General features: G+C 45.2%; 3 protein-coding genes across 3 annotated transcripts; all 3 read right to left on the bottom strand.

Annotated features, from left to right (window-relative positions):
• Positions 1-13,764: 13,764 nt before the first annotated feature.
• Positions 13,765-18,671, bottom strand: LOC115319126. Its single transcript, XM_040502267.1, has one exon. The coding sequence runs from the start codon at positions 18,638-18,640 to the stop codon at positions 17,441-17,443; it is 1,200 nt and encodes a 399-aa protein (XP_040358201.1). The 5' UTR covers positions 18,641-18,671; the 3' UTR covers positions 13,765-17,440.
• A 53,789-nt stretch (positions 18,672-72,460) lies between these two features.
• LOC121047207 lies at positions 72,461-123,875 on the bottom strand. Its single transcript, XM_042288044.1, has 9 exons — positions 123,795-123,875; positions 122,847-123,059; positions 118,163-118,318; positions 110,798-110,923; positions 110,616-110,711; positions 88,861-89,040; positions 85,834-85,971; positions 74,875-75,072; positions 72,461-72,657 (listed from the first exon to the last, which is right to left on the bottom strand). The coding sequence occupies exons 1-9, from the start codon at positions 123,873-123,875 to the stop codon at positions 72,478-72,480; spliced, it is 1,368 nt and encodes a 455-aa protein (XP_042143978.1). The 3' UTR covers positions 72,461-72,477.
• A 4,107-nt stretch (positions 123,876-127,982) lies between these two features.
• Positions 127,983-130,722, bottom strand: LOC121047204 (piggyBac transposable element-derived protein 3-like). The gene is made up of 4 exons (XM_040502274.2): positions 130,540-130,722; positions 130,250-130,344; positions 128,421-129,964; positions 127,983-128,359 (listed from the first exon to the last, which is right to left on the bottom strand). Exons 2-4 carry the CDS (start codon positions 130,332-130,334, stop codon positions 128,207-128,209), a joined length of 1,782 nt encoding a protein of 593 aa, XP_040358208.1. The 5' UTR covers positions 130,335-130,344; positions 130,540-130,722; the 3' UTR covers positions 127,983-128,206.
• Between the last annotated feature and the right edge of the window lie 13,457 nt (positions 130,723-144,179).

The following is a 144,179-nucleotide window of genomic DNA, read 5'->3' as shown; positions in this document are numbered from 1 at the left end:
TAAATGTGATTTGCCGTGCAGCTATAATTCCTTGACTAGAGAGGCCCTCAATTACCTCTGGCTAGGTGAGTCAAGCAGGTCATCCTCAGAAATGACCCCTTGAACACTGTTCAGTTTGCGGTGAGGACTGACGCTTATTTTGCAGTCGAAGACAAGGTTGAGTTTAAGAAGGGCATCACCTTGCTGCTTTGTGTTGACCTCGACAAGGAGATCATCAGATGCCATCTTCTTTGGACTGTAATTGGCGCCCCCAATAACACCCTCAAGAACTTTGCAGACCAGAAAGGGAGAAAGTTTGCCAAGTGGCTTGTCACCTTCCGAGTGCATTACGAGGAACTTCGGAAATTTCAGCAGTTGAAAAGATTGTTTCATGGTGTTGAGTGCTTCGGTGCGGACCCTTTTGGGGGCCGATCAAAAGGTTTAAGTTTGGAACCCATATGAATGGGGAGGGTTTTAGGAAACTGTGGTGCACCGCCCACCACCGAGCCCAACAAGGGAATAGGTAACGCTCCATAGCAAGAAAGGCTTGGCTGAAGACATTACTCTATTAGTGCTGCCCAGTTTCTATAACCAAATGTGGTTCTAGACAAGTTCTCTGTCACCACCCAAGGTTAGCCTTTCCACCAAAGGAGTTGAAAAAGGAAAGAAAAGAAATGAGAAGAGTGAAAAGGAGAAGACAAAGGTAAAAGAAGGGAGGGGATAGTAGAAGTGGCGACTAGATTGAATCATCCTGGCCGGGCCTTAAAAGGACTCCCGTCTATGAGAAGCGGGGGCCGAAGTGGTGTATTGCCTCACCCGGGGGGCCCCGAAGGGTCCAACCCTGCCCCGGGCTCAGCTCAACCACCAGGATGCCCCTTTCTCCAGACAGGGGAAGGCCACGCACAGCCAGACGTGGGCGGGTGAACCCGCATGGCTCGGGGTCCGTGGAGACGCCACTCTCCAAACACCTGCTTTCACAGGTGCCCCCTGTGGGGTGCATAATCAGGATGTATCTAGATGGATATAGCCATATCTGCCCAATGGATTATGTGCCATATATAGGCTGCTTTGTATGATCCCGTGTTTGGGCCTGGCAAATAGGGTACCCACCCCATATAAAGCAATTTTCATCTGTTGCTCCTTCTAGCATCACATGAAAATTATTGCCATGGGGCAGGTACCATACTTTCAGGTTCAGACATGTGATGATATGAATTTCTATGAATATCCACAAATAATACAATTTACTGCTATCCCACACTTCTAAACGTGTTTACGTAGTAGACACATCGACAGAATAGGCTACTGACCAATCTTTATTGGCCTGGTTCGAAATTTATTATTCCGATAAATATGTATGCTACAAAGACAGAATGTAGGCGATCGCTAGTTAGTAAACCTAACATGTCATTCGACGTCAGGAAATCACAGCCCTTTGGCGGGATTGGTTGTCGAGGTAGCGGACAGAGAATATGGTTTGCAAAAAAAGTTTTATATATAAAAGCACCAAAGCTCCAAACAAGCACTTCCCCCGTTCAAGAAAAAAAATATTAATATCACACGGACAACCATTAATATAAACTAAAAATGTAATAGCACACAGACACCTATTAATATAAAACAAAAGGAAGGTGGCAATTAAGCTGTAAACTATACGAAAGTTCCAAAGTCGTTAATTTTTACTCACAGGGTCACAGTCCTGAGTCAACTCTCCGGTCGAACGCATCAGTTTTGACAGGAGCTTGCTTGCTAGCCTCGTCATTGAAGTCCTTCCTTGCTCCGTGCGATGTCTAAAGTCCCCCAGTCGCTCCTCGCTGGCCTTGTTTTTCCGTTCGGTCCCGAAATCGTCCCTTGTGATAAACACATCGCACACACACATGGACAAAGACACCATTGTTCGCCGGAAGCAATACAAGATGAAAAGTTCCTTACTGCTCCTTGAACACGACGTGGTCACCACCGTTTCCCAGACTAGAAAATTACGAGGGCACCATATCCTTAACTAAAATTTCATAAAAGAAAAAATAAATAAATGATGAACACATAAGTAACAAAAACACAGTCCAAATGACGAAAAAAAAAAACGAAATAATGCACACATAAATAAAAAAGAATAAAAACACGAAGGACTTACACAGACAGCCACATTTGTTCAGTTAACAATGACGTTTAAGTCTGATAAAAAATATTCCTGCTGTGCTAAACATCACCAATATGGTGTGCAAACTAGGCGACCTTGAGCAAAGCAGGAATATTTGTGATCATATTCAAATGTCATTTCGAACTCAAAACGTGTGGCTGCCTGCCTAGGTCCTTCATATCACTATTCTTCTGAACTCTGTGTTCATTACTGTGGCTGTTCAGGACCAGGCGGAACTTGGAGGTACTTTTTTTCATTCTGACCTTACTTCGGACATCTCTGTACCCATAAAGAGAAACATTAGCTTCGCTACATAATCCCACCCCTTCTCCTTGGAGATACCCTCCGGGTATGCTGTAATTGAAAGAGAAAAAAAAAACAATAATCAGCGCACATACACATTATTAACTACATTGTTTTGCAATAATTTTTCGAAATAGGCGCCTGGCCAAGGACAACACAAGACTTTTTTGGGGCGATGTAAAGTTTTGACACGAACGATTTGGTCCGCATTTTGCTGAACGAACCCTGTAAAACCTTTAAGTGGACCATTACAATTTCGGCATACCTTACACCACCATTGTGCTTCCTTGCGCATGACATTTAAAAGCCAAATCCGCGAACACTTCACAATAATTGATGCTTATTAAGCGGTGTGCTTTATGTGGGGCCTTTAAGTGCAAAGCATCCAAAGCGCGCGTCCGTCTGCATTCGCACAGTACACAGAAGAGGGGAGAATGTGGCCGCACTGCTCTTTTCACTACTTGCAGCATATAGCTCGAGGATTCTCTAATTTTGCTTATACAGGGCGTTTCAATGCACAGAACGTACAAACACAAGCTTGGAGGTCGCACACAAAGTCTAAAGAAACGATTACACCGAATTTTTTTCTTTGCACTATAAAACGTTGTGTAATCATAATCATAACATCAATGCGACTACACGAGATTGCATTAAAGTTCCCTATTGGGTTTGTTTTATACCGCACAGCCACTGTCTGTACACAAGTCAACGAGCTCTACACATTCCGCTCAGCACAGTACTGCCAGACTGAATCATATAAGTGTCACACTGGCCAATCTTGAAGTAAACTCGTGATCTATACGAAGGTGAACAAGCAATCGTCGACTACTCAGTACTGGGAGCATCATGCAGCAGCTGACTTGCTCTCCTTTTCAAATGCCTTGTGAACCAAGTGTGGTTAGTCATCTGATAAGGAGAGAACGTCACCACGGGCGGAACCGAGCAGTTGATACTCACCTGTTTACCTTCATATGAATCAAGTCTCCACCTGGCCGGAGTAGCTAGTGTGCGTGCAGCACAAGCGGCTGTATCGAAATTTCTAGAGGACAAATGTTCAGAACAGGCTTGGTAAGGTTTCACATTGCAAGTATGCCCATGCAAATTTCTTTTTCTAAAACATAAAAATGCATTTCAAATTGTCACCCAAGACAAGCTGCTCTTACACAGGTGTATATATAAGGCAGCTTACCCATCAACTACCTTTGCAGACTGCCATGGACCTGAACCTCGCCCTAGTCGGTGCCAGCTTCTGCTCGGTGAGGACTGCACTGAGTAGAAAGGCAAAAAATGTGCCGTAGATTATGTGAAACAAACAAAAGCAATCCTAGCATGCACAATTCGCTAGAGGCACTTACAAATAAATATCATAGGTTGGGTCAATTATGTTAATAAAATATACCTCAAACGCGTACCATGAGCGCTGGCAAAATATTTGCTGCCTTCAATCTAGATAAGCTTGTAAATTTACATGCCAAATAACAAATACCTTAAAAGCTGAAATATATTTCTATGAAACTACAAAAACCGAAGACTAGCTTTCCAAATATGGTGCTATCTAGTACACCATAAATGAGTAGAATCAGATTACAACGTCCCCCTTACAAAGACTGAAGCAAACCAAGTATCGAGTCTTTAGTGCTACTACAACAGAAACGATGGTATTGCGATCTCGTGGAGATCAGAGTTCGGAATAAGTGTGACAGGCTTTGGCATGAGAAATATGCCAATATCATAATTTCTATGGTGACAGTGCAGGGAAACAATCACCCACCAGATACTCAGAAGGACAAGCACAGGCACTGAACTTATAGCTCTTGTGTATTCGACTACTTCATTCTTCTCTTCAACGTCTGAATTGACTTTCCAGAACGTGATAAGCAGAAGAAATAGCCCAAAATACAAGGAAAAAGGCGAAAGACAAGACAAGTAAAAAGTAAAAAACGAAAACCCTTACAATTCATCCTTCTCCCTCACCGATATTGTTTAGATAGAAATTGTAGCTCTTTGGTCGACAGCGCTATAGGACTACATAGTCACTTGTCCTTCAGATGCTCTATTCTTTGCGCTTTCATTATTTCTCTTGTCAATGGGTCTCAAATCCTATCTATTACGGAACGATTTTCAAAATGTGCTACGCAACCACAATCTTGACAGCAGATTCCCAAATGTTCAGCGACGACTCGGTGGTTATTATAAAAATGCTCCCTTAAACGATCATTCAAACACTAGACAGTCTGCCTACATACTTCTTACCACACTAGTTATGTAGACCAGACTGGCAAGTGTTTTAATGATCGTTTAAGGAGCATTTTTATAACACCCACCGAGTCGCCGCTGGGCATTTGGGAGCCCACTGTCCAGATTGTGGTTGTGTAGCACATTTTGAAAATTTTTCCGTAATAGTTAAGAGTCCAGCCCTATTGTCAAGAAAAATGATGGAAGCACAAAGAATAGAGCATCTGAAGAACAAATGTGTAAGTAGTCCTTCTATTCCGTTGTCGACCAAAAAGCTCCAATTTCTAACATAAGGAGAGCAGTGAGGGAGAGGGATGACTTGTAAGGGCTTCCTATTTTCGTTTTGTCTCCGGTTCTTTTTTTTTTTTGATCCTTTGCTTTTTTCCTTGTGTTTTGTGCTACTCTCCTTATTACGATCTGAAAAGTCAATCTAGACGTGGAACAGAAAAACGAAGTAGTCGAATACACGAGAGTTGTAAGTTCAGCGCGTGTGCTTGTCTTCCTGAGTATCTGGTGCGCGAATGTTTCTCTGCGCTGTCACAATAGAATATGGTTCATCAACTCGCCCAAGCATTCATTATATCATTTCTGCAACATTAAAATGACCCTGAAAGTGCGAGCACCTACAGGGTGTATTCACGCAAGTCTTGCAAGTGTTGAGTTGTGGGTACAGTGCCGTGGTTGTGTCCATGAGCGATATATGACCAAATGCCGCAAAGACTAATATTGCAAACTTCTCCGAAAACCAATAGGCGCGGTGGCCAGCGGTAAAAGTGGTGCTGTACACCACTCTCGCTGTTTGTTCGTGTTTGTGTGTTGCTAGTAACAAGCGTACCAATGGAAGGCTTCAGCCGTTATTGAGAACACTAAATAAACAAATACAAAATTCAGATACAGCACACGCAAATACTGGATGCAAGTAGTCACGAACTTCTGTCGGGGTTCTGTGATTATTTATACAGCGTGTAGTTGGTGAGCCATTTCAAAGTTGTGATGAGTTTCTCGCTGTAGATGAGCAATTTAGCCAGTGCAGTATGACTGCTAGCCATGAATCTTCAACCTGCACCAGGCAGTAGTGATACACAACCGCATGCCGGTACGATGCTCATCTAGATCGAAATGGGCAGGGTAAGGATTGAACCCGGGATCCCAGGGTTCTGCAGCGCAAGCTATCGTTTCACGTGCTCCGAGCTGGTGTGCGCGAGCCCAGTCGGCCACCGATCCCCTAGCGCAAGGCAACGCAACGCACTTCTGGTGTATACTCAGTATTACGCTTACGAATGAAATGCGCGATTTCCCTAAAGGCTTTCATTCGACGTGAGTGGCAACAGAATTGCTAAGGGCCCGCCCATAAATGCAGTATGTGTTAAAAGCAATCCTAGCAGCAATAAATTGCTATTATATTGCTAAATATATAGAGCGCCTTACCATGAACAGCCTTGGCAGTCTTCCATCAAGCCAGGACTTCCACAGGAGAGACTCATTTTGTGTCGTCTCAGGTCACTCACATCAGGATGGCGAAAGGGAATGCAAACGTCTAATTGGGAAAGGCTGCAGCAAGTATAAAGATGAAAACACAGATTAGATTATGTTGTACAAAATATCATGGACCAACTTGAAAAAAGTGCACTAAAAGACAAGGACAAAAGGACAGGAACACGTAGGACGCAGTCTGGTGCACATTCGCAACTCGATCTATTGAACACAAAGAAAATAAATAAGAGGATGAGAGAAATCAGTAAGGCTGTACTTGGAGTATGTGAGCTTAAGGAACCCGGGCGTGAGGCAAAGATGTCAGATAGATTGTTTTACAGACACTCTAAAATTAGCAACAGCCTTTCCATGTAGTAAGGTGGTGAGTTCATTCTGATTGAACACCTCAAAATATAGCACATAAAAAACAAGGAATAAAGGAGAGGAATACACACACTACATACGAGTGCATACTCCCCACACACATAAATTAGAAAATGAAGAAAAAAATGCCTTAGGAGCTTTAGCAAAAGTTGGAACAGGTCCAAGTGGGCCGTGCTAATTCACCCATATGCATAATACTGTAAAAACTATTTCCTCGCCAGCTCAGGTAACAGACGGATGTGCGGATGCATTGGTCGCCCATACTACGAATAATAAAGGACTAAAATAATTATCTTCTATGTTTTTATAGTATCTGCTAATTATTCACGTTTTTCCTAAGGATGACATACACGAGTAGTGTAAACAGTGCATAGGGAGGTGACAATCCATCGTAGATTTTAGAGAGAGATTGAGCTCTCTTTATGTACTAGCCATCCATTTGTTACCTTAACTGACATAAAAATTATGTTTTTTTTTTAATCGGCTCTTGCTAACAGGTAGACTCTTTATCAAGTATAATATTCTTAAGGCAAATCAAATTTATTATTTCGAACTGTTGCAACACCATACGTGAGAACAAACTAGAGTCGACAAGCATCACATTTTCAGATCACTAAAATGCTTAATAGAACAGATATCAACATAAACTTTGACCAGCCGTCTGGTAGTTCGAAACATTTTTGCAGAAAAAATCTAGTGGCATGTGACGTGGCATTTTCTTTGGCATAATTCTTTTTCTGGTTGTAAAGTTCTGTACTTTTTTCTACAGTTCAAATTTGCATTGCAGTATCTGTTCGACCTTTTGAATAATGTGTTAATTGCCCATCAACAGTGTGTGCAGATGTTTTTGTTTTTATCTTCAAAGAATTGTTTGACCTGTTTTTGTTAACGCTTCATTTCGTGTTTCTTAATGATATCATCAATTATGTTATCTGTGCAAAGCGTTGTTTTATTCGGTTACAGCGGTTATTTTTTTTTTTGGTTTTATTGTAACTTTTGTTGCTCCAATGTTGAACTGTACGATGGGGGGGGGGGGGGGGGGGGCAGAGGCTATGTCAGGCATTGTGCCTTTATCTCTGCCCCCTCTGCGGAAACAACTCCACAAAACAAATAAAGAAAAAAAATCAGCGCGTTCCACTTGGGACTGTGCTCGAGCCCTTCCGCATTCTTTACTTCTCCCTTCTATAATTTATGCGAGTTCAGTCTGCGCTTGCATGAGGTCTATGTGTTACTCTTCCTGTCTCCTTGACTTTTTGCGAACTATATTTTAAGATGTTCAATTAGCACCAGCTCACCACCTTACTACACTCATGCAACAACTAAAAACAATTACAACTTACACCATTCGCTAAAGGCAGTACCAAACGGAAAAGAACAGGGATGGGGTGAGGTATGTCTAACATTATACACTTACACTGAACAAAATATAGATACGAAAAACTGGCGAGACACTACCTTAATTGAGGACATGCTTGTAAATTTCCCTAGAAGCTTGTAATTAATACTTGATAGCCTTTAAGAAAAAAGCAGTAGGAAAAGAATAAACGCTTCACCATTTAAAGCAGCTTGAGTGTTTCTTGAGGTGTGAAATTCGTTGCACGTGCGTTGGATCATACAAAACAGGTGTACAGCAAATGATATTTAGAGCTCGACATTTCGCGAGAAATAAGTGCCGGCGTCAAAAATTATTTCGCGGGCACAATTTTTTGCGATGGGATGTGGTAAGCTATGCATTAATAACCATGGGGTGAATTCTTTGCAGCACCAATTTTTGGCAATTCTTTTCTGATTACGAATCGCGAAAATGAAATCGTTTGGAGACGACTCCGCGGTGGAAGCTACATGCTTGCTCGATCAATAAATCGCTGCTTTTTGTCGGGTCCAGATCTCCGCACGCAATGGCGTCGGCGATAGAAGGGCGCCGCACCGCGCGCTTCCAGACATTCCAGTTTACCGGTAAACAATACGCCAGAGGGAGGCCAATCAGCCCCCCCCCCCCCTCCTCTTCCGCCTTTGACCCCCACCCCCCGTCTCCCAAAGAGTTCCGCCACTACTGATGGACCTTGAGCGAGTACAGTCTGCATAGGGGAAAAAAGAAGAAAAACAGTCTCGCATAACACCATTCGCGCACAATTAATAATACTGGTAAAAGCAAGAAATGTACAGACAATAACAAGCCTTCTAAACGCAGGAAATAACCTAGCCCTAACGAACAAAGAAACAAACTAAACTTACTTCGGATCCCGTGCCATGATCTTGGCTGTTGGGTTGATTTGACGCAGTTCCACTTCTCACAGTCGCTTCCGTCTTTTTTCGGACACGTTTGAAACTAAGGCATACTCCAGGCATCATGACTAATCGGGAAATTTAACCGTCAGTCGGTCGTGAACGCAGGCATTCAAACGCACACGGCCAACACGGCCGGCAAACCGTGCGGAACATAGGCTGTTGATTCGTTGAGATTGTTCTCGTATCTTCAAAACGTTTCAAATAAAAGAATAAAAAAAACGCATTATAAAACTCATAAAACACACAGTAATAATAAATTATTGCGCACGTTATTATTTCCATATTATTTTGAATAAGTCCTGAACACGTATCAAAATATCAAATCTGAAACTAACGGAACAATGGTTCGAAACGAATTCAGCAAACATGTATGCTTCTAGAAATCACGCCAGTTTAACCGGGCGGCTGTAGCGCAGTTTGTCTACGCGCTCTCTTGCTGAGCCTACGGACGTTGGTTCAAATCTCGGTGAACACTCTTTTCTTTCTATGTTTTTGTATTAGTTTGTATTATTTTAAATATCTGTTTTACCTTTTGTATTAGTTTGTATTTCTTTAAATATTTGTTTTACCTTTTGTATTAATTTTTATTATTTTAAATATTTGTTTGCCTTTTGTATTACTTTTTATTATTTTCAATCTTTTTTCTTTCTTTTCTGTATTTGTTTTTATTATTTTAAATATTTTCTATGTTTTTGCAGTCGTTGGTACCATTCTTAGGGTAATAATCACGCAGAAGGTGAAAATAAAAAGTGCGAGCCTAAGTTTGAATTGTTGCAATGCACAAACCGTAGCCCTCTTGCTTTGCCGGGATAATTCATAACCATAGGCAAACAGCACAAGTCCTTTCAAAGAAGAAAGCAATGTAATAATAATGAGCATATTGCAAGCAAATTGGGAAAAGGCGTAAGTGGTAAAACTGCCACAGGAATGCAGCAGAAGTTTTTCTGAAAGTGGCCATCTTCACCCACTATTGAATAAAAAATACCGCCATTTTAAGGAAGTAATTTAGCTGAGCTCATAGCGCGCTACGTATTATGCACATCTCTTAATATTCTTACTTCCGGAAAGTAGTATTTAATTTGTTCTGGTAGATCAGTGCTATCCCCCGAGTGCCGACATGTTTTATTTATGGAGGTGGCGCGCCGCAGTTTTACTTTTTTATGAGGCCTAAACACGTTTTTATTCCTGAGATTCAAGTACAGCACGGATAATTAAACTAGCTTTCGGAAATGGTATCGTTCGGCGTTGTAACAATTATCTTTCGTAGCGTCAAGGGTTCACATTCACAAACCCGGCAGTGTGAACATCCACAACGCAGAGGTGTTTCTCGCTTTTTTGCGTTAAAAAAATAAGTTTTGAAATTCGTGTTCCTCTGGTACGGTATGTCGTATAACATAAGCTATCAAAAAGACAGATATCGTTTGGCTATGGGAACATTTGAAATATTTCTGTTAGATAATCGTAACTACACAGAAAACAGTTGATTCCTGCCTGAAATAGCATATTTTAACACTCAATTTCTAAGCGTCATAAGCAATAAACACATCTCTTACTTTTCTAGTCTCTGGAAAATAATGTCTATTATTGTTTTTGTAACTCAAACCGCGTGCTCAATCATGCCAGGTTTTTTTTTTCATTTTTAGGCTCCGTTATACGGTTTTAATTTTTTGATCAGAGCCGAACACGTGCGTATACCACCGGACCTTAAGTATTGTTTTCAAATTAAACTAGCTTCCTGAGAAACATAATGCTCGCCGTTGTAGAATTTATTTTTCGTGGCGTAGGCGGTTATCTTCTCAAATTCTGGGCAGCAAATTTTCTTCACCGCTATGTTTTTTCTTGCGTTTTTGCGATAAAGCACGTCAGCCTTGCCATGGTGGGATAAAATACCCTAGCGTCGGCAGTGAATAGGAGGGATTGATCAACGCAGACATTTCCACTCGCTATTCATGAATTGCCGCAGTTTGTCAGAATCTCAATGACTTGACTGCATAGTGAAAAAGGCAAAAAAATAAAACTTTGCCGGTCAGTAAACGGATCTTCCATGACGGGGTTCGCCAGTTTGAACAGGAAAGCGCCGATGCCGGCCAGTCACTGATATGCACCATAACTTCCATGTAAATACTGGCCATCAAAGGGTATATTAGCTTTCACTTCACAAAATACTTTTTATTTTCGTGATTGTTTTTTGTTCAGATAAATTCTGGATTACGTTAATATGAAACATACAGTGAACGCCAATATCAAACCTCTCACATTTTTTTTTCTTTCTGTGTTGTCTCAAAATCGTCACTAGCGACACGTTTCAGACTAAATGAATATCAGGTTTTCTGTTCCGCCAGCTGTTGATGACGGTCAATTTACCTCGTTTCTTCCCTTACAGAAATGTCATATATGACCCAGATATATTTGATATAGGACCGTATATGGGCATATAAGTAGACATATACGGTCATATATTGCCATACAAGGGCTGAAATTAGGGCAGATATGGTAAGGTGACACCATATATGACGACATATATTGCCAGATAAGGCCATATATGGTGCCAGTGCGTGCCATATATAACAGTATAGGACGCCTGATACTCCTGTATATGGCACTATATGGTGCCAGTCAACATGTAGATGCAGGTAGCACTCCGCGTCGGCCGGTATCGGGACTACGCCGGCCGGTCCATGGTAACAGGATTGCAGCACCCGGCAATGGGCACCGGGGAGCTACCGGCCCCGGCCGGCGTCGGGGTTTCGTCTTGCTCACTGGCCAGTCCAGCCGTAGAACTGGCCGGCATCGGGTGTTTGCTGTCTTTGCTGAGTAGTCTTTCCATGGAGGTTCCAGTAACTGGCCGGCATCGGTATTTTGCTGTTTTTGATGGGCAGTATTTACATAGAAGTTCAGTGACTGGCCGGCATCGGCGCTTTGCTGTTCGCAGGCTGGCGAGCCCCGGGAACTTCCGTTTACTAACCGGCATCGTTCTATTTTTTTTTTGCCTTTTTTAAAAAACTATGCAGTCACGTCATTGAGATTCTGACGAACTGCGGCGATTCATATGTAGCGAGTGGAAATGTTTGCGTTGATCAATCTTTCGTAAATGACTGCAGACGCTGGCGTATTTGAAAAGGCTGACGTGTTTTATCGCGAAAACGCGTAAAAAACAACAAAAAAACAATGCCGTGAGGAATATTTCCAGTCCAGGATTTGAGAATCTGACCCCTTACGCCACGAAAATTAAAATTTACAACGCCGAACGATACTTTTTTTCAGAAAGTTAGTTTAATTTGATGTACTATACTTAAGGTCTGGCGTTATACGCACGTGTTTGGCACTGATAAAAAAATAAAAACGGTATAGCGGAGCCTCGAATGAAAAAAGAAAAAAGACGTGGCATGATTGAGCACGCGCTTTGAACTACAAAAACAATAATAAACATTACTTTCCAGAAACTAGAAAAGTAAGAGATGTGTTTATTGCTTATGCCGCTACGAGAGGTACATAAATCTCCTGAGAGATCATTTTATTGGTGATTTTAATCTTGTGTGAAAATATGCTATTTCAGGCAGGAATCGACTGTTTTCTGTGGTAGTTACGATCATCTAAGAGAAATATTTTAAATGTTCACATAGCCAAACGATATGTATCTCTTTAATAGCTTATGTTACACGACGTACCGTACCAGAGGAACGCGAATATAAAAACTTTTTTTCTTTACTCAAAAAAGCGAGAAACACCAATGCGTCGTGGATGTACACACTGCTGGGTTTGTGAATGACACTACGAAAAATAAATGTCACAATGCCGAACGACAGCATTTCTGAAAGCTAGTTTAATTATCCGCGCTGTACTTGAATTTCAGGAATAAAAAAGTGTTTAGGCCTATACAATAAGTAAAACTGCGGAGCGCAACCTGTATAAGTAAGACCTGGCGGCAAGCGAGGGATAGCGCTGATCTACCAGGACAAAATTAAATACTACTTTCCGCAAGTCAGAAAATTAAGAGATGTGCTCATGAGCTATGAGCTCAACTAAATTACTGCCTTAAAATGTCGGTATTTTTGTTTCAATAGTGGGTGAAGATGACCGCTTCCATGACAAACTTTGGCTTCATCACTGCGGCAGTTTTACCACTTACATTTTCCCATTTTGCTCTAAATGTACCCATTCTTATTAATTTCATTTCTTCGTTGAAAGGACTTGCGCTGTTTGCCTACTACACTGACCCACCTATTAGCACGGAGGGAGCGAATCATCCCGGCAAAAAAGAGGACCAGGGTTTCTGAATTGCATCAATTCAAATGTGGGCTCGCACTTTTTATTTTCACCTTCTGCGTGATTGTTAGCCTGAAGAACGGTGCCGACGACAGCATAAACATAGAAAATATTTAAAATAATAAAAACTAATACACGAAGTGAGAAAACTTTTAAAATAATAAAATCGAATTAAAAAAGGTGAGAGAAAAATATTTAAAATAATAAAAAGTAATACAAAAAGATGAGAAAAATATTTAAAATAAAAACTAATACAAAGAGGTGAGAAAAAATATTTAAAACAATACGAAATAATACAAAATAATACAAAATAATACAAAATGAAACAAAATAAAACAAAATAAAACAATATAAAACAAAATAAAACAAAAAGGTGATAAAAAAATTAAGAAATAAAAACGAATACAAAAAAAGTGAGAAAAAATATTTAAAGGAATAAAAACGAATACAAAAAAGTAAAAAAAAACATTCAAAATAAAAAAAAAGTTATTATTTTATTTTCATCATTATTTTATTTATTATTTTATTTATTATTTTTTATTATTTTCATCATTATTGTCCAGCTCGCTTGCCCCTTTGCATTTAATTGCATTATAATTAAAAGAAAACAAATACCACTTACGGCGATTCTAACCAACGACCACAAGCTCAGCGAACCAGAGCGTTAACACACTACGCTACAGCCGCCCTTTTTTTTTTTTTTTTGTAAAATGTGTTTATTTACATATTAAAAGCATTACAGAGGGCCACCTTGGCCAAAGAGCACTCGCACAAAATGAGACGTTATTACATATGCATAACCCGGTACATTCACATAGAGGTTTGAACATTATACAATGTCTAGTGCTTAAATGTTCCTCTTTTTACCATATAGTTTCTTAAAGCGACTTGCATCGCTGGCCATGACTCAAAACCCGGCATTTCAGTGTGTTCCAGGAGGCTACTGGTGTATGCAAAGTTGTCAACAAAGTGGTGCCAAGCAGGTTTGCCCTTTTCTAACACCAGCGTGTGGTCCGTTCGAGATCTCCAGATGGCGTGCAACCCGAGCAGCAATAGCACTTCTGTGCATTTTTTATTTTCACCCGTCTCCACTTGAAGATATTTCAAGTTCTCCCAGTTCAACTGTGCACTGATGTTAAAAGCATTTCGAAGTTCAGACCAGAATATTTCCGCATTAGTACAGAGCAGAAAAACGTGTTGCAAAGTCTCCGGGAAAGGACACAGTGCACAATTGGTCGACCATGCTACAAAGAACCCTTTTCTCTCAAGCCATGTTTTAACAGGCAGCACTTCTACATGAAATTTTACGAAGAAGTCTTTGATGCTTGTTTTTACAGGGAATTTACGCAATCTTTTGAATACACTCGATCCTTCTGAATTTCCCGGTGGGGGGCGGTACATTGGAGGTGGAATGACTAAGTCAACAGTATCCCAATACAGCCTTTTTCTGTTCACTTGGATTAGGTAGTCCCAGGAAAACCTGGCGTGGAAGAAGTGGATCGCATCATTAATTTCTTTATAAAATCTGAGTACTGGTGCTTTCATTGAGGCTTCTTCCGTACTTACTATCCAGGAGGGCAAGTACCGTCCCGTTAGACGTTTTAGCGCTCGTGTTGACACCGGATTAATCTGGTCCCGGAAAAACAGAAAGCGTTGAACTTTTATTTTTAACTCTAGGTTCACAAGCCCCAAACCGCCTTTGAACAGGCTCAGAAACAAATTGGTTCTACGCATTCGTTCAAATAAAGATTGCCAGATGAACGTGGCACAAAGTCTGTGGAATTTATGGATCTCTCCTTGCCGGGATGGTATAATTTGTGCCGCGTACCATACACTCGAGAAAAAGACAGAATTACAGACAAACGTTCTGTTAAAAAGAGAGAGATGTCTTCCATACCATTCGTTCATTTTGCCGTTAACCTTGTTTAAATGGATACCTTCATGGCCAGTGCTCAAGGATTCCGTCGCCAGTCCAATACCGAGGTAATTATCGAGTGAGCAAGACCACTTTATTCCCATATATTCCTCTGGTTTGAACGTCCACGGGCCAAGCCAGGATCCGGTCGATTTAGAGGTGTTCATGGCTGCTCCTGATAGTTTGCAGAAGTCCTTTATATGATTCAAAGCCAGTTCCAGCTCTAGCTTCGACGAACAGATCAAAGCGACGTCGTCTGCGTAGGCTAATATTTTGGTCGGCTCGGAACCTAGATTAACACCACAAATATTGACATCGGTCATGATTGATCTACACAGAGGTTCCAAATATAGAGCAAATAACAAAGGCGACATCGGGCATCCCTGCCGAACTGACGATTTGACCTCTATCGGGGCAGTTTGTTGTCCGTTCACTAACAGCCGGGTTGTGATGTCTTTGGAGCAAATTTTTATGTACTTCGTTAGCCTTTCTCCTAGGCGGCATCGTTCAAGAAGCGCAAAAAGAAAGGAGTGTGACACTCTGTCAAACGCTTTGCTGAGGTCTACTTGCAGTACTCCAATTGGGTACTGTTCCGCCTCCGCTGTCTCACATATGATTCTCATTGTGTGCGCGTTTGTAGTGATGGATCTGCCTTTAAATCCGTAGGGCTGGTGCTCTCCTACGATGCCGCTTAATCCCACCTCCAGACGTTTGGTAAGAATTTTCGCCAGAATTTTGTAGTCTGTGGTCAGTAGACTGATTGGTCTTAGGTTGTCTACAGTAGTGACACTGGAGGCAGTGTTTTTCTTCGGGATAAGCACAGTCAATGCTTGTCGCATCGACGGTGGCAGCAAATTGCGTTTTAAAATGTCTTGATAGACGGCCCGAAGCAGCGGGACTAGCAGATTCGTGAACTTTTTATAAAACAGTGATCCTAGGCCGTCAATTCCGGGTGACTTCCTGACTTTAAGAGTTTTAATCGACTCTTCAATTTTTTTTCCGTAATTTCACTGTTTATTCTTTCCGAGATCTCTGAAGGAATTTCAGGCATAACTTCCAAGAATTCCTCGAGACAGGTTCCACTTCCATATTTTTGCCCTCCCAGTAGTTTTGTGAACGTGGCGACCAATTCTTTTTCTATTCGCTCTTGCTCCGACACAATCTCATCTCCAGTTCGTAGCGATGTGATTTGGTTGCGGCGTACGTGCAAACGTTCTTTAGTTTTGAAGATTTTAACCGGTCTTTCTTCGAGCTGTAGCGCTTGCAGCCTACATCGCACCATCGCTCCCTGGTACTCCTTCTCTAGAAGCGAGAGCAGCTTCGATTTGCATTCGCGAATGTCTTCCGCGAATACTCCTGGAGTATGGTTTTCTTCACGAACTAAGATTCGCAGAGTATTTTCTAGGGAGCGTTTCTCTGCTCGCGCTCGTGCAGCCTTTTCTTGGCTGAACCGGAAAGTAATTAACTTTACTTCTTTGAGCAATTCCCAGCTGACGGCATCTACCGCGCCTACTTCGCTTGTATTCCGGATGACGTCCTTAATTTGCTTAATTAAAGTTTCATCCTCTAAAAGGCTTTCATTCATTTTCCAGGAGCTCCAGCTCGAGGCTCTTTTTTCCTTACGCTTTGCTCTTCCTAAACAGACCGAAACGACTGCGTGGTCGGAGAAGGCCACAGGGGTAACCGAGTATGCGTCAGCAGTCGCCACGCATTCACTTGAAGCGTACACTCGATCGAGACGGGCGTGACAAGTGCCCTGCCAATGGGTATATACTAGACCCGGTGCTGCCACCACCTCTGTCACATCTTGAAGATCGAAATCCCGCAGTAGTTTATTCAACTCTACGACACTGGAGTCCGATTTTAGCCCGTTGGAGCAATCTCGTGCCTTTAAAACACAATTGAAATCTCCCGCCAGTATCGCCTTTGCAGGCGTATCTAAGTATTCCCGTAGATTGATAAAAAACGATTTGCGGTCGGCTGGCGCATTTGGTGCGTGCACACAAACAAGCTTAAAGATATCACCGTGAAACAGCATATCTACTGCACAGATCCTTCCACTCTTATCACTTTCCCACTCGGGAAGTAGCGTGAAAGCTTTATCTTTTCGAATGAGAAGAGCCGCTCCCCCGCTGTGCGCGACAGCGTTAGAATGGAAAAGACTGAAGTGTCTCTCAAAAAACAAAGCCATTTCTTGTACCTGTAAGTCGGAGGCGAGCTTCGTCTCCTGTAAGAACACAATATCGGCATCCCTTTTCAGTAGTTCGTTGAGTACCCATTGTTTTCTCTTCCGCACAATTAGTCTGATGCAGTTTAGGGTTAATACATTAAACCGTTTTTTTCATTTGTTAGCTAAGAAAGAGGTAGGAACCTAAAACCCTATACTGACGCGCTCGAACTAGCAAGGAGAAGCACTCACTACGAGCCGCGGTAGGAGGTTCGTGCCAGGTTCCGTGCTAAGAGTCCGTCTCGAGGCGGTTGTCCAGAGCCGCACGGAGCGTGGGCGGCTTGCGCCGTCCGCGACACGGCGTGACCAGTTTCGAACGCTGTTGGGTCGGCATACCGTCCTCTGCCCCAGGGCTTCGGTCTTGCTCGTGCGGTCGCTTGGTTGGTGTAGCGGCTCCCGCTACCATGGCTTCGTCCCGCATTTCGCTGTCAGAGAACCCACCATCTGGATCTGGTATCTTGGCTGTAAGTTGCGACTCTTTCTCCGGCGTTGTAACAGGCGCTTCCATGCCACCTTGTTGTGGTTCCCCAGAGGGAGCGTCCGAGGGGAGCTCGACCTGTGGAGTAGGTTCCCTGGTTTCAGACGTCGGCATTTCGGCAATCCTCGGGGCCGCAGGAAGCGTCCTTACGGTGGCGTTCGCACTGGCAGCTAGCTCGGCTTCCGCTTCGTCCATAATAAGGTCGGTGTTCTCGTCCGGAAGTGGTCCAGCCGTTGCCACTGCGTAAGATTTGACGCAGTTTTCCCTTGTGTGGCCGTAGCGGTGGCAATCGTCACAACGGGGGACGCGGCAGTCCTTTCGGATGTGGCCGGTCTTCTTACACCGAAGGCAGAGCGGGGCTCGTCCGGGCACTAGGACGAGTGCAGAGCCGCCGAAGAAACGCAGTTGATGCGGGACGCTTTCTTTACTGACGCCTTCCTTGAGAGTGATCCGAACAAGCCTTGTTGTTGACTGGACTCCTTGAAAACCTTGGGCTCTCCACGTCTCACGGGTTACTTCGTGTACTTTGCCATATGGCTCCAGTGCTCGTCGAACTGTGTCGTCGGGGACGTGATAAGGCACCCAGTGAAGTTTCAGACAGGTTTCCGAGTTCTTCGGGTCTATGAGGATACATCGCTTGCCTTTGACAGTCAGTTCCTTGGCGGCGAGCAGCCGGTTCCTCGTTGACGCAGAGTGGAAGGTGACGAGCCACACGTGGTTCATTTGATAGGCGCCAAAAGACGCCACGTCGCCGAGGATTTGCAGTCGTTGCAGTTCTTCTCGAAAGTCCTCAATTCGGTACGGACGGCCGGTTACGTCGCAGTGTAGAAAAACAGAATTCACAGTGGCTGCTTCAGAAGGCAGAGAAGGCAGAAGCATCTTATAATCATCAGCAGACGAGATACCGCGGCCGGCAACGGCCGTTATCATCGCTCCGTCGGAGTTCGCCATCCTATCGACCGATCGCTGCGAGCGCCGGCAACAGAATGAGGCTACGCTACAGCCGCCCGGATGACCTTCGCTCTCTTTGGCTCTCTTTTTAAAAGGTTAAATGTCGTCTAAATTGTTGTTTACGGTTTTCATCATTGCAGGCTTAGTTTCGTATTTATTATTTTGCAACATGTTCAGGACTTATTCATAATATTGTAGCGAAATTGATGTGCGCAATAATTTATTATTGGTGTGTATTTAATGAGTTTTATAATGCGGTTTGCTGATCGTTTTATTTCAAACGTATTGAAGATACGACTCCACCTCCAGAAATTAAAAACAGCGCGGAAAGACGAGGACCAGACAAAGAAGTGACACGGACGTAGCGCTGTGTTTAATTTCTGAAGTATGTACCAACTCGCCCAAGCCTCAACTTTAGCATACGACTCCAATCTTATCGAAGCAACGGCCTATGTTTCGCACGTTTTGCCGGCCGTGTGCGTTTGAATGCCTGTGTTGACGGCCGGCTAACGGTCCAATTACCCGATTAGTGGTGATGCGTGGAGTTTGCCTTAGTTTCAAACGTGTCCGACAAAGACGGAAGCGACTGTGGGACGTGGAACTACGTCAAATCTGCTCAACAGCCAAGATCATGGAACGGGATCGAAGTAAGTTCGTGTTTTGTTCGTTTGGGGCTAGATTATTTCCTGCTTTCAAATGGCTTGTTATTGTCTTAAGATCGCTTGCTTTTACCAGTATTACTAACTGTGCGCGAATGGTGTTATGCGAGGCTGTTTTTCTTTTTTCCCCGATGGAGAGGCCGTCTACTCGCTTAAGGTCGATCAGTTGCGGCGGAACTCCTTGGGAGACGGATTGAGAGGTGGGGGGGGGGGGGGGGGGGGGCGGCAAAGGCGGAAGAGGAGGGTGGGGGTTGATTTCCTCCCTGTGCCGTATTGTTTACTGGTAAGCTACAATGTTTGGAAGAGCGCGGTGCCCCTCTATCGCCGACGCCACTCTCCGTACTTGCGTGCTGAGAGCTGGACCCGACAAAAACAGCGATTAATTGATCGAGCAAGTTCTTAGCTTTCGCCGCCCCAGTCGTCTGCAGACACCTTCATTTTCGCAGTTCGTACCCAGAAAAAAAATTGCCAAAAATTGGTGCCGCGATGAATTTACCCCATGGTGATTAATGCAGAGCATACCACTTCCGATCGCAAAAATTTGTGCCTGCGAAATAATTTTTGACGCTGGCATTTATTCCTCGCGAAATGTCGAGCTCCAAAGATCATTTGCTGTACACGTGTTTCGTATGATCCAACGCACGTGTAACGAATTTCACACCGCCAGAAACGCTTTTTTTCCGAACTCTGATCTCCACGAGATCACAATACAAATGTTTCTGTTGTAGTGGCACGGCAGAGTCTATACTTGTTTTGCTCCAGTCTTTATAAGGGGGACGCTGTAATCCGATTCTACTCAATTATGGTGTACTAGATAGCGCTATATTTGGAGAGCTAGTCTTCTTTTTTGTAGTTGCATCGAAATATAATTCAGCTTTTAAGTTACTTGTTATTTAGCATGTAAATTTACAAGCTTATCTACATTGAAGGCAGCAATTATCTTGCCAGCACTCATGCTACGACTTTGAAGTGTATTGCGTTAACATAATTGACCAACCTTTGATTTTTATTTGTCAGTGCCTCAAGGGAAGCAAGGAGACGGAGTGCATCCCCGCCCTGCCCATTTCGATCTGGATGAACATCGTACCGGCGTGCGGTTGTGTATCACTACTGCGTGGTGCGCGTTAAAGACCCCAGGCTAGCGGTTGTACCGCGCTGGCTAAATTACTCTACAGCTGAGACAGCAGACGCCCACTGAGGCAAGCTAACTTCCGGCTGTATAAACATACACTCAATTTTTTATTTCTTTTTTTAGAAGGAGTGGGATTATGTAGAGAAGCTAGTGGGTTTTTCTATGGGTACGAAGCTGTCGGAAGTAAGGTCAGAATGGAAAAAGCACCACGAAGTTCCGCCTGGTCCCAAACAGCCACAATAATGAACACGGAATTCAGAAGAATAGTAATACGAAGGACTTACGCAGGCAGCCACACTTTCTGAGTTCGCACTGACATTTGATTATGATCACAAATATTCCTGCTTTGCTCAAGGTGGCCTAGTTTACACACCATATTGGTGATCTTTAGTGCAGCAAGAATATTTTTTCTCATAATTAAACGTCGTTGTTAACTGAACATATGTTGCTGTCTGTGTAAGTCCTTCGTGTTTTTATTCTTTTTACTTCTGTGTTCATTATTTCATTTTTATTCATGATTTAGTCCTTTTGTTTTTGTTTCTTATGTGTTTATTATTTCATTTTTTTATTTTTATAAGATTTTAGTTAAAAATATGATGCCCTCGTCATTTCCTAGTCCGGCAAACAGTGGTGACCTCGTCGTGTTCAAGGAGCAGTAACGACCTTTTCATCTTGTATAGCTTCCGCGGCGAACAACGGTGTCTGTGTGCGTGTGTGATGTGTTAATCACACGGGAATATTTGACGACCGAACGGAAAAACAAGGCCAGCGAGGAGCGACTGGGGGCTTTGAACATCACACGGTGCAAGGAAGGACTTCAACGACGAGGCTAGCAAGCCAGCCCTTGTCAAAACTGCTGTGCTGGACCGCAGAGTCGAATCAGGACTGTGACTTTGTGAGTAAGAATCAACGACTTTGGAACTTCCGTATAGTTTACAGCTTAATTGTTGCCTTCCGTTTGTTTTATTTTAATAGGTGTCTGTGTGCTGATACATTTTTAGTTTATTTTAATGGTTGTCGGTGTGATATTACAGTTCTGTTCCTTATAATTTTTTCTTGAACAGGGAAGTGCTTGTTTGGAGTTTTCACGCTTTCTTGTATAAAACTTCATTTGCAAACCATACTCTCGGTCTGCTCTCTCGACAACCAATCCCGCCAAAGGGCTGTGACTTTCCGACGTCGAATGATATGTTACAATGTTTTCTAACTAGTGATTGCCTACATTCTATCTTTGTGGCATACATATTTGTTGAATGACAAATTCCAAACCAGGCCAATAAAGATTGGTCAGTGGACTATTCTGTAGATATATCTACGTGAACACACGTTTGGGGCAGTGTGGGATAGCAATACGATGTATATTTTGCGGATACTCATAGAAATGCGTTATATGATCCCATGTCTGGACCTGGAAAGTATGGTAACTGTCCCATGGCAATAATTTTCATGTGATGCCAGGAGGAGCATCATTGGAAATTTCTTTATATGGGGTGGGTACCCTATCTACCAGACCCGAACACGGGATCATATAAAGCAGTCTATATATGGTATATAAGGAATTGGGCAGATATGGATATATAAGGAATTGGGCAGATATGGCTATATCCATCCTGATATGGCCTGATTGTGCATATCTGGCCATATCTGCCCAATTCCTTATATATCCATATCTGTATTTTTAATATAAGTCCAGATATTACATTTCTGTAAGGGTTCATACTGGCTACTGTATGTCAGGAACATCGGTGGTTTTTATAGAACCGAACTGGATGGACATCTGAGAGAATTCTAACTTATTAGTTATTACACTGAAAGCGACACATACTGATACATGTAGCGATATAGGAATGTGACAAATTTAGAGATAGAGACGTTTGTATTATAAGCACGACCACTGATTCCAACTAGGTATCCTTAATCCTAAAGTTAGATTGAACGGAAATGTATTCCCAGATGCACCACTCGCTGAAAGTAACTTTGTCAAATTGCCACGATAATTCAAGATCCCTCCTCCAGGTCATACCTGAGAATTTTATTTTTTTTATTTTTCGGTTAATATTGGTTAAAACCGGTTACCGGTAAATACTATACGGTTACGGTTACGGTTATGGTTACGGTTATGGTTACTGAAAATTTTCGTTCCTAAATGGTTTTCGGTTTTGGTTACGGTTACGGTTTGAGTCCCTGCTTTGCGTACCTATATTTATGAAAGCCCTTGAAAATGCCTGCATATGCACCATAATAGAATGTTGAGCATGCAGGCATAAACAAGGAGACCGCAGGAAAGCTATCAAAGATACGGAAATGACACTTTTCGATTGTGTGTACATCTAGCGGTGGCATCAAATTACCTCTTGTTTTTGTTTGTTTTTATGGGGAGAAAATTATGTAAAAAAAGTTATTCGACAGTTATCAAGCAATTATTTCGAAAGTAATTAAAAAATAACAAAACGTAGTCTAAGCATAATAATGAATAAGTATTGCAGAGTGCATAGAAAAAGCTAGATGGAATTAGATGGCGATGACTTGCGCTAAAATCGCCTTGATGTCACCTTTTTAGCGCCGCATTACAGCTTACTTTCTTCTGCGGTCTGAGCTCTGATCGAAGCAGCCCGTACGGTATCGGGATGGATTGTTTGCATGGGTGGTTTCATTTGAAATCGAACACGCTTGTCGGGGTGGGTCTTTTGATTTTTTTTAATATATGTAATTGCCCCATTTTTGGAAATAACAAAACTGCTTTCCAAAATTTTTTAAAGCATATTTCGCTTCACAAAAAATTATTGAGTGGAGCAGGGTGAAAATCTGTTTTTTACTCCGCGATTTTTCTACCCACTTCTGTACGCTGGTATGAATAGCGAAAGCATACAAAACTCACAGTAATTCTTTGTGTTCTTGTATGTTTTTTGGACTATTTTTTAGTTTAAAGGAAAATACTTTTGTAGCTTTGTTTATTGAGGTAAAAAATGCCAAACGTCGTCTCTTTGACGAACCGGTGACATCTTCAGAGCCTTGTACCTCATGAGTTATTATATCTGTCACTTACTAAATACTATGCGGGTGTAGCCCTGTACATGGGCCATTGACGGACATAAGTTTTGTTTATTTTATTCTCACAGAATTTTTTATATAAAATTTGAAATATCGTCGAAAATGAAATTAACCGATATTTTGAACTCACTTTATCAAAAAAAGGCCATTTTTTATTTCGTTCAATTTTTTTATTATTGCTGCCGATCATATGAACTTTCAATTGGTTTGATGCGATTTCCCCCTTTTTTTGTTGTATCTTCTATAGAAGTGATTGAAATGCTCCGACGAGACAATGCGGTGGCAACTTCAGAGCCTTGTAACTCATGAGTTATTATATTTGTCGCTTACCAAATACCATGCGGGTGTAGCCCTACACATGGAATATCGACGGGCATAGGTTTAGTTTATTTTATCACTGAATTGTTTATATAAAATTTGAAATATCGTCTAAAATGAAATTAATTGATAGTTTCAACCCACCTTATCCAAAAAGGCCATTTATTATTTCGTTCAATTTTTTTTTATTATTGCTGCCGATCATATGAACTTTCAATCGGCTTCATGCGATTGCCCCCTTTTCTTGTTGTATCTTCTGTAGAAGTGATCGAAATCGCTCCCACGTTCTCAGAACAGTCAAACGCAGTTTCCGCAGGTCGCGTTTGCTACAAAGACTATACTGCTTATTTGTGTGTTCAAATGCAGCGGTTAAATTCATTTTGATCGAGAACACTCGTGCCTGGCTACATTGTATTTTATCAATTTTTAATGATGTCAATTGACATTCCTTAGTCTGATATTCAGCGGTGCAGCGGATGTTCCATTATCCGATGTTTAAAGACAGGGCACAAAGGGCGGAGAAAACGGGACGAGCTCATCGTGTAGCCAGACCGGGGTCATATATCTTGTAGTGCTATACACAAATTGTAAGGCACGTACAGCACGCCCGGCCCTTCGCGCTATAGGCCCCTTCGTTACACCCAGGATGCATCCGGCACGGGCGCCAATCTTTGATGTGTCTTGTCGCGTGCGATCAAATAACCATGTAATCGCCTTTCTTTATTGTCAGAGTGTATATCGACTATATGTAATATCACAAGCCTCTCTTTAAGAAGAAAAAGCAGTTTGCAGAAAAAAGTGAGGAAAACGGACTGAGTTTACTTGTAGCGAAGACAATTGTTTACAGAACACAAACACCAATTGGCGATAAATAGTCACTTGTATTAATTAACGCTAATATATTTAGGATGCACTTGTAAAAGAATATGTAGTTGTGCTTTAAATAGTCCAGTTCACGAGCAACGCAATATTGCAACTTTTTGACAACGGTTTTGGCTTGCCTGTGGAGACGATCGAGCGCGGGGGCGAGCTGAACTTTGTACCGCAGCGGTCGGATGCACCCGAGAAGTTCAACAGCGTGGTAAGTCGAGACGAACAGAACGAAAACTGGAGCCAAAGAGAGAACCTGAGACGGTGACCCTTCTGTTTGAACAAGTGTGTGCAGTTAAAAATAAGTGTTGGGTTTTGTTCAAGACTGATCGATATCTCTGATGCCACGAAGCAAAGATTCCCACATGCACTAAAGGCAGCGAAAGCAGTCACTTAATGTCTCTGTAGACTTTTAGTTTCTCCACTTTGTCGCACCGAGCTTAATGCAAAGATTGTACAGGTATATGACCCCGGTCTGGCTACATGAAGAGCTCGTTCCGTTTTCTCCACCCTTTGTGCCCTGGCTTTAAACATCGGACAATAGAACATCCGCTGCACCGCTAAATATCAGACTAAGGAATGTCAATTGCCATCATTAAAAATTAATAAAATATAATGTAGCCAAGCACGAGTGTTCTCAATCAATGAATTTAACCGCTGCATTTGAACACACAAATAAGCAGTATAGTCTTTGCAGCGAAGCCGACCTGCGGAAACTGCGTTTGGCCGTTCAGAGAACGTGGGAGCGATTTTGATCACTTCTTGAGAAGATACAACAAGAAAAGGGGGAAATCGCATCAAGCCAATTGAAAGTTCACATGATCGGCAGCAATAATAAAAAAAAATTGAACAAAATAATAAATGGCCTTTTTGGATAAAGTGGGTTGAATATATCAATTAATTTTATTTTCGACGATATTTCTAATTTTATATAAAAAATTTTGTGAAAATAAAATAAACTAAACTTATGCCCGTAGATATTTCATGTATAGGGCTACACACGCATAGTATTTGGTAAGCGACAAATATAATAACTCATGAGTTACAAGGCTCTGAATTTGTCACCGCATTGTCACGTGGGAGCGATTTCGATCACTTCTATAGAAGATACAACAAAAAAAGGGGGAAATCGCATCAAGCCAATTGAAAGTTTATATGATCGGCAGCAATAATAAAAAATTGAACGAAATAAAAAATGGCCTTTTTTGATGAAGTGATTTCAAAATGTCGGTTAATTTCATTTTCGACGATATTTCAAATTTTATACAACAAATTCTGTGAAAATAAAATAAACAAAACTTATGCCCGTCGATAGCCCATGTATAGGGCTACACCCGCATAGTATTTAATAAGTGACAAATATAATAACTCATGAGTTACAAGGCTCTGAAGATGTCACCAAAATCTCAAAGAGACGATGTTTGGCATTTTTTACCTCAATAACCAAAACTACAAAAGTATTTTACTTTAAACTAAAAAATAGTCCGAATAACATACAAGAGCACAAAAAATTACTGTGTGTTTTGTATGCTTCCCGTATTCATACCATCGTACAGAACTGGGTAGAAAAATCACGGAGTAAAAAACAGATTTCCACCCTGCTCCACTCAATAATTTTTTGTGAAGCGAAATATTTTTTTAAAGAATTTTGGAAAGCGGTTTTGTTCCTTCCAGAAATGGGGCAATTACATATATTTTTATAAAAAAAATCGAAAGACCCACCCCGACAAGCGTGTTTGATTTCAAATGAAACCACCCAACTTGATGTTTCACCATATGCATGAAAGTCTTCGGCATAAGGCGGCTGATCCGATTTTCATTTGAACAAGATATGGCAAAGTATGATTTGTGCACAACGGATATTTTCAGTCTAGACTTTGTCCAACTTGCCTTTTAACCGAATTTGGCAAGGAATGGTCCCTTCGAACCGCATTTGTTTGTCTGGAATTCTTTCAATTGTACTTTTAACCGGATTCCAAAAATCACGGTTAGTGCGAACCGATTAGGAAAATCACGGTTTGTGTGAACCGGAATTCGTCTGTCTGAAATTCCTCCAATTTGACTTCAAAGCGGATTAGGAAAATCACGGTTTGTGCGAACCGGAATCTGTCTGTCCGGAATTCCTCCAATTTGACTTTGAACCGGATTAGGAAAATTCACGGTTTGAGCTAACCGGGATTCGCCTGTACGGAATTCTTCCAATTTGACTTTGAACCGGATTAGGAAAATCACGGTATGAGCGAACCAGAATTTGCCTCTCCAGAATTCCTCCAATTTGACTTAAAACCGGATTTGAAAATTCACGGCTTGTGCGAACCGGAAGCCGCCTTTTCGGTGTGACTCCGGTTTGTTTTTAGTCCGGATTTCAATTTCCGGACTGATTTCAAACCGTTATTTTTGCTAGGGTGTAGAGGGATATCATTTCTTCTGAACAATCATAACAAGTTTCTTATGCTCAAGAACGCCCTCTGCACTTCAATTAACTTGGATACCTTCTGTAGTTTCAATACATCAATAAGTTTATTCAACTGAGGAACCTGCAGTTTACATGTCATCACCTTAACTCTCTGCCACAAGAATAGCGGCATATGATGGAATGCAGTAATGGTATGATAAATTGCTGAAAGTGCAACGTTTTGGTGTTAGGGTCATATTTGTATATTCAGTACATCGGCTTCTATAAGAGTTCTGCGGAAAAAAACGAAGAGATGGCGTAAGAATACGATGGCATAAATACCTGGGGCTCATTAGCTCACACACACAAAAGCTTGCAACCAATGAGACCACTAGCGAGATTTAAGATATATCTATCAACTCGGGAGTTACGAGGGGTAAAGCAGTTTGTATTGTTAGTTTCAGCTTGCTTTGTACCGCTGATGCATCTAACGTGAGCCACGACAAGCTTTTAAGATTAACAATGAACAGCATTTGCTATAATATTCGCAATGATTTAACAGAAAACTTGAAATGACTGTCTACCGTGCGATTACTGAAACCAACACTTCGGCAAAGAAAATACCCACTCCAACGTCATTAAGAATGGAAATCTTTGCATATGTTTCCGGATATGCTACCGGACTGAGCCCGAAAATATTAGGCATACTCCAGTGCACACGGACATCAATAGGTTGGTTGGAAAATGTTTTTATTATAATTATAAAAAGGTGAACCACGCTAGCCCATCTTGACTTAAGTCATTCTTGAGCGGATGAGGATCTATAGAAGTAAAACGTGTAAAAGTTATTTATCGTTTTTTTTTTAGTTTCGGGTTTTCTTTTATTGGTGGTGGGGCTAAATATCATATATTAATGTTTTTTTTCATTGCATTTTACCTGGTAGGTTTATTTTGAACATATTCTTTCTTCAAGCCCTACGAAATCGACTGAGACGTATAGAAACCAAGGTACTTTTTGGTTTAAAGCATACATTTCAAAAGAACTGCTCACGTAATGTAAGTGCATTTAAAGGCTCAACTACTATTTGTTTGTTTTTTTATATGCCCCGTTAATGAGCGTAGGCACTTATCTGAAGGTGTAGTACACATCTCCATAAGAAATTGTAGCTTGCATGGCGTTTACCGAAAATATATTATTTTTACGAGCACATAGCCTCTTGAAGATCATAGAATTGATGAGGGCGATACAGTTTTCCAATCATTTCAGTTATTTGTCTTCGCTCCACTTTCCTGGCTAAACTTCATTTCCCGTCCTTGAATGAATTGGCTGCGAATGGTTTTTATCCATCTGTAACAAAAAACAACAACAAAAGACCAGATTTAATTTAAATAAAGAGAAATACATATTTTGCAAAAATAGTTTCTCTTTAAGCAGCTGGTATTCCCACATTCGAAATACTGATTCAATTTAAACTCCTAAACCCTAGACAGGTTGGCTACGTAGAGCCACAGTATCACTCCTCGTGATATAAGTATCGTGGTGAGTTATCGGACTTCTTGTATTCAAATTCCAGTAGTATAGGCTTACCTAGATTTTTACCTCCGATATCCAATAAAAAGTCTGATAAAATACGTATTGCAGCTTTTTTTTACGCTGGGTAGAGAGAAACTAGCATATGAAAACCCGTCTTCTAGGTGTTTGCTTAATTTTTTTGTGATATTGTACGCAGATATTAAAAAGCTTTTTGATGTATATGCATGTCATGAAGGACTGCTGTTTTAGGTGGGTAAGCACATTCGAGCAAGTGAATATAAAGTGTGAAATTTAATTCCAATTATACTACCTCATTTGAGCCTGCAGTTTTTTTCCCAATAATTTTTATTATAGAGCTTTTGAACAATGTTATACGCTGTAGTAACGCTTTATCAAACATATACAAATAGAAAAAAATGTATGTAGTCAATATAAATGCTAAAATAAAAAAAGATAAAGCCCGTTAACAAAAGGTCACTTTTATGCGCAAAAAAAAATAAACAAAAAGGGACATGATACGCGGCTTTATGGTTGTAACTGGCGTGCTAGGCCCACATTCAAAAAGCGAATACTGGAAATTACGAGAGCAAGCTAACGAAGTCAGAGTTATACTCCATTTCACCTTCAGTCCGAGCGCAGCGGACGCTAGGAGCCATCCCAGCCAATCCAGCGTGGAGAGAGTGTCATGTGACCTTAAGCTCCCCGTGTCCCTCTGCCCAACCGGCAGGTCACGCGATTTTCTCCCGGCACTGGATCGGCTGCAATAGCTCGCGGCGCTCGGGCTAAGGGTAGAACGGAGTATACTCCTTTTCGAAAAACACTCGACCCCAGGGGCAACGAGCTGTTTTCGAACCCAGTCACTGAGTTTGAGGCTAGACTTTCAGCGGCGTCCCTCCTAACCCTAACCGAGTGGACTGTGATTAAAATAGGCGCAGCCTGCGTAGGTGCAGTTTCAAACGCTGCTGGCGGCCAAACTCTCGTCTTTTCCCTTGATATTTTGTTTTTCATGGTACATGTATTTTCCCGAGGACATTGAGAAAGCATTGTGCCACATTTGGAAAAAGCAAAAAACAAAAAAAAAACTGTGAACTATTTTTGTTGGGTACGCGCGCGACAGAACGAATGCGACTGGAATGTATTGTTCTAGTAATTTTTTTTTCTTGCGATCAGTTTTGACGGCGCCGCGGGATTCGGCGCATGTGAAACGACAAAACGCTTTGCTGTCAAAAATAAATTGCAACAGAAGAGGGCCGAAAAGCATGCATTTTTCACGCTCACAAATAACGTGTTTACCGATGGACAGTACACGGACATGCAATTGAGGAAGTGTTAACGTTCGAACAATATATCGTACGTACCACACGATGCAGCGTTATCCGAAAAAAAAATTTATTTGTGAAAGATCTCAAATAACACAGTCATAGTCGACGGCAGTAACATCTTGACGATCGACCGAATCCGAGATGACTTGGTTTTGGGGCACGTCTTGGGGAGAGCTTCCTTTTTTCACAACCGCACCAAGGCAAAGAAACAAACGCGACTGACCCGTTTCTCACCCCAACCCGGACAACTATTTTTGGAGATGACTGAGGATTCTACGCGGATTATCTGTGGGAGGAGGAAGAACAATGTTCGCAGAATCGCGTCAAGGGTCGTTCGACGTCCTTCACCTCCTTCGTTTTCCGTGAATGTCGAGCAGGAAAGTTTAAATGGCAGGCACTTACCAGCCTTATTTTTCACAATGGAAGATAGCACAAAAAGGGTACGCAGCACGCATAAAAAAATTAAGTGGAAACTTTCAAGAGGGGCGAGAAAACGTCGAGTGCAAAACCACAAGAACGTAGGTAGAGAACCGCACTAAGTGGGTCCTCACAGTCCAAGAGAGTGGAAGAAAATTTCTAGCTGATAGAGGGCGCGAGAGTCGCACCAGCTGGATCAGCATCAGCAACATGGCGGCGGCCTAGGAGCGTTTTTCTGAAAGGTGTATAGCACTCCTAATGTACACTTCTGCTTTTCCTTGTCGTTGTTTCCCTATTTTAGTTCAGCCGCGGAGGTCAGCACGACTCAGACAAACCAGAAACCGTACGTACAATAAACCAAAAACCGTTATTCAACTCTTAATAGTACGTAGGCTATAAATCAACTTCCACACTACCGTAGTTTTCGTACTGTAGTCTGCGGAAGCCATATTGATTGAAAAATATAGTTTCTAACCTTTGCGGAATACGTCATCTTGAAGTGCGAACAATACAAATATTTTTTTTCGAAAGCAGTCGTAATACGTGGGGTTGTTGACCAGTGCCATTATCATGTTCACGCTGTTTCACGCTAGGCACTAGCCTGCAAGAAAAGTTGAGGTTGGCATTTTGTTTCTTGTGCTCTCAATACCCCGTAGATGACGCATAATGTCCAAGCGGACATTATGGATGGTTCACATTTCATCTTGATGGTGAAACCGCACCGCTTGATGCTGTAAAATATTACTACAGGTAACCAAGAATAACTTCAAGCTTCGAATCTCCTATCTCCTTGGAAAACATAAACAGATTAAATTTAAACAGACAAATAAGTAATTTTATCATCTTGAAGAAACCAGACCAGAAATAACAAAAAGAATTTATGGTAATTTTTGTGTGCTTTATAACAATACGAATTATAAATGTTAGACGAGTTATTAAACAAACAGATTTACATTTATACTTTGATCAGTAAAATTAAACTGGGAATAGCGAAATATAGTTTTTAAGCAGAAGTAAGCCATTTAACGACCAGTGGGAAAAATTCAACAAGGGCTGATCATGTGAGGAAAACCAATTTGTATCCAAATTTACCTCTCTGCATTATAGTCCTGAGTATAAATATTGCATAAAAGCTCACCGTCGGAATAAAAGCAAATACAATGCGAACTTGTTAGCGGGAGGCAGCTATCCAAACCTTGGATTTATTGGGTAGCTGAAGCGTTATCACTTAATATATTTTACGACTCTCAGTCTATAGAGGCCGAAACGCGTGGAATAGAAAGGATATTTAGCTTAGATCTTAAATTGTAATCAACGCATACTTATTTTACAAGCTAAAGGTCTCAGAACAATAACCGCCAGTGAGCATGCATTACGAATATTAGCAAATAAAGCCACATACCAATAATTGGAGCATGCTCAAGCAATAAACAACAGAACGGTGTTACCTTCCTCAGAAACTGGCAAATAATAGTTTGGTCTATGATGTTCCTGGCAATATTGCTGCTAAAGATTACATTAAACGAGACGAGGCTCTGTAGGTGATAGAGTAAATCGTAGTTGAGGATCAGCGAAGAGTTAACCAATTATAACGAGTTGGCATAACACGCTCTAAAACTGACCAGAAGGTAACAAAAAGGATTAATACAAGACGAGACGCCTACCTGTAGTCGTATTTTTTGCTTTCTGTTTAATTTGCAGCAAAGGGGTATTCCTGACTTTAACAGGTAATAATTACATTCGTAACTCGACGGGGTTTATTTTTCCTTGGCAGAAAGCTTATAGAGCGTATTCTCCTATTACTAAGAATATTTGTAGGAACTATGGCACATGGGTAAATTTAAGCGTCCTGCTAACAATTTTTTTCACGTAGTAACTTTTAAAGAGGTAGTGAGGACAATTTCAGACGATTTGTAACTATAGTGTTTTACGTCTTTGGGCAGCGTCGGGCAGTCTATTTGATTTTCCAGGCGTTTTTAAGAAGAACATTTTTTTTTTGCTTTCTCAACAGTGTGTTCTTTGTTCAAAATTGAAAGCAAAATATGTTCTACTTCTGCACTGACTTCTTGCTTATGTGAACGCTCACAAACACGGACTCCGCTGGAAGGGGGGGGGGGGGAGGATTTTACTGAGGCAATGCTGTCTAATCTGCGAACGCCTGTGGCCTTGAAAGCGCTATAATCCGTAGGCGCGTGAGAATGCGGTGAGAGCTCCGCTCTGTTCACCACTAAAGTGACCGAGCTGTGGAGACAATGCAATGATTGAACCAATTAACAGTTGGTCTTGTACCACTGAATGACGCCTTATAGGATACTCCCGAGCAAAGAGCGGGTCAGGCGATCACGCAGCTTAACCTCCCTATTGCTGTAAACGAAGTATACGTAAATACTCTATTTACGGAAAGTTATCCTCTAAAATAATGATTGAATAACAATCCCTCGATTGTTACTTTATAGGAAGTACTTCCGCAATCGCCTGTTCAATCAAAAACTTGCGCCGTGGAAGTGCGTTTGATCAAGGATTTGTTTCGACATTGATGTTTACTTATCTCACAGCAACAAAAATAAAAGCAATGATGGAATTATAAAAGGAAAAAAACTAAAACAATCACGTTTCAGCACGTTGAGGCGGTGACAAGGGCGATTCCAGACGATCATCTACAGATAGGAGAGGCGTCTCTTTACCACCAGATGTGTGGCTGAAGCTTCGGGTGCAAGGTAGATAACCCGAGAGAAATATTTTAATTAGGTTGAAGTTCTTTTGTGAGCTTCAAGCTCGAGGTTTTGTCGGTCTGAATTTTTCCCAAAATAAATGCCGCTTCGTTTATTGCAAGAGGAATTACCAACAGTTTCAGTTGTGAGGGGTCGTCATCATAATGCCCGTGTCCCACTAGAGCGACATACAGAAACAAAAGACAACGACAAGCCTCAAACCAGAATCTTTCGCGGTTTGAGAGGCTTTGCAGAGTAAAGCAGGCTATGTTCAAACACTAGGATCATGCACGCAAGGGTGGCTTTGGCAGGCTTGCAATCGCTTGTGCTTACTTCACGAGCACCGAACGACTAAACGCCTGCCAAAGGTACCATCGCGAGCATGCTGCATGGGTTGGAGGCTTGTCGCTGTCTTTTGTCTCTGTCTGTCGCTGTAGTGGGACACGGGCATAACTAGTACACTTAGTGGGTTTTTTTCTTTCACATTTTTGACACCTCGACAGCAATCAGTAGCAACACCTTTTGTAACGTATAGTAAAATATTAAAAAAACTAATATTTTATTTTAAATTTTGTTCAGCATCCTTTCCCCCTCGTACTATCTAATTTAATTAAGATATTGCCCCGAGGCACCATCAGCCACGCATTGTGTAGGTGCGCTTGAGACAATAAACGTTTTTACAAGATATCAGACAAACGCGAATGCAATGTTGCTTACCATGCTTCATACCCGCTTATGACACTCCACATGTCCGTCTGCATTCGTTTACCGAATCAAATCGGTTGAGATTTCCACCGCAGCCGCCGTAGACGAACTCTCTGCAGCGTCCCTGTAGAGGGTCGTAGTAATATTTCACGAAGTAGGCGTAGCAGTGGCCCGAAATCGGTGGCTGGAAGCACAGTCCATTTTTCTGCGCCTCGGTCACTGTTAAAGAAAATTTTAGTTTCAAAATGCTGTCCCTCTTTAGACTTCTGGATGTTAGCTTGTGGTTCACGTTGGTCGAGCGTGCGCGGTAAATGCGACAGGTCTATCCAGACTAAGGAACGGATTAATTTACGTTGTTATTAATTAAAATATTTTTAACATCTTCTCTTACCTACGCGAATACTTTAATTAGCATACCCGTCTCTTGGATATAAAACTATTACGAAGAACATATCTAGACCGTCCGCGCCCTAGGGCGTCTATATTCTCCATACGGGAACTTACTCAACCTTAATAAGGATAACAAAATACGGTGGGGGTTTCTATTAGAAACATGATTTTCAGTGACCATCAGATCATCACACATTTCTTGCTGCTATGAATTCACTTTAACGACGCAAGATTGGATTAAAAAGTAATGTCTAACTTCTTTATTAGCCAAATGTTGCATTTAACTTTAATATTGATGCTATCTTTTTTATTTAAAATACAGAAGTGTTTTGCTTATTTTCTTCGATAAAAAATAAAATGACCATAAGGAAAAAAATACTGGATCACAGATAGTTTGAGTTTTTCAATTCCAACCAAGCATGCTTATTAAAAAAAAATACTGAAAATATTTGATTCAACATAGCACAATTTACATAAAAATATCACATCTTTAGAGTTAAGATGCTCTGCTACTTGCGGTCAAAAATACAAAAGCATTGTTATGTCAAGCGAATCAACGGGGCCATGTAACAGCTCCCTTACCATTATTAAATTCTGCTCAATATTAATCAGTTACATGCATAATATACCAACTACTATTTTGACCCTGTAGACTTTGCTGCAGCAGTCACAAAAATTGAAGTTCGAGTATCCGCCGTGGCATTGAAAGTGGCAAAGCGCAAATCGAATGCTCACACATTGTTCGTGCCCTATTTATGAGCCGAATCAGGCTATCGTCTTTCTTCGTGTATGATTCGCGAAGGAGATGAAATAACAATTGACCGCGTCGCCACTTAAAATAACACATCGACATAAGAACCTATCGCTCAGTGGCGTCGCGTGCCTGCACAAGAGTGGTCCAAGGTTGACTGGAATTTTTATTTAAAAAACAACTACAAAATGTTATATTTTGCCCGGAACAAAGCTGTACCGATTCTTCGAGGAATTCCTAGCACGCCTCTAAACAATAATGCCATCGTTGCGTATATCCCTAATGTTTTCTTTGTTAATCTTTTGGTGTAAAATACATTTTGTTGCGTTAATGTACTGGGGAGAACGCTTCCGTGAGGCTTTTTTTGCGACCGATTGACGTCCTTCGCGAAGCTTTTGTCACCATTTGTGCACTCTTGTCTGTTATATTGTAAGTTCCACCATCGTATTTTTAATCTTCTGTGAACTTCAGCTGGCTGAACACTATTCTTCACAGAATATTTGATTATGCACGGCTGCTCAAAGGCTGCAGACATTTTGCTCACTGCCATGATAGCTAGAATCTTTGCTCGTGTGTCAAGTACTTGATTCTGGGTGTTGGATATTCAAGAAAGATTACGTTAACGTATTCTGTAAGTTTTATTGTGCTATATCTGTTCAGCAATATCTTAAAAATAAAAGTCCCTACCTAAATTAAACTATCCGTGTATTTGTCACTCTTACCTAGGTGCGCTTGTCTCAAGTACAAAACATTATAATCAATACTGTTTCGCGGCCTATTTCGTTCAACATACTGTTTTCCTTGATGTCATTTAGTTTTGATAAAAATATATTGGTTCATTAAAAATATAGCTTGAGTTAACAGACAACTTTATATCAAGAAGGCGTATGCACACAGAGTGGCATTGTAAGCGCAAAAAAAAAAACATCGCTGTTTCTTTTTTTTTCATTTTGCTTAAACATTGTACTGGCGATCACAAACGTTTACTCCATTCTGGAGAGTGCTGCGTCAAGAAGCCTCTCTTTGGCTTGTACCATGATAGCGTTGTTATAATATAAGACGTAATAAGTGCTATTCCGATAGGTTTGATGAGCCTTGTGCATCCTGTTCACCTTCATCAGGTGTCGGATGTGTAATATTAAAAGAAAACGATTGCATTCTCCAAAGTTTTAAAAAAGAACGTTTAGAGATTCTTTTGTTTTTAATCCACAAAATAATTATACTGTTTCTTGTACTACAGTAGTCATGGAACTATGCAAACACCAAAACGTTGAGGAATGTTTAAATACTTTGCTTGTGCTTACAAGTCTGACTGCGAAGAAACTTGAGAAACCGACTTACCCACAGTCATTTTCAAAAAGAGGAGTGTGCAAAGCAGGAAAATTGATGATTTCATGGTTTTCAAGGACTGAGCTTGAGAATGCGAATGCTCCCAATGAAGCGTCTGCGCCCAAATATATAGCCACAAGCTAATACTTCGCAGCGCACAACAGACAACACACCATCAAAACAGATACACACAAAGAAACAACACTCACGCAGCGCTGACTGTCAACTCTCGGATATATTAATCTTCGTTCTTGTCTTTCACCCTTACGCACTAAAAAGAACTAAATGTTAACCAAGGAAGAACAGCGAAAGAAAAATAAAAATAAAAAGAAAGGGGAAAGATTAATATAGGAAAGAAAGATGGAAAGAAATGGAAGAAAATAAGATCTAGTCCTACTACAGTAAAATTAATGAGGAGGTTTTCCTAAATAATATAACTCTTTTCTTGATAAGCTAATCGACGGGGTACTAACGCATACTCCGTCTAGCAGGTCTATGCTCGCGGCTTCGATGATTTCTCGAGTTAGTTTGTTGTTGCTTCGTCCCAGTACTGTGCAATTGCCCAGAAGGGGGGAACATCCACAATCTCTACAATGAATGCCCAGATGGCCTGAGTTAGCGTTAATGGCGTTGCAGTTATGTTCCCGGAGCCTGTCATTGAGACAGCGCCCCGTCTGCCCAACGTAACGCTTCCCGCACGTAAGAGGGAACGAATATATCACTCCCTCTGCACAGGAAACGAACTTGGTCTTGTGATTTTTCGTGCAGCACTCTGTTCGAATAGGCTGCCCATTCACCCGCTTGCACAGGCTGGAAAGTCTCTGCGGAGCTGAGAAAACCACGTCGACGTTGACTCTGCTAGCTACTTTTTTAAGCTTGTGTGACATGTTGTGAATATAGGGCACTATAACAGGCCTTGTAGTGCGTTCTCTTTTTCGGTAGTTAGAAGCTTCGGCTTGCTTGACCTCCTTAAGTAGGCATTCAGAGACTGAAATTAATATCGACAAAGGGTATCCTGCTGAAACCAAGCGAGTTGTTTGCGTTTTGAAGCTCATGTCGGTCATGTGCACGCAGGATTTCTTGAGGGAGTTTTTTAGGCAAAGTTTTGCAATGCCTCGTTTTACAAGTTTCGAGTGTGCGGAACTATGATGAAGTAGTGGCTTTTTTGCCCTCGGTTCATAAGACCAGCAGATGTACAACTGAGTCTCTGTGGCGACTCACCCTAAAGCATCTTAGATCTATCACTCCTCGCAAGACAAGAACCCAAAGCCTACCTCTTCATGTCATTGGTGACATCTCCTTGCCTCCAAGAGTGCGAAAGGTACTCAGCTTTGGCCCTAAGTTTGCGGTTGAACCCCGCAAGTCGGCACCTGAGCTGTTATCTTTGGTCCGGCAGGTATCTCAGAGAGCCTCTCTCACTGACGTTGATCGGTGCATTTCAGAAGGTGTAGACGTTCTTTCACATCATAAACATCCGGTAAGACCACTGTCCATAAAGAAGGTCGAAGCATACTTAAAAGAGCATAGCCTATCTCTTCTTCCTGCGGACAAGGAAGGTGGTTTCGTGCTCATGCATAAAAGCGAGTTTGGCACTAAGGCCTGTGCAGCCGTAGAGTCCGTTTTTCAGTGCCATTATGACATTTCCTTAAGTACAATCAAAAGCAGAGCCAAGCAATTATGTAATTCGCTGGACCTGAAGCAACTTGCTTCATCCATTGACCGTAAAAAACTGTCTAGCCTTGAGATTTTCTTCAATGCCAAAACACATAAAACCGAGTGCCCCCTCAGGGTGATTGTGTCTGAAAGAGGCACGTGGCAAAAATCCATCGCTTTGTTCCTTCAAGAAAAACTAAACCTTCTTGACATAAATGATCCGTATTTGATTAGAAGCTCGGATGACGTCTTGCAATTTCTTCAAGAACCAAAGGACAGACGACTCATGGCTTTTTCTATTGATGTAAAGGATCTCTATTATGCCCTACCTCAAGATCGGCTCCTGATGTGCATAGAGGACAGTGTTGACTCCTTTGGTGTAATAGCCTTCCAAAATGCAGCAGGGGTGTCCATTAAGGGTTTCCTGGACCTAATATCGACCTATTTGCATTCTACCTTTGCCACCTGGAATGGATCAACATATTTACAAAAAACAGGAATATGTATAGGGTCCTGTATAGCTCCTGTGCTCAGCGACCTCTTTCTGGCATTCCACAACAGAATCTTACAGCAAAACTTAGACAGTTCAAAAATAGTGCGTGTTTTTCGTTACGTGGATGACTACTTGGTTTTTCTTGACAGTAACAGTCGCACCTTCCCCACCTTGGTGGCCGATGTTCTTTCTACCTTCCAGAAATACCTTGAGCCGTTAAAACTTACCCACGAACTTCCGGTCGAGCATTCCATAAGATTCTTAGACCTTCGATTGTTCCTTAAAAACTGTCACATCTGCTGGTCTTATGAACCGAGGGCAAAAAAGCCACTACTTCATCATAGTTCCGCACACTCGAAACTTGTAAAACGAGGCATTGCAAAACTTTGCCTAAAAAACTCCCTCAAGAAATCCTGCGTGCACATGACCGACATGAGCTTCAAAACGCAAACAACTCGCTTGGTTTCAGCAGGATACCCTTTGTCGATATTAATTTCAGTCTCTGAATGCCTACTTAAGGAGGTCAAGCAAGCCGAAGCTTCTAACTACCGAAAAAGAGAACGCACTACAAGGCCTGTTATAGTGCCCTATATTCACAACATGTCACACAAGCTTAAAAAAGTAGCTAGTAGAGTCAACGTCGACGTGGTTTTCTCAGCTCCGCAGAGACTTTCCAGCCTGTGCAAGCGGGTGAATGGGCAGCCTATTCGAACAGAGTGCTGCACGAAAAATCACAAGACCAAGTTCGTTTCCTGTGCAGAGGGAGTGATATATTCGTTCCCTCTTACGTGCGGGAAGCGTTACGTTGGGCAGACGGGGCGCTGTCTCAATGACAGGCTCCGGGAACATAACTGCAACGCCATTAACGCTAACTCAGGCCATCTGGGCATTCATTGTAGAGATTGTGGATGTTCCCCCCTTCTGGGCAATTGCACAGTACTGGGACGAAGCAACAACAAACTAACTGGAGAAATCATCGAAGCCGCGAGCATAGACCTGCTAGACGGAGTATGCGTTAGTACCCCGTCGATTAGCTTATCAAGAAAAGAGTTATATTATTTAGGAAAACCTCCTCATTAATTTTACTGTAGTAGGACTAGATCTTATTTTCTTCCATTTCTTTCCATCTTTCTTTCCTATATTAATCTTTCCCCTTTCTTTTTATTTTTATTTTTCTTTCGCTGTTCTTCCTTGGTTAACATTTAGTTCTTTTTAGTGCGTAAGGGTGAAAGACAAGAACGAAGATTAATATATCCGAGAGTTGACAGTCAGCGCTGCGTGAGTGTTGTTTCTTTGTGTGTATCTGTTTTGATGGTGTGTTGTCTGTTGTGCGCTGCGAAGTATTAGCATGTTTAACCAACTCGCCCAAGCTGAAGTATAGCATGTTTAACCAACTCGCCCAAGCTGAAGTATAGCCACAAGTTTCCTGACAATCCCACTATCTAAAAAGAGCGACTTCCGACAGTCTATACAGCTTCCGTTAAAAAAAGATAAAGCTGTCCTCGGTGAGTTTTCCTTTAGAATGCTTCGATTTCCTTGCTTTGCCTCTGCGCCGCTTCAGTTAGTCAAACGCATGCATGCGATTGAAGTATACAGCACTCACCTCTGAAATTATTTGCGAATAGTTATATTTTTAGAGAATAGAGGTAACAACGACAATTACTAAAAATTACGTTGCAATTTAGTACCTTGTCTATAGCTCATATGCAAGATTCTTGCCAGCTATAATCATCATGTGATTAGAAGCCTCCATATGAGGGGTTTCTTACATTTTTCAGTTATGGACGAGGTGCATCTGCATTTTACTCGGTTTTCTTGATAATAGGACAAGTTATTTGTGCACACAACGGGTTGCTCTTCAGTTTTGGTTCCCAGAAGAAAAAGAAGACGGCCACAAAATTCTGGAAAAGGAATTGTCAGCAACGAGGTTGCAAGACTCGTCACTCAATCAGTGAACGTGGCCATTCAGGTCAGTGAACTGTCTTTGTCGAAGATGTCCTGTGAAGTCTTCGTACTGGATTTGCAGCGGGTGATTATATTTTAGTTTTGCGACTACCATTTTCCCGAAACCATCGTTTCTCGTGCGAAACTAGCGTTACTGGAAGCCTCACATTCATAGCTTGCAAGTGTCGCCATTCATGGGTACTGACGGTTATTTCTACTTACTGCTTTCTTCGATGTTCAGCTAACACCGCAAACTAAATGCTCGCGGCGCATAAAATACTACCATGGCCAGAATTACTTCAGAGCAAGCTTTGTATAGAGAGGAAATTTGGTAACTGATCATGAGTGCACTATACTCTGTTTCAACTTGTGTTGTAAAACAGTAAAGGCTACAAGTGCGAGCTCCTTGCTCTATGGCACACCTCGGGAGCACAAGCTCTCTTGCACCAAGGGCAGCTGCCAACGCTATGAGCTCGCGCTTTCAGCCTTCGCTGCGGTACAACGTAAGGTGAAATAGATGGAGCTTATTTTTGCAAATGGTTTACATCGGATACCGATCGAAGATAAAACCAGTGTTGTATCTTAGAGAAAAAGTAACAAAATACGTTATTTGTTACTCGCTAACGAAAGTATCGCGTTGCCGACCTAGGTTACCTCAAGATAAAAGAAACGCGATATACTTTTGCGCTATTTTTGTAATTATGAATTAACACGTTTTACTTCTTTGAAAATAAAGATATGCGCAAGCATCATACATAAAGAAACATTATGTTTATGAAGAAAATAAACATAATTACTTTTTTACGATTTCTCGCACTCACGAAAAAAAACAAAAAGACAAACGAAAAAACTAAAAAATTCACATGGCTTTGCGCCTACAAACACAAACATAAATTAAAGTGCACTTCTCACAGGTTTTTGTAGGATGTAGCGAGTAATGTAACTACGTTACCCGTTACTTGAAATATATAATTGCGACAGCTTACACGGAGCGGAAAACACCAATGGCACATCGTACCTCAAGGCAACTTTTTTCAAGTTGTGTGAAATTTTATGGAGATACGGTATTACGAGCGGTCTCTTATTTGGCCTTTCAGTCCCGGGACGGGGTTCTCCCTTGAGTTTCTTTAACAAACCCTCCGCAACGCTCAATAAAACCATTGCCTCGTCTTACCTACAAGCTGCACTCGAGAAGTCATGTCATCATGTCGTTAACGATAGTTTCTCCCGGCAGGTTGAGAGACTCACCGTGGCAGGTTTCCCAACTTCGGTTTTATTGAGCGTTGTAGAGGGTTTGTTAAAGAAACTCAAGGGAGAACCCCGTCCCCGGACTGAAAGGCTAAATAAGAGACCGCTCGTAATACCGTATCTCCATAAAATTTCACACAACTTGAAAAAAGTTGCCTTGAGGTACGATGTGCCATTGGTGTTTTCCGCTCCGTGTAAGCTGTCGCAATTATGCGCGAGGGTTGCCGATAAGAAGGACAAAGGCCCCGCCTGCTCGGTGAAGCATGAGCATCACTATGTTATTTGCAAGGTGGGAGTCGTTTACACGATTCCACTAACGTGCGGGAAAGCCTACGTCGGGCACACGGGCAGATGTGTTAATCACAGATTGCGGGAGCATGACTTGTCGTTGCGATCTGTGGTTGAAGGTGTAGGGGGGCATCTGCCATTGCATTGTCATGGTTGTGGGTGCGAACCTATCTTCAGTAAGACTAGTATCATTGGCAATGGTAGGGAAAGAGTGAATAGAGAAATTTTAGAGGCGCATGCAATCATCAAAGCCGGCGCGAACTGCGCAAGCCAAACGTCACTGGGCCTGAGTAGCAAAGAGATGTTTTTTTGGACACGTGGTGAATGTGTCATGTGACGTGGGCGGAGTTGCTGTTTTCTTTGTTTTGTTTCCTTGTGATTAAATTTCAGTTGAGAGTCAGCGCTTGTCCTGTCTGCACTTCCTCTAGTCCCCGTTGTCTGCGCGCTGTTTGCCTTTTCGTCAGTATGAACCGACTAACCCACATCGCCACCCTTATTTTGTTGAGCCTCTCCACCTGCTTTTGTGTTTTCGTGTGGCTGTGTGCGAGCGCGACGGCCGTTTTAAGCAAATCCAAGTGCTAGAGCGGAACACGTGAAGCCTCTGTAGGACGCGTAGGATAAAAACGCTCGGGTGAAAGTTTGTCGCGTGACTCTCTCTCTCTCTCTCTCTGTCGCGCTGATGGGATCACTGGGTCTCTAGTCTTGGCCGTTTGCCAGGTTATAAAAGGCGGGCTGCATAGGCCCGGTTTTCGATATGCGCTCCTCAGTGTTATGTTGCTTTCGTGCGTTGCAGGAAGTACGCCCATGCCACCTTTTCTCAAACGGCCGTTTTGTTTTTTTCGTCGGAGTCTCTGGAGTTCCTGTGCTCTGTCGAATGCGCTTCGACAAAAAAAAATTGCTTTTCGGTAACAGAGAGAATTCAGTTGAATGTGAACAACCTTCTTTTTTTCAACTTTGTGTTCCAGTTGCTCTGTGCTGCCCGAGTGGGATTATGCATCTGTCACGTGTTGGGGCCTCGACATAGGAAACGGCGACCGGTCAAGGTTTAAAAGGGGGCGTTTAAAGGGATACTGAACTAAGGAATTTAGTGTCTATAATAGGTGGCGCACGTTCTTTCCACGAGCCAGCAGCCGCCGGTGTGCGCGAGCACACGCAACAAAAATGACGTCAAAGACCTCCATTCGCGGTTAAGATGACAGTGAAATGTATGGGCTTCGGGCCAAATGAGAATAAAGAGAAGTTTTGCATCTACAGAGTGGTGTCTGGCGTGAAAGGTAAGAAATTAATTGGACTAGCAAGCACGTACCTTTCACCTTTCACTTCTAGAGATGAAAAGCCTCTCTCTATTCTCCGCTTGGCCCGAAGCCCATGCATTTCACTGCCCTCTTAAGTGCGAATGGATTTTCTCCGCTTGGCCCGAAGCCCATGCATTTCACTGCCCTCTTAAGTGCGAATGGAGGTCTTTGACATCATTTTCGTTGCGTGTGCTCGCGCACACCGGCGGCTGCTGGCTCGTGGAAAGAAAGTGCGCCACTTATTATGGACACTAAATTCTTTGGTTCAGTATCCCTTTAATATACGTCTGGCGGGTACACCTGCCCAGCAAAAATAAGGGTGCGCCAAACGGGTGGTGGCGCGAGCTTGGGGTCAGTCGTCTTCTTTTGCGACAGCGTTAACACTCGGCCATCCTAAAATTCAAGTGTCCTCACTTGAAGTTTCTTCAATGTCAACATCAAATGTGTTGAGTCGTTTTAGCTTGTCAACGGGAGCTGTCGACGGCTAGAAACGTTGATTCCGCTAGTGACCAGGCACATTCTCGATGCGCTAGTTGTCATTCGAAAGTCGCTTCGTGACTACATACGGTCCTTTTTATTTTTCATGCAACTTGCGCGACTCTCCTGTTGACTTCGGTTCTGGCTGGACCACGACTATGTCGCCTGACTCAAGCATGGACGCTGACGTCGCTTTTGGTTGTAGCAGCGTTTTTGGGTTTCTTGGTCAAGGCGGATGGCTTGCATAGCGGCCGCCCTAAGACATGAGATGTCTTTCATTTTGTTGGGCTCACCAGGCAAAGCTTCGTCGAGATCATCGTCCCTCAGGCTCTTTGACTCGTAGCCGAGCAACAGTCTGAACGGTGTGCTTACGATTGCCTTGTGATACGTGTTGTTCAGGCTCCACTGGACAAGGTCAATACCTTCATTCCAGTTTTTCTCAGTTTTGTCTCTCGTTAGGGTGGCAATCGCTAGTGTGATCGTCTGATTAAAAAAGTTCGACTTGGACATTAGCCCGCGGTGTTGCTGTTGAAATCAAAACGTGAGTAATGTCACACTCATCACAGTACTTCTTAAATATCGAGCTTGTGTAAGCCACCGCCCTGTCCGTGATGACTCGGGTCGCTAGCCCAAAGAGTCCAGTGGTGTGTATCAGACATCGTGTGGTCGCTTGGGCTCCTGCGTTCCTAACAGGAGTAAGCATCACAAAACTTTGTAAGTCCGTCCACGGGAACAATAAAATGTGTTCCCTATCTTGACCTTGGAAAGGGTTCTAACCGCCGAATTCAGAAACCTCACTCAAAGTACACTCAAACTGATGGGCCCCTCCACTTCCTCGAGGAAGGTGCGAGGACGGATCCGCCGTCGCGATTTGCCGGCGCCGGCCCTCGCGCCTTCGTCGAGGAAGTGGAGGGGCCCTTCAGTTTGAGTGTAGTTTGAGTGAGGTTTCTGAATTCGGCGGTAAGTGATCAAGGTGGAGGGTGTGAAACGGAACACCGATATTGTCAATGGGATGCAGCATGCCTGGTTTCTTGTCTGTTTAACTCTTGTTGTAGAGACATTCAGCGCACGAGGCCACGTACCTCCGCGCAGAGCGCTTCATCAGCGCGAACCAGTGTTTTTTTTCTAAATCCGTTTGATTGTTTTAGTGCGAAAGCATTAACTATCTCATGGCGCCAGCGGACCTCGTCAGTTTGAAGCGCGAGAACGGCTCCTAGTTTCCGCGATCCCAATAGGAGCGATTTGCCTTCGGTTTCATTATCTGGCGCGCGTCGTCGGAGCTCCCATTGGCCGCTGCGCCATGGCCTCCGAGATCCGGAAGCGCGCGCGCGCTAGTACGCCGCAGACGACAAAGGGAGCGTGCGAGCAGCTTGCATAATTTCGCGTTTACAACTTATAAAAAATGCTTAGGTGTATTTTCCGTCCCAATATGCCCAAGTTCATCATAGGAACTCCGCACGACCTGCCATCGTATTGTTTTTGGCACACGCCACAATAACTTTGTCGAGTTTCCGTCGATGTTTCAGAAAATAGCTGTTCTTTGAAGTTTATATTCTTAGTAGATGCGTCGTTCAGCCGCCGAAAGCGCAGGTCCACCTAGTACTTCTTTTATGTGTTTCGCTTTGGTATCCAGTTGTTGAGCAGCAACCAACCAGTCGTCCAAGTAGGTCAGCACTGTAGCGTAAATATGAGGTCCTTTACACGCTTGCATTTCTTCCGCTGGTTCTGTCGGTGGCCGGCTCAACGCATCAACATGTTGCATAGAGGCTGGCTCTTTATGAACAGCCGTGAAAATGAATTCTTGTAGCGTCAACCACTAGCATGCTACTCGGAAAAGGACATCCCGTTTGCTCAGTTTTCCCCGTAGAGCGCTGCAGTCAGTAACAACGGTGAATTCAATTCCCAAAAGGCACGTCCGCAGCCGTGCCAACGTCCTTACCATAGCAATTGCTTCCAGCTCATAGGAATGGCATCGCTGCTCTGCTTCTTGCGTTTGGCAATTTAGATACATTACGGGGTGGAAATGTCCATCATTTTGTAGTTGTAGAAGCATTCCCCACAGTCCTCTTTTGCTCTCATCGGTGTGCACTTTGGTCGGTGTGCACTTCGTGGTGGTAGAGTGCCAACACAGGACGCTCTTGGAATCGCTGTTTAAGGCTGCGGTCCCACGGCAGCCATCTTGAACAAGGCGTTAGTTCAACCAATAGATGGCGACACGCACCCGTGGGGTGGCCGAAACATTGGTTCACAGTGGGATGGCTCGAGCACCATCACGTTCCCCTCGTGGCCTTGCTCGCGCCGCTGCCAGCTGTGCTCAGCTAGCTCAAGTAGCGTGGCCCAGCAAACGGATGTATGAGAGAATGTCAGGCTGGGTATAAATTGTTGTCTGATACGATCCTGGGTTCGAGCCCCACCCCTGCCCGTTTCGATCTGGATGAGCATCGTACCGGCGTGCGGTCGTGTATCACTACTGCGTGATGCACGTTAAAGACCCAAGGCTAGCGGCTGTACCGCACTGGCTAAATTTCTCATCTACAGCTGGGAGACTCGTCGCCCCTGTGAGGCAGACCAAGTTCTAGGCTGTATAAACACGCACACAACCCAATTTTTTTTTTGTTGTCTGATATAGGGAGATGCGGTCGGCGGTTGTAACGTGCTTTCGCAATAAATCTTACCGAGAAGGAATCAAATGTTGATTGACGTGTCAATATTCTATCAATGAAAATTTCCTCTGCAGGAATGCACGCTCAGTAGACTCAACCAGTGGAAGCGGACGTCGAGTAAACTGCTTCGCGATTTACGGTACTTACCTCACCATTTTAATGACGACTAAAATAATATCACGAAATATTGTGTTTCACGGGGTCCGGAAGATGTTGTAAAGGTTGTTACATTATAGTTCCCGGAAAACAAACGCCGTTGCAATATTTTCGGAAGTACCGACACACATTATGTTGTAAGTACAGCTTACGGAAACCATCAGAAGAAATAGGAAGACGTTTATTTGCAATGAAGACGCTATGAATGAACGGCGTTTAGCGACGGCAAGTTATGAGCGTTCGGGAATTTATAAGTTGACGTGATTGCTAACCATGGACATGCGGACAATGAAGACCAGTTTTGTCGGGAGATGGTGTTGTGGTGATGACCGGATATCGGACGACTCATGGCAGACGAACAAGCAAGTTTCTTCTCAGCGATTGGTAAGTGTCCAGTTTCAAGCACAACACGTGGCTACCGACGTTGTCGACGTTTCGAACACTTACCGCTTTTGACAAAAGTCCTGGCACCTGGGCTAACTTTGTGGAAAGACTCGAACAGTAACTGAAAACGATCCACTATTCAGTCGGTGGGTGGCGAAACGTATCCACATCTGCGGAGTCATGTACGATGCGTACTCTAAGTGGCCGGAAGTTTACACGATGTCTGCCACGACGTCCAAACACGTCATTGACCTTCTACGGTCTCTTTTACCTACTTTTGCCCTACCGAAAATACTTTTTTCTGATAACGCGCCAAATCTTGCTTCAAATAAAATAAACAAGTTTTTGAAGAAAAGAAAAAACAGCATCAGGCATCACATTAGTGCACCATACCATCCTGCAACTGACGGGCAAGCAGAACAGATGGTGTGCGAAACGAAAAAAAAATCCCTTTTGAAGCTTACGGAAGAAGCAGTTCAGTGAAGAATCGCCAGGTTCTTGTTCCGGCAGCACGCGTCGGTCTCATCTTACACGGAAAAAAAACCGCCGAAGCAATATTCGGCGGAAGAATAGCCACACCCCTCGATCTCATGATACTATCGCTTACGAACAAAGATCGAGAGATACCCACATCGGGAGTAATGGCAGTTTATTCGGTCGGACAACTCGCCTACGTGAGGAATTTCAGCGGAAGTCTGGCCTTCCATGTAAAACTTGAGTAGAAAAGGCTCTATGTTGGTTGACCAGGAGGTGTCATCTCTCTGAATAGGTTGGATATCAATGCCCTTAAGTGTAAATATAACTAAATCACAAAACTTTCTTTGTGTATTGTGTAACTGCCCTTGTATTTGATAGTAGAGGCTACGGTGGTGATCTGGACCTTTCACACCATGCTCCTTTTTCTTATTTTTCGCCTCATACTCCTTTGTGGTTTAAGTACGCTTCAAGAATCTTTCGGAACGGGGACACTTTACGTCAACGAGGCCATTTGTTCCAAGTAGTCAATCAGGGAATGCTGCTAGAAATCCGTCCCTCATATTAACGAATAAGCCGCACTTCTGCACAGTGCAGTTTTCCTGTTCCACGTACAGTTGTAAAGCAACATCCTCATTGATTCTACCATATACTGTTGCGGGTGAAGAAAGTCTTTGGGTACACGATACTTGAAACAAGTCTGGCACTGTACGTTGTGGTTCAACACCCATTAATGTCGTCGTCCTTATAGAGCCTCATCATTTAATCATTACCTCGTCACCTCATATTGCTCTTCATCAACAGTAAGTACAATAGGCTACCGCCACATTACAATCCAAGAATCGAAAAATTAAGTCGTTCAGTCCTTCAACCAGTTTATAATTTATATAATGTTATTACGTTACATTACCTCGAGACGATCGACGTCCATTGTCGATCTTCAAATACTTATAACTGTATATAAATTAGACGCACAAGGGGGGTTGGTTGCCGAGTGCATGGTCTAGCGCACACCTGCTCGGAGCACTGGGAGCGAAAGCTCGCGCTGCAGAACCCACCCCGCCCCTGCCCGTTTCAATCTGGAAGAGCATCGTACCGGCGTGCGGTCGTGCATCACTACTGCGTGGCGCACGTTGAAGACCCCAGGTTTTCGGTTGTACCGCACTGGCTAAATTGCTCATCTACAGCTGAGACATCAGACGCCCACTAAGGCAGACTAACTTCCGCCTGAATAAACATACACACAACAATTTGCAGTTAGACGCATAATAACAAAGAACACAGTGTGCCGCCTCTTTTCTTTGGATGCCTTTTTTTCTAAACCAGCGCAAGCTCGTGCGTTCTCTCTTTTGAGACGGTTAGAATGGTCGCGTATAAAACCCGCGTTTCTCCTACCCGCCCGCTTCCTCCTCTTATTATGTGTATTTGGTTATAACTAAATAAGCTATAATAATGGTGTATTATTCATATTTACTTTCAGTTTCAGTCAGGGAAAAGGAGTTTCGCGGCAACTAGAGCCAATAAATGAGCTGCGCTTAGAGTATCGGCACTCTCTTCCCCGACAGTGTTGTAAACGCCGCCATTTTGGTGCTTGTGCAGAGCAGGCGCAACTGCCGATCGTCATGATTCAAAAGTGCGACATCGTCAGCATTAGATTCGGTGTTAGGAAGCTCATGTAATGTTGCTTTGCTTTGTCGCAAACTGTTTAAAGTGGGGGACGGAAAAGCGTTTCTTGTGATTTCAGATAAAGCTTCAAATAACTGGCAACCATAATTTTAAGCCATACTAAGGCCAAGCGTGGCTACTCTGAAGCATAGCTTATTTAATAACACTACTCATGCTCTTGTTCAAGAGGCTTGTAATACCTAGGGTGCCTCAATGTCCTTCTGTTTAGGGTGATGCCACCCTCTGTAGTACCCGATGCCGACAGCACGCGCTCAAGGGGAAAATACAAAGAAATCGACGAAAACAAAATGTCGCCATAGCACAATCAGCGCCACGAGCGCGTGCAGGGACACGCTCTTTCACGCGCTTCTGAACAAAAAATAAAAATAAAAGAGGGGGACAAAATGGCCAGATGTCGTGCTCCACCCTAAGCAAAGGGCACATGAAGTGCTCCACCCAGTAATACCTGGAGGGGCCATATCGTAAGCCCCGTGGATTCCACAAGCCACTACCTTTTGACAGCTGCCTCTTCTTCATTGTTCCCGCTTGTGCCAGTAAATTAGCTACGGTTCAGAGTAACGACACTTGGCCATATTGTGGCTTAAAATCATAGTTGCCAGTTATATGAAGCTTTATCTAAAATCACAGGAAACGCTTTTCCCTCCCTCACAAATGTTTAAACAACCCGCGACAGAGCATTGCAATATTGCATCAGCTTCCTAGCACCGCATCTAATGCTGAGGAAGTCGTACTTTTAGATCACGATGGTCGGCAGTTGCGTTTGCTCTGAGCAAGACCCAAAATGGCGGCGCCCAAAGCAATTTTGGGGAACGGAGTGCCGATACTTTAAAGCTCATTTAGTGACTCTAGGCATAAAGTGAACTCGGGTGTATTCTTTTCCTCTTCGTCTTCATTGTTTATTGATTTCAATCATATCGAATAATGAATACATTATATCACGCTACGCTTGTGTAAATATTGGTCTTAGATTTATTAGCCTGACCCAGTACTTAAACCATTCAGTTATCGATAGTAAATCTTCCAATATATTTTTTAAATGTGAGGGTAAAAAGACACGGAGATTGATGATGATACAGACGCCAACGCCGCCCTCGGAAATTTTTTGAACATTAGAAATCAGCAGTTTGTCTGCCATCCGCCAGGTAGCGCAACAAAACACCCAAACAGTTTTTAATTGTTTTTAAACTTAGCTAACCTCTACACCTATTAAGAAACCAAAGCAATATTATTGTGAAAATTTAATACATCGCAATGTATATCTATTCCAAACTATAAATGTTATTAAATGCCAATAAATCTGTTTGATGTCCAAAACAGATATGCGTCAAAAACAGGTAAGTTTGAAGGGCTCCTGGAGCGTTATGACTTCGAAAATGAAAAAAAAGCCATCGTCCACCTCTTGGGCAACTATTGTAGCTCTAAATGTTATAAAAGATTTTATCATAGTTTAATTATTTCTTCAGCGGCATTTGAACTACCATGACACGAAGCACAAAAAAGTGCTACGTTTGATATAAAATATCTAAACAAAAAAAATTTACACATTAAATTTTTTTCTGCATATTACCAATTATAAGCACTACATCTGTAGCTAATTTCATTGCCCTAGCTCTTGTCATTAAAAACATATTTGTGCGGAAAAATGTCAATTTTAGGGCAATATTTGGAGGGATGAAAAAAACAAAGTAGTGCAAATATAAAAAAAGTGGATCGTTAGATTCTGCTCCGACATCATCTTAACAAAACTGATATATTGGAACCGGGCTATCTTTAATGGATCGTTCATAAAACATGAACTAGCGGAGCAAGTGAGGGTCCGCGCCTTCATATTCGCAACGCTACAAATGCGCATGAACAGTAAAAACCAACACATACATAATATCAAATGAAAGAGGATTGCATTGCCTTTCAAATGACATCAATCCCAAAAAAACACTATTTAAAACGAGATGAGTAATGGCCTGCCGAAAAGTACCTAAACTGCCACATTCAGTGGGACCGTGGCCTTAAAGATACCAAATGCTATTTACTGGTCACTAGTACACTTCCAAGGTGCGTCCTTCTTGAAGAGTTTTGTCAATGGCTGGGCGAGTGTTGCCGAATTCTTGACAAACCGCCTGAAATAACTGGCCTGTCCAACAAACTGTGGAACTGCATGCACTTTTGACGGTGTTGGGTAGTCAATTGGAGCCTTGACTTTGTAGTTACTGGGGCTGAGTCCGGCCGCTCCGGTCTCGAAGCCGAGATATGTGAGTCAGTCATGAAGGTGTATTTCCTAGCACTAAGCGTAAGGCCCGCAGCTCGCACAACCTGAAAGGCGAGCTCGGGATGACCAATACCCTAATCAAAGTCTCTGGAAGGGATAAGGATGTCGTTCATGTATGCCAGGGCGAAACCATATGTTAACAATCCAAGGACAACATTCAACATACATTGAAAGACGGCTGGTGCGTTAGTAAGACCGAACGGCATTTTGAAAAACTCGTAATGTCCATCTGGTGTCACGAAAGCAATCCTAGCTCGGGATTCCATAGCCATGGGAACTTGGTAATAGCCAGAAGCTAAATCGAGCGTTGTAAAGCAGTACTTTCCTTGAAGTCGGTCCAGTTGATCTCCTATATGCGGTAGGGGATACTTGTCGTTCCTTGTAAACGCCACTGAGTGCTCTATAGTCAACAGAAAGACTCTCCACCCCTTTTTTCTTTTTCACTACGAGCAATGGGCTCGCAAATTCTGATGACGAGTCGCACACCACGCCCGCTTGCTTCAGTTCCTCAAGGGCTTGGTTTACTTGAGTACGGTGGTCATAAGCCAATCGGTACGGACGAAGCCATACTGGCTTCGCACCAAGAATAGTCTTAATTTTTATTTCCGCTGTACTAGTCGTGCCAAGCGCGATAACGTCAGCTGCAAAACAGTCTCGGTACGCGTTGATAAGAGCTAGGAGCTGATCAAATTCTTCGGTAGTCACCTGAGGTCCTGTTCGGACCTCTTCTCCTTTGATTCGTTCCAGGAGATCTGTCGTCCTTCGCTTGATGGTGGTTTCAGACATTTCTGAACACCAGGAGCTTCTGGCTGCTACACTGCCTTTCGAAATATGGACGTTAGAACTCGATGCGTTCAAAATAGGAAAAACCGTGTCGCCACCTCCTGTGATGTTGATTATACAAGCGGGCAAACAGAGTTCCTTGCCGTCTTGCATCCGCAACTGTTCGTCAAAAAGACGTGCCCTGCTGCGGACTCCTTGGTCGTCAGATGAATGGTCCCCAAGTAGTTCGGTAGAACTACGACAAAATCCTTGGCCCATAACACTAGGAAGCGTGGCGGAAGATCAGGGACTTAAATGTGTCGGAGCCGTTCATCATCATCATCAGAACTGCGTTGTTCTTCAAAAATGCGAACCATGTTTCTTCTTCGCATGATGGTAACATGTGGTTGCTCTGTAAATGGTTGTCCAACAAGAAGAGAAATCGCTTACGCTTCATTTGGAACAATGTGGATTACAACGCGGGCTGTCGCATGGTGTATGGTGATGCTTTCTTCCGCGATTCATCAGAGCAGGACCTGACCAAAACCGTAGCCTCCATTCTTAAATCCTCGGGACGGCTGGTTATGGTTGATTCCCAAATCATCGGAATCCATCTTGCGCAGCCTAAAGCACTAACTTCCAAGGTCAAGATAAGCTCGGACAAGCTTCTCGTCTACGAGAGTGTCTTGAATATACTTTTCGTTTTGCCCATTTACTTGCCCGTTGTTTTCGATATCATGATTTTTTACGGACACATTTCCTCTGCCGCTTGTTCTGCAGTCAGCTGTATTATGTCCAGTTTGGTGACATTTGCTACAGTGTTCTCGCTTCTTTGGTTTACTGCAGTTTACAGACATATATCAGTATTCGTCACAGTTGAAACACCGTGGTTCACCATTAGAGTTGAAAGGCGGTTATCGTTTCGGTAGTCTGTGGGAATTTCGGTCGCTGGGCCAACCGTTCTTTCCCGCTTTTGAACCGGTTTCCACATCGGATCGGTGGGATGCTTCCCGACGGCGGTGAGCCGGTCGTTCAAACGTTTGAGGCACTCCAGCAGATCCTCTGGAGTAGAAAACTTAACAACGCTCAGGCTCAGTACGAGAGCTTCATCACAGAGGCCTGTAATGTCATAGTCCACAATGTGACCTTCCGGAAGTTGACAAAGACGTGCCAGGCTGTTTTTCATGAAATGCTGCTTGACGGTTTTGTTCGGCAGTTTTCGCCTCGCTTCCATTCCTTGGTGTCAAATTACAACCGGTGAAAAAGCCTTTTTCAGCTCCAGCTTCTATTCAAGCCACGAACGATGGACTCCAACGAGGCTGTCGCAACACGTTTTGGCGATTCCTTCTAGCTTCCTTAGAGCAGAACACGCCATATGTATCTCGGTCCACGCATGTATCGCCGATAGTTTGTCAACTTTCCGTATCCAATGTTCAACTGTCTGCACCGGATTCGTGACGGGGTTGAACAATGGTACTAGCTTGCCGGACTCTGCAGGTGGTCTTGGGTCGTGCGTCCGCTGGGTTCCGGGATGAAGCTGGTCAGCCATGCCCGCGACCGCTTCTCGGACGGCGGATTGTAAAGCCTCCTGTAGAACAGTCTGAAGCACAGACAGCTCCCCTGTCGGTCCATACCACCCTGTCTGGATTGGCGGAGCGCTTGCTGGGCCTGCCAGCGGTATTCGTTGCCCCACAATGTCGGTGTCGGAGCGTTCCGAATCTTGATCTGCCACGTCACCTTGGCTCGTGGTTGCGTCGTTGCTTCCGCCAAGGCTCGGGCTCCCTGTTCCAGTAACAACGGTTGCTGGAAATCGGGGAGGGCCCGCCGCCGCAATCTGCCGTATTCGGTTCTGCTCGCCCCGCCGCCGCCCTTCCTCGTCCATGCCGAGCTGCTGGTAGGTGCCGCTGCTGTGACGATTCGTGGCCACTAGAGTCGACTTCCACTCGGTCGTGGTTGCTGGATCAGGCTTGGTTCATTCCCCTTCTGATATGTTGTGGCCTCGACATGGGAAACGGGGCCAGGTGAAGGTTTAAAAAGGCGCGTTGAATATACGTCTGGTGGGTACGCCTGCCCAGCAAAGAGAACTGTGCGCCACGCGGATGGGGGCGCGAGCTTGGGGCCAGTCGTCTTCGTTTGCGACAGCGCTAACACAATGCTGACATGATATCGCTCTTTAGTAAGTACACTGCAACCATGCTTCTGATAGTAGTCCTGCTTTCCTCTCAATCTCCACGTTTTCCGTGTTTTAATTTTTGAGTTTTGCTTGGCATAAAATCAGTGTTAACTTTGTTTATTAATTTGCTGTGTTTTACGAAGGAGTCTAAGTTTTAAAAATGTGTCGAGTATAAACTGTGCGTAAAGATAGTGGTTTAACAAACTTCTGGAAGCGATCTAAATAAATTTTGTTAGTCCGTGTATGTGATTGATATGCAACACTTGATATGCAACGGCCTATTCAAAGCAGAGTTGCACGACGTCCGGCCTATACGGAGCATACGGATCGTAGATTAATCGCACGATACTGCGTCAACTCTAGACTGAGGCAAAAGGAGGGTACGCCACTCCCTGCCAGATATCGAGCGGCGGTGCAAAACCATAGACACTTGACCAATATTCGAGCCTCTTTTTGGCCGGTATTGGCATGACACTGCCAAATATTCTCGAGCGGCTTCGGGAAGGAAATGGTGACATTTTCCTATCGTGTTTCGAACGATTATTTAATTTTTTCTTCCGGAGCGCGTGAAAGAAAAGTCTTGTGGCGCACCAGAGAAATGCCAAACTTTGACAGGCCTCTCAGCACCCTTTGGCACTTTTGGCACACATTTGGCGCTCCAGCCAAGCTTTGGTATGCTCTGAATCCACAAATTAGGATTTACTTTTGCAGTTGTGTTTAGAAAATTTTATTTACAACAGTGGTGTCATGCCCAGAACCAAACCAAAACCCGAAAACGCGCTATGTACAGTATATACAGGCTTTCAATGGCAGTTAACTAACCTCGTAGACGACGTCGGGTTCGTGGCCAATGAGTGCCCTGACGGAACTTATCATCACTTGCGAACGAAAAGTTCTATGGTGATAGAAAGAAAAAACGTAAGGGTGCAGGCGAGCTGGTGAATATTAATCATGTTGAAATTAACCTGAGACTGGGGTAGAGAAGAAACACCAAAAACGTAGAAGGGACGGAAAATAGACAGGACGACGCCTCTTCTCTAGCCCAGTCTCAGATAATTTCAACATGGTTCTGTGGTGTGCTTAAAAAGCACGGTGGAATATTGGGGCCATCGCACAGGTGACCTAGCATGTCAAGATCGCGTGGTTTCTTAGTTTTCTTTTGAGCTGAGGATTACACCCAAGGCAGAAGTTAAGAAATCGTTTCATGGCCCCTTTAACACGGACATTGTGCTGCACTACATACAAATATTGCGACTTTTTGCACGCCGGTAAACTTCCGTACGACCACTCGGCCGGTCGGCAAAAACACCTCATATCCGGCGTCCATCTTTTTTAATAGCGTTAACAATACTCTGGAGACCACCATGCTGTCCTTCTTGATTGAACCCCATCGACTTTTTATCACCCAAACGAGTGTGAGACCGCCGTCGACGGGTGAGACCGTCGTCGACGCGGCTCGTCGCCAGTCGGTGAGAGAACCTCATCCTGAATGGATGATTGGGTCTTAAAGAAGTATGATGCTAAGCACGCATTCCCTGACTATGGGGCAGTCAAGCAGCAGTCATGTCCCGAGGCGATCGTTCTGTCGTGGTCGGCGTAATCAGATTTTTGTTCAATCGGAGCGGAGTGGTCGTTATCCCGGCGGCGCGGAAAACCGCTCGCCTTCTTCGTGCGCCTAGGATACCTTGGAGCTCTCGTCGCCCGACAATTCTTTGGCTGCAAATCGTATCGCTTCACAGAAGAAGCAGGCACCGTTCCTCCAGAGACCCGTGCCGTGCCGCCATGCCAAGCGTCTTTTACAACTTTTCAATAACCGAATGGAGATATCAACGAAACTAGGCTAAAAAAGTTGTCGCCAGGCGTCGCTAGCAGCACGGTCACCACAGAGCCGTTTATACTGAGAGAGTTTGGCCTTCTTAAGGAGATTTTGACAGTCTGACAACCAAAGCAGCGTAGTCTGACAACCGGGGGATGACTACTTCCGTCCGCCATATTGTGGCTCTGACTCATAGGAACTCTACGCGATTTCTCAGGAATGAACAAGACAAAGAAGTGACGCCATATTGTGTTATCGCGAAATCCGCTTGTTCTAGCGGCCAACAAGCTCCGCCCATCGGCCAAACTCTCTCAGTATAAACGGCTCTGGGTCACCATGGCAATCTCCCAGGCCCAAAATAGAGATCAGTATCGGCGCTTCTGACGTCGTACATCTAGATATTTTAGCGCCTTGTCGCTACCCTGGCAGCTAGGCTGCCATATACAGTGGATCTAGTGCTACCTGGCCATTCCTAAAAGGTTAAAATGGCGCAAAAAACGACGGACGAGGTAAAGTAGGACACGGACAGAGCGCTGACTCGCAACTGAATCTTTACTGGACTCAACGGGGCAATATATACGCACAATTGAGAACAAAAAGGAGAAAATCAGCCTAAAAAACACTCAAAACAAAGCACAAAAAAACGAAGTATCACCTCTAAAAAGACAAAGGCACGCGCTACAACCAAGCTAATCAAGTGGCCAGAAAATGAATCTCCTTCCTTGATAAGGCAACGGAAGGGCTGCTGACGCACATGACTCCCAATCTTTCTATTTCTAGGGCCTCCTTAATTTCACGTGTCAGCTGGTCCCGGTGATGTTTAACGACCTCGCACTGTTGGAACTGAGGCTGGCAGCTGCAGCCACGGCAATGTATGCCAAGGTGACCGGAAGCAGTTGAAGATACGTTGTGAGCATGTTCCCTTAGCCTGTCGTTGAGACAGCGACCTGTCTGGCCGACATAACGCCTGCCGCAAGACAGAGGGAGGGAATACACAACTCCCTCAGCGCAGGTGACGTAGCAATTGCGATGCTTCGTAGCGCAGGCCCTCGCCTCCCTATAAGGGGGAATTAACGGCTCGGCACAATCTAGAAAGTTTGTCAGGAGCGGTGAACAAAACGTCCACATCACATTTGCCCGCAATATGTTTGAGGTTATGGGCCACGCCATGCATATACGGAATGACGGCGAATTTTCTTCTTTCTCGTCCTTTTCTACTGCTGAAAGGGATATCGCTCGTCTCGGGCCAAGTTTTGGTTTCTTTGAGCAGTGACTCAGCAACAGCTGTCAACACGTGCGAGGGGAACCCAGCGACAGTGAGGCGTTCAGTTTGCTTATCGAAGCTAGGTTGAACTTTGTGAAAGCAAGAGCTTCGCAAAGCATGTGTGTAGCAGGTCTTCGCGATTGCACGTTTTACAATTTTTGAATGAGCAGACTCAAAGGGTAGAAGAGGCTTGCCGGCCCGAGGTTCATAAGCCTAGCATACATGGTCCGGGCACATTATTAATGTTAAATCTAAAAATCTTATACATCCGGCTACAGGTGCTTCATGAGTTAAAACAAGTGGCGAAAGACAGTTAGAAAAGATGGTTAAAATATGAGTCATCGATGAATGAAAGGACAAGCCGTCAGTTTCCAACAGGACTAAAAAATCGTCTACATAGCAGAAAACCCTTGCAACCTTGGTACCCTCAAGGTGTTCTAGATTGATGCGATCAATGCTTGCTAAAAATAAGTCGCTAAGAACAGGGGCGATGCAAGATCCAATGCAAACTCCCTGACGTTGCAAGTAGACAGTACTCTCCCAAGTCGCAAAGGTCGACCTCAGGTATTTGTAAAAAAGCTCTAAAAAACCTTCAACTGATATTCCAGCCGTATTTTGGTAAGCAACAGCACCAAACCTGTCAATACAATCACGAATGCAGACAAGAAGTTCATCGTGAATCAAAGAGGAATAGAGATTTTTAATGTCAAACCTGCAGGCCATATAACCAGTGTGTTGGTTTTCGTTAAGAAACGAAATGATTTCGTCAGAGCTATTCACAAGGAAAGGACCGTCGGTCTTTAACAAATTCAATCCTTTTTGCAGGAACATTGCGACAAACAAATTCAATCCTTTTTGCTGGAACAATGCTCTGTCCGTGTCCTGCTTTACCTTGTCCGTCTTTTTTTGCGCTGTTTTAACCTTTTAAGAATGTCATACCAACTCGCCAAGGCTTCAACTTTAGCTACCTGGCCAGTCAGTTTAAAACGCTGGCGCGCCCCGGCTTGACAGGCGTTTTTTCCGTGTCTAGCTCTTCGGCCCTAAACATCTGCAGAAATGTAAGTGCAGGTCCAGTGGTACGGTATTTTTAGTGTTGTGCCAATTTTGCTTTGTTTTGTTAGACGAAACTACAGCCTGCTAGGTTACGCAGGCTGTTGTATAGTTTCCGCCAGGCGCGCGCTACTGAACTTACAGTGGCGGCGAGCGTATTTGTATTCTTTGTCGCTCTCTATAACGCGTGCCCTTTTGAAATGGCACGAGAGCTTTAGTTCCTGGTTGCTCGGTCCTTTGAGTAAAGATCGTCTTCATGGTCCTCCGGTCTTTTTTTGTCTGCTACCCGTCAAAACACGACAACTTGGAGAAAAGGAAGCTTTTCTGACCTGCGCGGAAGCCGACATGGCAACGGGTGACCCGGTAGCGACGGGAGCAGTGCCGCAAGTCTTCGCTCGACTGTCCTTCGTTGATCTTTTCGACGTATTGACCAGCGACTGGCCGTCGTATGAAGAACGATTGGCATCGTTTCGTTTTGTGAACAGAATTGCCGAGGGCGACAAGGTATACGCATTTCTGTGTCTTATAGGCTCGAAAACGTAGTCTGCTTAAGTGGTTGACCATGCCGAAATTGCCACAAATACGTTCGACCAGCTTAAAAAGCTTTTTGGGGACCACCTGGCACCGAAACCATCGGTTATCAGCGAGCGTGCGAAACTTCACAGAAGAATGCAGCTCGAGAACGAATCTGTAGCAACGTTCGTTACGGAATTACGTAAGCTGGCACAAACGCGCGACTTACGCACGTTTGTGCAAGCCTCTTTGGAGCAGTCCTTTGAGGGATCGCTTTGTGTGCGGTCTACGAAGAGAGGACACTCAGCGTGTGTTGTTCACAGAAGACAACAAGTTAACCTTCCAGAAAGCCGTCGAGAGAGCACTGGCAATGAAAGCAGCGAAAAAGAATGCAGCAGAAACACATACGTCGGAATCTTGCGTGTCGGAAGTACACAAGATAAAGGCGGCCCCGGATGCAGACGCGACACAGCGAGACTGTTATCGTTGTGGCTCAGCGAAACATGCCAGCCGGATACGCCCACATATTGCGTATATCTGTCTCAAATGTAGCAAGAAGGGTCACATTCAACGTGTGTAGCAGGCTAACAAACAAAAGAAACTGAAGTCGATGCCGCTTAAAACGATGAAAACATTGATTCCTGTTCAAGCACCAGTTAGCATCAAAGAAATGGCTACGTCTGGCCTGGAACCAATTACAATAGCATGACGTTGCCTTGGAAATGTAATTAGACACAGGGCAACTGTTTCTGTAATGTCATTGCAGCAGTTTCGTCAGCTTTATTTTTCAACCAAGATGATGGCAACGACACTTAAGGTACGCACGTTCGAAGGAGACATCGTCCAGCCTGTCAGCGTGGCTCACGTCAAAGTGTAGTATGCACTGCAGGGGCCGAGCTTCCCATCTACATCACGAGAGAAAAAGGACCTCCCCTGCTAGGCCGACAGTGGCTGCAAGCCATCCGATTGGACTGGCATCGGATTTTTGAGCTCAACAGAGTGACCACGTCAGAAGTTTCAGCGTTTTGCCAGCGAGACACTAAGCTTCGTGCACTTCTTGACAAGTACCAGGATCTGTTCAAGAACGAACTGGAACTACTACCAACGAAAGGGTGGAGCTATCGTTTAAACAAGATAGCGTAGTGAAATTCCTTAAGGCAAGGAATGTGGCGTTTACCTTACAACCTGCTGTCGAAACTGAACTAAAGACAGAGAAAAAAAATTTATTTTCCCTCCAAATCCGGAGCTTCTGAACTAAAGAAAATGCAGGACATGGGCATCATATTGCCGCGCGCCAAATAGGCAGCGCGGCCGTAGCCTAACGGTTATCGCGCTTGCCTCCCACGCGAAGGGCCAGGGTTCGATTCCTGGCCGCGGCTATGCATTTTTGTTAACACCGTAATGTGATGTTCTGGTGAAATCGAGAACCGTCTAGCTGATTCGAGGTCAGAATTTTCTACGCGCTCGAAGGAACGGCCAGGCACTGGTTCGAGAATCGGGAGACATCATTGATCTCGTGGAGCGCCTGCAAGAATGAGTTGAGGCGAACTTTCACAAACCAGTATCGACGGGAGAGGGCCGAGGACCTTCTTCGAATGAGAACCCAGGGCGCAAACGAGACCATCACCAGTTTCGTCGAGGATGTCCTGCGCCTGGTCACTCGCGCCGACCCTCAAGCCACCGACGAAAAGAAGTTGCGGATCCTGATGCGAGGCGTACGAGATGACATTTTCGGAGGCCTCGTCCGCAACCCGCCGACCACCGTCGAAACGTTTGTAACAGAGGCGACCAACATTGAACGGGCCCTGCAAGCACGAGCCGCTCACTTCCACCGAGCTCCTGCCGTCGCTGCACCCTTGCCGTCAAGCTGCGCCCTCAGCACCAATATTCTGGGGATCCGAGAAATAGTCCGGGACATCGTCCGTGAAGAACTGAAGAAGCTGATACCTGCCGCCGAACACCCCGCTTCACTCTCGATCGCCGAGATTGTTCGAGAAGAGGTCCAGCAAGCGCTCCAGCCAGACGTTCTCGCCGACGCCGCACCGAAACCACCAGCTGTGACCTATGCCGCCGTTGTTCGTCGTCCGCAGCCTCCTATTGCTCGGCAGTACCCAGCTGCACCCCAACGAGAAGTCTCTTCGCCGCAGTACGCGCCGCGCCAAGAGCAGCGTGGACTTCGAAAAACCGACGTGTGGCGCACGGATGACGGACGCCCGGTGTGCTTCCACTGCGGGGAGGCTGACCACGTTTACCGGAGGTGCCCCTACCGCCAGCTCGGCCTGCGAGGATTCGCTCCAAACGACCGTCGACCTCGTTTTGGAGAACGACCAAGGGACATCGAAGAATACCTCCGTCGCTCTCCGTCACCAGCGCCCACCGCACCACGAGGTTCCCGTTCTCCATCCCCCCGACGTTCCGCGTCGCCTTTCCGTCTGTCGCGCCGTGACAGCCTGTCCCCCCTATCCCGTCGGGAAAACTAAGTGCGGCAACGCCTGGAGGTGCCGTTGCCGAAGACGACCCGAGTAAAGAGCCTCCACCAAAATGTCACGGGTGGTGACCAAAATAAAAGGAAATAAACGGGAAGAAATAAACGTTTAATGTGGCGAACTTGTGCCAAAAAAATAAAGGGAGAACAAAGATAATAACAGAGCGTCGCGGGCGTCGAAGTCGGCGTAGCAGCACAGTCGAACGCTGGAGAGAAACTGACTCCGGCTTGCCTGCGGAGCCGCTTTTGTACACACGTTGGCTTCTGGAGCATTCGACGTAGAAGGTTCGACGCGTAGAAAATTCTGACCTCGAATCAGCTAGACGGTTCTCGATTTCACCAGAACATCACATTACGGTGTTAACAAAAATGCATAGCCGCGGCCAGGAATCGAACCCTTGCCCTTCGCGTGGGAGGCAAGCGCGATAACCGTTAGGCTACGGCCGCGCTGCCTACTTGGCGCGCGGCAATATCATCAGTTACAACGAGTGATTATGCGACGCCAATTGTTCCAGTAGTGAAGAAGGACGGTGGAATAGGGCTGTGCGGCGACTACAAAACCACCGTGAACCCTTGCCTTGACACTGACCAGTGTCCGCCCTCGAGAATTGACGACCTGTTCGCAGCACCCACGGGAGGCCAGGAGTTCTCGAAGATTGATCTAAACCGTGCCTACCACCAAGTCGCGTTGGCTAAGAAGTCGAGGAGGTACCTAACTCTGAATAGATACAAAGGGTTGTTTGCCGTAAACAGGTTACCGTTCAGAATCTGCTCAGCTCCAGCCATAATTCAGAGGATTATGGACACAATGCTCAAAGATCTGAAAGGCGTCAGTTGATTAAAAATTAAAACAGCTCAAAGACACGGACAAGAACAAAAGGGTCTTATTTCTTCTTTTTGTCCTTGAGTTGTTTTAATTTTTAATCATGAACTACCAACTAGCCCAAACTACTACGTTCGTCAGTCGATACTTGGATGGCGTCCTTATCACCGGTAGAACGCCGGAAGAGCGTTATATGATTCTGGAAGCCGTTTAACCGCTCAATCACACTGGGAGCTGGCCCGCGTTTTTTAACTGCACTGGATCTTTATACAACCGCGATCGCAACTGCAATTGTACTGGATCTTTATACAACCGCGTTCGCAACTGCAATTTTACTGGATCGTTATACAACCGCTTTCGCAACTGCAATTGTACTGGATCCTTATACAACCGCGCTCGCAACCGCTTTGCGAACGCGGACCCGCTCCCAGTGTGAATGAGCGGTTAAAGCGGTTGTCAGAGCGCGGAGTTCACGTGAAGAAAGATAACTGTTAACTTTTTTAGAAATACCTGCATTACTTGGGTCGCGTCATAAGTGCAGCAGGTGTCAGTACGACGCCGAAGAAGATCGAGGCTCTGCTAAAGGTTCATGCACCCACAGGCAAAAAGCAGTTGCAGTCACTCTTGCGCATGATAAATTACTACGGGAAGTTTGTTCCTCGACTGTCTACCCTGGCGAGTCAGCTTTACAAACTGCTGCGTGAGGAGCACCCTGGTGTTGGGACAAAGCATGTCAGGCAGTGTTCGACGAAATCAAGACAGCGTTGGAGAAACCCTCGATTTTGGCCCATTACGACACAAGTAAGCCATTACAAGTTGCGTGCGACGCATTCCGGTATGGCGTAGGTGTTGCTCTTTCACTAATAAGCGAAGATGGGAGCACTCGTCCCGTGGCATATGCACCGCGAACAATGACTGAAGCTGAGAAGTACAGTGAATCAAAACAAAATCATTAGCTATCATATTCGGCATTAAAAGTTTCACTTTTCCATCTGCGGACAATGTTTCACGCTTGTCACGGATCATGAGCCGCTGCAAACTATTTTGGAACCAAAGACGCATTCCGCCTATTGCCGGAGAACGTTTGCAGCGCTGGGCTGTGACATTGTCAGCGTACAAGTACTCATTGGTGTACAAGAGATCCAGTGAGAATTAAGAAGCCGATGTTTTCTCAAAATTCCCTTTCGAGATTGAGAAGGACGATCGTTCTGAAGGAGGAGCCTTTCTATGCATTGCGCCTAGGGTCAATGCCGGTATCCTCTAAGGATATTGCACATGCTACGTCACGCGACCCGTGCTTTGTCAAGTACTGGAACTCACGAGCATGGGTTGGCCAATGCGCCTGCTAGAACATCTGAGGCAGTTTTTTGATAGACGCATGCAGATGAGTGTGTATCAAGGGTGCCTAATGTACGGCATGAGGGCTGTCGTTCCGACCCAGCTGCAAGAGTTCGTGCTCGACGAACTGCACCAGAGTCATCCCGGCATCGTTCGAAGTAATAAGCTGGCTCGCAGTTATGTTTGGTGGCCATCAATTCACACAGACCTCGAAAAAAAGGTACGAAGCTGCCAAGCAAGCCAGGAACAACGTACCGATCCTTGCAAGGCACCTCTTCACCCCTGAGCATGGCCAGCACCACCGTGGAGACGACTACACCTAGACTTTGAGGTGCCGTTTCGCGGAAGCAGGTTCCTACTACACTCCTAGAAAAAGGGTCAGTGTAGTCCTCCCTAAAGGAAGGAACGCTCTTGACACATATGTTCCTTCAGAAAGGGAGAAACCTTCGTCCCTTAAGCAGGGGAGCAAAAGTTCCTCCGTCGACTGCATCTCATTATGGCGGCCACGAATCGAGCAAATCGAGCTCGATAAGGCTTAACGAGAACACTCAGTCTATTGTACGAAGCGAGAGGAGCAGCAAATAAGAACGTAACACGAGCTTTCTGCGAACTGTATTTATTTCCGAAGTTTCTTTACCCCTGCAGGTAAAGAAACTTACGTTTCGAAAGCATGCAGTCCCTCAGTCTTCTCATCGTCAGCACTGCGATGTTCAACGGAGACAACCGGCACCCAGTTCGCGCACTTTATGTCTTACCTTTGCTATTCCTCGAGCCACAATTCCTTCGTCAACCGTTGCGTCAACCGCACATCACGGAGGAGTGAAAATCATTCGCCCGCAAAACCAAAAGCCGCTTTAAAAAAAAAAAAAAAAGCAAACCCGAAGCAACCTCTTGGCTTATCTCAGCACGGTAACACGAAATTATGGCGTAGCCGCGTAGCGTAAAAAGGATGTTAAATCGCTTGCCACCAGATGGCAGGGTCAAGCAGAGTAATCCCAAGTAGCTAGACTAGGTGGCGCTAGGTACCGCCCAATCCTTGGTTTCCAAAAAAATTATTTTTATTTTCTTACGCCACAATTCCGTTTCCTTTCCTTCGGGAATATCTAACACATGCAGACACGTTACGCACACTACAAGCATCAGGTGAACATATATTGAGCGCATACACAGGCATGGCACATACAAACATCAATACAACAGCACACTACTCCCGAGCCCTGCGTTTCCGTCTTTTATACTGGTCGTTTTGAACGTACGGAATTTTTCGGTGACTCCCTAAGCAACAAAAAATATTCCGAACGTGTTCATTTTTTCGCAGCAATGCCAAACATCTGAGAATATTTTTAATAGCTCAGGGGATGAATCTCTTATTAAAAAGAAAACTCTCGATCATGCCGTAATAATTTGAAAGCCAATAAATCGAGCCGCTTAAATGCGGTTCCAAGCCGTGAGTTTGTTTTCCCGCACGACCCTTCGTAGCCAGTATTTATATTGAAGTGTTTGTTTTTCTATTTGTGCTGCTCGCGCACGGCTGCAATTGCCGTCTTGAATTAATCTTTGTAAAGCGGATATTCACTCAGCTGGAAGTGATGCTTCACGGGCAGAGAAATCGCTTTTCGATCAACTTGAATTAGGGATGCCGCGAACTTTTTTCGAATCGAAGTTTCGATGATCGAATCAAGCGGTTCGAAAGGTTCGAAAGATTTCGATTTTTCGAATTGTCTGTATCGTGAAATTCGACGGAGGTCGAATTTTCGAACTTGTTAAGCTAAGAAGTTCGACGCTTTTCGAACCGTCGAACTTATCACGCTAAAAAATTCGATCTTTTTCGAACTTTCGAACTTATTGCGCTGCAAGGTTCGATGCTTGTCGAACTTTCGAACTTGACTGACCAAAAAATTCGATAAATTTCGAACTTTCGAACTTATTTATCAAGAGAATTCGAAAAGTTTCGAACTTTCGAATTCTGAAAAGTAAGCAGTTCGACGAACTTCGAACTTTTAGGGTAAAAGTTCGACGTTCGTCGAACTTCGAAAGACCGGCGGACGGTTTCATTTGATTTCAAGTAGTGGGGTACATTCGTAATTTTTTTTCTCGAACTTTTACACGCGGTGTTGCGTTCTTTAAGAAAGACAATGTCGTTTATTTAAATTTTCTGGCATGCTTAGGTTTAAAGAAATGAATCCCCGAAGGGGCGAGGAAGGACGACGGGTTTTTGACGATTATCGTTTGTGCCAGATTTGAAGCACGCTGCAGCCGGAGCTATTTATGGTAGACATGTTATACTTTTTTAAGAATGATCTATGTATAGCTTAGGTAAGTGCCGTCTTAAGATGTGATTATTGTTATTCAACGTGCGTTTCGAAGAAATGTCCAAACATGTATCTGCATGCAATTTTGACCTAAACTTGATATTTATTTTCGTCTAAGTTGTTTGAGGTATCGCATTTAAATTAACACCACAGACAGTACATATCATTGCCATCTGCGGAATACAAAATAATATATTTATTGCTTTTTCACGTTAAGGAATAAATTAACTCATGGGAGAAGATTTCTAATAGTGTTCAACTTCAGCACGTCATTAAAAGAAAACTTTTTTTTTTTCGCTTCACGTGTTTGGGACGTGTTTCTTTTAGCCTGTACACATTTTGGTAAAAGAAACTTGTTTTGAAGTTCTGAACCTCTTAATATGCAAGAATAGAACACTTCCGACGAATTCCTGATAGTTTTTTTTTTCTCCTGCTTTTTATTCTCGCATTTATTCTTTCTTTTTTTTTTTTTATTGCTATCGGCACAGGTATTTAAGTCGAAAAGACAGCTTTGAACTTCCGAACCACTAAGCATGTGACGAGTAGTGCCTTCTGACAACCAGTTTCTAACAATGACCATCTACGCAACCTTTTATGCAGTGAAGAGCGACAGTAGCTATACATATGCATAAATAATTTCAGATTAAATTAAGGCCGACCACGCCTTCTTTCCCCGTATTGCTTTCTTTAACAGTCCGAAATACCTGCAAGGTGGAGAAAAAGGCTGAAGCCCCCCGCTACCCTCTTCCCCCCGTTTTTCCTCTTCCGACGCCACTTGTATGGCAGAACGCTTCTCGACCTCGAATTGTGTCGGCTTTCGTGCTTTTTGCGAGGCGATTCCTCCGTCCCAGAAAATAAACCTTTAGGACAATTACAAACTTCACCGGATCGGATTACTACCAGCGTGCAAGGGGTGGCGAGCTAGTTGGCCAGGTCGCTTCAAGGTTTTTCTGAGCCTCAACCTCCTGCTCGCTCCTGGCCGTTTCGAACTGGATGAGTCTCGTAAAACAGTGTGTTCGTGCAATCACTACTGCGTAATGCAGGTTAAAGACCCCCCCCCCCCTCCCCTCCCCCCCCCCCCCCCCCCGGGGGGGCTGGCGGTCACAATTCTGCACTGGCAAATATTCTAGCACGTCCGGGACACTCGTCGTCTCAATTAATTGCCTGACCAACTTCGCAGAATCTAGATATCACACCCTAACTTTTCTAAACTTGATTTTGTGAAAACCAGTGAGTCGTGAAAACGTTATTTGAAACTGAAACTGTGGAAAAACTTGAAAATCGGACTTCGAACTTCGAAAACTTGGATTAGAAAGAAATTCAAAATCTTCAAAGTTTTTTTTTTTTCTTTTTTTTAATTTAGCGTTAAAAGAGAATCGAAACTTTCGAACTTTTCGAACTTTTCGAACTTTATGCAGAAAGAAATTCGAAATCTTCGAATTGTTCGAACTTCATGTCTATAAAAATTCGAAGCGTTCGAAGTTTTCGAATTTTGTTTCCAAAGAATTTCGAAATCTTCGAATTTATCGAACCTGAAGGAAAACAATATTCGAAATATTCGAATTCGAAATTTTAGAAACCGTGAAAGCTTCGAAATATTCGAATTCGAAACTCCGCTGTGGTCAAAAGTTGCGAATTGTTCGAATTCGAACCTCGGTCGGTACGAAAATATCGAAAATTTTCGAAATCGAACCTCAGTTCGCTTCGCAAATATCGAAACCTTTCGAAATCGAACCTAGGGTGGTTCGCGACATCCCTAACTTGAATGCAGTCAAAGCCGCGACTTGCGGCAACTGTTAAGTGTACGGAGCTACACCGTTGCGAGCTCGAAAACTTCTAGCGCTCATCCCAGCGCGCCACTTGGAGGGCAGTTTTCTACAGGAACCGTAATATATTTAAACAGTAAAATAAAGGATAGCGTTTTTTTTTCGATTTTACCGTTTTTTTTTTATGCTAAACTTCCATTGTAACTATACGTACTTTCCGTCATACTTTCGTACTGTTCAGTCTTTTCCCCAGAGCGCAATCGCTCTCGGGGACCGACAGTCACATTGGCCACTGTACGATAGGAGCTTACCGTTCAGACCAGCGTTCCAACATGACTATCCACACGTCGACCGACTGCACCTAATCCCTCAAGTGGTTTCAAACTCTTTAATGTAAAGCGGAATGGTCATCCTGTGACACCCCGCCACCTCCGATCACGGCCCGACCAGCGGCATCAACGCCCGACCAGTTTGCGTCATCTCATCTTGTTGTTAAACACCTGATACGAGAACACAAGGTCACATCGGCGATAATTACAGTCTTCTGTTCACAACCCACAACACTGCCATCACGATGTCGCTGACACGCAGAAATACAGAACCACGTTGACGATGTTGCTGACACGCAGAAATGCAGAATCACGTTGAACGCCGGTTGGCACTCGGCACGGAAGGCACCCAGACAGCCGGCAGGAAAATCTGCCTGCCTTGGACGCAGTTGTCGCGATTTTCATAACGTCGAAAACGTCGACACAGTTCCTTGTGGTTTCGCTGCTGTAGTTCCGCGTGTGTCCCGCAAATCGGAGACGGCCGTCCGGCCGTCTTACCCAGTATATGTAGCGCTGCTGGCACTGCTCCGGAACTTCGCTGTTTCTAGCGGCTTCGTTAGCTCCTTTGATAAAATTAGTGATAAAAACGTCAATGCAACCGAAATGTTCTGCACGTTTGGACTAGAAGATGGAATTATAGGCGGCCTTCACTGCCGCTGAAGCTCAATCAACTCAACATTAATTTATTAAACAACGTGCGCGATGTGCTCGAAAAACGAAACCGAAAGAAGATGAATCGGGAGGGCGAAAGCTTTCTCCGGTCTGCCTGGAGTAGGATGAAAACGTCTCAGTGAATTATAAGGACTTTAATTTTCCTTTCATCGGTCTGGGTTTGTTTATGTTTGTTTTGGTAAATAAAAAAAAAAAAAAAACTTTACGAAAAAAAAAAAAAACCCAGTCCTCTGGGGATCGAACCTTTGACCACTCGGCCAGTAGCGCGATGTTCTACCCCTGCGTCAACTGAACAAGGAGAAACTCGCCCTCCTCCTTTGACCTGAACTGCCGTTCCTCCCTTCTGTGGGCAACTTGTCCGCATCAAGGAGGAACAGTCGCTGTTGCTACCTTTCTCCTCCTTTTTTTCTTAGAGTGTAGTGGTGGATGCTCACTCGAAGTGGCCAGAGGTGTTCATCATACAGAACACGACAACCGAGCGCACAGTAAATTGCCTGCGTTAACTTTTTAGCAGATTCGGAATTCCGGAAACAGTCGTCTCAGACAGTGGGCCGCAGCTGGTGTCAGAGGAATTCAAGGCGTTCATGAGGAACGACGGAATTCGACATGTCGTGAGCGCCCCGTATCACCCGAGCACAAATGGCCTATACTCCGTTTCACCTTATATTGTACCGCAGCGAAGGCTAGAAGCGCGAGCTCATAGCGTTGGCAGCTGCCCTTGGTGCACGAGAGTTTGTGCCGCCGAGATGTGCCATAGAGCAAGGAGCTCGCGCTTGTAGCCTTTCCTGCGGTAGAACACATGGTGAAACAGAGTATAGGAGAACGGTTTCGTGGAAACACTAAAATCTGCACTACGCAAGTCGACCGCTGGTGAGTCTCTCGGAGAAGCTCTGCAACACTTATTGTTGGCATGTCGGAATACTCCACGTTCCACAACAGAAGAGACTGCAGCAAACTTATTCTTGAGTAGAAGATTGCGTACCAGGCTGCATGTGATCAAAGCTATGGTAGAGGGGAGAGTGATCCACAGGCAATTTACGTAAAGTAAACAGAGGAGGTAAAGCAGAGAAGAATTCCGCCCTAATGATCACGTCCTAGGGCGAAACTATAGCGGTTTGCCGAAGTGGCTACGTGGCACCGTCCTGAAGATGACAGGTCCGGCATCTTACCAAGTCCAAGTTACTACACCTCTAGGCAAGTTCATCTGGTGTCGGCGCGTGGACCAGCCTCTGAGCCAAGAACGGCCGACGGCAAGACCAGTAACGTCGGACAGGGACGATACTGAGGGGTTCCTGGTCTACCCGCCGAGCGAACCAAGCGTTCAGGCCACAGAACAAGAACATGAGTCACAGCAGCTTCCCGCCATTCGGCAAGGGCCGTCCGTGCCTCCTACAGACCCATCGGTTTTAAAAGGACGTTAGCCGTTGAGAGAACGACGTCCACCTAATAGATATTAAGTACGCTCCTAACTTTTGTGTAAGACTATCGTTGGAGCTACTACGTACTTAAATGGGAAGGAGTGTTGTACAGTTACCGCCAGGCGCGCGCTACTGAACTTAAGTGGCGGCGCGCGTGTTTATCTTCTTTGTCGCTTTTTATTACGTGTGCCCCTTTGGAATGGCACGAGAGCTTCTGTTACTGAATGCTCGGTCCTTGAAGTAAAGATAGTCTTCATGGTCCTTTTGTCTTTTATGTCTGCTGCCCCGTCAAAACACGACACAGGCTGCATAAATATAATAAGCATGACGTTTTGTTTCACCTGCTCAATCTCAAAAAGAACACTTTTTAGTTCCAAAACTTAAAAACAAATATAGCCTTTCTACTTTGGTGAAGAAGGAAGACCAGCGGAGCTGTACACTGGAAAGTAATAACCGGCCACAAGTCGGCAAGCCAGAGTGTAAAAGCTGCCGCCATCTATGAGCGACCGCGGCCACCAGATACCTGGCTTGCCGCCGTCGCTCGTAGATGGCGGTGGGTATCCAGAGTTCGGTGTCCTCATTTCTTTGCGGGGGACACGATCCTGGTGAAACTAGCCCTTGACAGCTACGCTGTAAAAATGAGGTGTGTGTTTATACAGCTTAGAACTTAGTTTGCCTCAACAGGTGACTTATATGTCAGCTGTAGATGATACATTTAGCCAGTGCAGTACAAACCGCTAGCTTGGAGTCTTTAACGTGTATCATAGTGATACACGACCAAAGGACGGTACGATGCTCATCCAGAACGAAACGTGCAGGGGTGGGGATTCAACCCAGGACCGCTGGGTTCTGCAACGCGAGCTTTCACTCCACGTGCTACGAGCAGCTGTGCGCCAGCCAACGCGGCCAACGATGCAGCATTGAAATCTTTATAGACGCTTTACACACGCGCCAAATTACAGCCGCCATTGCTGACCTTCTCTTGTCTTACCGAGATGCCGAGCAACTGAAACGGTAGTTGACGATCCTCTACAAAGGCTGATGCTTTAGGAAAGGACACAGTTGAATCTAATATGGCAATAACCTGGCCTGCTATGGTAATGATGAAGTGAAATAAGCGGATTAAGAGTAAACAAAAACTGAAGGTCAGTTATGGCGGCGTTCATGCACAGCTGCTGCAAAGCGTCTATAGAGGCTCGTATCTGTTTCGCCTCCATTTTTTTAGAGCGCAGCTCTTAGGCGCCCATTTTCTGGTTGAGCGGTGTCGGCGTCGGCGTAACCGCGCGCGTTGCATTATGGGGCGTTCCTCACTAAAGTTAGCGTGAAAAGGTTCGCGCTAAATTTAGCGGGGAAATGTTCCACTAAATTTAGCGAGAAACTTTCCGCTAAATATAAAACGGAAATTTTTCCGCTACACTTAGCAGGGCAATTTTCCCGCTAAATTAGGCGAGAAACCTTTCCCGGCAGATTTAGCGGAAAAGTTTCCCCGTTAAATTTAGCGGGAAATATTTTCCCATTAAAGTTAATGGCTACTTTTCTAGTATCCAGTTGCATTACATTAATGTAAAGCCGTTGAATTACACACTGATCAGGTCAAACTGACAAAAATTGTTTATATAGAATCAATATGCTAGTACAACGCATGTCTTTGTAGTCGCGGTAATGTGTGCGCATTGCTCGATTTCCTAAGTGGAAAGGATGCCCGTGGGCTGTTGAAATTATACGATTGGATTATGAACTATGAAAAGTAGTATGGTGCATATGTAACTCTACTCCTTACCTCAAAGCGACATATCTATATAGGGCATGATTGCAAAGTCACATCAAGACTAGTTTAATCAACTAGGCAACGAAGAATTAGAAACCCTATACTAGTATAAAAATCAAGGTCACGATGACGCGCATAAAATGCTTGTTTGGAAGATGGAATGGTCTTTCTGTTTCGTAAATTTGCAAGAATGACGACTTTTATAGTTTTATAACGAAAGCAAAATCTTTGAGCTTGATGTGTTCGCAATATTTTCTTGCGATATTTATTATATTGTTTTTATTCTTAAAAGTTGATAAGCATAAATTAATGAGAAACAACATGCAGCTTACAGTCCGCGCGATATCACTGTGCAGGGACTGCACGTGCACTCAATGTTCACACCCTCGAAGCAGGGGCATGAATCCCTATGGCATCGCACTCGTGATCTTTGTTTCTAGTGGAATATTTTAATTCAATATATATTTATTTTATTCTAGATAGTCAGTAGGATAACCAGAAGTGATGTAGAAGGGCTTCTTGCTGTTAACTTTGTTTCCCTACTCCTTTGCCTCACTTCCCACTAACCCACTGAACAGATGTCGGTGCAAAACAGGAACTTACGTTAATATTGATTAAAACAAATTACCCCTGCTCCGAGTTGCACTTTTAAGAGGTCACCTTTCATTCACTATCACTGATATGCTAATCTCAGAAGTACTTTGCAATTCGATCGCGGGAATTAGTTGCGGGCAGACTCAGTAGCCGTCGTCCGCAATGTAAGGCTGCTGTTGGCTGAACTCGTTGTTCATAAACTTCTTGTAGTTGTCCTCGCCGCCAACGTCGGCGTTATGCATCCAGTCCAGTTCCTGCGGAAGCCGGTAGCGCTTGTCGGCGATGACGATCAGCACAGGAGACACCCGGTGGTGGAAGATGCCCTGGGAAGATGATGTCCCAAAGCAGTGCGTTCAACGCTATCTATGAGGCAATTGAAGAAACACAAAAAACAGGAAACCTTTCTTGATCGAGCAGTTTTTTAGCCGAAAGTGTTTCTCCAACTACTGTATACTTTCCGACCTATTTTGGAAATTATGCTTTTCAGCTCCGCGAGCCGCCAATTCAATTTATTTGTTATATTTCGGTGGAGCACGAACGGAGTAAAAAAAAAGGACTTGACCATATTTTTTTTTAATTATGACGCGCGTGCAACTTGTGTACACGTGTGCACATTTTTGCAAGCGTATCTGTGTGTGTGTGTGTGTATGTGTGTGTGTGTATGCCGGTCTGCATGTGAGAGATAAAATTTTCTGTCGGGGGTCTGAATATCGGTTAGTAGCGTATTTCGACATATTTCTCATGTTTTCTTGCTTGCTCATTTCTTGAATATTATCAAACTTCTTTCATATAATTTTACTCGCGACGAAATGGAAGACGCGCGTTTCCATAACTAGTTGTGCTCGAAAAATGCGAAGAATTATAAGTGCGACCGAACTGACCTGCTAATCACTTCACAGACGGTGAAAGAGTAGTAATACAGTAGAAGCACCGCCTACAGCACGCTCTTATTGTCTGGCTTCGTGTTTCGGCTGCGTGTGCGTGGAAGTATTATTAATGGCAAAAGAACTTGCGTAAAGGTGCATTCTTAACGTGTAAAAGATTATAGTATGAAAATGATTTTTAATAAATCCTAAACATTTCCTGCACCTGTTTTGTAGAGTGGCATAAGATCATTTTGCATAACTATTCACAAACCTCTTCTTCGTATGCAGGGAAAGGGTGCTTAGAGTATTTTGAAAGTCGACCAACGCTGCCATGAATTTAGTGTCCAAACGCTGCTTACAAACAGATGTTGCCATGCAATCCCCTTGTGAGGCATATAGTTCAACTGCCTATTGATAACAGGGTGGAACTCAATATCAAGCAAATATTTTGACCGCTTTAAACTTCTAAGAACGGGACGACGGGCGGGTCGGTAGGGCTAATTAAACTTGTGGATGGAAACAAGAACGTTGGTTGCTAGTTCGAAGCTTGTGGTTGTCCGTCCTTCTCGTTTTCTTCCTCAAGTTAAACTTATGTTTATTCATTATTCGGTCGTCAATCCTCGCAAAGCTTTATATATCACCTACAGTTTTATGATTAATAATAAAAATGATTTATTATTGCGAATATTTAAGCCCTCCAATATTCAAAATGCTATGAACTTCTATAAATACTTTTTGGTAACTGAAACAATTTTTCATTGTTGTAATGTCATCTTGAATGTATACAAGGAAAGCGCCACGCTACAGCCCTAGCAAAGGGGTTTTAAAGAACTAAATCATATCTGGATTGACAGAGCTCTCGCGCCACAAACTATGACATGCATTTATATATCGTTTCTGGCGAAAGATATTGGTCACACCGCGTGCAATTTCTATTTTTCCTCGCAGAGCCAGCTGTGATAGCGGTCACCTAGTAACGCAAGTGAATTACACGTCTTGTCTGATATGTACCGTCATTTGCAGACATGATAACACTGTCGGCTGATAACCCCCATAAAAAAAAAAGAAAGTGGATCTTTTCTTAACATGCGAGTGCCCAGGCGAAGTGAGATCGGACGCAGGCAGAAAATGTGGTCGTCTGCTGTTTCACGGTAGAAGTTATTTACAACCCGTGTTTCTGTTCTGAAGCCTTATGTGTCGCCATACAGAAGCTGACATCGACCGGCAGATGAAGTACTACGTAGAAGCACATCAGGTGCCGCCTGGCCTTTTCCACTGTTTGTGTGCTGGTGTGCTATTCTCACCAAAGCATTGCGTCATCGTGAACTCGCTAAAGGGCAAACATTATATTATTGGGTGATTACAAACAATCGGTCACGCCACGTTCAATCAGCAGTCAAGAGTGCTATCGCTCTCCTTGACCGAAATCAAACCACTTTGTACCCACCTCCCACATGCGGTGAGGCTTGAATTAACGCATGCAACCTCTCATATGGTATAACCATTTGTGGTCGTTGGAGCAGTTAAAAAGAAACAAAAGGCTGCGCAATTGAGGAAATAGACGGCTGACCTACTTTGCTCTAATTCCCCAATTTAATCCTTGTGATTTTTCGGGTGTTTACTTTCCTGCGTTAGATATTCGTCTCAGGCGAGCAAGAGCACCGATGGCCTTACGGGAAAGCTGAGCCTCCGCACGGACTGCGGTATGTAAATGGGAGCGATGAGGGACTCCTGGGACTCGGGGTCCACGGCGACTCCCTGCACCAGGATGGCGTCGTGTACGTCCGGCGGCAGGATAAAGCGTGACGCGCTCTCCAGGTTGGGCATCAGGAACGTGTCCAGTCGCCTCGTGATCTTGTCCACGGGCCAGGTCTGCGAGAACATTGACAAAGCGTTTCGGGACTGTCTTTGCATCAAGATTACGCTGTTCAGAATTAGGGGCCCGTGCGTTCGGAAAATACCGGTAAACGTTTAAAACGAACCGCCAAGTTGCTTTTATGAACGTAAAAAAAGAAACGAATTTTAGTTGCGCTTAAAAATGAAACACCCAAGTTTCATGAAAAGAAAATATATATCTGCAATGTGCAGGTCCACTTCTCTGTCCGCAAGTTTGACTCTTTATTCATAGAACACCCTTAATCGCGCTCTCTTCGATTATCGGCACCGGGTTCACCTTTGCAAGTATTTGTTGTTACGCGCAAATTACCAGGGAATGGGGAATGCCATGTTCTTATCATATTTTCAATATATGTCCGGGTGAACGCCGAAGATTATTGACACTGATAATTGACGCAAGACTCAAAATTTTTTTTAAAACAAATAGACTCTTAAAAACTTTCCCAAATTGGAAAAAATATGAGCACCGAAAAAATTCACGCAGTTTTAAGAACAATTTACCCCTAAATCACAAAACCCTAGAAATAATGGGGGAGTGATAACCTTTGACAACAAAGTACAGTATATTACGCTTTATTTCAGGTCAAAGACCAAGGTGCAAACGCTAGCATGTGGCCCCGAGAAATAAGTTCAATTCGGGAGCGTCTGTGCATGGCAGGGACGCTAGTCCGGAGTTTGCCCCCGTAGCCTCTTCTGCTCGGACTTCAACGGGCCCTGCAATGATATTGTGTACGAATGTTTTCTACGAATGTTTCTCCCTTTACACAGGCTTACTATCACTAATGAAACCCAAGTTTATTCGCGCGCAGATCATGAAGCTTCTTTGTTACCATATAATTCGAAGGACAAAAGTGGACGTTTCTTTCCGTGTCTCAGTCGCAAAGCTCGATGACGAACTTGTGGGGATCGCTCAGTTGGCGTTGACAACAACGCGATCCCGGGATTTCGTCATCGAGCTTTGCTATCCCCGCTGTGACAATATTTAAGTGCGGGTTCTACCGTGGACACGAGCAGCGATTTAGCATTCGTTTTCGGCTCGTAACAATCAATGCCTCAACATACGTTTGGGTAAGGGCTCGCGCCCAATCGCTGTGATGACGGAAATAGCCGAGCCTTAACGATGTATGAAACTTATCGCGTGCACTGTTTTTCGCCAACCCTAGCGCCTGGCTACCGTAAACACGGGCGACATATAATCGGCTCCCTATCCAGTAGCCGCTTGCTCTGATTTCAATTTGGAGCTGAACGCTGTTCGTTTTTCTCAAATATTTTTCTGCGGCTTTCATTACGTAAATAAAACATTGATACGTGTTTAATAGGTTGTCAATATTGAGGAATAATTCTAAACGCTATTTAACGAATATACAAAATGGTTGAATTGCCCCTTTTGAAGTGATACACAATGTAGAGGATTGGCTTTCGGGAATAATTGATTAAGGGAATTCACCCGCTCGTCACTCAATCAGCTAATTTCGATACACAACCTGAGTTTCAAGATTGCATATCAATATTGATTGCTTTGGAGGTTCATTGTAAAGGCTTACTGAAGGTCGTACAGCCCTTGACCCTTGCTCAAACAGTGGCGTTGCTTGCGCTAGCGACCGAAAAGACAGCAACAACAGTCACCGGGAGAAATGTTCGCCGTATAAAACGCAGCAAACAATGCAAAATGTAGCTCAATGAAGCAGTCGTGAGCCGCGGTTGTCCTGGTGTTCTGGTCGTTGCTATCGTTTTGGTTGCTTCAGGTGGAGCCGACAGAAATGTGCAAACCAGCCTTTCGATTTTATCTTGAGAGTGCTAGAGAGTTCTTTTAGAATCCAGAACCCTAACGGTCTCCACAAATTCAAGCTCATTTTGAGGCAATTTAAATATAAAAATGACTTAGAAAATAAAAGTTAAAAAGAACACATGGTATACTCTTTTTTGACATAATTTGGCAAGCCGTAAACGTAAGTCTACAGTCCAATCGAGCCAATCAGCACGTCGGAGAGTGACACGTCACTCACTAGGTGCGCGCAGTGCGTCGAAAACTTGGCGGGAGAGAGAAGAATGTCGTATTTGTAAAAATTATGAATGAGAGGCTCTGGGAGAAACAAAACGACGTCTGGGGCATACAATAGTGGGTCTGGATGTGAGTTGCTGCTTCCACTCTTCTGTGACTGCTTGGGTTACGCGAAATTCATCTACTGTCTCACCCCCGGCTGTCACGTCCTTCGCCTTCGCCACTCTTATTGGATCGAGGGTGCTATAGCGTTCGCTCTTTGCCGAGTCAAGGTGAAAAGGAATACGGTTCGCACTAGAGGAGTTTCGTATCTTAATTTTAACACCATGACGAGAAGTATAAATAATGTTGTATTTGCGTGTTTTTTTTTGTTTTTTTTTTGTGAATAAATTTGTCAGGACAGTTTACGCTCGATTTATCTAGAATGCGACAAAAAAGTGGGCACCACCAGCTAATGCACTAAGCCAGATCATTTGTTGTTGTTGTTGTTGTTCTCTCCAGCTGGGAAGAATAGCGGCTCGTGGCAAGCGTCATTTGCCTGACACTGCCAAGATCAGTTTTGCCATCAGAATGGTGTGAGTGCAAATTCTGTCAGCTGCACCAGGACGTGTACGTAATATACTCTTTTCCGTTTTCGTTCTGAACTATTTTTCTAAGTAATTTAGTAACTTTTATTTTAGTAATTATTGTTTACTCTTAATAAAGTCAGTTAAGTAAATTTACCTAGTAAATTATACGGAAATGATAAATGATTTTGAAATATTGTGATAGGTATTTTTCATGAGCAAACAATCGGGTAGGAAAAGAGATAAAATGTCAGAAAGGCCTCTGATATTCGCATAAAGGGGGAAGAACTCAAGTGAAGACAATCCAGAGGAGAAGCTATCCTTGCAGGGCACTGAAACTTTGCCGTCTGCCTCAACGACATTTCGAAGTGGAGGCGAAACACGGACCTGTGTTTGAAGTATATTTTTAAATGAGGCTTAGTATCCGCGTGATTATCGCCGGTGAATTGAATGACTCTCGGTGCGCCAAACCTCGCGGAGAGAAATACGTTCCACAATTAAAGAAAAAAAAATCCGAGTTAATTTACGTTACTGCTTGAAAGCTATCACATGCCCTTTCGTTTGAACTTGGAGTGTTGAGTAACGAACTTGCTGCCAGGTGCGGTTGCCTTAGATACAACGCGTGCCATTGCGCAGCCCGCCATATAGCAGAGGATACGTGAGCGACGAAAACGGGCGCCGCGCGGCAGTTTCCATAGCAAGTTGCACGGACGCTGTGTCGTGGGCCTATGCCACACCGGCCGTCACAGCGTCCGTGCAATTTGTTAGGGAAACTGCCGCGCATTGCCCGTTTTCGTCGCTCTTCTGTCTCCTGCTTAAAGGACGGTAAAAGCCAGACCGCAAAATGTCTCCCGCATTAATGTGGAAGGCGGAAGCAACGTCGCCTCTGATGTCAGCGGTGACGTACTTCCTGCAGCCGGGCCGGGACTGAAAGTTCAATATACTGAACTCAGCCGCACAAAGACGAGGCCGGAGAACGCCGAATTTTCGCAGTAGCCAATCAGGGAAAGGCGGTTCACCCTCCTCACCTTTCGCCAACCTTGCGCTGGAGCGGGGTCGGGTAGGGGGGGGGGGGGGGGGGGGGCTAAGAACTTTTTGGGAGTCCTACAAAAGCGCAAAGGGAGGCTTAAGTTGCTTATGCTCCATTCTCCTCCTCGAAGCTGCTAAAAAAACAAAACGCACCCAAGGGGAACCTTTCCGCCCTCTCCCGGCGTGCAGACTGATGCGTTTTCCCTTTCACGCTACATCGCCCCCTCTGCCCGTGGCCGGTGCGCTGGCTGTCTTTTTGCTGCTCCAGACGATTCCGTTGAAGTTGTCCGGTTTCGGCCTCCGGCAGTTATAAAAAAGCAGGTTCCGCTTTCCGAATTATGAGAGAGTTTTAGCAAGTCATATTTGCAGCACAGTTCCGAAATTATGAATGGAGCAGGTGGTTCGTTCCGTGAAAACGTGCGTGAAATTTCATGTATTTCGGAACCTGTCGTAAACCTGGCACAACCGTGTAAACGCTGATGATGATTGTCTTTGACCGAAAGCTCCACCTTCTAGTAAACATGTGAATCATTCTGCTGCGTTCAAATCTGTGGCTCGTGCTTCCGGCGTACGACTGTTTTAAACGGGGCTGTCTACGTAACATCTACAAAGCAGAATTTCAAGACATGCGAAGCTAGAAAGACTAAGAAGTGTCTGAACAAGGGCAGAGGTAGATAGCGTGTCTCCATCATCTTGATCTTGGACGGTCGTTGGCGCTGTGCCGTCGAACCAAAATATTTCGCCTTCTCGCGGTCGCCGCGGCAACTATACAGCCCGGAGATCGCAAAAATTTATTAACATGCGTAGTTTACAGCTTTCACGATCCCTTGCCATCCTGAGCAGTCCTCGAAATCATTTGGTTCAATCTCACAAAAAAAGCAGAGTGACATGTTGGCATCATGGGGATTTTCAAGTGAATGCCAATCTTTGTACATTTTGCTACCATAAAAATTAATTAAAAATAGCCTTATCAATAATTGGATATGTTTAGGTAGTTAGAACTCCACTCAGTTACTTTACTATAAACAATTTTAATTGGCTAAAAAAAACTCTTAAGGTTTCTACTCAGTTATTTAATTGTTTTTGTAGCTCGTATATGTCTGGCTGTACCACATAAAATATAGGACCACTAAACGGCGACGTATAATTGACGTAGTGTATGGAAGCGTGCAATATCTCCCCGCTGCGCGATGCAATTTTACTTTCAAAAGTAGATCGACCGCGGTCGATTCCAGTAGCTACATAACCTAGGTGACACATGCTCTAGGTAAGGCTATTTGTTCTCTATTTGTTGGTCTTGAAAGCAGCATTGAATTATCGCAAGGCACATGCCTTGTCCGGCCCTTTGAAACAAGTAGCTGCCCTGCACTGAAATGAGCGGTAATGGAGAGGCTCCTGAAAACAAATTGCAATGTATTACTCGTTCGTGGTCTCGTGGTACGTGTCTAGCGCGTTGCCAACAGCGGTTGGCGGTGCTTGTAAAAAACGTCATGCGTAGATTTCATCCAGTGACTTTGGCTCACTGTACTGGACTGGCTTTGCTATTGCTTATATCGTCCAGTTGACATCTCGGTCATTGTGTTTGTTAAGCACATGCGCTCTGGCATATCTTGGCGTGAGTGCTCAGGCCATTCTTTATTTCATCATAAACTTGTGTCTGAGCGAGATAGATAATGTAACGACGCCATCTTATCCTATCCAGTGTTCCATGTTCGCCGCGTGACTTCACGCTTTGCGCGTCGCTTCGCCCAAGGACTTATGACATGTTCGGAGGAAAAAATATCCCCCGGCGGCTCCTAGCCTCCCTTGTGCTACATTGTATGGTAAAACGGAATATAGTCGCCAGGTATGATTGAATATTCTACTCGGTCAAGTTGTACCTCCACCTTATGACAAATGGAAATGGTATGCGAGAAAATAAAAGTGCGTATACATAAATACTTAATTAAGCAACTACATAGCCAGGTTTCATACGCTTCTAGCATGGCTATCATTTTATTTTCTGCAAGCAATAATATAACTCTCTCAAGATTATAATGCAACTAAGTGGAAAGGTGCAAGCGAGCTGGACAAAAATGACGATAATAGACCCCGGAGAAGGCGAACAAGGTGGACAAAAAGCAAACACAAATCTCCAAACACAGCTACGTGACTGGTGAGCAACCGAAAAAATCCGCCTGGTCCGGGTATCAAACCCGGGACCTCTTCATTTCAAGTGGAGCGCTCTACCAACAGAGCTAAGCAGGGGTTAGACGTCAGTAGAACAGACAGGTTTTATCAGCCGCCACCAGTCTAACACCAACAACGCTGAAAGGCTTGCATTTTAAGGTTATAATTATAATGCAATTAAATGCAAAGGTGCGTTTAATTTCATTTAATTGCGGTCCCGCACCAGTCACCAAGCTGTGTTTGGAGATTTGTGTTTGTCCTTGGTCCCCCTTGTTCCCCCTCTCCTGGGATTATTATCGTCACTCTCTTAATTTTTTTTTATCTAGAACATTCTTTCGATGTAAATAAAATTAAAAAAAACTCGGATATACACATATTGAGTGTGACTACTAGGCACTGTCATAGCTTTATATCAGAGAATCCTTAGGCAGCAATGGTTATCTAAGTTGTTCAGAACTAACCCAACACCAAACTTCAGTCTTAAGAACTATCCAAACTTCAGACTTCCCAACTAGCTGACACGCCAAAAATATGCAAAGTGCCCGCCAGTGCCCCGTGACGTAAGGTGTCTGGGCGGTCAGAAGGGAGGCATCAACCTACGTCACTAAAAGTGGGTTCGCCGGAAGTCGCGTGAGTTTCACTTTTCGTGCTCTCCACGAACGTGTCTAAGACTTTTTTTTTATTATTGCCGTTTTTTTACGAGCGATCGTAGAAAATGAAGTTTCAGTTCCAATAGCTTTTTATCGCTGCACCGTTGGTTAGTTTGCGTGCTGTAAAACTTGATAACGAATAATCAGTGGATCGACGTGATGGAGGTCAATAATGAAAGCGTTGCGTGTACAAGCCAGTATACGAGTGCATGCCATCAGTCCGATGATACACAGCCATATTGGGCACAAAACAAGCTATCGAGTTTTGAAAAATAAATTTTAGAACGCTAGCAGATATTAGGTTTGCTAGCGTACGACACGCCCGATCGCATTGCTAAAGGTTCATACATCGAGGTCGCCGAATCATTGGATACTCTCCAGGCTGAAGATGGCTGCCGTCTAGGGAATACAAACTGTTGAGTGTACCAAGTACAAGTAAACATCGAGCATAAAGTACGTGTTTTGTCTAGAAGACGAGTAGAACTTGTTAACTAAGTTCCCTGACTCCTCTTTTTCTACCTTTGCAGCAACATGAGGCGATAAAAAGCAAATAAATGAAACCTTGTCTGCTTAGATTGCCTGCAGAAATGCGGAGAAATAACAAAAAACGAGAAAAAATATTACACGTGTTCGCGGTAAGCACGAGGAGTGATACAAATCACGTGACTTCCGGCTATGCCTTCCTTCTGACTGCCATGACACGTCGCGGTACGTTATTACGTCGCAGGGCACTGGTGGGGATTTTGAATTGGGCTTTGCATTTCTATTTTTTAGAGCGCAGCTCTTAGGGGCCCGTTCCCGGCTTGAGCGGCGTCGGCGTCGGCGTAACCAAGGTCATCCCAAGGTCACGTGGCCCCCAAGGTCATCCCAAGGTCACGTGACCCCCAAGGTCACGTGACACCCCAAGTCACGTGACCCCCCTGAAGTCACGTGACCCCCCCCCCGAGGTCACGTGACCCCCCCCCCCCCCCCCCCCCGAAGTCACGTGACACCCCCAGGTCACGTGACCAGCCCCAGGGTCACGTGACCCCCGCCGAGGTCACGTGACCTCCCCGATGACGTCATCGATGACGTCACCGGCATCCGCATCGTCATCGTCATCATCACTGATGACGTCATCAGTGACGTCATCAGTGATGATGACGGTGACGATGCGGATGCCGGTGACGTCACTGATGACGTCATCAGTGATGATGACGATGACGATGCGGATGCCGGTGACGTCATCAGTGACGTCACTGATGACGTCATCAGTGATGATGACGATGCGGATGCCGGTGAGGTCATCCGCATCGTCATCATTTTTCCGCTAGATTTAGCGGAAAAATTTCCCCGCTAAATCTAGCGGAAAACTTTTCCCCGCTAGATTTAGCGGAAAAAATTCCCCGCTTAATCTATCGGAAAAATTTCCCATCTAGCGGAAAATATTTCCCCGCTAGCTTTAGCGGAAAAAATTCCCCGCTAAGTCTAGCGGAAAAATTTTCCCGTTAAACCTAGCGGAAAAATTTCTCCGCTAAATCTAGCGTAAAAAATTCCCCATTAATCTAGCGGAAACTTTTTCTGGGGTCACGTGACCCCCTAAGGTCACATGACCCCCCCCCCCCCCCGCCCCGAGAACAGGTAACCCTCAGTACCCTTCCCTCCCCCTCCTCAAGAGCTGCGCTCCAATTCGGTGTTACAGGGAGTTGTGAACGGCTTTCATTTTTTTTATTTAAAAAAAAGTGAAAGCCGTTTACAACTCCCTGTAACGCCGAATTGGAGCGCAGCTCTTGAGGAGGAGGAGGGAAGGGTACTGGGGGGGTCAAGTGACCTTGGGGGGGGGTCACGTGACCTAGGGGGGTCACGTGACGATGACGATGCCGATGACGTCATCAGTAACGATGACGATGCGGATACCGATGACGTCATCAGTGATGATGACAATGACGATGCGGATGCCGGTGACGTTATCAGTGATGATGACGATGACGATGCGGATGCCATTGACATCAGTGACGTCACTGATGACGTCATCAGCGATGATGACGATGACGATGTGGATGCCGGTGACGTCATCAGCGATGATGACGATGACGATGCGGATGCCGGTGACGTCATCAGTGATGATGACGATGACGATGCGGATGCCAGTGACGTTATCAGTGACGTCACTGATGACGTCATCAGCGATGATGACGATGACGATGTGGATGCCGGTGACGTCATCAGCGATGATGACGATGACGATGCGGATGCCGGTGACGTCATCAGCGATGATGACGATGACGATGCGGATGCCGGTGGCGTCATCAGTGATGATGACGATGACGATGCGGATGCCGGTGACGTCATCGGTGACGTCACTGATGACGTCATCAGTGATGATGACAATGACGATGTGGATGCCGGTGACGTCATCAGTGATGATGACGATGACGATGCGGATGCCGGTGACGTTATCAGTTACGTCACTGATGACGTCATCGGGGGTCACGTGACCCCGGGGGTCACGTGACTTGGGGAGCCACGTGACTTTGGGTGTCACGTGACCCTGGGAAAGGGGTCACGTGACCTTGGGGTGACCTTGGGGTCCCGTGACCTTGGGATGACCTTGGTTACGCCGACGGCGACGGCGACGGCGACGGCGACGGCGACGCCGCTCAAGCCGGGAACGGGCCCCTAAGAGCTGCGCTCTAAAAGACTACGCAACTCTAAAGTGAAAAAAGAAAATTCGGTGATGTCCTGATACACTATATTAACGACTAGCATGAAAAAAAAAACTTTTTTTTTCCTGGCGTGTGAGAGACTCTTTAAGACAAAAGCCTTCAGGACTAGGCCAACACTTTTCTTAATGTAGTAATTGCGTAGTTGTGTTAAAGAACACTAAGGTCCTCAACAACAACAAAAAAATATTGTTACAAACGTCTAGTGTTCTAAGCATTGATGATAGATAAGCATAAAGATTGCTTTCGCAATATATCCGCTTAACTGGGGAACCAGAGTATAACGTTCCTATACCAGTCATTATTCTTAAGTGTTGTGGTTTTTGTAGCGTGAGCTACACTGGCCAAGGTTGAGCAGTTTCGCGTGGCTCGCATAATGAGCCGTGCTCCGTGCTGCGCAAGCGCGAGGAGCAGTGACGTCACTAGGCGCACAGCTGGCGGGGCGGAGCCGCCGTCGTCACGGGCTTCGCCGCCACCGCGCGCGCCTCGCCGGCCTTCGCATTCCAGAGGAGTAACGTCATAGCCGCTGCAGACGCACTGGCGCCGCTGCGTGCTCAGCTGTGTGCCTCCGTTGCGCAGTAGCCAACTCTGGCGCTGCACCGGAGCTACTTGATAGTGCCTCTCATTTTGTGCGCATAAGCTCACGCTACGTATATCCTGGCATAGCCGAGCTAAGCCACCGCAATTTTTTTTAGGTCATCTATGAAGTGCTCAAGAAAATATTATTTTCTTTGTATTTTGCGTCCATTCCCCTTAGAAGTTTCTACTCTCTGTTGTGAGATTTATCCCCTGCCCGGGTTTCGAGGTATGAATTTGTTTCACTTTTTTCGAGCGTCGCACCCACGTCCAAGTTCGCAGGTTGTTTCGCTATCTTCAAGCGCCTCCGGGTAGTCGTGTTTCTTTTTGGTCTTTCGGATTTCCTTCTTTCCGGATCATCGTGAAGCGTAGAATAAACGCCAGCTGTGTGTAGGGATTTCTGTTTGTGCTTTTCTTCTTGTCCCTACAGTCCAGGGTGAAAGTAATTTATGTGTGGATATACTCATTTTTGTTTCTAAAGCGCAGCTCTTAGGCGCCCGTTTCCGGCTTGGGCGGCGTTGGCGTTGCCGTCGGCGTAAAGGCGAGGTGACGTGACCCCTCCAAGGTCACGTGACCCACCAAGGCCACCCCAAGGTCATGTGACACCCAAGGTCACGTGACTCCGCAAGTCACGTGACTCCCCTCCCCGAGGTCACGTGACCCCCCTCCCCGAGGTCAGGTGACCCCCCGGAGCATATTGAAGAATGAGGGGAGGAGGAGGAGAAGGAGGAGGAGGAGGGGGGTCTACCCTCCCCTCGGTACCCTTCCCTCCTGATCCTCAAGAGCTGCGCTCCAATTCGGCGTTACAGGGAGTTGTAAACGGCTTTCACTTTTTTTACTCACCCACTACTGTAAATCTCCATTAAAAGCTGACCATATCAGTAAAAAATAAAGAAATAATCGTCTATAAAGTGGAAAATATATCAAGGCTGGTAAATAAATCTACCATTAGATCTGACAAAACTATTAGGCTCTTTCAAACAATTTGTGTTAAAATTCGGAAAAGAGAAGAGATGAGCTGCCTCTCATATGAACAGGATTACCTGGTACTTCGGGTGTGTTTGCAGAACTAGGAGCCCAATGGTCCTGGCAATGTAGGATAACACATCGTAGTAAAAGCTTGGTGGCTGCGTGAACTCTTCCATGGCTTCTATCACGCGATCTCTCGGAATTATATAAGCCTGTAATGAGAGCAATCACTATAAGTGAACAACCTGAAAACCGAACCTACATTCCAGAACTGGGTCCGGAAATTTCATCGAACGTCGTTTCATCGAACACCGTTTCATCGAACACCGTTTCATCGAACACCGTTTCATCGAACACCGTTTCATCGAAGCCGTTTCATCGAACGCAGTTTTATCTAGCGTCGTTTCATGGAACGCCAATCTATCGAAGCCGTTTCTTCAAACGCCGCCTACTTGAGCAGTAGGACTATTTTTTTAGCGCGGAACGGATAGCAGTGTTTGAATATGTGTTATAACTTACAAACTTACACATATATAAAAGAAAGAAACCTTTTTTGTCAATTTCTGTTTTTTTTTTTTAGTAAATGATGACTTTTGGTAATGGGGCCAATAAGAAACGGGAACACTGACGAAACTTTTTAACGCTCTGATCAGCAGGTGCAGTGATCAACGCAGGTCCGACAGAACCATGGAACTGCCTGCCAGATATTCGACATACAGTATATATACTGCATGTCGAAGATCCGACATGTCCATGGTTCTGTCGGTTACAATAAAGTGACAAAGAGGGGAGACGCGACGTTTTTTAAGAACATATGATATATGTTCTTAAAAAGAAAACTATTCTTCTTGGAAAAAAAAAAGTTGTATCGACAAATACAAACAAACAGGCGCTGCGGAAAATAGCTGTTTCCCTCTTGAGAAAGTGCCTTTCACGCGTGAATAAACAGAGGGTTCAAGTGGGAAAGAAGTGTGTGACTGAGAACAGCCGCCTACCACGCCAGAGAAAAATAAGTCGCGTACCCACTCAAGTTTTGATTTGATAGCTACCTTCTATGATCCAGTAGCCAACATTTAGGTGGGCAAAAAATTGACAGGGTAGCAATTCTACCCGGTCAATTCTACCGCGTCAAGACTATTTCAAAAGCGATAGTAAATTATGGAAAAAGTATTGTATTACTCCAAACTTCAGTAAAAAGAAATTCCATAAAACGGTGTCGAATGATTCGATAAAACGGCGTTCGAAGAATCGGCGTTCGACGAATCGGCGTTCAATGAAATGTCCGTGACTATTCCAGAGCCATTACTGATAAAACATGATACAGTATGAACCACGTCTGAAATCGCTTTGGATATAATTTTAGTACACGCACAAAAAAAAAAAAAAAGACTTATGATCCTTCATTCAAAAGGGAATGCGCCACTCCAAAACAGTGGAGCGGGAAACGTAATCGCTGTTTTCGCCCTCAGCTAAAATAAGCAATAGCACTTCATCAGAGTGAGAATAAATATTTATTGTAAATGAAACATTTCTTCCGGCGCTCGAGGAGTAAATCTACCACTTCCCCAAAAACGTCGTAACCTGCCGTATGAGGAGTGGCAGTTGGTCGGTTAGTTGTCCTTTGGTGACAAGGCGTTCGCGAGCTCGGCAGTTTCGCGACGTTCGCGAGATGTCACCACTTGAGAGCGGATACCTCTCACGCTCTCATTACTTGACTTAACTTGACCAAAGTTTCGGCTCAACGCTCCCCCGAGAATCGTTGTCAAACACGTAGCTATGTCTTTTATTCTACTATGTTTCATTTGTAAATTACAACTATGGCCAAAGAATAAAATAAATCTTAGACGGAAAGGATGACGCGGTCGAGTAGCGCTTTTAAGTTGAAGCAACTGAAGAAGTTGAAGTAGTTGAAGTTTGAAACGTGGCAATATTTGACAGAAGTTACGTTCGAAGTAGGTGCACTGGTTGCGGTTCGAGCGCTGAAATCTTTTGAGCTTGATCGCTTGATACTCGAAGCGTGTCGGATTAGCTGACAAGTGACAATTTCGCAGTCTTTTCGCAGAGATACGAAGCCTGCATGTAAGAAAAATATCTCTCCGATTGCTCTTCTGGTTTTGGTTGTGTCAGTTTGGTTTTAGAGGCCAGGGGTAGCGCACGTAACGGCGGTTCTGCGTATCGGTGGCTTCGGCTGCCCTCGGTGCAAAGCGGCAAGCACACCTGCTTTAATTTGTATGCAATGGTGCTATTCACACTCTCTGTGGAAGCGAATTTTTGACACAATTTTTTCGTGCAATGCGGAAATTTTTACGTGTTTTTTGTTGCGGGGGGAGGCATTTAAGTTGAATTGCCACCGCCATGTCTGATCCGAGCATGAGCGAACGCAAGTACAGTGTTTCCGTGGTATTCTCAAAAAAACACGTGAAGACAGCTCGCAGCGACAGGGACTTTATTAAGGCTTGAGAATAAGTCTGGTAATGTTACAACTCTGTGCTTCAGTAGCAAGAAAACATCTGCTCAGCTTTTGGCAAAAAGCTTAAATATGTATTTTATATTTTAGAATAAGAAATAATTTAATTTTCATGGTTCTATAATAAGTGTAGCATTTTTCAATGTAAAAAGCGCAGTTTTCTCCCCCAAAAGTTTTGTCAATGCTTTTTACACAACGATGTTTGGTCGTTCATTTTTGGCCAAGCTCTGGTCGAGTCGCACAAATGCGGTGACGTCACATCGAAGTAGCCGGAATCGCATTGAATATTGTCCGCTCTTACTATTCAATTCTATTCCTTTGATGGCGCCGGAACCGATAAAATGGAAGGGGTTACAGGGCGGCCACGCCCCGTCTCCCAAGCGGAAGCGCCGCGTTTGATCCCCGAAGTTAGGACGCACCCAGGTCGGCACGCGCCACTTGAAGTCACCGGTGACACATGGTTATATAAAAATATTAGTTGTGCCGCAGAACCATGTACATCAAAATTGTATTCAAACGTCACCCTCCTGTTATTTTGTACTAATCTCAAACAATGTTCACCATCCCGTCAGTCTAAAAGGTGAACAGAATGTAGAAGGCGTCGGCACAGCGGGCAAAAAAGAGGCGGACGTACATTGACCTGCGTCTCGGCGATGACTCTGGTGATGGAGGGCTCGTCGGTGATGAGGCCGAGGTACCCCACGCAGGCCGGAGACGCTATGTAGTCCACGAAGTATCCCTCGTTGAAGAAGAACAGCGGCGACGTGGAGTTGGGCAGCGCCCCGTCGCCAAGGTCCTCGTAATCGCCCTCAATCTGAAGAAGAAAGAATTCAACTTAGAAGAACATTCAACTCCCCCATAAATGGTGTTTTAAGTGCTTGTGTATGAGATTTCTCAGAAAACAAACATGGCGCGATATTTAAATCGTGAACCTCATTTTGACTTCGGGCCAATTATGAAGCATGCTTATATGTAGGATCTACGTCACGATATTTAAGTATTGTTGGGAATATCTTCTTTCTCGGAAAGTTTTTTGAGAAAGAAATACAATAGGCGCACCTTATTCAGAAAGACTAGGGTCACAAGAACAAAGCGCAGATGATCAAGCATTGATATTTTGTCATTTTCACACACAATGACCCACTCGTACAGACTCTTCTCTCTGATGCAGTCATCTCCAAGCTGCTTTAGCATTACTTTATGCTTTTCCGGAGACGTAAGACTAACGACCCCAAAAAGTCAATTACTGCTGGGAGCTTCTCTATAGTGCCGACATATTGCCGCCCGCTCGGCCGAGAAAGCAACGCTCGGTCCCGGACTTGTAGAAGATTGGCGTTTATTATGGTTCCGGTTGTAACTTTAGTCCTACTTTCTTGTTCTCAAAAGTGCCAGTTCATCCTCGCCCCTCACCCCGAGCGCGCGACGCTCGAACCTTCTTTGCCGAACTTTCGAGATAGTGACGCACCATAGATAAGCAGTTGCCCGCGACCTTGTCAAGTCAGTCTCGTTCCCACTCTCTGTAACGCCGCCGAATCGTCGCCTGCTTTTCTGCTGCCTTGACGTTTTCCTTACTTATTTTGTTTGGCACATGTTCGCCCATTAAACCTTTGTTTTCAGTTCACTGTTCGTCTTCTCGACACCTTCATTGTTAACATTTCTGGTGGAGGTGCGGGATACCGCAGCCCATGAAGCAAACCACTCCGGTGACAACCAAAGTTTCGCAGCACAAGCCGAGTCCCCGGGTCCAGAAAACCTTCCGTGGAATCGACTGAGGCCCGAGAAAGCCGCTGTGTCCAAGGTTTGCCCTCGGAATTCGGTTCACTGCCGAAGAAGACCCACCAGTCACCCAAGCCATCAATCAGCAGCCAATCATCGCAGACCCCTGCCACCGCCCCCGTCGTCTACCTGCCCATTGCCCCTCGATCGTTGATGCCCTTCTATGGCGAACTCTATGAAGACGACGAGGACTGGATTCTACACTACGAGCGCGTGGCACGCCACAACGGATGGAACGCTGAGCAACTCCTCCATAACCTCTACTTCTCGCTGGAAGGTACCGCTAGGCACTGGTTCGAGAACCACAAGGCTTCGCTCACTTCGTGGGACATCTGCGCCACCGAGATGAAGCGAACCCTCTCGAGCCAACACCGGCGAAGTAAGGTGGAGGACCTGGTCCAGACGCGGACTCAAGCACCCAACGAAAGCGTGAACAGCTTCGTTGAAGATGTGCTTCGACTGTGTACACGCGCCAACCCGCCAGCCACCGAGAAGAAGCGTCAAGAGCGAAATCTTCGGAGGTCTTGTCCGCAGCCCCCCTTCCCCCCCCGACAAATGAAGGCTTCGTTGCCAGGTGACCAACATTAAAAGAGCACTGGAGCCTTAGGGCGCCACTACCACCGAATCGACGACGCCTCAATCCTCACACTGCCGCCGCACGCCGAGCTGAGGGTACGTTATACGCAAAGAGCTCTGAAAGCTGCTCCCCACCGCCGAGCGCGCGGCCTCGCTGTCAGTCGCTGAGATTGCAAGCAAACGAGGTACAGCTGGGTGATTTCAGATAAGATCGACCAAAGGGTGGCTGGTCGACATTTTTAAATCAACTGATGTTTTTATATGACATTCTCTAGTGTCTGGTATAAACGAATCCACACTTAGTTTTGACCAGAAAACAAATTTGGAGACGAGAAAAATCGTAAGGCAGGGAGAGGTGGACAGTTGCAATAACGCGCAGTGATGGAGGGGGCAAGTTTGAAAGTGAATAATTAAAACAATAAAACTAGGAGAATTTTAAAACTTTTTACAAACAAACTATGGGTACAACTTGCTTGTAATATCAAGTAATAATATTTATTAAAAATTTATTTAGTTTTCTAAAAATTGCCAAACATGCCTGCTCGAACGACAAATGGCAAATTTTGGAAATCTGTATCTCATGAAATAATTTAATCATTATTACATAACTTGCAGAAATTATTTTACTAATATATGGCTATTATTGAAAAAATAAATAAGGTATCTGAGTGACGAAATAGTTACAATATATTTAGGCAAACATGGGAAAAAAATCAAACAAAGAAAAATTCCAATGCGAATAAAAAAAAAAACACCACCTTCGATTTTTTTTAAATTTGGGTACCCTGTTATACTCTATTTCCGCATTCATTTCTATTAAAAACATGTTGCATCATTGCACTGTGAAAGAAGAAACAACTCCCCAAAGTAGGGTCCTTTTTCAAAGCCTACACTTAGAAGTGTCCTATACAAGAAGTGACTCTGAGTTCCAGTTTCATGAAACTTGCACAAATCTTTTATATACATTTATTCAGATGAGGTCATTGATAAAAAGAGCGATCGGTCACACAGTAAAAGGGAGGAGAAACTATATACAGCATTTTACATAAGCGTACAAAGTGGTATCATATTAGAGACTAATGATTTGAGAAAAGATGATGCAGTGTGAAGTTGTACCTTCCGGTATATTTTACATCTAGAGTAAAATAAATAACTTTACTTCCACACACAAAAACAAAGATATAATAGTAAGATATTTAGGTTGGCTGTGTATTTACGATTACAAACAATTTCAGGTGACGGATGCCATAGTGCCTAACTGGAGCAGCTTCGATGCTCTCGGTGTATGAATGAATCGTGGCAAGCCGATATATTTTATTTTGCTCGAGGATAACATTTTGGGATTTTTTTTATAGTGGTCAGATAAAAATTATTAGTAACCGCCAACAAAAACAGTAGGTTAAATACCCCGTGAAGAAAAATGTGATAAATAAGATGTCCCTGCATTCAAAATGAGCAGTCTTTGGGAAATCAAATTCGGCACTTTACGCTAAGGTTTTCCTCGCTGTACCCATTTAATAAAGTTGCTTCCAAGCAGATCCGACTGTCCGTGCTACATATACGTCACAGGTCCCTTCTGTTGATGACTTGCTGAGCCGCCACGCGTGCCAAGACTGAATGCCAGGGAAGGCGCGCACCGTCAGCCACTCTCCTTTTTTTTGTTCACGATACCGAACAACCTCATTTTCGTCCAGATATACAAGATGCACGCCTTTCAGTTTCTTTGATAAAACGCTCACCATTGTCCTGGCCGTCTGAATTGCGCTTACTGAACGTTCTCTCAGGTTGTTCAGCGTGGCCTGGTGCTTCACGAGTCCGCCAACTCCGTCCCATGCATTTTTCCCATGTCCAGATGCGGAAAATAACCACTGGGCTTGTGGGCAATCGTCCTTTGCAAATTAATGAAGCTGGTAGCGATTCTTGAAATGACTGGCGGCGCCGTCACTTACGTACGTCACGTACGAGTATACCGCAACGTTGTCTTCAACCCACTCCTTCACTTTTTCTAGAGCCAAGCAAGCGTGAGCGGCGTCGTGACACAGGTCCTCACTGATGATGGCAAAGCTGTTTGTAGATTTTCTTGTCGTCACTACACATGTAAATATCGAAACTTGTTTTTTTTCCAGTGATATGCTTGCACTTCGTCAGGAAGCACGATGGTCCAGTTTTCAGCAAAGTCAAAAAGAAAGACAATGCTCCCGCGTTGCATGCACTGTTTTTCATCGTAGATCGCTTTACCTTGCGTTTGCCGGATATGGTTGTGAAGTACCCAACTTCCAACCGTCACTTGGATGACTTTTAGGAAAGTCTCAGGTTCCAAAGTTTTTTTCACAAGGTCGCCGGACTCCCATGTTGCAAGCACAATCTCTTCATCCTCCGGGATATCAAGTTCCTGGAGTGTAAGAAACTGGCCTTTTGGGCAGTGGTCACAGTCTCCTTGAAGGCACCGTCCTGTCGCTCGGTCGCACAGAAATGCCGAGTTAATTTCACCAGTGTTGAATGTTGAGCCTGTAACGTTTTCTAGAGCGGCAATACAAAGGTAATAATCGACTCAGCACACACAAACGGACACTTCCTGGCGTGGAATACAATGAACCCACCTAGGGCGCGATGAATAAAATTTCGTTAGCCCAACGCCGGAATCGGGATGCTTGTCTTTGTATATACGGAAGGCCTCTCGTATTGAGCGTGTCATGAAGCGCTTTGGCACGAACGTTTTCTCTCCGTTGAGCATGACAGAGATGACGTCCTTCTGGTTGGGACTTTGGCGCGAACATTGTAGCTCGTCTTTCGTGAAGTACTCTAGGGCAGCAAACAGGTTCTCAGGGCTCACCTTGCACCTCGTGTAAGGATCCGGCTCATACCACACGCCATGCTTTTCCTTGAGTTTTCGGGATTTACTGATGAGGTACATTGAGGCCTGTGGAATCATCTTTTGAACCTCATTCTTCGTCAGTGTTGACGGCAGGAGTGTAAGCAGTTGACAACGTTCCCGGAGAGAGGTGGCGGTTTTAAAGGCCTGCCGAAAGTTGTCCACCCACTCAGTGCATGTGGAGCATGTTGGTCCGGACGACCCCGATGGTGCGTCCCTGTCGTACGCAATACGTAGCCTTGAGCGCATATTCTTGACAGCAACCTGCTCCAGTTCTGTCTGCTTTCTCTTGACATAGGCAGGCCTGTCCCGACTTCTTACGACGCTAGGTTGTCTCAGCGGCGACACATCTGTAGGTAGTATGGTGCGATTTAGATCTTCAATTGCTTCTTCAGCTGGCACAAATATGTCAGGGCACTGCTCTGAGCTTCGCATCGAGATCTCCTTAGTGATGTGCATGAAGCAATGGTAGCACAGGTAGTCCGTCGCACTCACTTTGGTGGAACAGTCAGGCGGAAGAATTTGCTTCAACGAGTTTAGGTCCAATTCGCCAACACTTCGAAAATTCCGCTGCTTTGGTATAGTCTTTTTGTGTTTGCAAAAGTAATCTGCACAAAACACTCGTTCGGAGCTCCAGGACGTCTTCATAATGTATACATAAATAATAGAAATTAAACCCCAACTGATGGCATATAATTGCCAAGTGAAAGAACTACTGGGTGCACAAGTGACAAGTCCGAGGCTGAGGAGCTCACTCACTGCAAACGTACATTTGAAAAGAGAGGTCACAACTGAGGCTGTCGGCAAAGCTTGATCCACGTCAAAGGAAGAAAGAGGGAAAGTCTCCAGACAAAAAATTGTGGTCAGCGGCCTTCAAAAAAGACTTTCCGGAATCGCACTGTCGTCCCTCCACGCGCTGATATGAAAGCACCCGAGCTTCTACCACGTGGTTCATGACACAGCCTGAGCCATGTCGGCGACTGGTTCGCGAGGGGTTGGCGATAGGGTTACGTTGATGGTCACTCGGATTAGCCCTTGCTGTACTGAGCTACCGCCTGCAGTGCCTTATCGCCGGCTGGTGTCAACAACGAGAACACACACACCCTGTCTACACCAAAACTACAAGCGTTCACCGCACACGGGTCGCCGCCGCTTTTAAGCTTTTGTGAAATTGCTTTCTTTTGCCGCGGAGAACCGCCTTATCTTAACTACGCGCCTGAAATCCTTCCAGACGGGCGTACACAATATCAAGCGTTTCGAGAAATGCCCGTGGAGTAGAACTATGGGAAAATTCGGAGCCCGCGATGTCGATATCGTCGCCGTTGTGTTAGTACGCCGTCGTGTACTGCAGTCCCCCGTTGGGGGAGGGGGGGGGGGCGGTCTTACTACGATAACATGGCGACAGCGTTTACACTCTATGTATTTACGCGAGGCTCGAGTATTTGGAGATAATGCTGCCGGTTGTTGTGCCCCTTTGTGCCTGATATTATCGCCCGTGACGCCAGCGAGTGAGATGGCGACAGGCATGACTGCTCAGTAAACAGGCGTCGGCGGCCATGTTTTGCTAGTTGAAGCGAACCCCCTTGTCCTTGACAGCGAGCGGGGAAATGCGAAAAAAAGATTGTATCGGGCGTTTTGCCAGAACTAGCGACGAGTGTCGTCTGCGGTTTCCGGCAACTATTTTGCCATAATCGTGAGCTTAGCGAGGAAATGATTTTTGCTAGCCATAGAACACTACCACGCAGAAAGGGAATGCTTGAACATGTTTTTGTTCTGGATATATATCAGGGATATATATGAGAGAGAGAGAGAGAGAGAGATGAAGGTAGAGCGGAAGAGGGAATAGCGTATTGTGTCGCAGGAGAATACAGTAAACAAAGTTCCTAGTGGCCGATGGCTGCATGATCTTTTCTCGGATCACTAGTCCGTAATATGATACCTCTTTGTACACAGTAGTTCCTCCTTAATTTAAGTGTGTGAACGATTTCTTTAGTTATCATTGGCCTCATCTGAATAAAAATATATAAAAGATGTGTGTTGGTTTCATGAAACTGGAACTCAGAGTCAGTTCTTGTATAAAACACTGCTAAGTGTAGGCTTTGAAAAAGGACCCTACTTTGGGGAGTTGTATCTTCTTTCTCAATAAAATGATGCAACATGTTTTAATGGAAATGAATGCCGAAATAGAGTATAACAGGTTACCTAAATTTAAAAAAAATCGAGGGTGGTGTGTTTTTTTTATTCGCATCGGAATTTTTCTTTGTTTGATTTTTTTTCCATGTTTGACTAAATATATCCTAACTATTGTATCACACAGATACCTTAGTTATTTTTTTAAATATTAGCTATATATTAGTAGAATAATATCTGCAAATTATATCATAATGATTAAATTATTTCATGAGATACAGACCTCCAAATTTTGCCATTTGTCGTTCGAGCAGGCATGTTTGTCAATTTTTAGAAAAATAAATAAATTTTCAATAAATATGATTACTTTATATTACAAGCAAGCTATACCCATAGTTTGCGCCTAAAACGTATTAGAGTTCTCCTAATGTTATCGCTTTAGTTATTCACTCTCAAACGGGCCCCCTTCATCAGTGCGCGTTAATGCAACTGTCCACCACCTCGTGCCTTACGATTTTTCCTGTCCCCAAGTATTTTTTCTAGTCAAAACTAAGTTTGGATTCGTTCATACCAGACACTAGACAATAACATATAAAAACATCAGTTGATTTGAAAATGTCGACTAGCCATCCTTTGGTCGATCTTATCTGAAATCACCCATCTCGCCTTCCAGCCTGAAACTCCCGTCGACGTGCCAGCCCCCGAGGAATGGACGCTGTCCTACGCCGTAATGGCCTGATGACCGCCGCCAGCAACCCGCCAGTACCCGTTACCGGCGCCCCCACGGCGGGAAGCCCCTACGCCGCATTAGGCTCGGAGCACCGAAGAACAACATCCGTACATTCCAGCCGTATCCTTAGCGTCAAAAAGGACAGACGTGTGGCGCACGCTGACCGACGTCCGCTGTTTTACCACTGCGGGGACGCTGACCACGTGTACCGGCGATGCGCCTACCTGCAGCTTGTGCTTTGTGGTTTCGCACCGAACAACCCCTGCCCGAAAAGCGGAGAACGACCGGGGGACATCGATGAATACCTCCAAGGTCGCAATCCCCGGGACCGTCTCCCCGCCGCGGTTCCCGTTCATCGTCGCCACGATGTCCGCCATCTCCACTTCGTAGGTCCCGCAGAGAGAGCCTGTCTCCCTTACCGTGTCGGGGAAACTACGCACGTTAACCCCGGAGGTGGAGTTGCCTAAGACGACCGTCGGAAGCATCCTTGAAGAACGACGAAGGGCCCCCCTCTAGCGACGACAAGCATCAGAACGACAATTCTGGAACGGTACTTAACCACCTTAACGTTGTCATCGACGGCCACGACGCGACGGTGCTAGTGAACACCTGTGCAGATTACTCCGTTTTGAGTTGCAAGCTCTCACGCCGCCTTCAAAAAGTCACAATGACTTGGGACGGCCCTGAGATAGGCACCGCCGGAGGACACCTCATCACGCATGTTGGGACGGCACGGCTTGCGTGGAAATTCATGGGGAGACCTGTCCAGTCAAGTTCGTCGTCCTTCAGGACTGTGCGATAGACATCATTCGTGGCATGGGCTTTCTGTGTGAGTACGGCGCCATGATGGACATTAAAGCAAGGATCCAAAACGGCGCCTGTCGAGATCCGAATCATTTCGGACCACGTGAACCTGCCGCCGCTGTCGAGTGTTCTTCTGCCCGTCGTCACCGATGCAGTCGTCTGCGGGGAAATCCTTCTGGAAGGCAACGTCCGCCTGCTTCTCGGAGGAGGAATAGGCATCGCAAGGGGCGTAACGGACCTGTAGGATGAACGTAGTGGGGTCCTCGTGACGAAAGTTCGACCTGAGGCGCAGCACCTCACGAAAAGTGAAACTGTGGGACACGTCGAGGAACTCCGGGCCGACGCCAAAATGGCCGTGATCTCTGACGGGCCCTTGCCATGTCAGCCGTACAGTACACCAGCGCCGCAGCTGGACGTTAACCCCAAGCTCAGTGCCACAGAACGAAGACAGCTCGGAGACCTCGCCGAATTCAGCGACTGCTTTTGACGACGTCGAAATTGCGCCAGACAACAGTTACGAAGCATCGCATCGTTGCCAACAAGGATGCGCTCCCTGTGCATCAGCCGCCGTACCGGGTCTCCTCAAAGGAAAGAGAGGCGATTCATATATAAGTGCAAAAGATGCGCAACGACGACATCATTCAGCCTTCGAGCAGTCCGTGGGCCCCTCCAGTAGGACTGGGGGAGAAGGGCGGAACGCTTTGGTTCTGCGTTGACTACGGGCGACTCAACGCGGTCACGAAGAAAGAGTGTAACCGATACGCCGCATCCATGACACGCTGAAACGGCTGCGCAACTCCCGATACTTTTCGTTGATGGACCTTAAAGTGGCTACTGGCAGTTTGAAGTCGACAAACGGGATCAAGAAAACACTCCCTTCGTCCCGCCCGAAGAACTGTATGAGTTGAAGGTGAGGGGCTTTGGACTGTAGCCGGTGCCGGCAACGTTCCAACGCGTCATGGAAACCGTCCTGGCAGGTCTCAAATGGCAGAGCTATCTCATTCACCTCGATGAAGTTGTGGTATTCTCTGCCAACTTTGAAGAGCACTTGCGACGCCTTCAAGCCGCTCCTGAGACAATCAGGACCGCAGGAAGCTTACCCTCAAGCCGAAGAGGTCCGGTTCGCCTACGGCGAACTGAAGTTGCTAGGCCACGGTGTCAGCAACCAAGGTGTACGTCCTGACCCTGAGCGAACTGAAGTTGCTAGGCCACGGTGTCAGCAACCAAGGTGTACGTCCTGACCCTGAGCAGACTCACGCCGTTGCGGCATTTCCACCGCCCAACGACACAAAGGCTGTGCGAAGAGTCCTGGGACTTTGCGCGTACGACCGGCGATTCGTTCAGGACTTCGCCAAGCCTTGTGCGCCGCTCACGCACCCCACGAAAGACGCCGCGAAATTCGAATGGGGTGGAGAACCACAGGGCACTCGACGATCTCAAGTGACGACTCCAATCACCACCGCTTATCGGCCACTTCGTCCAATCAGCCGAAACGGCAGTTCCCACAAACGCCAGCGATAGAGGACTCGGTACGGTAGTGTTCCAACGACAAGAGGGTACACAGCGCGTGATCGCATATGCTAGTCAGACGCTGTTGAACACGGAACGCGATTACTCTAAGACCGAGAAGGACCGAGAAGGAATGCCTGACCGTCGTCTGGGCCATCACGAATTTCCACCCTTACTTGTACTGGAGTCTTTTTCCGGTGGTCACCGACCACCACGGGCTGTGTTGGTTGGTGAGCCTGAAGGACCTATCGAGATGCCTCGGTCGGTGGAGCCTAGGACTACAAGATCACGACGTTACCGGAGTAAAGATGTTCTTTCTTCGACATTTCGTCGGGACCCGACGACGGAGGCAGCTGATGGTCGCTGACGGAAGAATAAACTAGACAGGACTCCGCGGGTATGGGGAAGAAAAAAAAAAACACGTCTATTTACAAGTGAAGCTAATTTTCGAATGTCCTGCAAAAAGTTACAGCACGTGCTGTCCTTGTCTTCTTCTCTTCTCAAAGCGTCCCCTGCCCCAGCTCGCACGAGCGTCGCCAGTTCACCCACACACAGGGGCACACGTGCAAACGCCAACACGCAATGGAAAGAAAATGAAGCTCGGTCCTGTTCCCGCGTCCACTCACGGTGATGGCGGGGCCGATTCTCACACCTCCCGACTAAGTATATTTTTTAGACCCGAAATGTCAAAAATAATATATATAACATCTAAACTCAAACGCGAACGCATATCAGTCATACCTTGCACAGAGTTTGTGACTCGACCCACAAGAATTCAAACTATGAGAGAAATGTCCACCAATATGCAAATCACACGCTAGTAAAGTAATTCTTACTGTGTCCGCCAAGGCTTTAATGCTATCATGACCAGCCTTGTGTCCACACCCATAATATACTGATACTCAAAATAGGGACTTAAAAAAAAAAGGAAACGTTACGTGTGTAAGGTACCGATACAAGACTAATAAACAAAAATAGGAACAGAAGAAGTGTTTTCGTTATCCCTTCTCGCGATGAGCTGTAACATATCTAGATGAGTCAATAAAATCTTCTAAAAGATGCTCTTACGCTGTCCCACAACACGTTCTACCACGCCCTTGGATAAGCTCCTCGCCGTCGGCGTACAGCCAGGGGCGTCGTCGATTGCCCTCAGGGAGGCCTCCTTTTTGAAGGGCACCACGAACGGCTGGTAGCGGTCCGACAGGTGGTCCCGCTCCTCTTATACGTACTCTTCCACCGCGTTCTTGACGTCCACCCACTCCTTCTCTATGCGGTCCATGAGAACCATTTGGACCTCGCGCTCCACAAGCTGGTCCATCTCGAAGGCGCTCAGCTGCGGCACCCGGACTTTTACCGGAATCTCCGTGGCCTTGGCCTGCTTCTCTTTTGGGCTGGGCTGGTCCTCCTTCTTGACGGGCTCGCCCTCGGCCACTTTGTCGGGGTCTCCTCCCTCGGTCGGGGGTGCCTTTTCGCCACTCACCGCCCCCGCCACCGCTAGGTCGCCATCGTTTGCACGCCCAGCACTTGCCTGTCGACCGTCGGGCTTGCGGTCCACGGCCGAGGCGGACACCACCGAGAAGATACCGAGCAGGTTGAGACGCACTTTCACCTTGATCTTGGAAGCCCCGCCCTCGGCCGCGGAGACAACCTTGTTCCCCGTAAAGCTGCCCAGCTGCAGGTTCGGGTGGGGCACCACCGCCTCCTGCGGGTACCTGGCCTCGAGGTTGAAGGGCTTGCTCCGGGAGAAGGTGAGCATCTTGATGAAGGGCAGCCGGTGCCAGTGGGGGTACACCTCTGCCTGGCTGTCCTCTCCCTTGCCCATGTCGTAGCAGAGCTCCATGGGGTAGGGCTGGGCATCCACCACCGCGAAGTCCCGCACCTTTAAGATGGGTGACAGCCTGGCACACTGCAGGGCCCCGCTCCGGGCCACCGCCTCGTCCTGGTGCAGTGTCGTTGAGGGCTCCCGTTGGAACACCTTGCGGAACAGCTGCTTGACCGCCGGCACCCGGGTGCCGCCCCCGACCCGCTCCACCGACTTCACGTCCCGTGGCCACAGCCCGGCCACCGTCGGCGCCCACGCCATGGTGCGCTCGGCACGCGCTAGCGGCTCGGTGGACATGGCCTCGAAGATCTCCCGCTTCACCTTGCCGGCAACGTCCCGGTCGTTCTTGGAGCACTTGACGTTGAGCGGCAAGCCGTGCCGGTTGGCACACATCTGGTTCTTGAGCTTCTCGCATTCGGTGATGAGGCGCATGAGGGCGCACCGGTTGGTGGCCACGTCCAGCTTCTAGCGCTCCATGAACTCCTGTACAAAGTAGCGCACCAGCACCATGCCGGAATCGCGGCCCCCGACTCCATCGAAGGTGGTGGCCAGCATCTTGAGCCGATCCTTGTTGAAGGCCACCAGCGCCACATAAAGCACCGAGTGGGCCATGTCCACGAAGGCCCTCACGCGCACCTTGTCCTCGGGCAGGTCGTTCTTGTAGAAGCCGAAGCTGAGCGCCACAGTCGTTTTCTGCTACCTCACCACCTTCGTGAGTAAGCGGGTCTTCAGCTTCACAAACCGTCGGTTCCAAGTCAACCCTCCCGCAAGCCAATTTTAGGCTGTCGTAGTCATCGGACGTCAACAGCATGTCTATGCCGTTAACCAATTTTTCAGTGACGGCGCACAAGAGCGGCACCTCCAAAGGAACGTACTTAATGTAGCTTGTGGGAAGAGTCATCGGTATATGGCGCAGAACGGCGCTCACGCTGTTCCCGAACGTCCCGGTCAGTGTCACTCTTCCGGACGACCCCTCCAGTTCAGGCGCCACCCCATCACGCACAACGCTAATCACCGCTCCGGAATCGGTAATCGCCTGCACCATCCTCGGGTCGCATTTCACCTCCACTCTCCGCAACTCAGCGCGTGTACTGCTCTGATTGACGTTTATGTCCTAGGACATACTCTGTTGAGATGGTGTCAAATTTGCTGAGATCTTACCCACCACGGAGTTATTTCCTTCTCCATCTGCCTTCTTCCGTGGACAGTCACGAGAAAAGTGTCCTATTCCCTTGCAGTTGAAACACTTCACCCGGGAATTGTCAGGTTTAATGCTCTGCCTTGGGTTTTCGTGTTTCTCCTCGAGAGCAGTGGCTTTTGTTGCGTCGTATGCGCGGCTCTTAGAGCCTGACGGGTGATCTTGCTTTTTACATCGCTCACCCTCGTCGAAACGGGCAGCCAGTACCGCCACCTCCAAGGGTTTCAACCAGTCACCCACCTTGTTGAGGGTTACATATGCCTGCATGTCGGCGGGCAAGGAGTCCCTGATGCGATCGGACACCATCAGTGCGATTAAGTCCTCAAGAGATTCAATCCCGCGGCTTCTAGCATAATATTCGAAGCAGCTTTCAACCCAAGTCGCAAACTGAGTCCAGGGCTCTCTTTCCATTCTGGTGACTTTAAGGAAGAGCCTTCTGTACTCTGCCGGCGACAATCGGAGCTCTAATAGAACCCGCTCTTTTACTGCCTTATATTCACTTGCCTCCCCTACGGGCACCCTATTCACCAGAGCACGCATGCGCTCCGCGAAATAGGGTCGCACCAGGGATCCTCTCAGCCGCTCAGGGACTGCATACGTCTCGAAGACGTGTTCTACACCGTCAAACCAGCTCGGCACTAATATTTCGGACGATGGCATAGAAGTCAATACTCCTTTCATCAATCTGGAAAAACTTAAAACTTCATCTCGGAGGTTGAACTCCATGCCGCCTCCACTGGCTCGGGTTCGGTTCCCTGAGCGTAGATGTTCTAGCTCTAGCTCGAGACGTATTAGCCGTTCTTTCTCCCTCACTAGTTCTATCTCCTTTTCAATTAAGCTGTCTGATCGGAATCCTCCGTTCCCCTCCCCTTGTGTCTGCGAGTTTGCCCCTAATCCACTCGAAGGTGACGATTCACCTGGCCCGTCAACCTCCCTGTTCCGACCCCTATTCAGCTCGGGCATTAGAACCGGCATCCGCCGCTCTGCACTGTCTGTATTTATGGCGGGCACACGTCAAAGAATCACCTAACCGTAAGGTCAACGACTGCCGCTGGATCACAGACGCAGCCCGCTGCTCAGAATAGTCAGGCACGAAAATGATGTCCGAGCTGTAGATTCAGGCGTTCCTCGCTGGAGTGGGCCGGCATCAGGTCCGATGTAGCTCTGTCACCACGAAGTAGGTCGGTGGTCCAGTCTTCAAGGAGCTCATGGTCCAGTCTTCTCTTTAGAAGGCTCCACCAGTGCCACGTCAAGTCGCTGTCCGCCGATTCCGTTGTGAAGATCCCGCCGCCGGGGTCCGCTGACGCAATCCTGTCGACTACGCCAGTAAAGAAGTTCTTTCTTCGAGATTGCGCCGGGACCCGACGACGGAGCCAGCTGATGGCCGCTGACGGAAGAATAAACCAGACAGGACTCCGCGGGTATGGGGAAGAAAAAAAAAACACGTCTATTTACAAGTGAAACTAATTTTCGAATGTCCTGCAAAAGGTTACAGCACGTGCTGTCCTTGTCTTCTTCTCTTCTCAAAGCGTCCCCTGCCCCAGCTCGCACGAGCGTCGCCAGTTCACCTATACACAGGGGCACACGTGCAAACGGCAACACGCAATGGAAAGAAAATGAAGCTCGGTGCTGTTCCCGCGTCCACTCACGGTGATGGCGGGGCCGATTCTCACAACCGGGGTCTACAAGTCGGACCGAAAACACAGCGATGCTGACTGCCGGTCCTGCGCACCTGTCGAGTCAGCTACCGGCTGTGCCAAAAACGACGATGACCACTTTCTTGGCGCAGTGAGCTTTCGCGCTATGGCAGCACTTCAGCGGGACGATCCTGAGCTGCGCCCACTGATCCACCACTTAGACGGACGAGGGGGTACGATTACCCGAGCCTTCTAACTTGCCCTGCCAAGATTCGTCGTCCGGAGAGGTATTCTCTACAAGGAAAACTTCGGAGACAGCAACTCGACTTGGCCCCTAGTGATTCCTATTAGACTTCGAAAAGAGGTCTTCCAAGCCTGCCTCGACGACCCTACATGTGGTCACCCTGGCTACAGCAGGGGTCTTGCATGGATCCGAGAAAAAATACTACTGGCCCAAGCTCCCGAAGACTGTGCACCTCTACGTGCGTTTGTGCCGCGAATGCCAACGATCCAAGAAACCGCTGACGAAGCCGGCAGGGCTCCTGCAACCGATCGCGCCCCCGACGTCACCGTTCCAGCATATTCCAATTTATCTTCTTTGACCTTCTTCACCGTCGACGCAGGGAAACCATTGGATAATCGTGGCAACTGATTATATCACCAGGTACGCCGAGACAAAGCCACTCCTGTCGTGTACCGCCGTGAAAGTAGCTAAGTTCGTCGTTGAGTTTATCGCCCTTCGACACGGCGCTCCCCAAGTCCTGATTACGGATCGAGGCTCCTCGTTCATGGTGCAACTGAAACAATAGATAATCCGTCTGAGCCACATCGACCAACTCAGGACCACGGTATTTCACCCGCAGACCAACAGGCTGACAGGGCGACTAAACAAGGCCATCACCGACATGATCTCGATGCACGTGGTCGTGCAACACAAGACGCGGGAGGAGGTGTTTCCATACGTTACGTTTGGGTACAGCACGGCGGTCCAAGGAACCACTGAGATTACACCTTTTCAGCTGGTGCACGGCGAAAATGGTGACAACGACGCTCGACGCCATGCTGCCCCACGACCCGACGGACGACGGCACGGACGACGCCAAGCTGGTCACCCAACGAGCAGAAGAGGTACGCCAGCTAGCCTGCCTTTGCATAAAAGGCCAGCAACGTGTCGATGCTGGCCGGTACAACCTTCGCCGCCGCGATGTGGAGTTCCAGCCTGGAGACAGGTTGTGAGTGTGGACGCTCGCTGGCCGCCGCGGCCTCAGCAAAAATTGTTAAAACTTTACTTTGGGCCCTAAAAGGTCATTCGCCACCTTGAGGACTTGAACTACGAGGTACTCCGCGACAAAAATCGACCATCAGGACGCCGCCAGCCACTAACCGAAATCGTCCACATAGTTCGACTCAAATCGTCCTACGTGCGTTAGGATTGTGGCATTGCACGTTTATTTCGTTTGACCGAAAAATTTCTAGCCATTTCTGTTTTCCTTTCGCGTTGCATCGAGACGATGCACTTTTAAAATGGGGGATAATGCCGCCCACAGGGCCGAGAAAGCAACGCTCGGTCACGGACTTCTAAAAGATTCGCGCTTATTCTGGTTCCCGTTGTAACTTTCGTCCTTCTTTCTTGTTCTCGAAAATCACAGCTCATTCTCGCCCCGAGCGCGCGACGCTCGAACCTTCTTTGGCGAACTTTCGAGATAGTGACACACTGTAGATACACAGCTGCCCGCGACCTTGTCGAGTCAGTCTCGCCCTCGCTCTCTGTTACGCCACCGAATCGCCGCCTGCTTTTCTGCTGCCTCGACCTTCTTTCTTTACCTATTTGACTTTCCAGAAGTTCGCCCTTTAAACCTTTATTTTCAGTTCACTAGTTCACTCTTCGTCTTATAGTCACCATCATTCGTGAGAATATAAGGGCTCCACCATTTTGTACACGCTGCCCTTCGCATTAAGCATGCAACCTACTGGGCAACATCAACGTCTTCTATAATGGTACATTCGGCTGGTCGTTTTCCAGCACTCCAACCATATCAATCAGATTTGCGAGATTCGGGATCATCTCAAATTCCGATCTAGAATAACGACGCGCGTCAGCCGAACGCCAGAGCGCTAACATGGACACCAATGGTGAAATTTCGAAACCGATCCCCTACGATAACGCAACCTACCGCCTGGTACAAAGGGTTCGTCCTATACCTTTCATCCATCCAGGACTGCAAAAAAAAAAAAGAGAACAGCTTTTTCTAAGTTACCTAAAATAGAAGAAAGAATTGACTGACCATTTATCAAGCTGTTGCTGTGAACATAATTAAGCGCTAGAAAATAGCCTCTTCTACAAATATAAGCTCGTTTTAATACGACATCATTGCTTAAAGGCTCGTGTAGAATATTCTTAAAAATCCGCCGCAGGAAAGCATACAAAAAGGTTAAGAAATTTATAATTTATCTTTTATAATAAACCGGGTGCAAGTTTAAGACAGGAAGATTCCTTGTACGAAGGAAAGGGATCGTGCAGTGTCGCGTTAAAACTGTTCTCAGCGGGTTTCTGATATCTACGCGGGTGGACGATAAAAATAGAAGTTGCGATTAATACGACGAAATCAGATAAAATTTCATTTTTGTGAAAAGGTGCTCAAGGACCTTGTGCATTTTGATAAAATTATGTAGCAGCCTCTTTTTCTAACATTATAGACATAAAATATGTGCATATCGATGAAACACTCAAACAGTCAATCTTACAAACGCTGAGTTAACAAGAGGTTGTAAAAGGTATAATGTAGCTTAGCCATAGTCGAAGCAGTAATATTTCGAGCATAAATTCATTTATAAACAGCAATTTCTAGTCGTTTTTTTCACTGGGAATTATCAATAGGCGTCGGAAAGATATTATAGTTAACACATACACGCCGCTACATCGCGGGGCACATTAAGTACGAATGTTCAATCGCAAGCCCTATTGCTTAGCTAAAAGCAGCGATTCTTATATTGTTAAGGCTGATTATTACGTAGCACGTAAGTGATATCTAGGCTCTAGCACAGATATTTTTGAGGGTAACATAGTTATTGTGCACAGGCTCAAAACAAACAAAATACTAGGAATAGAACCTTACACAACCGGTTGGGTGCAATGCACACTGCTCACCAAACTTATAAAATACGTGAAATGTCTCTTATATCGTCGAATAGCGCGACAATCGTTATCACGGAGGCAGTCAAAAAAGCTGCTCCATGACGTAGCACTCAATGGAGCACCCCGCACAGGGGACACTGCGAAGGTCAACGTAAACTACAACCGTAAATCCAAAGGCGCGACATGCGCAGAGTTTCGGTTTTGTCTTTCTTTTCGCTCAGTGATGACTTTAAAGTGAACGACGCGGCTGTGGCTCGAGCGAGACATGGAGAAAGGAAGAGGAAAAAAAGGAAGACGCGCGAGGGCCGTGAAGAACGTCGGTTGGGCATCGGTTCGATCTGTACTGTAAATAGACGTTCCTTTTTATTCCTCTCTACTTCATGGAGTCCTGTCAGTCATTTTTATGACCACCAACATCCGCAGACCATCGACGTTCTGTCATCGGGTCCCTGACGCAATCGTAAGAAAAGAACGAACCTTCGCTGACACCGCTTGCTGAAAGTTGAAACTGTGGTTGGACTGTGGACAATGCGATTCCAGCACTCATCTAAGCACCGTAGTGCAACGGGTGCGAAAAACGCGGAGAAGGCGCGGCAGACAAAATTGCTGCATTCCGTGCGATCCAGCGGACATTTCGGCTCTGAGTGAGCGGCCTACCCTGCTCGGGTCTGCTCCAATCACCGCTACGTCGTGAGCAGTTTTTTGGCTGCATCAAGTGTAGCGATTAGACAGAGTTCGCGGGTTCTGTATCATTCTGGTGAGCACCATACAGGCATTGGCATTCGAGTAACTAATATCCGAGACAGATTACCGCCTTTATTTTCCTTCGTCGTCAACTCTTCATTGGCGGAGGAGAGGTCACCTGCGCTAAAGTTTACTTTTGAGCTTGCGAGGAAGCCGCATTGGGGAGCGCCGGGTTTTGGGCGGGACATGTGTTTTGCTTTTGCGCTCGCGAAATGTAAAGCTTGCACTCAAGTACGACGAGTAGGAATCTTTGTGAAGCTTCGGACATTATGTGGACTACGAAAACATTAGTAAATACGTTTTCTTTTTTTTTCAGTTTTAAAGTGGTTCTGAGCAAGCGGACGACACAATGACTACTACAACCAAGCCATGCGAACGCGCATTTTTGGGTCCGAGAGATACACGACGGCGCATCCGCGCTGAACCACCACCTCAAATCGTTCCAGTCGTCTCTTCTGCAAAAGCGATGGTATCTTCTCCTGCAGTATCTGAAGTCATATATTTGAGACCGCTCCAATGCTCTGCTCCGCAAGCAGTGCGCGTAGAGCTACTTTAGTTGACATAAAAATTCGGTCTGTGTAATTACACGACCCGGCGACAATCGCAGGCCCATTTTGACGCGATAGCGTTTAGGAGGTAGTGTCACAAAAGTTCGGCGTCGTCGTCGGCGTCGGCGTCGGTGGGGCCAAAAAATCCTATATGGCAAACGGTTGTAAACACGCGTCACGCCACCCTTGGCTGTGATGTCACGACCTTATCGACCCGCTAAATCTAATGGGAAACATTTCCGCTAATAGGCCATATGCGAAATTTGGAGCGCCATCTAGTAGCGCGCCGAGAACTACGTCCGCCATCTTATTAATGGCGAGGAAACGAAACCAGAGACCCGACCGGCAGAGACCCCATGTAAACAAGCAACCGCGCTTCGGTCGAGAGATGCGATGCCAGTGATTGCTGCGTTCCGCTGCGGATGCAGCGATAAACCTTCGATTCATGCATGACGTGAACGTAAACGAGAACAGGGTTGACCTTTTTTGCTTATTTTTATTTGTCACTTGAGACGCAGCTTTTGACAAAAACAATCGGTGACAACGCGAAGAAACATGCGGACCTTATCGCGCGGCTTGAAGCCATTTACAGCTATTGAAATGGGCCCTGATCATTTTTTAGGAGTTGTACCAAATTTGTTTGTGACCTTTTTTATTTTATTTGCGTTGTAGTGTCGGCCTGGCCTTTTTCTCGATGCGCAAGCAGCTCAATGCATGCGGACGAGACCAAGGATGTTAAGCGAGGCAAAAATATGGCAGTTTTTATAATATGCGCCACCAACCATAATTGAAGATGCGTATTGTTAACAGTGGTATGGTTAGGTCACGGTGTGGGTTAGGTTCATCGCAGTGGCTAAAACTTCGATATCGGCGGCGGCAAAAATTTACGTTGCGGACGTCGAATGAAGCAACACGGGCGGTGCCAACTCGATTTTACAACCTCCTTTTCTTTTCTTTTCTTTTTTTTTTGTTACAGCCGAGGTAGAAATTTTGTTCTGTGCAAAGAAGCTCGGGGATAGTTTTGAGACAGTCACTGCAGTTATTCTGCCAGGGTTGTACAAATCTTCATTATTAGCGCAACATCCATCAACTGTGCTTGAGGTCAATGCTATTTGAAACCAATTTTAGCCCTTTGCAACGCTTGAAAAATATTGCACCGGGGCAGTTTCCTTTAGAAGAGCACAGCATGTTCCACCGAAAACCCTCCACCAATAAGAACAAAAAAAAAAAAAAAAGAGAGAAACTGATTTTGAGTCATGTATTAGCGTGGAGCAGTATACCGCTAAACAGTACGACTTCGAGCGTATTCGCATCGAAGAAAAGAATTAAAAGTGTTTTCATGGATGAAAGGCATGACGGCCTAGTCCTTTCGGAAGCCTGTGCACATACTGGCGACCACAAGCTTCCACAGCGAAGGCCTAGGACTTGGTCCGCTGCATCGACGAGGTTGTCGCCAGCGTGCACAGGCCTCCGAGTTTTGTCAGACAGTTGCGGTAGGTTGTTTTAACTGTTCGTCCGCATAATATTGTGGGAACGCGGAAATCAGTTGCTGCGCCATCGCACATTGCCCATACGGCTGTCTCCGATGCCTCCACCGTGCTTCGGTACCGAGAACACTTGCCAACCTTAAAATGGCGACACTCTCAGTGTTGTCAGACATCAAAGCAATTTCGCATAAGGTCTATTATGGCGGTAAATGTTGCCGCTAAATATAAGAAAAAAGCTTTCAGCCAAATTTAGAGCGATACTAAAACCCCAAATTTAGCAGACAAATTTCCCGGCAAATCTAGCAAACTATTTTCCCCCAAAATTTAGCAGACTGTTTTCCCGAGACATATAACGGAACATCCTTCTTTGCCACATTTAGCGGACAATTGTTCCGCCAACTTTGGCGGGAAAATTTTATTGGAACCGCGTGACGCCACATGAGATGTTACGCTACCCACTATGCCCCGTTTGGCCTTACGTTGGACCACAGCGGACGTTACTAGAGCCGCCTCAACCAATCCAGCGCTGTGGAACTACTATCACGTGACAACGCAGCCGCACCCCACGTATCTCTGGGTCCCTCTTGAAGGTCACGTGGCCCTCACACGGCACTGGATTGGCTTTGATACGGCTCGTAGCGTTGTCTGAGGTCCATCGTGAGGTGAAACGGTGTGTAGACCACGCGCACACGCTTCAACAGCGTGGGAATGAGCGCGTGTTTAATGTTAAGGCTTTGCAATCGGGGCCCGATAACGTTATTGCTTCCCACTCTGAAAGCCCAAGCTTAAGCGGCCCCCAAGTTCTTAGAACGCAGCTCTTAGGCGCCCGTTTCCGTGTTTCGCGGCGTCGGTATCGCCGTCGGCGTCGGTATCCCCGTCGGCGTCGGCGTAATCGCGCTAAATGCAGCGGAAAAATTGACGCCGCGCGACCTCGACACCAATTCAGTTTCCTCGCCAAATTTAGCGGGGAAACTGACGTCACATGACTTGGTGTCACGTCGGCTATGAGCTAATTCTGTTTCTTTGCTAGATTTAGCGGGAAAATTGATATCACGTGACCTCAACAGCAATTCAATTCCCCGCTTCGCAACCGACTTAAAAGCGCCCAACAGATGAGGTCAGAGTAAGAAACACGTATGACAGACAAGCGCTTGTCCATCGTACGTCTTTCTAACTCTGTCGGCGTTTTTTTGTGCACTTTCCAATCAGGATTTGTAAACGTCTTTCATGTTTTCACATATGGCTCATCTGCCTTCTCCGTTCTCGAAAGCACATTCTACATTCCGCTCCCCACTCAAGCTTGTGACAAAAAAAAAATCTTTAACGGGTCAAATGATTCCAGTTCCTCACTGTAAATGACAAAAGCGTACTATTCTCACTGGTCAGGGAGCAAAAGGAAGTCAAGAAATAAATCGGTCACCTTCAATATTCCGGAATACGTCAGTATAATCGGATTTTCTTCTCCCCGCTCTACGATCACTTCGAGAGGGGCGAAGGACACTGGGCGAATCTTTATCTGCACAAAAATGTAAGACGAAAAATAAGGCTTTCGTCGTGCAAATGTAGAGTGTAGAGAAGGAAAATAAGACACGGGACAGTTACCGCTAGGAATTGCCGTACTGTGTCTGAAGTAATCCAGGGTATCACGCGGAGCATGGCAATGGGTTTGTAGCTTGTGGGCAGACTGCACGCCTCGGCGATGATGGCCATGTTTTGTGCCTGGATTTTCTGCGAAAGAAAATAGACACGCAGCGCTCCTTGAAAATCTTTAGAAGCAAATCAAACAAGTTTCATGTAACGTTTTTCACGGCGGAGCTCTTAGGGGCTAGTTTCCACAGTATTTTGTCCGTGGGCAAATAAATCTCGACACAAAACTCTGGACAGCAATCGCCTCTATAAGCAACGGCGACCTTTCCAGCCTTTCCACTCTTGCTTGCCGACTTCCGGCCGGCCATTACTTCATTCCCACCATAGTACAGCTTCGCTGGTATTGCTGCACCAGAGAGGAAAAGCCTGAAAGTTTTTTTCTCTTCAATTTCACGTTGTGTTTCATGTGAGGCATCTGCGGGGATTATTCATAAATATAATTTTGCAATTAGAAAATAATTTATTCTTTTAACAAAACAATGCCACTCCTCACTCGGTGCTATCTTTAACAAGGCGAGAATTATAGACAGTATTAAATGTTTAGCGCCAACCAATATAATCGAAACCACTCTAATCAATGATCCCATCGTAGATGGTATTGAAACAAATTGGTGGGGGGGGGGGGGGGGGGGGGGGAGGGCAACTCAAACGTAAAGGTTCCGCAAGTAAAGTTCTTTTGGGCGTAGCGTAGCTACTTTTCTAGATAACTGGATATGCCACGTCATTGCTGGTCAGCCACGTGGGTTCGCTGCCTATCTTCTGAGACCCAACTGAGGCAATAGAACGCAAAAAATGAACTGCTCGGACCGAATTTAGTTGTGCGTTACGTTTCCGAGTGAACACCGCGCATGATCTTGGTTAGATTTGCTAGAGCTGCAGAATTCCGCGTGCTTATAGCGCAACCATGCTCCTGGAAAGAGATATGGAAAATGAAAACATGTCCAATCAATTTATTTCAAATTAAACCAAGCCGCAGCTGCCTCGTCCAGCGCGCTTTTCTGCGGGTTACAGAGGCTAAGAGTAAAGACCGGTTCAGACACTTGCTTTTGAGTGCCTTTGACTGCGTTGCGTCGAGAACCGAAAGCGAGTCACCGGCACATCTGTGCTTCGTATGAAGCGTGCAACCCAATTCAAAGAATCATCTTAGCACGCGATATAAGTAGCAGGGATGTCCTGGTTTCTCGCTGCGGCAACGCAGTCAAACGCAGTAAAACGAAACTGCCTGAACCAGGCTTAAGAGTGCGTAGCCAAATTCGATTACGGAGCCTCCGTCAATCGTCCCGTTGAAACGGCACCTTTTGTCAATGCTATTGCGGAATGCAATTCATGACCTACTGATGTCCAGTGCATAACGAGAACTTCGGCAATTTCTTTTAGAGTCGCTCGTCCGTCGGCGATGAACTGTGCGAATAGGCTTAGCGTTGAGCAGATCGCAGCGTTGACGCACATTCCGAGTGGCGAACATTTTGACTGTGCACTCCTTCAGCCGCACGACGATCTGATTTGACCGCGGTAGGTCCCAGAAAGAATTGCCGAGCTGAACACCACGCAATTTCACGTAACACAGAACTTCGAAAACACGACGTCTCCCTTGCTGCGCCAGTCGAGGTAACTGCCATCTTGAAACTGGCGGTCTCGTTGGGTCCGAGATCTCTCGAGAGCGTCCCGCAAAGCCCGCTAGCCCGCCTCGGAAAATCCCCAGCGTTGCGTGCGTACGCAATACGCTAGCTCTTCTACTGCGTTCTGCGCAAGCGCACTCACGACCCGTAATTTCCTTGCGTACGCAAAGCCATCGCGTACGGTCCACTAAAACTGTCTAATGTCGTTGGCCGTGATCCTGGCCTTGTCACTGCAGCAGTGGTGAATGTGTCAGACACCTGCTCTGCTGGAAAGTGCTCTCCATTCTGAGAGTTCAGAGAAGTTTCGGTCGCCAGGAGTTGAGGCGCTGAAACGACAGTGAGAGCGCTCACTCGCACTTCTTTTTTAGAACTTCGACGCCCACCCGCCAAGAGAGCAACATCCAGTTGCATGCCATTGCGGCTTTTCTGACGTAATTTGTTGCCACTTTGGGAATTCTTTTGAATGGGCAGAATAGAACGCTAAAAACACCAGTAAGCTACGCGTTCCGAACACCCTTTTTAATTTCCAATGACTTCCTTGTCGACCCGTCCAAAGCAAACCTCGCTTCTGTTTTGAACTTCATAGAGTATGCATTATAGCTTCAGTAGGAGGGTATGCACTTGGGCTAGTTGGTGATCCATGTTTGTGAGGGTAAAAGCGCTAAAAACAACGGACGAGTAAAAGAAACGAACAAAAAAGAGCGCTCTGTGTTGTACGTTTCTTTTACTCGTTCGTTGTTTTTAGCACTTTTGCCCTCACAAACATTATAGCTTCAGCAGAGATCATTTTAGGAACTCATCTTACGCTAAATTTAATTGTAGGAACGTGTCTGCTATTCCATTAAAAGTTAAACAGAGTTGATCATGCTGAAGAAGACCTTGGTGTACATAATCTGTTACGTACAAAAAACACAAACCGGATGTGATATTCGTTAGGCACATCCTCTTCACATCAGGATTAATCTTTTTGGGCACCCGTCATTTTCTTAGTGAGCTTACTGCTCATTGACCCAAGAAGTGTATACCATACCCGCTGTTTAAGTCACTGGATATATATAGTACTTGGTTAGAAGCCACTTACCCACGGGTTGAAGCACTGAACAGAGTTTTTTCTGTGCGTCCTTAAACTGGTCCTGGGAGCTTAGATACTTTATACTTGCCGTGAAACTATATGTAACTGCCGAATCTGACGAACAAGCGTAACTGACAGCCAGATATGACGAGTTTCTTTTATAAAACGAAAAAAGAAAGATGATGGTCTTTATATTAGACCGATCTCACCACGCATTCGACGCATGCGCGAGGCAGCCATAACTTTAGTTCATAGGAGGCAATCGGCAGTGCACGAGACTGTTCGTGGCCTGCACGCGCAGAGCTCCAGCCAGGTTGTCGCACGCGCAGAGAGACTAAACTTCCCTTAATGCATTGCGGCAGCGGTGGCGTATTCAAACTGGCTGGTGAGATCGGTCTATTGTGCGTGTTATAGATTATAATCAACGAGCTCTGCCTCCTACTTCATTCTTGATGGCTGGCAGCATTTTCGAAATAAAAAAACACGAATAAATACGTAATATAAGAGTCACCAGAGTTTAGTTAAACGAAAAGCCTCTTGGCCACGGTCACTGATATTAGGTGAATGTACATACATTTGGTGTGCTCTTTAGCAATCGGCTTGTGTGCTCATTGGTGTTTATCAATATGCGAGAACCCACTTCCCTTCTGGGAAATACCCGCCCGCCGTAACCAGGTAGGTTTTCGTGACTAAATCTAAAACGCGCCCCCAGTCACTCCCTTTTTCCTTAGAGTGGAGTCCTTTTGTCGTCTTGATTGCACCAATAAATAATTTTTCTTAGCATCGGCTGTAGGGAATGGAAAAAACTAGGCGCCAGAATGACTATCAAAATATTAAAAAAAACTGCCATAAACTGTCTTGTGTAAGAATGTTGGATGATTCTACACTTCACGTTTATCATTTATTTTTGTTCAAGAGGGCTTTGGCCGGGGGGGGGGGGGGGGGGGGGTGGAGTGGGTGCGTAGGCTGAATAGAACTGTTTCTTTTTTTATTTTTGTATATTATTTATTCCTCCCGATTTCTTTGGGACTTCACGTTGTATAGGCACGAACCAGTATACTACCTTCTTTTCTAGAAGAGAGTCAGTGAAAATACACGGTAGCATATATGTTGTATTATAAATGTATCTATTTAACTCTAACATCTCCATACCTCGATCATCGCAACCACGCTTCTAGGGTGTTTGAGCTGGAGAGATTTGAATGAAGTTCCTTAATAGCTCAGTTTCTTTCCACTAGGAAGTATTAAGTTTTTTTGTTGTTTTTTTCAGGTGAAGCTCTTGCATTTAAAAAAATCAGGTCTTAGACTTTATTTCAACATTCTGAAAACATACAATTAAAGTAACCATGCAACGATATTTGGTTGGAATGCTGTTTACTTTACACCAACTTATTCATTCTGGTTTAATCCAAGTAAACACGTACGTAAAGCCTTTCGCCAAGAACATTTTTTTTTTGTGTGTGTCACGGTAAATTCTCAAGAATAAAACATGGTGGCGTAATAATGAGAATGAAATTATTGACGTGGTCACAGACGTATCCTATGTTTACGGTATACAAATGCGACTCGCAGATTGAACCCGAGCACTGCGTGAGCACTCGACTAGGACTCGTGAGAATGAATGCGTCGTCGAGCAGTCAAGTTCAGTCACTGAAATGCCGGGAATAGCCGGCCCACAACGATGTTGGGAATTCTGCACGTGCCTTGTGCTTGCCAACACCAGTGCATGGCTCTGATGAACATTGATGACATAAAATCGGTACCAGGTCATGAGGCCGTATGTTATGGCAGCGAGTTAAGGGAATATACTCTGATCGTGCTTGCCTGCTGTTACTCTGCGACTGCCACTGAGCAGTAGAAAATAAAAAACGAATACCTGTTTCTCAGTTATTCGTTAATAATTCTTTGTGATGTTTACTACAAGTACAAAAATTATGGCACACCCCTTTATCTTCTAAAGATTGTGAGCTTCCACTCAATCTGCGGTCGAAGTTTTTGTGGGTGTATATTGTTTATTTGAAGTCAATGTTATCAGAGAAGGAAGTTGACTTTGTAAAGAAAGTGTGGTGATTAAAATTTAGTAGCTGTGTTTCAGACGTTTTGGCTGGCCCATTGTTTACTCCGTCTCTTGTTTTAGTATATTTTCTACATTAGCACATTTTGTTTGAAAACAAATTGCGCTAGAAGAAGCAACTTTGCGTTTGAGATAGAAAGAAACAAGTGTGTCCATTGGACGTACCTTGCGCCCGACAGTTTAAGTCCACGGGGTGCAAGTGTGTTTTATATTCTCTCATAAATCACTATTGAATCTTACATACTTTACCTAAGCACACTTCGATTGATGCTGCGAAGTCAAAGGCTTTATCCCCGCTATATCAATGAAGGAACAGGAGTGAGTTGTATCTTTTTTTATCTTCTTTTGAAAACCTAGTGACATGTCGTGTGGAGGCAAGGTTAGAGGTTTGATGTGGGGAGGCAAGGTTAGAGGTTTCTGTACTGAAACGTCGCAATGGACGCCGCTGTGAGTACATTTGCTGCATATTTAAGGCATTTTGATATGACAAGTTGCAGCATATTCAAGTTTATGCACGCAAAAAAAACAAAAAAACACAACATCACAGTTTTAAAAGTAATAAGACGTAAGTTTTGTAATTTTTTATAGCCGCATGATACGGATGTTATGTTCGTTCACAAGAAGAACTGGCCATTATCATTATCTTTTTGAAACGATAGGTTTCCTCGGGATGCGAAGTGTTTATTTGACTGAATTTTACTTCACTATTTGAAGCATAAACTTAAAACTTTGCAAGTCATTTTTTTTTTTCCAACTATAAATGTGCCCTGCAAAATTCAGACAAAGAAGCCTAACGTTTACACAATTCGCCTTCCTGAGTATTAGTATACAAGGTGATTCAAGGAGAGGCTAGGCTCTTTAAATCGACCTCAAAATTCGGTTTCTTAACCCATCGCACTACGAATTTGTGCAGCGTTGCCCACAGATGGTGCTTTTTCTTTTTTTGTAAAATTTGCGAAGAGCGACTTTACCTGAGGAAAAAGTAAAGAAAGAAAAAGGCTTAGCTCCTATTTAAACGCAGCGAAGCCACCGGTCTTCAACAACACGGCCCCGTTTCACACGGGAGACAAGAGATGGCCCAACGAACGCCGCCTACGAACGAGCGTACGGCGCCGAGAGCCGTTGTCTTTAGCAGATGATCTTTTCAACTCAAAAGCGGCGCGCGTTCCGCAAGCGGCAACAGTCGCAGAAACAAAAACAGGCGCGGTAATAACAAGGAACTGCAGTTGCCTGTGTGCTAAAGAAGCCGGCTCTCGGCGTCGTATGCTCGTTCGTTGGCGGCCGTTGGCGTCGCGACCGCTTCCGCCATCTCTTGTCTCCCGTGCGAAACGACGCCGTGCTGTTTGAAGACCGGTAGCTTCGCTACGTTTCCATAGGAGCTAAGCCTTTTTCTTTCTTTACTTTTTCCTCATGTAAGTTCGCTCTTTGCAAATTTTACAAAAAAAAATGCACCATTTGTGGTCAACGCTTCACAAAGTCGTAGCGCGATAGGTTAAAAAACCTAATTTTGCGTTCGATTTGAGGAGCCTGGCTTCTCCTTGAGTCACCCCGAAGAGTGTGCCTTGCCAGCAAGACATGCTCGAAGAAAGAGTAAGTAAACGGGCGAGCTGATTAATGTTACAGCTATTTAAAAAAACGAGAAAAAAAAAAAACGGAGACGCCGAACGTTTGCCACTTCTACGTCCGTCGTCTCCGCTCGTTTGTCTCCTTTTAAATAACCTTGTTTTTCTATTTTTTTTTTATTTTTGGGAATTCGGATTGCCGTTAAGTAGAACGACCTCACGCAACATGAACCTGCTCTAAGTTTATGGCCGAAAGAACACATATGCGGCACTAAAATGATACAATTGTACTCTCTTAAATGGCAGAAAGAGGAACAATTAATGTGTAATTTTATATACATTTACCTTCCTAGGCGCACCTCCCGTCAAAAGTGATTGACCTATACTTCGTTTCATCATAAGTCTAGACAAATCGGACGCTTCTAGCTAATGGCACGCCATTGCTGAAGGTGTTCGTCATGTTTCTATACGCGTTTTGTCAACGCTGGACCAAACATAAAAAGAAAAGACCTAGTGGCTTGCACTTTTCACGCTGCTTGATTGGTTCCATTATCTCGTAGTGCCGGCTACTTCTGGACTTAAGCTGAAACAAAATCTAGTACAAAAACATAGAAACTCTAATTTATAAACAACGCAAGCTTTTGCTTATGTCCGTACATTATAAATCTTATTTGACTTAGAGTATGACACATTAAGTTTAGATGGCACAACGTAGTTTGAGCATTATCGTGTCAAGCCCAGCGAACACCACCTAAACAGATGGCCTCCGCATGGTCGCCTCTCCCGCTATGAAACGTCATCAGAGTCCGATGGCGCTAACTCGGCTCTGGGGCCCAAACCCGACCTTCGACGCTGTGATTGGACACAAGCCCCAGCCGGACAATGACAAAGCACTCGTGGCCAATCGCACGGCCTCAATCGATCTGACTGTGATGACGCTTGCAGAGGCCTTCTGTCTAGGTGGTGTTGGTCCAGCCTGCTCCCGTAACATACCATTCGTATCAGCTTGTAGTCTTCCGTGTCCAGCTGCCCGTCCTTCTGCATGTCGATAAGCTCCTTGCTCAGGTCGTTCAGAATGCTCGTGCTGGCCTGGCGACTGCGGAAGGCTACTATGATGTCCGGAAAGCGAGACTGCATAGAGGCACTCCTCTGAGCATGATGCGATAAAACTTATGAATGACGCATGCCTAACCCAATCAAAACGAGAAAATGATTTTACGGCCATGTTCCTGCCGAAAGAAAATTTGACTTTAACATTCGAGAAACCGAAGATACAAATAACGGAGAATAATTAAAAAGGAATAATAAACGTGAGGAAAAAAATCCCCGGAGAAAGGGAACGAGAGGGACAAAGGACAAACACAGATCTCCAAATACAGCTAGCTGACAGGTGCGCGACCGAAAAAATCCGCCTGGTACGGGTATTGAACCCGGGTCATCTCCATCCCCAGTGGAGTGCTCTACCTTTGTCCCTCTTGTTCCCCGTTTTGAGGGATTATTCTTATCATTTTTGTTCAGCTCTATTGCACCTTTGCTTTTATTGCATTATAATAGTAAACGTACCGGTTTTCTTGTTAATTACAAATCTGCAGTGTCACATCTTTCCCAGGCGCATTGGGAAAATACTCGTATGTTCAGGCTTCCGGATGTTCGATAATCCTTATATTCATTCATAAAATAAAATCTTATAAATAAAAGTATGTAAATTTTACTTTGTTCCCTTTTTTGCTACATATTATCGCATCTCGATCACCGCCAGAAGATAGGCATACAGTCATGTAAAAGTACGACAGTTAAGTTGTTTGTCCTTTCGGTGGTGTGGAAGGAAGGTTCCACTCCTATGGTCTAAAGCGTGGTGGCGCGAACGTCGCTGAGTAAAAGGTCAACTCACTGCTTCTATTGAGCTATTAGCATTTATTTACACTTGTCCAACTCCAAGTTACAAGTCCCAACTTGGGAGACCATCCTCCCTCGACCAGAGCCTCGGCCAAAGTCCAAACCAAAAAGTCCTCCTCTCTCCCCAGTCATAGGTGTTTGAGGGCGCTGAACCCCTCACTCTCAGGTGAGTGTCAACCAATCATTTCAAAGTTTTCTGGAGCCACGTGACGTCCACCGTCCAATAGCTGGCAAGGGTGTCGACTCCATTCGTTCACTTGCCAACGGACTACAGCCGACAGCTCCTTAACATCGTCCATGCATCCCGTTGCAGACAGAGCGGCGCCTTTTCGGAACCCCCCGGTTGAAACTGAAGAAGCCCCGTAGAGTGCACAAGCCTCCAGATTAAAAATAAACACAAAAAACAACCCTTTCTGAGGGGCCATCGAGGGGGGGGGAGACACAGGAAGACGCTTTCCAAGGGGGACGCGTCAACGGAAAGGCGCACGCGGTCACTCGTTAGATAAACACAACCACACAAAATGACCCGGGGGGGAGGGGGGGGAGGGGGGGGGGGCATACATGATACACGCCGCCAGACAAGACGACCGTCGCGCGGCCGATCGAGAAACCGGCCGTCTTCCCCAGGACCCTTACACAGCTCTTCGAACTCAACCATACTTTTCACAATTAATCGCTTCGAACTCAACTATACTTTTCACAATTAAATATATATATAATTTCAATTAGATTGGCGATTACCTCAACTCAAGGAAACAGTTCGGGTTAATTAACGGTGTACAGTACTCTTTATAAAAAAAAATATTATCCGTAGTCCCGCAGAGGTCGTTACTCTGACCTCTCTTGTGTTTAATATCTATTATCGATATAGATCATACCATCTCTTCATAAATTCGATTATATGCAGATGATTGAATTTTGTACAGTGATGCTGATTTGTTTACTCTTCAAATCAATTTAAATACCGTTGATGCATGGCGCATGCCTCTAAATGTGTCTACATTTTTTAGCGTCAGATTCCCTACAAAAACCTACATTGTTCCTTCCTCCTGTAGTATTGGTGGCGTTTCACTTGAACAGGCGTCGGAGGTTAAATATTTCGGAGTCATTTTTTTGTGTATTTATTTCAAAATAAAGATGCCCACTACGTTACAGCAAAAGAAAACCTGTCATTTGGATCTATTAAACGCAATCTTAAGTTTCCTTCCACATCTCTGAAGCAAGCGCAATATTTCTCTCATGAACTGTCTGTCTTTGACTAAGCCAGTGACATTCGGGATTCGTTCAGGCAGAGCCTGGTAGATCAAGTTGAAAGGATGCTTAATGGTGCTGCAAGATTTCATAAGGGTGATCATGATTACAGAGCTACAAGAACTACACTTAAATTTTCTCTAAATTGGATACCTCTGAGTCAAAGGCCGAAATTTCTCCGTCAGAAACTTTGACAGAAAATGGTTTACTACGATACCGGTATTAGTATATCCAAGTACATTTTTGAACATGCCTATGAATCAGAAAGTGGAGATAATTTTCATTGCATAATTGATGCTAATTGATGAAAGGATCATTTTCATGGCAGAATTGATGTTTTCAAGTATTCCTTTTACCGGCGGTCCATTCACGATTGGAATAACCTGCAAAGTGATATTCTTGAAACAATATTGTCGGAGCTGTTTCTTCAAAATGTTGAAGGATACGTCTATAATCACCGTTATGCATTACTCATTAAATTTTTTACTTATTGTATTTTTCAATTTTACTTTGTGTTTTAGTGTGCAATGTTCTGTCTGTGCCCCCCCCCCCCCCTTTTCCTTTTTTTTCTATTTTGCCTCTTTAGACCATGTATGTGTTCAAAATAAACAAATAAATATACCCCGATCTACGTTTTCATGAAATCACCTTTCATCGTCAGTGGTAACTTCGTTTGGCGTCTGGCAGCCTTGAAATGATTTGATAACATGAACTAATTGGCCCAAATTTCCACTTTGCCTTGAGCCCTGCCTTAACAGTGTTACTATTATATTCTTTTGCATACCACTAACGTTTTGCCCTTTGAAACTTTTTAGGTCTTTGCTTGTTTGATTTGCCGGTCATCCCCTCTTCACTACAATGCCCTCGTGGCCCTTCGGTATTTGAAATACACCATTCAATAAAGCCTTCTATCGCACAGCTTCCTAGTTTTTGAATTTCGGTGGTGAAACAGATAGTTTCACTTTTTCTCAAAGTAATATTACCTCCCCCCAAATTGTTATTTAAGACACATTCCTATCTTTCTGGAAACCCGTGTTTACCCAATATTTCTGGAAACACTCCCTATTGAGGCATGCATCTCCTCAGATGCAAATTATGCTGCATAACGGCCTTAAACGAGTTTTGTTTAAATATAAAGTGTTAAGCCTCTTTAGTGCCCGTAAAGCTATTAGAATCCAAGAATAAGTCTAACTATGGTGTAGCTGGGGACAAACTGTATGAAGCTGAAACAAGTCCTCCCGGAGAGATAGAAGACGAAAATATAAAATATTTTAAGGTATTCTGTTTCCATCACGAGGAATACAATTTATTTATACCAAGAATACAATTAATTTATATGATTTGTTTTTATAGCCTAACGATATTGTCATCAAGAATATTACAGTTCTTCATTATGCGGGGAGGGGGGGGGGGCTGGCAAACCTTCAAGATATTTATAATCTAGTCATAGGACCCAATGAAAAAGGAGCATGTTCAGTATAATAATGAAAACGTATAGGATACTGCGGCTAAGGATGGTTTTATTTATATTTATGTATCGCCGAACATAGTGCTCCCTGAAGAAAAAAACATTTTTGCAGTTGTTTGGATGAAATGGAGTTTTCAGAGCATTTTGCTGAGAACAACCAAAGCAGGACGCTAGAAACGAATGTCTGAGATATTTTGTTTAGATTTCATAGCCTTTTAAATTGCCCATCTGAGGTAACATAGTTTATGGGCTGCGTTTTCAACGCAAAACGCGAGGAGGTGACGTAACCAATATCAGAATGCATTCTACTCCACTTATTTGCATTGTACATCCTCACTACAGCATCACATCTTACCTTAGCAGTGTGAGAACTTCTCGCCGGAGAGAACGCATGCAGATCAGGCTGTATACGCAGACTCGCATTCACGCGCTGCTGAAAGAAATGTCTACCACCAGTGCACCTACACACTGCATTCGATCAAAACATCAAAGACGGCCGTCGCCGCGGTCTTGAGGCGTGTTCGCCACTAGAGATGGCCACAGTCATCCCTTGCAATTCAAAAGGAAAACCCACGATGCTGCGCGCCTCCAACCGTTCCAACTATGCAAAGCCTGTCTTATTCAAGGCCGCTGGAATTTCGCTTCGCGGAGTGGGGCGTATTCTCCTGGTGATCTATTTACGCAAACTTTGAGCGTCTCCAAGCTTTGCATCGCTCCCTTTCATACGCACGGATGCGCCCGTGCAACCAATATGAGCAAGAGGTACCAGCCAGTAGATAGCAAGAACATTTCAAGGATGGAATGGGCTTCCCTGTCAAGTCTTCTGTCGGTTGTTACAGGTTAAGAAAAGCAGTACAAGCTCCATTCATAATGCCCTCCCCCATTTTCCCTTTAGCAGAGCGAACTCTGGAGAGGAGACGAGTGAAGAGAATGAGGCTATTATTCATGGCTAGCGGAGACATTTGAGGGGGGAAGGGGAGGGGGAGGGGGGCGTGCCCTTGTTTTCCTAACGCGTTGCCACGAACTATGGTCCCAGAGTCCCGAAAATGAATGTGGCCATGCCTGTATCTCAGCCTGCTTCTGGAGTACCAGGAGCCTGTTGAGAGTGGCCCTCCCGCGGATCTCCATGGCCAGCTCGGTGGATTCTACGAACTTCCAGACGTTCCTCTGGACCTCTTCTTCACCGGTGACGATGGCGTGGCCCGCCTCGTACGCCGAGTAGATGACGGAGTTCAGCAAACGATGGACCACTTTCGTGAAGAACTGGACCATCAGCTGCAGAGGAAGAGAACAGCGTAATGAGGGTGCCACCAGATGTTGTCTTTCAGCTGAAGGCGCATTGTGTCGATAGAAGTGGAGTATCCATTTTACCGAGACATCACTGTAGCTTGTTCTGAGCTTGGAAAAACAAGCCAAAAGGTATGAGCTTGCTTGCAAGATCACTACAGTAAATAATGTTGTTGCTGGCGAGCTAAATAAGCATACATTTTAGCTTGCTGGCGCAATAACTGAAGTTAATTGTAAGCTTTCTGACGAAACAATTAAAGCGTATTCTAAGTTTGCTGACGAGCTCATTAATGATTATTCTGAGCTAGCCGGAAAATCTAATTAAAGCTAATTTCAAGGTTACTAGCGATATAATTAAAGCTAATTTCAAGCTTGTTGGGGGATAAGTAAAGCTTAATTTTAGTTTGCTGCCTACTATATACTTTAATCGGATTCTGAGCTTGTCGCGAGCTCATCAAAGCTAATTTTGAAATTAGAGTCAAGCTAAGTAAAGCAAATTCAGTGCTTATTTTTGAGATAAACAAGTCTAGTTCTGAGCTTGCTGGCGAGATAAATAATGCTAATTCTTCATTCGATTGCTTGTCTATTTAAATCTAATTCAGTTCCTGCTGACAAGACATTTCTCCTAAGAAATTATGCACCTTGCTCTTACAAAATTAAATGTTTTACAAAGAGCGATAACAAATAAAGAGGTGTGTATTAACTCCTTAACATTGCGAGTACCACGTTATAATACAAAATTATGGTAAGGTAAGTGTTTAGAAATATATTATTGTAAGTTATTTTGAACTCCAGACATTCCATTTTTCCATATTCGCCTGAAGAAGAAAAGATTGGAACCTAGAAGACCGTGAAAGTCAACTCATTTGGGCTCTAATTTCAGGCGTTGTTTAAGTAAATTAAATGTTTAGTCTGTATTGACGTCATACATATAAAATTTTGCGTTTTTATTTTTTTTTATTTATTGCATTATTTTTTTTTTCTAGAAGGTGAATATTCAGGTTCAAATTTTTTAATGAATGAAGATTTTTTTTTTGTTCGGTCATGCGTGCGGTATTTCCAATCAAGTCACGACCGTATATGTTCTTTCGTTTGCTGATCGCTGTCAGGATTGGGTTTAGATTTTCAAATCGTTTTACTCTGCTGTCATGAGCAGTGTTCAACTGCCATATGAACCGTCACAATCAGGAACCTAGGTGATTGAGCCTGAAGTGTGAGAAGACGAATTTGTAAACTTTTTTTTTCACAGTAGCGTGTATCACCCTTATAGAGATGAATGATGCATTTCTGGTTTAACCTTGATATGCTCATAATGATTCATAAAAAAAAAAAGAAAGAACACATCGTGTAATGTGTTCTATAGCCGTTCGAAAGGAGAAACTCACTTAAAACACCACATCAAGTTTTGTTTAAAAAAAAAAAAAAACTGCATAGCTTTCTATTATAATGTTTTCTGTAAACACATTGGGTTCCCAAAGGAAATTCGTCCTAACTGGAAGAAAATCTTTAACTGCATTCAAAGACGAAAGTTATAATACCTTTTTTTCTTTTCTTCGGTATATTGTTTTTTTGCGAAGGTGCTTGATTTTTGGTAACGGCCGAACGGAAAACACAACCCTGGGGTGTAGTTGCTGCATTTCAACTTGTCGGCGACGAAGGCCTTCGGACAAATGTGTTTAAAATTGAGGCGCAATTTGGCGTTGGGAAAAACATTTGTCTTTGAGTTGTGCACCTCATCGGCTCATCGTGGTGGATCATTTCAAGCCGACTTTCTGTGAACGGCTGTTATATGCGTACATTTAATATTTTTCAGTTTCTGATCGGCGAGACAGCTAACGCTTGTTGCGTGCATTCGCGCCCCAATGCGAGGACGTCCGGCGTCCGCGCTCAGCTAAAAATCCCGCTTCCCCAAGATGCCACCAGGTGCGGAGGCTAAGTCGATGACGCGCGGTCTGATTCGTGACCGAAAAGTCGGCGCAGCCTGATCCTCCACCGAGTTGACGGAGAAAGTGCGCAACGTTCATGTCGCCTCTCACCTTTCCAGCCCTAACGGTTTTGAACTCCGATCCGGGCAGGAACGGGGAACGCAGCGGGAAACGCGCGCCATCTTGCCCAGGCAGAGGCCGTCTGCCGGAGCTGTGCAGGAAATTGGGAGAGACTTGGATAGCCTTTATGGGCTTGGGACTCTACATCTTGATAGGGAGCTCGTGGTTACAATATGACCGAGAGTCTCGTGTGTTCGACGAATTCAGGGAGGGTGCGAAAGCCATCTTGAAGGCCGCGCCAGGTAGGCAAGTAAGATGTCTCGCTCGGTCGAGCCAGGGCTGTTGGACTCAGAGTAGGAATGCTTCGTATTGCCGCCTTTCTCGCAGTGGTAGCAGACATTTTTCAACTTTTCTAAACACTAGGCAGCCCTGAAAGGACCTGTCCAACTGATCGTTGATAGCCCTGTCAACAATAAGAAGAAATATTTAACTAAGGTCAGGAGCAAGGCAAGAGCCCATACAATCTCCCTTCTTTAGTATGTAAATCTTTCCATCGTATTCTGCTAAAGTGGACTGCAAATAATTACTTATCAGGTCGATGAAGCCCTACACCGAAACACCGAAGGAATATAAAAAGTGGAAAACTCCGTGCTCATGCATCGCCTTAGTCACATAATCTAAGATGAGTTTGGGTTCTAGGCTCTAATACATATCTGTAATGTTGAAAGACATAATAGACCGATGTCACCAAGCGAACTGCGCAGGCGCGCGCATTCCGGAAGTGGTTCCACCGCCATGCTACTTGTAGTCATTCCTTTCCGGCTTTACGCTTCCGGCTTCCCGGCTACACACGGCTGCGCGTACATCATCGTAGATTATCGTTTAAGACGCTCCGGTATCAGCTTGATTCTCCTGCATGTCTGCACTTCATGACATTGTGTTGTTTGCGATGCCTTAGTTTGCGAGCATCCGCAGAAAAGCAGTATTAGTCGTCTTATAGCTTTAGAATCGCTTTGTCGTCTGCTTCGTGGTGCCCGTGAACGCGTGAGCCCACTGCCATTCACGCGGTGGTCGCACAGCGGCCGCGGGAAAAAAACAACGACACCACTACTCGAGCATTCCGGCTGGTTGGACGTCTCAATTAACTTGGAAACAATGGCGCAATGGCAAAGAACAAGAAAATTCGAGGGACCATCGGCTCCGTGTCGCGCCGCAGAGCAGCAGCAAATGTGGTGGTGAAAAACTGTGAGGAGCGAAATAGACTTTCTCGGTGAGCAATAGTTTTCTAAAAGTTGTTTCATTCTGGCTGAGAGCCTGTGCAACAGGGTACAGATTAACTGCGGGAGAAGCCTGCACAGAAATAATTAGTGATCTACAGAAATGCAATGCCTGACGCGCCGTGACAATTGGCATCTGTCAAAAAGAAGCCACCATGCCAGATACCTGAAAGCTTAAGGTGGGGATGATTTTTCGTGCACAGTTTCTGATCATTTTTATTTTGTTTGCGCAAGCTCCAAACGCTAACAGTCACCCGATGAGGCAAAGCTTTTTTTTACGATCTCGATTGTTGTTAATGCAGAATGGATCAGTATTGAGGTTCGTTTGTTACATTTTTGGCGGTAAGTGTTGCACTTCTAAATTGAATTCTGTGGTGTTTTCACGTTTATATATATAAAAAAGTGAAGACTGCTTCCGAAAAAGTTGTTTTATTTCAAGCGATGCATATCGGGAATTTCTGCTCTTTCTTAGTGATTGTCGTGATCTTCTGAAGCACAGCTGTGCTTAAAACATGTCGTCACAATAATAGTTATAACCACCAAAATACATCGAGCAAAACGTGTATTAAAATGGCCTCCGCAAAGCAGTGCGAAGGTCTTATTTGAACAGACCGACGGATAGTCCGCTACGGAACGAATGCTCAGAGAGATTCCAGCGTACGGAACACTTTGGTCCGCTCTATGTCTCGTGCCCTGTAATCTTACACATTTTAGCTGACGTGCAATAGCGTGGATATAAATTATGAAGCCAACCGCGAAACAATATGTAAAACGCTCATTTTCCTGCCGCCCTGTCCGGTTGTGTTTACCTTTCTTTGCCATGCTTCTTTCTTTCGGGCAGACATAATATTCGAGGCCTATTTGCCTGGTGCTGTAAATATAGCTCCGTGGAATACAACAGGTGAAGCCACCAATTGAAAACCATGAGGAAACACCAGGCTAAAAGTCTCGTGCTAACCCGAAAATGTCCAAACGCCGGGCGTAGAATGCGCATTGACGCGGCCGGACCTACAGGTACCAGAATGCACTGCGGCAGCGGTGGCGTCGCGCAACTCCTGGTGAGATCGGTGTATTGAGTGAGCAATGGAGTGAAATTGAAGCGGGAGATTTTTTTAAACGAGTTTTAGACTCTGACTGGCTGAGAGAGGATGATATTGGATAAATGAATTTGTAGATAATGACCCATAAGTTTTTTCCTTAGAGCCAATTTGTGATTATGCTCCTGAAGGGAACTCCACCCTTGTGAGTCTTCGCAGTAAAGAACACAGACAAATGATGTGTGGCAGGACTACCAAACGGTTACATCCTCATTCCTCAGATCTTTTTTCGGCCTTCCAGCAGAGATCAGAGAAGCCAGTTCTCCCGTTCACTAGTGCTCACTCCAAGCCAGCTAAGCATCGCATAGTGAGGTCACTTTTCAAGTCCTCATTCTCCAAGCCGTGTACACATTTTTTAGAAAGTAGCCTCAACTTGCCGCATCAGAGGTTGGAAAAAGCAGGCCTTCCTGCGGACCTACCTCATTCCACTCTTGAAAGGTTCCTTCTCAAGAAAGAACATGCGCAAGTTGTTTCCAAAAAGAAAGATAGTTTTGTAGTGATTAACTACATGCTCAATTTCGCGCATCGTTTAACCCTTTACTGCACAACTTTTTATTTTTTCACAATTTTATTCCAGCAGAAGTAGAATACCACAGTTATCACAATACTATCACTAAAATAAATTTCAAAGTTTCGAAAAAATTTATATCGAAAAAAGATAGGTATGTTGCATATTTGCAACAAGATGGAAATAACGAAATATTTATAGCCGAATGCTAAAAATTTGTGAACCAGAGCCAAACTTGTATTTACAGACATCAGTGAGAGATGTGGCCTCATTTGCTTGTGTGATACAAAAGAAAGCAGTTATTCTTGCTTGTTGAGCACAGGTGAGTGCCACACTTAGAGCAGTAGCTCATACAAATGCCCTTGCATCCAGGAAACTTGCAACGCTGTCGCTTCTGACTCCAAAGCACCCAGTGGCCAACCTGAGCATAGAAGTATGAACAGTGAGGTTTGTAACACAGATTAATTCGCCAGTGATAATACCTGATCAATCCTGACATCTTGAGGTGGACACGGTGCTGAAGGACCTCTTGTCTTCTTCAGCTGGATGCCTTGCTCCACGGACTCATTGCTGGGCCTTCCCCTTTTCTTCAGTTGATTTTTTCCTGCTTTGCAGAGTGACGTGGCGAGGTCCACCTTGAACTCTGCTAATGGCATGAGCTTTCGTGTTGGTTGATCGGAAGTAGTCTCGGCATTCCTCCTGTACAGCAGCCAGGCATTTACAGCCGTCAAGTCGAGAATATGAAGAAAAATACGAAAGTACCATTTCTTCGATCGGAGCTGGGCGCGGTAGAGGGAGATCAGAGAGTCTAAGAGATCCACTCCTCCCATGTGCTTGTTATAAGCGCCTATCACCGACGGACACGGTATGTCGCGCCTCTCCTTTTCTTTTTGGCTCCACCTTGGCGCAGTTAGGACAGGCTCTGCCCCAACAAAGGTGGACAGCAAGGTGACGGCTCTGTTGTCTTGCCACCTTGTACACGACAGCTGAATGCCATCCAGGGTCGCTACCTTCTCTTCAAAGCTTCCCCTTCCTTTCTGTTTCATTTCCTTGTCAGATGGCATGCTGATACCCGTTACTCGGTTGATCCGGACTGTACCAATGCAGTGCACGGTTTCTTTTTCCAGGTACACCTGAAGGGTTGGACAGTTGAAGTAGTTATCGAAATACACTTTGTGGTGGACTCCTCTTGGGATTAACCTGCACAATCGAACAACAATGTTCCCGCTTGCTCCACAGTCAGGCTCTCCTGCACGTCTTGGGGCAGAGTTTTCTTGTCCCGTGTACAGTTCTAGCTTGTACGAGAAGCCACTTACTCCTGAGAGAACAAATACTTTGTACCCCCATTTTTTTGGTTTCTGGGGACAGTACTGTTTCAGTGCACTTGCGCCTTTGAAAGGTATAATCTGTTCATCCACAGACAAGTGCTCTTCAAGCGGTATCAGCGACAACTGTTCATTTACAGCATCGACGAGCGGTCGTATCTTTGCAAGCCGGTCTCTATCAGGATCATCTCTTGGGCCGAGAGAGCTGTTGTCCACAAAGTGAAGGTTGTGCTTCAACTGTTCGAAGCGTGTCACCGTGAGGTGGTCAGCTACTTGGCTTACTCTGGTAGCTTCACTCCAGTACCACCTAGTGTTCTTCAGCTGAATTATAGACATCCACATGCAGGTGCCTAGAAAAACTTCAATCTCCTCGGCACTGGTGCAGAGGGGCTTACTGGCATCCTTCTGGACTGAGTACAAATTGCTCTCATTTGCAATAAGCGAAATAAGAGCGCCTGGAAAGATGAACTTGAAGTATTGGAAAGGTGTTTCCAACTCTGAAACTTCCTGCGGAAGCTCATTTTGTCCAGTGAACTTCACTGTTTCAGGATCCCGCATCAGGCTTGCATTCTTCCAGATAATTCTTCTCTTAGATTGAGTTGATGACTGATCAGCTGGTTGGCTTGCGGGAGCTTCCTCTTCGTCAGAGCTTGTACTCGCCTCGCTTGAACTGGCACTACATTTTGCAGGGGGTTGGACATCTGGGGTACAAAAAATAACAGCATCTCGTACAACTCATACAATGAGCAGAAAAATAAATAATTTGGAGAGAAATTCTACATTGTATAGGGGACTATCTTCCCTGGCGGTTCTAAGTGTGCTCTTTGAAAGCGTGAAAACAACCCTACAACTTTGCAATTGTGTGTAGTTACACCTGACGAAGGATGGTCTCTTCCGAAAATCTCTGTCAATAAAGCCTACACTGCTTCTAATTTTATTCTCTACGTGAAAAAAAGTTGGATTTTCAGAAAAAAACATTAACTTACAATCAGAGTCATCGTCACTGCCGGAGAGCTCGCTGTCCTCACTGTCGGAAGGAATTCCACGGCTGTAAAACCGTTTGGGGTCCATTGTGTCTGCTCTACGAAGAAAAAACACCGTCGTGCACGTTGTTGCATCTGTGCAACATAGCTATTTTTTGCTTCCAAAGACAAACTTCGTCGATAATCTTAAGATTTTTAGTATTTACATAATCAGCAGGACATTAAGTTGAGTCGCAAATTTTTTGTTTTGCATTACACTGTATAGAACGTGATATGCAGTAGTCAAGGCTTACCTGTGTCACTTGTTGAGCGTCCACGTGGTGGCTGTCACGCTTTTTAGAGAGCAGTTTCGCCGCCTGAGTACAGATGGCAGCACTGGACGGCTCGCCTCGCGGATGTATGTTGCAGAAATGCAACAACGTGCGGAACTAGCACTGAATGCATTTTGTAGATGTTTTTATCGTCGTTTATCGCTATGTTGCGAATATGCAACAAGGTGCAGTAAAGGGTTAAGATCTGTCGCGTCCAAGTTTGACACAAGTGTGTTTTTTTCCTGTCGTGTGCGCCTTAAACATATCTGTAGAAAGGCTAATGGAGCGACAGTCCTAGAGGGTGCTATGAAAAACACACCAAAAAGTTCGTAGAGTACAAAGAAAAAAGATTTATTCGATTCCACTAAGCTGCGGCAGTCAGTACATCGGAAAAACTGGAATATGCGTTAACCATCGACTCAGAAAACACAACTTGAAAGCAGCAAGGTATTCAAATGAGTATTTTCACCCAATCGCCGTTCCCAACCGCACGTCCGATGACTGTAACCCTTATTTCTTTGATACTAGAATACGGGGGGGGGGGGGGGGGGGCACAAAATTTTTTGGAGAGAAATCATTGCATAATTTGTCATGGGGACTGTCAGCAACAAAATTGCTGTACCTTCATTATCACTGACCACTGACAAAGACAGAGGTCGAATTCCTAGCACCAGAGTTAACTAGATTAGTGCTATCTGGTCGGGACACCAGCGCCTTTTAAACATTTACATTTATAGTACATTGCCTTTCCTTTTTAACTATTTTTCCTCTCCTTCTTCAAGAACGTTGGAACCTTTGGGAGCGGATTTATATTTTGTGCCATTCTTGGGTTGTTGTTGAATGAAAGAAGTCCTGCGTTCCGTCCCCGTCCTCAAAGTATTATCCTTTGAAGTATTCGTATATCTTCACCAACACGCTCGTTTTCAATTATTACTGCCCTTTCTCTGTGTTTCCGAGTTCGGGACCGAAAATAGAAATCTACTCCGTTCCAATTCCGCCTTTCTTTGGCTTTCCAATTTCGCCCTTTTTTGGCTTAACCGTAATTCCCGCCTCCTGCATTTTCTCCGTCACCCGTTGCAGTGTGTCAATATGTTCGTTCTATGTGTCAAGGGCGATCAGTATATCAATGATATAGTGGTGGACAACTGAAACCTTCGTCAGGAGCCGTCTCATCAATCTTGTAAAACCAGCTGAGGATGTCTCGATTCCAAATGGCATATACGCAACCTGATACAGGCCAGAATCAGTTGATAAAGCTGGGTTTTTTTTTCGAATCGATGTGAGGAGATTTTGCCAATATCCCTTGCCCAAATACAACTTGAAAAATAATATTTTTGGTCCGCCCACAGCGAGCACGACGTCTATTCGCGGGATAGGTTCGGCGTCTGACGTTAAGACGTTCTTGAGTCTTAGAACGTCAACACAAAGCCTTACCGTACCATCTGATTTTTTTCACTAAGACCAGACGGGAGTTTTATGGAGAAGTGGACATTTTGATTATCCCCCCAGCTTTAGCATCTCCTGTACCTCCTTTTCATTTATTCCCTTCACTGCAAATGAAAATGGGTACTGAGAGATTCTGAGAGGTGCTGAAGTACTGAGTTCCAAATGGCATTCTAGAAGATCCCTTTTCCCCGTATATCAGAGAAGACGTCCTTATAGCTGTACGGAAGTGACTTCATTGCAGTGAGTTGCCCATCAGTTCACGCTTTAGACAGAAGCATATCTTCTGGCCCTGGCTTTTCTAGACACCTATAGAGGAGAGTTCCTTCATGTCTTCTTCATTCTGTATCGACGTAAAAGAGCCCACATGCTCTGCGACAGAAAAAGGCTCCTCACGCTCTTCATACCGCTTCAACATGTTGATATGAAGAACTTTGTGAGTGTGACCTAAATTTAACTTGTAGACTACCTCGTTTTTCGTTTCAATCACGTTAGAAGGGCATTTTCATTGCATAAGCCATTTGTTGCGGCTAGTAGGCAGCAATATCAAGGCCTGATCCTCTAATTTCAATTATCGGCCTCTCGCTTTCCGGTCATAATATCGCTTTTGAATATGTCGTGTTTCGTCCAGTCTCTGGTGAGCTAGTTTCATCGTTTGAACTGTCTCTGTAGCTTTAAAACGTAGCCATAAGTAGTCTTTAGCTCTTGGCTGGTCGTATCTTGAGTTCAGATTTCTTTCAGCACCCACAGTGGGCCCGTACGTGTCGTCCATAAATCAACTCAGAAGGTGAGAATCCTAAACTGGCCTGTGGTGATTCGTAGTAGTCTATGAGCACCGGAGCCAAGTATTCGTCCACTATCAATTTTTCTCTTCGCTCATTTATTTTGTCAGCGTTTGCTTGAGTGTACCGTTAAGTTTTTCGTCCAAAACCTTTGTAAGTGGAGTTGTAAGGGTTAGACAATAAGTGCTTGATCGAAAGAAGCCCTATTATCTCATTCATCAACTCCTAGGTAAAGCTCGTACCCCTGTCTGAAAGAAGCTCACGTGGCGAACCCACCCTCAAGAACATTTCGATTAAACACTACGCTACTGTCCTTGAGCCAGTGGACGATACAGCTACGGCGTCACTGTATCGAGTCGCAATATCCCCTAGGGTCAGTATGAATCGATTTCCTTTCGTAGACGTGGGCGACTGCGATCCAATTAGGTCGATGACAAATCGTTGCAAAAAAGAGTCTCAATGATGGGCATGCGCCCCAATGGCTCTTTTCACTACGGACTTAAAAATTCGAAGCTCCCCATTGCGACGAAATCCCACGCAGTTCACTCTGGAAACTAGTTGGCCACTCAATTTCGGTTTCGATTGTACAGCTTCAGTTCATGCTATCATGCCGTGACCACATGCGCTGCTTAATTTTTGAATCACGTGACTTCCCACGAATGAAAAATACTTTAAGCATTCTCAAGCGATATAAAAGGAAGACTGAGCATTCTTCTTGGTTCCCGACATGCCGGATATTGTGCGTTTGTATGCACACGCAGTAAGGCGTGGCTTGGTCATCTTCCCCTTACAATTTTATCTTTGAGCTCAATTTCAATAATCCAGTCTAGTACCGGTGATCCATAATTTAAATTTGGTCACTTTAAGCCCAACACGTATTTTGTTTGCCAAACGTCCACTTCTTCCTACTTCATTGAGCAAAAAACATGCCGTATTCTCAGGATACACACAGTATTCGCAACTCCAACGCCCTATAGGTGGCGGGGCGGTAGTTCCAAGATGGCGGAAGAGACGGGGATAGATTCTCCAGGATATCCCGTGCGCCTGCTCGCTGACGCTGTTCAGCGCGCTAAAAATGGCTTATTTGCCTACAAATACTAAGCGGTTAGGAAGGGATCATATTACAGGTGACAGAGATTTTGATGCACGTTAGGAAAACGAGTATGCTGTTATTTCGAAGTTGCAGAAACCTCAAATCGCAAAGCTTTGTGGTGAGCGAGCGCGTTTTGGCACCGGCCACGTTACTGCTTGTGGCAGAATATTTTTGAGGGTGATGAAAATATCTTTGCGCTTTGCCTGGCCATTAGTGCTCTAAAAAGAGAGCCGCTAACGGTGACAGTCACGCTTCGGAAGAGCAGCTATACACAGTATTGGTGTCTACGCGTCACAGCCTCACAACTCGCTGCTCACCGTCTCGGTTTTAGTGTATTGCAACACGTAATTAAACTGCTCTATGCTTATTAATGGAAAGTTTGTTACCGCAGGCTACCTGTTACCGCAGGCAGCGCGAGCTTGCGGCATTACAGCCGCAAGCTCGCGTTGCGCCTTTGAAGCACAATTTTCAGTGCGCGCCAAAAGCGTTGCCGTGCTCATCACTAAAAAAAAAAAAAAAAAAGAAGTTGTAGTCTTTACATTCCTTTTGTCACATATACGACACTCCAAAACTTCAGTTCACCATGAAGTCCACTGACGTCAAACTGACGGCCCCAACTTTTACAAGAGGATTGATGACGAGGCAATATAAGATATTAAACAGCTAAAGTACGCATCAAAGAACAAAAAACAACAACAACAACAACAACATAGGTTTTGCAGTAAAAGCAAAAGAAAAAAACGATTACTTTTTTTTTACAGTCATTTACACTTAAGCTATTTTAATAAGCTGCATAACTCGGCTATCAAGCCGCTTGTGAAAGTTGGTAGCGCCGGTTGAACGTCAGTGCGCTGTACGTCCAACTGAAGTTTAGGGGTCTGGTACGCTATGCAAAAACTGCCTATTGACATAATCGGCGTGTTTTGGGGTTTTATTGATTGCTCTATCAAAAATAAATATTTTAATATACCGTACATTTTTTGTACCGTGTTATTTGCAACATTGCGGTCCCTCTGGCCAAAACTGCACGTTCTAAGCTCTCGTCACGGACGGCTGGCTAACACAGACGCGCTTAAAATGCTTCGAGCATTTCTTTATTTGCTTTTTAATTACCTGAAAGCAAGTACGGGTATTCTGTCTTTTTAAAGTGCTTGGAATAAATTGTCATGTTCCTTGTAACAGCCTTAAAACGCGAACCCATTCTCGATTTGTATTTCTCAACATACCGTTGCGCGACGACTTTTCTCCTACTTGAGGCAAAAAATAGACTTTCCGTAGACCGTTCTATAGAGCTTTTCATTATTAGCGGGAGTATTTTCCGTCACGTTGAGCACAGATTGAGCTGGTAGCCATGCACAAGACCAGAAATCCGCAGCGTATGCGATACACGAAAAGCCCTAATGAAATTAGACATCCCGGTCCTTCGTGCAAAGCTGTTTTAAGGCGGAGCATAAGAATTCATTTTTTTAACGCGCTCACTTTTTTCGTTAAAACGGCTTCACGCATCAAGGCCGACACTCCCTGCCACCGTCTCCGCGCCGCCGCCGCCGCTACCGTCCCCGTTCCTCTGGTTCTCCGTTCGTCCACTTGAGGGCGAGCGGCGCGCTGGAGTTGCGTATAACACGATGTTGGCACATAAACTTTGAAAGAAACGCAACATATTCGCTCTACTTCCTGTACGAAACTTACTATTGAGTGTTCCTTGCGTCATCACATATCATCACATATATGCTGATTGGAGATTAAGTTTTTGCAAATGCCGAAGTGGGCTGGCTATAACAAATCCCAATATCTGCGTCTGAACGGTGGGTGCGAAATTATCTCGGCATACTAAATCAGGAAGAAAGCAAACACATAACAAATCTATGTTCATTAGCTACCATCAAATGCGCTTCAAATCCTTTAGTTCTTACGGCGCACCGCAAGAGGGTGCCACAGTCTTCACACAAGTGCTCAAATATTGCTGTTTTAAAAAGTGTTTGTATGTATCATCACACCCATATGATTGCAGGATAACTTCACCCGTTTACGCGATTATGACTTCGTAGAATGCAAGCGGGTGGGGACATCACCTCGTGTAGTGCTGCGGGTAAGCAGAACACCTATAAGAGATAAGAAGTGTGTTCGACTTTAGCTTTCAATGGCGTCTCCGAATTTTCTCTTACTATTATTATTATTAAGAATTATTATTATCAAGATCATTAAGAAACAAAAACAGGTATTGCAAATAAGTAATTTCGTCAATAAACGCACAAAACAAGTAACAAATGTGCTGACCAGCAACACTAATATGTAAAGGTGCGAGCTCGGTTAGGAATACTTATTGGTTGTTACAGCGTGTTGACGCATGCAAAAGCGAGAACGCCGAGCTTCGTAGCGTCGAAATTCCCAGCACTGGCTCTTCCACGTACCTCAAAACGCCAACAGAAAGGCTCAAGTAGAAAAATGTCAGCATGTGCAAACTTTACGTATGGGTTGCGCTCATGCTGAAGCTCGGAGGTCTGGCCATTTAGGCCATTGAGAACCAAAAACTATGCGCTCGGGACGAGGAAACATGAGATAACGGCTGTGTGTAGTCCAAGCTCTGTGTATGATCTGTTGTAGGAGTGTCGATCGAAACCGAAACAATGCCTTGCCAACTAGTTCCCAGAGTGCAACGCGCGCAGTGTTGCATTTAGTGATTTATGTAAGTAGTCTGTTCCTTTAGGAATTCTTCTCTGGCACAGGTCACATGATCGCGCAAATTGCTTATCACGTGCTAAGCCTCCGGGCCAGTAAAAAGATTGCAGGAGTCTGTCACTGGTGCGCCTGACACCCTGGTGGCCTGCCATTGCGATATCATGAGCCAGACTAAAGATATTGTGGCCCAGCGTTCTGGGGACCACCATTTGGCGGATCTCCTTCCCGTTTGCGAGTTGGCGTCTGCGAAAGAGTCCTTGCTCAAATATAAACCGTAGGTGTTACACCCTTTTGTCATTTGAGCATCGTTAGTCCTTCCGCAACATATATGTAATGACACGTCTTTCAACTGTTCTCTTTCAAGGACGTTTCTTGCAATACCTTCAATTATGAGACTGGGTTTGAGATTTGGAGCAGCAGGAACATGGCTCTTCCATGCCGCGACTATGTTCCTGTCAAGCTGCAACATCTTTGCTGATTCAGGCTTATTCCCACTTTTCCAATTCGAATCAAGGTCTGGCACATCCCTGGCTCTCTGAACGTTACAAATAATAATATCATAAAGTGGCTCGTTTCTACATTTTGCGACGACCTCTCTACAGAAGTACGGAGAAACTATTCTAACGGTTGCTTCTGGTAACAGTCCCGTCTACCAGGGCCTGATACGTTTGCCCGTCAAGTGCTGAAGAACAACCAACTTTCTGAGCATGATAACCGCATTGCAGCCAGTATCTCGTAACACTTTAGCGGGTTTTCCGTCCAGCATACTGGACGGAAAACCCGCTAAAGTGTTAGGAGCAACAGCCAAATGGAGTGGAACATGACTATAGTCATGTTCCACTCCATTTGGCTGTTGCTCCTTTTATCGCACATTGCACTCAGGAGCGCTTCGTTGGTATGTTCCACATAGTGCCTTTTATCGTTATGTATGTGGCTTTCTTCACCGTCGCATTTTGTGCGTCTAGAATCAGGTACCATAAAGCATAAGAGCTGAGTTTCGTCGCCTTTCCGCTGAAAGCATGCTTTGGTATCGTGTCCCAATCTCTGACAAACCTGACGTATTCGGTGTAGCTGTTCTAGCCTGCCCAAAGAATCGGTCGCTCGGTGACTAATTATGTCGCACAAGAAAAACCTGATATTTTTACTGCTTACCACTTGCCAGGTAATTCTTTAAATGATTATCACTCTGGTTATGAACCTATTTTAACTGAGCCAGTTTGTCTTGCCGATGCGCCTTTAGGAACCTATCCGCTGCCGCGGCCATAAAGGGAAGTGTATTGCCACTCCGCTCCTTGATGCACACAGCCAGCTTCAAATGACAGCCCTTGAAGAACTGTTCGGCAATGACAAGGTCCCGCAGATCGCTTTACGTTGTGGGACGAAGGCCCACCCCCACCCAGCGATATAAAAATCTCTGTGGGCTCGCGGCGTTCTGGCTGCCTGTATCGACGTTATCTGGAGAGTTTCCTTGAAATCTTTTGCGATATCCTTTGGTTGTAAAGCGAATTTTTGTAGGAGTGCCATCTTTACACTTTTATAATCTAAGGAGTTGTTCGGGAAAATACTTCCGAATACCTTCAGTGCCTCGTGTGCACCAAGCACAGGCTTAATGCAGTGGCCCATATTTCTCTTGGCCGCTCCTGTCCCATTCCAGAAACTTCAAATCGTTCTAGGTACACATCAAAGTCATTTCTGTGATCGTCAAACGGCGGCATTAGCTTATGGCGACTGAGGTACTGTGACGCCGTAGCTCCTCGGTGTCCATCGCAGCCGCCCGCACCATACCTGTTACTTGCAGACCCCTCGGCTTCAATTACCCTAAGCTTGATCTGGAGCATTCTCTCAGTCTTTTTCTCTTGTTCCGCTTTCTGTACTCTCTTTTCCGAGCCCGTTCATGATCAACCCATGTACCCATATAAGTTCCTGTGGTCCCCATCTTTCCACCCAGGGCCGTCAACTCCTTTACATCCATAACGTATACGTTGCACCCAAAACCAGACGAATAATTATCAATGTTTTGTCGCGGACGCCAGTTATTATCAGGGTCTTTATAACAATGAAAGAAAACTGAGAGGTACTATGTTTTATGAAATCGATATGTTTGCGTGCAATTGTTATTTTTTTCGAATCCACGTAAAAAAAGAAAAAAAAAAAGAAATGAAAGTCATTTACAACTCCCTGTAACGCCGAATTAGAGCGTAGCTCTTGAGAAGGAGGAGGGGAGGGTACGGAGAGGGGGTTATGCCCCTCCTATCCTGCTCGCCTCCCGTTTAGGAGAAAAATTTCCGCCAAATTTAGGGGAAAAACTTTCCGCTAAATCCAGCGGGGAAATTTTGCCGCTCAATTTAGCGGGGAAATTTTCCCGCTCAATTTGGCAGGGAAATTTCCCCGCTAAATTTAGCAAGAAAAATTTTCCCGGTAAACTTAGCGGGGAACTTTTTCCGCTAAAATTAGCGGGGAAATATTTACGCTAAATTTAGCGGCGAAATTTACCCATATGCACCGGGCGGTTACGCCGACGCCGACGCCGCTCAAGGCGGAAACGGGCGCCTAAGAGCTGCGCTCTAAAAGAAACTTATTGACAAAGAAATAAAAGAAAGAAGAGCGTATGTCCTCCGTTGAACTTGCCGAGGTTGGCACATTTTTACGCTGGTTTCGAGCGCTGTCCTTGTTGCAGGAGCCTGTCTCGTTTGACTCCAACCGCCAGCGTACCGGTGGTGACCAGTCGACCAGTTGTGATGGCTGCGCCGGTGCGTTCTTGATCCATGCTTGCCGTTCAGTGTTAACGGCCGGGACAGGTCAGCAGACTTCTATGGACGACAGCTTCACCGATGTATTCCGGAGCCAAGGTTTCCCCAATCCGTTCGTTCTCCGCCCCGAACCTCGTCGTTGACCCTCCTCTTTTTTTCTTTCCTTTTATTTTCCTTTTCCTTCCTTCTAGTATTCTCTGGTTTTCTTTCTCTTTTCGTCGCCGTAACCATCACATCATAACAGTAAGGAGACAAACGCTTCCAACATGACACGCAACATCCAACTTGGCACTAATTTTATAGCAGAAAAATATATAGAGGAAACAGCATGCATGTTCCCGGAAGTTGGCTCAAACACTTTAGACAACTTCCACACTCCCAAAGAAGCAGGCTACGGCTACCCAGATGTATCCTTCTTTATGCAAGGTCTTTTCCTATATATTTATTTAGTCACTGAGCGCATCACGTCAGGCAATTATGGAATAGCATTACGCCAGTGCTGCTAACCTTAGGTATTTTCCCCTAGATCTAGAGATTTCTGTCATCGTTCCGGGGCAAATTGAAATTTGTTCAAATCTGAGATTTGTTTCTTAATGGGTTTGAGAGAGCTTTAGAGACACGTTCCTTCCCTTTTCCCTTCTCGTGCGGGGCAGCGGGAAAATGGCTTCCTTGTATATTGTCGTGGCCAGAGATAATCTCCAGTGGTAACAACAGATATTTTTAGGGGCAACGCAAGGCCAAAGTAACAGAGCTTAATTAAGTAAAAATATTTTGACGACGCAAGCTCAACCTTTTAATTGCCACCTATATACAGGAATCTAATCTTAAGCTACTCCCTAACGATAATCTCAATATTGAAACAAATTAACACAATTCCCGAAGATCTAGGAAAACCTAGGAGATTTCCCGATAAAATTCTGGGAAGAAACGATTGCGGAGGTTGGCAACACTGCATTACGCCTGCTACGTAACCTGGAAGAGCCGGAAAAGCAGAAACTGATAGCCAGACTTAAGCATTGGAAACGAGCACACTTTTTGGAAAAAGGGAGGAATCTGCATTCTACATAATTCCCAAGTCGGGCAAGAAAGCAGATAAAATACAAAATCTTCGCACTATATTCCTTATAACAGCACCACCTGATTTTCTAGGAAAGCTGATCCTCACCTGTCTCGCAGAGATCGTTGAGGATTAGGGAAAAAGCCAGTACTACGACGTAGCTCAGACCGGCCTACGACTGGGGCAATGTGCACATTTTATGTCTCTATCAGCTCGAAAACCTTCTTGTGAAGAAACTTCGCAGAACGAACAACGCCCTAGATATTTTAATTGCCCTAGATCCACAAAAGACCTTCGACAACATGGAGCGCTAAGCAAGTATCTAGACACTCGAGGAATGCGAGGCAACCACTCGCATATTTAATTACATTAGAAGCTCCCTGCGCAATCAAACTTCAGCAATCTCATCCGGAGCTCATCAGTCGAGAAATTTTACTTCTGTCTCTGTTCAAGCTTAAGTCATGCGGAATGAGACAAAGTAGCTCAAGAAAATTTAACGTCGGAAGCTGAAATTGTATGCAGCTGATACATCCCTTTGGGTCAATACCCGCGATTCATTACTCTACCTTGAGACCACCATAGTCACTGTGCAGAAGACCTTCAAAACCTTAAACCTGTATTTATTGGTTACAGGAATGAAGCCATCACCGAAGAAGACTGCCATCCCCCCGTATTGACCAGAAGACTGATGGGTCCTCATTTCAGAATAAATTAATACAAATATGCTCAAAATCACCTCAGTCAATTTCATGCCGCCTGAAATCAGCACCTCCAATCTCATCTTCCTCATTGAAACGCACTTCCGAAGAACAGGAGCCTGCACCGTTTGTGACCTTAGACAGGCAGTGTTGGCATTAGAGGACTGCCACCTCGCTGCCTGTTCCGGTCTCACAAGAGCGCAAATCGCACAGCTCGAAAGACTCCACCACGTGTACTTGTGTGCCATTACGGGTCCCCCTATCTTGTTCTCACTGCAGAAATCCTCCTCAGTCCCTGTGACCCCAATCGGGGCCAACGGGTCTCCTTTTTAAATTCAAATTTGCCGCCTCCGCAAACACTACTTTCTGCACACTCCGTGAGATGGCACTACTGGTCCAGCTAAAGTACCGCACAGCGCGTTCCAACTTTAATGGCATGTTCCGTGGAAATCGCGCGCCGTCGTCCTGGTGGTGAGTAATTTGTTTTTTCTCGAGCAATATGAACTAGAACGTTACTTACAGAGTGTCGCAGTCCTTTTGAAAGGTCGGAACACTATCTGAGAAGAGTTTAGTGTGAAATGTGCGTTGTTATTTGCTGCTAAGCGTTGTTTAGATTTGATGTCCTCAATTGGGTACTGTGGGTCCTAAGTACCACTTCATTGCTTTCAGCACCGTACCTGACTGACGAAGAAATTCAGGCCCTTCTGCAAGAAAGTGACGCTGATCTTACATACTCAGGGGACACCGATGCTCTTGCAATTGTTGTGGACGGCCATGGTGATACAGAACCTGAGAGTGATGAGAGTGACGACCGCCAAGACGATCAAAGTGACCAAAGGCCACCAACACTGACTCCGCCAAGGTGGAGGGGCAGAGCGTATGTATCATTTAGTATTTTTTCTATGCGTATGTCAAGTGAACTAGAAGAAACTCTGTGCACTGAAACCCACTTCTTATTTTTGAAATAAGATTTTCTGACATTACCGTCAGAGAAGAGGATGAAGTATCAAGCAGCCAGGCGCGCCAGGAGGCAGACACACTATTGAAATATTTTTTTAGATACTTTCAAGAGGACTTCTGGGAGGAATTAGCCCACCAGACAAATCTCTATTCCGTTCAGGAAAAAGGAAGGAGGTCAATTTAAACGGATTCAAGAGAGTTGAAGATGTTTGTTGGTATCCACATTGCCATGGGTGTACTGAAGCTCCCAAGAGTGCGGCTCTACTGGTACCAAGCGCTAGGTGTTGATCTGATTTGCTCAAGCAATGTCAAAAAACAGATTCTTTGAACTGAGAAGCACCATTCACTTTGTTGACAAGTTGTCGGTAGCCACAAAACAAAAGGAAGAATACAGGCTCTTTCTAGTAGAGCCTATCGTGAACTCGTTCAGAAATGCCTGCTTGGAGCTGCCCGATCTTGTGAACTATCAATCGATAAGCAGATGATTCCGTTTTCAGGGAGATGTCCCGCGCGGCAGTGTGTGCCTTCCAAGCTAAACCCTGTCGGCCTTAAAAGTTTTATAATGGCATCTCCGGTTGGCTTGGTTCTGAACTTTTCCATCTATGTTGGCAAGGGCGCAGTGTCTGATGATTACATGCGAGAGTTCGGACTTCTTGGGGGAAGCGTCGACAAGAAGTTTCTGGAAACATTAAGGAGGGACACCAAGTGACTTTCGTGTTCATTTACAGGTATTTCACGGGCCTGAAGATAGCTGAGCACCTCATTGAAAAAAAATAATTTTATGACCGGCACAGTGATGGCCAACCGTACTCGTGGCGTCGCCGGGACAATGCCGCCGGACTGGCCAATGCAGCGCGGTGAGTCACATTGTAAAGTACAAAATGACGACGAAATGTGCATTGTGAAGCGGAAAGACAACATAATTGCCTTGGTCATATTGCCACGCTCGTCAGCGAGCCACCGCGCGCGTGGCCGAGTGGTTACCGTGCTTGACTGTCGTGCAGAAAGTCTGGGTTCGATTCCACTCAGTGGAATGCTCTTTTATTTGTTCTTTCATTGCGTTCTCGGGAGTTCGAGAACATTCTCGTCAGATCGAGTTCTGAATGTTCCAGTCGCCGAACAATCTAGGCCGATTGTTCCAGAACCCAACGCGCGTACATAAGGGACTCCGCGTGCTGATCTGCAGTCAGTCTCGCCCCAGCGCTCGATCCTGTGGTCACGCCGACTTCGACGCCCGCGACGCTCTGCTCTTATCTTCTGTTTCCTTTTTATTTCTTGGGCACAAGTTCGCCCGATTAAACGTTTCAGTTTCCTCAGTTATTCTTTGTTTCCTCTTTTGTTCCTTCGTGACATTTTGGTGGAGGTGCGGGGTACCGCATGCCCGTGCAGCGTTCTCCTCCAAGGGACCGCAGTGCAAGTCCGATTCCCGGCTCGGTGAGAAGACCACTCACCGCAGAACCTGAAATTCGGACCAGCCGCCGCACCAAGAGAGAGGATCCTGAGTACGGTTTGCTCCTGGACAAGCCCAAGCCGCAGAAGACGACGATGGCCAACCAGTCGCAAGCCCCCGCCGCTTCTCCCGTCGTCTACATGCCCGTCGCACCGCGGACGGCTGCCCCCTTCCACGGTGAACTCTACGAAGACGTCGAAGACTGGATTGACCAGTATGAACGCGTTGCCCGCCACAATGGCTGGACCGACGAGCAACGCCTGCACAACGTTTACTTCTCGCTTGAGGAAACCGCCAAGCACTGGTACGAGAACCATGAGTCCTCTTTGACGTCGTGGGACATCTTCAAGACCGACCTGAAGGCTACGTTCGTCAACCACCACCGTCGAGAGAGAGCCGAGGACCTACTGCAAACCAGGACCCAGGGCCCCAATGAAAGCGTCACGAGCTTTGTGGAAGACGTGCTCCGCCTGAGCTCCCGCGCCGATCCTCAGGCCACCGAGGGAAAGAAGCTGCGCATTTTGATGCGGGGCGTGAAGGACGACATCTTCGGAGGCCTCGTCCGCAACCCGCCGGCAACCGTCGACGCCTTCGTCAGCGAGGCGACAAACATCGAGCCCGCCCTCCAAGCGCGCGCTTCCCACTACCAGCGGCAGCCAAGCGTCACTGCAACCGCGCTGCTTAGCGGTGAAAACGTGCCTGGTAAGGAC

This window comes from Ixodes scapularis, unplaced genomic scaffold, assembly GCF_016920785.2.
Source record: "Ixodes scapularis isolate PalLabHiFi unplaced genomic scaffold, ASM1692078v2 ptg001013l_1__unscaffolded, whole genome shotgun sequence".
Taxonomy (NCBI): Eukaryota; Metazoa; Arthropoda; class Arachnida; order Ixodida; family Ixodidae; genus Ixodes; species Ixodes scapularis.
The sequence above is the reverse complement of the archived record's forward strand: the minus strand, read 5'-3'. Positions and strand labels throughout refer to the sequence as shown.

Bases quoted from the DNA above. Each gene is read 5' to 3' on its own strand.
- LOC121047207 (XM_042288044.1), bottom strand. From the start codon at position 123,875: ATGGAATGTCTGGAGTTCAAAATAACTTACAATAATATATTTCTAAAC. The intron at 110,924-118,162 runs GTATGTTACGGG...TTTCTTTCGCAG, and splicing joins ACTACAAGCTGATACGAATG to AAAATCCAGGCACAAAACAT. The intron at 89,041-110,615 runs GTGACCGATTTA...TTTCTTCTTCAG, and splicing joins CGTATTCCGGAATATTGAAG to ATTGAGGGCGATTACGAGGA.
- LOC115319126 (XM_040502267.1), bottom strand. From the start codon at position 18,640: ATGGCGAACTCCGACGGAGCGATGATAACGGCCGTTGCCGGCCGCGGT.
- LOC121047204 (XM_040502274.2), bottom strand. From the start codon at position 130,334: ATGGACCCCAAACGGTTTTACAGCCGTGGAATTCCTTCCGACAGTGAG. The intron at 129,965-130,249 runs GTAAGTTAATGT...TTTGTACCCCAG, and splicing joins CAGTGACGATGACTCTGATT to ATGTCCAACCCCCTGCAAAA. The intron at 128,360-128,420 runs GTATTATCACTG...TTCTATGCTCAG, and splicing joins AAGATGTCAGGATTGATCAG to GTTGGCCACTGGGTGCTTTG.